The sequence below is a fragment of the Myotis daubentonii genome, chromosome 19 (assembly GCF_963259705.1).
Source record: "Myotis daubentonii chromosome 19, mMyoDau2.1, whole genome shotgun sequence".
Lineage (NCBI taxonomy): Eukaryota > Metazoa > Chordata > Mammalia > Chiroptera > Vespertilionidae > Myotis > Myotis daubentonii.
This window is the reverse complement of record NC_081858.1, coordinates 15,133,002-15,242,185: the sequence shown is the minus strand read 5'-3', so window position 1 is coordinate 15,242,185 and position 109,184 is coordinate 15,133,002. Positions and strand designations below refer to the sequence as shown.

The 109,184-nt window shown below is 49.1% G+C and overlaps 4 protein-coding genes across 14 annotated transcripts; 3 read left to right on the top strand and 1 right to left on the bottom strand.

Annotated features, from left to right (window-relative positions):
• The first annotated feature begins 30,814 nt into the window (after positions 1 to 30,814).
• On the top strand, positions 30,815 to 67,193 carry MSANTD2 (Myb/SANT DNA binding domain containing 2). Of its 10 annotated transcripts, XM_059676825.1 has the most exons (5): positions 53,277 to 54,147; positions 56,241 to 56,330; positions 60,045 to 60,144; positions 61,902 to 61,962; positions 65,685 to 67,193. In XM_059676825.1, exons 3-5 carry the CDS (start codon positions 60,069 to 60,071, stop codon positions 66,517 to 66,519), a joined length of 972 nt encoding a protein of 323 aa, XP_059532808.1. In that variant the 5' UTR covers positions 53,277 to 54,147; positions 56,241 to 56,330; positions 60,045 to 60,068; the 3' UTR covers positions 66,520 to 67,193. The 10 variants fall into 10 exon arrangements, 9 of the variants coding, with proteins under 9 accessions (XP_059532809.1, XP_059532810.1, XP_059532811.1 ...); XM_059676826.1 differs by lacking the exons at positions 53,277 to 54,147; positions 61,902 to 61,962; positions 65,685 to 67,193 and adding exons at positions 30,815 to 31,577; positions 35,946 to 35,990; XM_059676827.1 differs by lacking the exons at positions 53,277 to 54,147; positions 60,045 to 60,144; positions 61,902 to 61,962; positions 65,685 to 67,193 and adding exons at positions 30,815 to 31,577; positions 35,946 to 35,990; positions 59,889 to 60,013.
• A 4,441-nt stretch (positions 67,194 to 71,634) lies between these two features.
• Positions 71,635 to 81,810, top strand: ESAM (endothelial cell adhesion molecule). Of its 2 annotated transcripts, XM_059675905.1 has the most exons (7): positions 71,638 to 71,870; positions 75,187 to 75,374; positions 77,826 to 78,027; positions 78,263 to 78,418; positions 80,033 to 80,155; positions 80,674 to 80,800; positions 81,018 to 81,810. In XM_059675905.1, the coding sequence occupies exons 1-7, from the start codon at positions 71,825 to 71,827 to the stop codon at positions 81,256 to 81,258; spliced, it is 1,083 nt and encodes a 360-aa protein (XP_059531888.1). In that variant the 5' UTR covers positions 71,638 to 71,824; the 3' UTR covers positions 81,259 to 81,810. The 2 variants fall into 2 exon arrangements, with proteins under 2 accessions (XP_059531889.1, XP_059531888.1); XM_059675906.1 differs by lacking the exon at positions 80,674 to 80,800 and having other exon boundaries at positions 71,635 to 71,870.
• Positions 81,811 to 82,970: 1,160 nt separating this feature from the next.
• Positions 82,971 to 88,056, top strand: VSIG2 (V-set and immunoglobulin domain containing 2). Its single transcript, XM_059675941.1, has 7 exons — positions 82,971 to 83,126; positions 83,484 to 83,647; positions 84,225 to 84,432; positions 85,432 to 85,590; positions 86,763 to 86,882; positions 86,995 to 87,139; positions 87,870 to 88,056. Exons 1-7 carry the CDS (start codon positions 83,066 to 83,068, stop codon positions 88,000 to 88,002), a joined length of 990 nt encoding a protein of 329 aa, XP_059531924.1. The 5' UTR covers positions 82,971 to 83,065; the 3' UTR covers positions 88,003 to 88,056.
• A 240-nt stretch (positions 88,057 to 88,296) lies between these two features.
• NRGN (neurogranin) lies at positions 88,297 to 94,470 on the bottom strand. Its single transcript, XM_059675942.1, has 4 exons — positions 94,276 to 94,470; positions 89,784 to 90,010; positions 89,531 to 89,548; positions 88,297 to 89,110 (listed from the first exon to the last, which is right to left on the bottom strand). The coding sequence occupies exons 1-2, from the start codon at positions 94,288 to 94,290 to the stop codon at positions 89,789 to 89,791; spliced, it is 237 nt and encodes a 78-aa protein (XP_059531925.1). The 5' UTR covers positions 94,291 to 94,470; the 3' UTR covers positions 88,297 to 89,110; positions 89,531 to 89,548; positions 89,784 to 89,788.
• Between the last annotated feature and the right edge of the window lie 14,714 nt (positions 94,471 to 109,184).

The window sequence follows — 109,184 nt, the reverse complement described above, 5'->3', positions numbered from 1 at the left end:
ACGGCCACGAGCAGGGCCAGAGACTGGAGTCGCTCAGCTAGAGTTGGAGTCCCCGCCCCGAGCCCCGAGCCGGGATCTGGACGTCGCGGGAGAGTTTCCTGTTCTCTCAAAGCCCCCCGAGTCGAGAAAGGAGGCTCTGTCGGACTCTGTCCTGCCTGACTTTAGAACAGAAACCCTCCCTCCCTTTCCCGGGCCCTTAGGGAAACTGAGGCACAAAGCCCAAGATCGCTCCTCTAGCTCTCAAAAGCCCGGCTCCATTTCCTCGCAGGTCCCGGGAGACTGGGGAGGTTTGAGGAAGGAGTTGGGGGCGGGGGTGGAGAACAATCCCACGCGTGTCCACCCCTTCGCCCGCAGTCACCCGGTTTGCAACGGAGAGCCAGGGGGGCGTCCTGACCCTAGTCCTGTAGGAGACTCAGGACCGGGATAAAAGTGCGGGGAGAGAGCCCCGGGACGCCAGGCAGCTCGCCTCGATTTGCATACTTTTGCATATTGCTCTGCTAGGACACGCTTTATGACATGGTTTCACCTTTTTGAGGAGAATGATGGGGAGCCAGGGAGCGCGGGACAAAGACAAAGCAGTATTTCTCCGGTGAAGGCCAGTGCAGGAGAAGAGATGGGCTTGATGCAAAAGTCCTGCAAATCTGTTAAAACCTGACAACTTTGTCCTCCGGGGTTGGGGAGGGGGGCATGACCTCTCCCTCAGTCCCAGCCTGCTTCTGACTTTTCTGGAGTTCTTTTTACCTAAATCTCCCTGTCCCACATCCCCACCCCATTCTCTCTCTCTCTCTCTCTCTCTCTCTCTCTCTCTCTCTCTCTCTCCCTCCCTCCCTCCCTCCCTCTCTCCCAGGCTGGGACAAGCGGGGTGTCAGGGGAGAGAGAGGCCAGCCTTCTTATCTGGGGTCAGGCCCTGCTGATGGGTGTCAGGTTGTGGCTAACCCCCGGTTCTGTGTGATGAGATCACTGTCGTTGGGTGATGGCTTCTGACCAGGGAGGAGGCAGGTGAACAGGTCTAGAGCCAGAGAAGTGGATGCTGCCCAGTCATAGACGCCAGAGTAAGCCGAGTCGAGGGCTGGGGTATCTCAGGCAGACAGCCTTCAAGTGAACCCCATCCTTTCTCAAGGGGTGGGGGACTTGTCCTCTCCCCATCCACACGCCAGCCCTGGGGCCTCAGAATAATTGGTGTTTGGGTGTCTTCACTTGCCTCAGCTCCGCCAGAGACTTTGCAGGGCCAAACACAAGGTGCTGGGGGGTTGGAAGGAGGCAGCTCCCCCCGCCCAGTAGTTCTTTGAGCCCCTCTCTGCGGGGCTGGACTAGGAGGCTGGCGCCCCCAGAGGACTTCAGTCCCAGCCCACCTTGAGGCTGAGAGTTGAGGGAGGTGGCAAAGGGGCTGGTGACACCTCTCTTCTTTGGAAAGGGCCAGCATAGTAAGAGATGGCACTTGGCGTGTGTCCCTGCTCCAGGGCCAGGGTGCACTCAGTGAGAGAGATGGTAAGGGATAGATGTGGGATGACTAGCCCAGAATCGGGACCCAATCCTGTATTTGCCAGTTAGAAGGCATCGCCACCCTAGACCTCAGGTGCTCTGCTCCCAAGGGTCCCCATCTCGGGGCTGGGGCCTCTGCTCCTCCTCCCGCTGACCTAGGTCACCTGGGTTCCATCACACCAGAGGCCGAGCCAGGACAGAAATCCGGGTCCTGCAGGACAGGGCGGGCTGTCCAGACAGGAAACCGAGGCCTGCGGTGTGGCTCCTGCCCCATCCTAATCCCCTGATTTGCTCGCCATCAGCCTCTCAGCAAACACAAGGCCTGCCAGCGTCTAGGGGCTTGTCACCCTGTTAGCGGATTTGTTCGCAGAGGCGTCGCAGCTAATTGGCCTTTTATGTGGGGATCAGGGAGTATTTGCTCAGGGTTCCCTGAGTGGAGGCTGCCAGGCAGCCCCTGGGCAAGGCTGCCTCCCCATCCCCATCTTCTGGGTTTGGAGGCTGGACAAATGCTGGGGTCCCTCTCCTTCCTTCCTTCCTTCCAGGACTCTTCCGGCCCACATCTCCTATACCTCTTCTGCACCTTCTCCATACTTTTTCCTCTCCCCACTTTTATGCTTGTTTCTCTCTGGTCTTTTTCTCTTTGTACTTCTCTGTATCTCTGGGATGCTCTCCCTTTAAACCAACTCAGGCCGAAACCGGTGTGGCTCAGTGGATAGAGCGTCGGCCTGCGGACTGAAGGGTCCCAGGTTCGATTCTGGTCAAGGGCATGTACCTGGGTTGCAGGCACACCCCCAGTGGGGGGTGTGCAGGAGGCAGCTGATCGATGTTTCTCTCTCATCGATGTTTCTAACTATCTCTCTCCCTTCCTCTCTGTAAAAAAATCAATAAAATATATTAAAAAAAAAACAAAAAACAACTCATACCTAATGCCAAAAGAGGGTGGAGCACTCTAGTGGGGTGTACTGGGGAATAAAAACCTCCCCCCCCCTAGCCTCAGTTCCTCCCCCCCAATCTATGTCCCTAAACCTCTGGCCCAGTGGGGGGCGGGGCAGAGTGGGTGGAGTCAGCCCCACAGGGGTCACACACCCCAGCTCTCCTTCAGTCCCGGCGCTGCACCTTCTCAAGTCTAAGCTTCTCCTGGTTTATGACCATTGGCCGTTCTGGAAGGAGTTTCCATCCCTATCTCCTCACTCCCTGCCCACTCCCCCCAAATTACCCACCCAACTCTGCTTTGCCTCTTGCTTAGAGAGGGTAGGCAGCTCACTGCGTCTGCTCCCACTCTTACCCTGCAGACTACAGGCACTTGGGTAGCACCCAGAACCAGGGCCCTCCAGCTACATGCACTGTGACTGCAGGGCCCTTACTCGGGCTGGGGTTCCATCCAATTGATTTGTAAGTTTCCTCGGGCTGAAGAAAGAATCAGAGTTGAGTTCAGGAGTCCCCTCCCCCCGCCTTCTGCTGCCCAGGAAACTGCTTCTTTTCAAGGGTTTTATCCATAACAGTCTGCACTTTAGAAAGGGGAGAAGGGAGGAAAGGAGGGTGTGAAGGGGGGTTGGCAGAAAAAGGAGAGAGTGGCAGGAGGCAGGGTGGCTGGGGAGAGTTGAGTGTGTGGAGGTAGAGGGTAAGTTCATTCTGATAGTGTTATGGCATCTGGGAAGAAGTGTCTGCATATATGTGTCTGTGTGCGTGTGTGTATGTGTCTTTGTGTGTGTCTCTCTGTGTGTGTGCGTGTGTGTGTGTGTGCTGGGGGAGAGAACAGTTACCCACCAGGCCAACTTTCTTGTCCCAGTGCCAGCACCCTGGCCAGGGAATGTAGCTGGGAATTTTCAGTGCCCAGGCTGGAGGCTGTGTGGGAGGCTTCTTGGTGGTCCCAAGCCCGCATGCCAGCTGGTAGTGGCTGAAGCTGTTGGCATGTAATTTCCCCAGAGGGCAGTCTGAAGACAATCCTGCCCCCATCTCGTACTGATTACTGCCACTGTCTCTCCCCAACACACACACACACACACACACACACACACACACACACACACACACACACCCCGCCTAGTCCATTTACATCCCCCTAGACTAGAGCCTGCAGCTTCCCATTACTCTCCCTGCCTGGACCCCTTCCCAGGGCACTGATACACACTGAGCATATGTGTGTATTTTGGTGGGGGCGGGGAGACAAGAAACTAACATCTGTCCCCCACCCTCACTGGGCCGTGCCTGTGAATGGCCAGCAGGGTCGCTGGCTTCAGAGTTCTGATGATGCCAGGGGGCAGTGGCCAGCCAGCAAGGGCCAGAGGGCCACACAGGAGGGGGAGTCAGAAAGTAAACAGCATCGGCAGGAAAGCAGACAGCAGGAGCCCGCCCCTGGCCGGAGCCAGGGTCTGTTGGCTCAACCCCCTGTAGCTGCTGAGATAAGCAGCCAGCCCCCCTGCCTAAGAGTTCCCCTGGCCCCACAGCGTTGGGTGGGGGAACCTCTGGGGAGATACTTTGCAGCTCACTCCAGCAAGTCTGGAAATCTGGAGGCAACTGGGCGGAAGTGTGCACATCCTCGTGCAAACAGAACAGCGGCTGGGGAACAAGAGCGTGCTGGTTCCTTATATAAAACTTGGTACAGAGCAAGCCCTCCATGAAGACTGGTTTAGTGAAAACATCTACGCACTTGTTAGTCCTTATAACGGCCCCTCAGAGCCCACTGCCTTCTCTGCCTCTCTGCACCTCCCTGTGAGCACACCCCTCCAGTCAGTTTCTGGGAGGTGTTCCATCAGCTCTGTGCCCCCTGCCACCTCCCTTGCCACTGCCTTAGTCCAGGTGCTCACCGTCTTTCACTCTGACTATTGCAAACTAACTCTCTGCATCCAGTCTCCCCCCGAGAATCCATTCTCTGCGCTGCTGCTTTGGGGAGTTGTCCTGTATTTGTTCAACCCTGTTTAGGAAGCACCTACTAAGTGCCAGACACTCAGCTACATGCTTATCTCTAATGTTCAGAGCTGATCATGTCACTGGCCCACTTAAAATATACTGGCGCCTCAATTCCTGCAGGGTAGACCCCACACATGTGGCAACAAGAATCACCATAGTCTGCATGCTGTCTGCCCTCCCAAGATCTCTTTCCCCCTCCCCCCTCCCCTCTGGCCATCTATATCCCACCACCAAACAACTTTCTATTATTAATGTGCGGTGCTCTCTCTACTTTTCTGCCTTTGCTCATGCCCTTCCCTCTCCCTGAAATCCCTCTCCCTTCCATTCTCCACCTGCTGGCTCCTTTCATCCTGGCAATCCCACTCCAGTCATCCGATTAGTGAGTCCTCCCTGACTCTCCCAGACTGTGGGGTCCTCCCAAACCACTTGGTTTATTCCTCTGCTGCATAATTTAGGATGTTTTAATTTTTTGCTTACATGTCTATCTTTCCCATAAGCTGCAACTTCCCCTTAGAGAGCAGAAACTACATCTTACTCCCCATCTGAGGACAGCCCTGCCCCTCATCTCATACTGATTACTGCCTGTGGGGGAGCTTGTGGGAGAGCCACTTTGCAACTCACTCCAGCAAATCTATTTTTTTAAATATTTCTCTTGATTTCAGAGAGGAAGGGAGAGGGAGAGAGCGATAGAAACATCAATGATGAGAGAGAATCATTGATCGGTTGCCTCCTGCATGCCCTCTGCTGGAGATTGAGCCCCCACAACCAGGGCATGTGCCCTGACCGGAAATTGAACCGTGACCTCCTGGTTCCTATGTTGATGTTCAACCCCTGAGCCACGCTGGCCAGGCTCTTATTCATCTTTGTACCCCTGGTGCCTGACATGATGTGTAGCATGTAGTCGGTACTCATTTCATGTTAATGAAGATATGAGTTATAGTAGATAACATCTCCTGTGAACTTACTATTGCCAAGGCTGTTCTAACTGGGTTACTCATTTAATTCTCCTAAAAACTCTATGAATAGCTACTGTGGTTACCTTCATTTTACATATGGGGAGATGGGTACAGAGTGGTTAAGTAACTTGCCCCAAATCACGTGGCTAGTAAATAGGGGGTCCAGGATTTAAACACAGGCTGACCCTACACCTGTAGGCCTTGTATACCACATATCACTCAGGCTGACCCTACACCTGTAGGCCTTGTATACCACATGTCACTCAGGCTGACCCTACACCTGTAGGCCTTGTATACCACATGTCACTCAGGCTGACCCTACACCTGTAGGCCTTATATACCACATGTCACTCAGGCTGGCCCTACACCTGTAGGCCTTGTATACCACATGTCACTCAGGCTGGCCCTACACCTGTAGGCCTTGTATACCACATGTCACTCAGGCTGGCCCTACACCTGTAGGCCTTGTATACCACATGTCACTCAGGCTGACCCTACACCTGTAGGCCTTGTATACCACATGTCACTCAGGCTGACCCTACACCTGTAGGCCTTGTATACCACATGTCACTCAGGCTGACCCTACACCTGTAGGCCTTGTATACCACATGTCACTCAGGCTGACCCTACACCTGTAGGCCTTGTATACCACATGTCACTCAGGCTGACCCTACACCTGTAGGCCTTGTATACCACATGTCACTCAGGCTGACCCTACACCTGTAGGCCTTGTATACCACATGTCACTCAGGCTGACCCTACACCTGTAGGCCTTGTATACCACATGTCACTCAGGCTGACCCTACACCTGTAGGCCTTGTATGCCACATATCACTCAGGCTGACCGTACACCTGTAGGCCTTGTATACCACATATCACTCAGGCTGACCCTACACCTGTAGGCCTTGTATACGCATATCACTCAGGCTGACCCTACACCTGTAGGCCTTGTATACCACATGTCACTCAGGCTGACCCTACACCTGTAGGCCTTGTATACGCATATCTGTGAAAGACCTGCATCTGGGGGTAGCAGAAGGAAGCCTCCCCCTGCTCCCCTCCTCTCCACAACATTACTCACATATATATAATTCTAGTAACAGAATGACTTCTAGAGTCCTCTGCTGAGTATAATCCACTAAGACCGCCAGATCTTTTTCTATCATTCTGCTTTTAGTTCCTAAATCCCTTAGTCCCTGCTACCCATCAATAATTAAACCTGCTGCTCTTTGCATTTGCTCATTTCTGTGATTGCCGGCACTTTTGTAGTTAGTCAGAAGCGGACTCTATTCTTTATCACTCTCCGTCTCAATTTGTCTGTCTTCATGCCCCCCTCCCTCCCTCTCTCTCTCTCTCTGTAGGTGAGCACCATCTTCACAAAGGAAGAGATGCATTAATATATTCAAATCCCCTACATCCAAAGAAAGATGTCCCCTTCTTCAATTAAAAAGGATATTCCCTCTCCTCCAATGATTTACATTCAAAGGAAGATGCATTTGCATTTAATACATATGTGAAAGGCTTTCCACCCTACAGCACTGAGTCTTTAGTCTGTGTTTTTTGGGTTGCTTGTGTGGCTGTTGGAAGATGTATTTGTATTCCTGAACACTGGGCCTATCTCCAGTATCTGCAGGGACCCCTTCGCCCTGGAGTCCTCCTTCCCACATTGACCTTCTTACATCACCAAGGGCCTTCTTACATCATTAAGGGCCTCCTTACATCACCAAGGGCCTTCTTACATCACCAAGGGCCTTCTTACATCATCAAGGGCCTTCTTACATCACCAAGGGCCTTCTTACATCATCAAGGGCCTTCTTACATCACCAAGGGCCTTCTTACATCATCAAGGGCCTCCTTACATCATCAAGGGCCTTCTTACATCACCAAGGGCCTTCTTACATCACCAAGGGCCTTCTTACATCATCAAGGGCATTGTTTCAACAAAATATCCTGGAGCTAAATTCCCTGAAGTAAAGATGACTCCAAGATATCTCTGGGTTTCCCCAGAGAAGCGCAGTCTGACCTGGAAAAGTTCAGCTTCACTGTGACCTCACTCCCATCTGCACAATGAGTAGGATGCAACTAGATTTTAGGGTCATGCAGAGGAGTCACTCCTCTGACAAGTCATGGGAACGTGCTTTTCCTTTCCTCCCTTTCTTGTGTCCCTCTCCTTTCCCCATTGCGTCCCTTTCATGTCTCTCCTTCCATCCTCCCTACCCCCATCCTGCTGCCTGTTCATGTTTAAAGCCTTACCTCCTAGGCCCTGATTGCATCGCTCATACATATTCAACATTTCCTAGAAGCAACCTCGGAATGCTACTTCACCATTCCGTGTGTTCCCCCATCTAATCAGAAACGGGGCTGGGCTTTTCTCAGGGTCGCTTGCCTCCACCCCCTGAGCCCTGCGCTCATCAGCGTGGGGCCTTATTTCCTCCCACGGTCTTAATCATAAAGGGACTGCCCACTGTGGCTTTGGTGCCCCTATGGATTCCTGTCTTGATAGGCCCCGAGACGCTGTCTCTAAATGTGAGAATTTTCAAATATTCCGTGATGAGAAGGGTTACCTATTCCATGGCAATAACCTGGCATCTGGAGAGGAGAAAGAAAGCTAGGAATGGATCTGGAGTTATGATCCAGCTAGAAAAATTGTGAGCACTGTACCTGGCACACAGAAGGCATTTAATACACACTTTAGTTGTGCTGAGTGATTTCCTATCTATACTAATAAAAGTGTAATATGCTAATTAGACTGGACGTCTTCCGGACGACCATCTGGACGTCCTTCCCGACAAAGCTGGGCCCGGGCGAAGCCATCCGCCTATGGTCTGGGTGCCAGCGGCTGCAGCTGCAGCCAGGGAGAGGGAGAAGCCGCCCACCCCATGATTCCCTGTGGCTGTGGCCGGCCCGGGCTAAGCTGACCAGAGGGAAGGAAGCCTAGGTCCCAGGTGCCTGTGGCTGGCCGGAGGAGGGAATCCTGGGTCCCAGGTGTGGGGCCGAGGCAGAGGCAGTTAGGGGCGATCAGACAGGCAGGTAGAGAGGTTAGGGGTGATCAGGCAGGCAGGCAGGCGAGCAGTTAGGAGCCAGTGGTCCCGGATTGCGAGAGGCATGTCCGATTGGTCCTAAACTGGCAGTCGGACATCCCCTGTGGGGTCCCAGATTGGAGAAGGTGCAGGTCTGGCTGAGGGACCCCTCCCTTCCTGTGCACAAATTTCATGCACCAGGCCTCTAGTATGCATATAAAAGTGGAAAATACAACCAAAGTGTAATCAGTGGTTGAATTAGATGTGAAGGTATATGTATAATTTTTCCATCTTTCTTTCCCCCATTTAAAAATATTTTGTTATTAATAATGAAAAATATAAAAGTACCCATTTTAAAGGGTTAATTAGAGAAAGCCGGCAGGCAGCTTATGGGTGGAGGGGTCTCTCTTCAGTACACAGAGCTCCCGCCTCGATGGGCACCTGGAGCAGCTCCAGCCCAGGCAGCGCCCAGTCTCTCCGTTCCTCCTTTGGGTTGGAAGAAGGACCAGCAAAGCTGTTTGTGTTGGGGTGGGGGGGGGGCACAGCGAGGTGGGAACAGGAAGTAAGTGCAGGGCATCAGAGAGTGGAGGTCCCTTTGCAAATATCCTCCCCAAACTCTCTCCTAAGATATTTGAAACAGATCTTAGCTGGGCTTGGCTTGAATCCTTGCAGAGACAGGGAGCTCATAAGCTGATGGGGAAGCGGGTACAAGATGAGGCAGCACCAGCGCAGAGAACGGCTCTTGTCCCGGATACCTGTCTCATGTCGGGGGCGTGGTTCTAGTTCTGTCTCTAAGTACAGAATTGGTTGGGAAGTGGGTAGGAGCAGAAGTCAGATCAAGAAACAGAGATGGAGTCCAAGAATGAAGGAAAGGAAAACCTCTTGGTAAGATTCCAAGGTGAGTTGAGACATTGGAGACTGAGGACCCAGCGCATCTTTTAACGCTGCCTTCAGCCAACCCACAGGGGACTTCGACTGGCAGAGGTTGGGGAGGGGTGGGCAGCAATGACTTGGGCCCTTGTCCAAAGGAGCAGCTTCTCAACCCCCACGTAGGCCCCATTTCAGCACAGCTTAGGTAGGAGGCGGGCGTGGGGGATAGTCCATGGGCTATTTCCAAAGGCCAGGGCTGCTGGCAGAGGAAGCTGTGAAAGTGTGTGTGTGTGTGTGTGTGTGTGTGTGTGTGTGTGTGTGTTGGAGGGTCGGGGTGGGGACAGGGCCCATGTGTTTTTGGCTCTATTAACTAACTCCCTCCCATCCATCACAGCCTCCCCCCTGGGCTGCTGCAGCCCTGGCAGCTGGGTCACCCCGGGGAGGCTGGGCTGGAGGTCCCTAAAGGGAGCCAGGCTTCGGGCAGAGCAGCGGAGACACATGTGTGCCTGGCTGAGTTGGGGCTGGCGCCTCATTGAGAAGGGGGCTCTCCAAGCTGGGCTTCATTAGGGCAGTGGCACTAATAGGGGAAGGGGTGCAGGGGGCTGGGCTGACAGCCAATTACTTGCTCGTCTGCATTATGGATTAACCCATCTGGGCCTGGGAGATTGGCTCTGAAAGGGGCACAAAAGGGGGGGCGTGACCACAATCACACACTGAATTATCGCGTCTGAGCGCAATTGTCCACCAACAAATGGGCCTCAGGATGGGTGACCCCCTTGGGTTCTGTCCGCCCCCCCCCCCAACCCACCCCTCATCCCACAGGAAGAGCCAGAGATAATCTGCCGCCTGGTTAAGAGGCCGAGGGACAGGGAGAACCAGGATGCCAATTCAGGGGACTCAGGGGAGGGGCTGGCTTGGAGGTGAAGCCAGAGGAGCCAGGAACCAAGACAAAGTTCTTCCAACAGACTTACTACCTCCACCCTCCTCAGAGGCAGAGCGGTCACGTGAAACTGACCTTCTGGAGAAACTCCTGGGAGGCCCAGCCCAGCCCAGCCCAGCCCAGCCGAGGGGAAAGCAATGGGAGGCCCTCAGAATCAGGGGCTCCTAGCTCACCCATCACCCGCCTGCCCGGGACTAATTGATTCCAGGCATGAGTAAGGGGCCTTGGAGGACCCCTGCCCTGCGCTGGCATCTCTGATGCTCTCCCAGTAGGAGTGCCCGCACCCTCCCCCACCCCCCTACTTCAGGAATAAACCCACTGAAGGGCGATGGAGGGGGCGCCAGGGAGCGGGCTCTCTCCTCTGGCTAATCCCCTCATTACCATCTCATAATCAGAACCACGCTTTCAATGTAAATGGGGATGTTAAATATTGGTTTCTCTAGACACAAGCCCCTTCTCGGAGAAATTATTGATGTGCCCCGTGGTGCCAGCGCTGGCGGCACCCCCAGGGAGGGGGTGGGCGGTGGGAGTCACTAGTGAGGCCCGGAGACTTCGGAGTTCCTTTGGTGGGGGAGGCGGTGGGGTCTGACAAGAGGCGGGCAGACGGCTGTGTTCTGAGTGGGCCTAGGCAGCCTCGGTTTCCCTGATTCAGCAGGAGAAACTCAGCCAGAGGAAACTGGCTCATTTGGAGCTCATCAAGACATCGTTGGAACTGATTGGCTTCTGGCCTCAAATGGCTCTTGACTGGAGGTCAATAAGTTGTTGCAGATCCTAAAATCAGGGCACTGGGTAGTGTGTGTGTGTGTGGGGGGGCGTTGGGGGGTTGACCGGGCAGCCCAGGCACCTCGCCCTCTCGCCTGTTGGTGGAAACCCCTGGCACACCCCAGGGAAGGGCCCTGGACTGCCCTGCCAACCATTTCTAGACCCAAAGCACAACATCAAGTTACAGTGGCTTTTCACACGCAAAGTTTCATGTTGGACCTCCTGCAGCAGCCGGGGAAGCAGGGTGCAGGTACTCCCAGCCGCCAGGTGAGGCTCAGCCTCATCAAGCGACTCACCAGGTGCCCACAGCTGGCCAATCGCTGATCCTATTGGAACACGGTTGGTTCTGGGCCCACACTCGGCCCCATCCCTTGGCACCGAGCTCTATCCTTTCAATATGAGGCCACTGCTCCTACAGGGACGTGGAGACTGTTTGGTGTGTCCATAGTCTGACCAGAGGTGTGTGCATGGAGGGTGCATATGGGGGCTCAGGCCGAGGTCATTTTCTGCTTGGATCCCCCACTCTGGTTAGGACATAGCCACAGACTGCCGGAGGGGCACCCTGCTTGTTCTCTCTCTGTTCAGGGCTGGATCCCCCACTGCCTTGGCTAAACACTGGGAATGAAATAAAAAAAGAAGACTGGCTTCTTACATTTACTTAGCATTTACAATTTACGAAGTCCATTTGGTGGGTTATATGATGAGATCCTTGAAACCTCCTTGTGAAGTAGCACCGTGGCTTAAGGATACAAGTTCTGGGGTCACTTCGAGCCCCACTGCTTAGCTGCTGGGTCCCCCAGGCCTGTAGCTGGGTGACCTCATGAAGGTTATGTCACATTCCCTGCCGCAACGCGCTTATCCATGGAATAAAGATGATAGTAATACAGCCTACCGCCTAGACTTTTGGGGAACAGTAAATGAGATTATACATGCCAAACGCCTAGAGTAATGTCTGGGACACACTAAGTGGGGTAAGGAGTATGATCCCATCTGACAGGTGCAGAAACTGAGGCTCAAAGTACTGATAACTTGTCTAAGGTTACTCAGTACCGACAGAGCTTGTTCTTAGTTCAGGTGGGAATGAAATCTGCAGGTGATCTGGGAGCCCTGCCCAGCTTCCTCCAGGTGGAAACAGGAGGGTGGTCCTGTGCTGTAGCTTCCATGGCAAGGGCATGTTCTTTCTCTGTTTACCCGGGTTAGGCGCTCTCAGGGGAAGAAAAGGCGAGTCCTGCTGCAGCCAGTGCGAGGCGGCGCCCCTTCTCTGCTGGGCCAGGGCCACGCAGAACCAGCGCACCATGTGGCTGCGCTCAGCCTCCCTGAAAAGAAAGGGCGGAGATGCCTTCGGAGCCCCCCAACCCCCCCTGCTCAGCTCCCTCCGTTTAGCTTTCTCCTCATTAACTCCCTGGCCTCATTAATCAACCCCATGAAACGCACCCCAGGGAACACTGCCTGCCAGCTCTGCAGCTTGGTGCTTTAATTATCCTCCCAGCGGGAGGAGGAGGGTGCCACACACACACACACACACACACACAATCTCCCACACTCATATAATCATACACACATACACATGCAGGAACACATGCCATACACATACTAGTACACACACACAGCCACAATCTCCCACACTCATATACACATACACATGCAGAAACACACGCCATACGCATATTAGTACACACACACAGAGCCACAATCTCCCACACTCATATACACATACACATGCAGAAACACGCACCCATACACACACACAGCCACAATCTCATATACACATACACACATGCAGAAACACACACCTATACACACACACACAGCCACAATCTCCCACACTCATATACACATACACATGCTGAAACACGCACCCATACACACACACACACACAGCCACAATCTCCCACACTCATATACACATACACATGCAGAAACATGCACCCATACACACACACACACACAGCCACAATCTCCCACACTCATATATACATACACACATACATATGCAGAAACACGCACCCATACACATACACACACACACACACAGCCACAATCTCCCACACTCATATACATATACACATGCAGAAACACACACCCATACACACACAGCCACAATCACCCACACTCAGATACACATACACATGCAGAAACACGCACCCATACACAATACACACACACACAATATCCCACACTCATATACACACATACACATGCAGAAACATACATCTATACACATATACATATACACACACAGCCACAATCTCCCACACTCATATACACATACACATGCAGAAACACACACACATACACACAGCCACAATCTCCCGCACTCATATACACACATACACATACAGAAACATACACCCATACACATGTACACACACAGCCACAATCTCTCACACTCATATACACATGCACACATACACATGCAGACACACACACACACACACACACACACACACGTTCTTACAGAACGCACAGGATTCGATATACATGCAGAGCAGGACAACGGATGCCGCCAGAAAAGGTTTTCCTGTCAAGCATCAAAGCCTGAAGGGGGAGTCAGCTGGTGCAGGAGTGGGTGCTGCAGGAAGCACCTAGAAAATCCGAAGGACACAATATGGACAGCACTGCGCATGGTGCAGCCTGGACGGAGGACCGGGGCTTGGCAAGGGCACAGCATGAACTACGGGGACAAATGTGGCAAAGACCCAGGTCCTGGGGCCTCGTCGGGCGCAAAAGGTTGACTCAGGCCTAACCGAAATGTGAGGAGGAGTGACTGACAGATTCTAAAGCCAGAGAGTGACATGATGAGACTTCTGTTTGGGGAAAAACAATTTTGAGTGAGAAGGATGAATTGGCGAGGGGCAGCCATGGAGGCCGAGAGGCTAATTAGCCGCGAGGTGCCTGACTGCGTGTGGGAGGCAAGAGAGGGAGAGGAGTTTGGAACATTCCCAACTTCCTCTGCGAAGGGAGTTTTGGGGATTGGGAGGAAAGGTTCTCTCAAGGTGTCCCCAGGTCTCTGACTCAACCCACACGGAAGGTCAGGCAGGGTCTGGCTGGCGCTCCCCTGGCGAGGCAGCCAGGAGACGCATCGTCCACTTCGTAGTTCTGTCACCTGTCAGATGAAACACAGATCGAATCTGCTTTATAAACTCACAACTGCAGGGTCCAGGGAGGTAGGAAAGATCTGAGCAGACCAGGGCAAGAATAAATGCCCGCCACAGAGGGCAGTGCCCTTCAGCCACAGCCTGCTCTAGCCATGCTGGAAGGCACCTAGGATGGCCAGGCCATCCAGAGGAGAAGCCAGGGCTCAGGATTTTTCATAAGATAACCTCCTAGTTTTAAAATATCCATGCAGCCCGGCCGGTGTGGCTCAGTGGTTGAGCATTGACCTAGGAACCAGGAGGTCACGGTTCAAATCCTGGTCAGGGCACACGCTCGGGTTGCGGGCTGGATCCCCAGTGTGGGGCGTGCAGAAGGCAGCCCATCAATGATTCTCTCTCATCGTCGATATTTCTATCTCTCCCTCTCCCTTCCTCTCCGAGATCAATAAAAATCTATTTTAAAATAAAATATCCATGGAATCAAAACGCACTTGGTGTGAAACACATCAAATATATTCCAATCCATGAGTTCATAATGATGTTTTCAAAAAATCATCGCTCACCTCCGGAGTGCGATAGGTAGGGAGTCAACCTATAATTTCGACAAATAACGAGTAAAGGAAAAGAATCGGGTATTTACCTACCACTCCTACCCCCAAAGGCACCTCAGGATAAACAGTTGGGGGCAGAGAAGTATTCCAGCGGATCCATGAAAACGGGCCCACAGAAGCAGAACGTCATGCTTTGGCCATTTCTAATGAACAAACAGACGTGGGCCACGATCATGCCCGGCTGCTAACACAACAATGAAACAGACAGGCAGGCATCACTCCTGAGACAATACTGCCTGTGGGGTAGTCTTGCAAAAAAAAAAAAAATCAAATATTAATTGGCCCAGCCTCTTCTACCTAACAACCAATTTACAGGAAATATAGAGGCAGAAGAAGATGTTAAATGACACCACGGGGATGTATTCAACAAAATCCAGACTGTGGAAATGCTGCAGGATAAATGACCCAGCTTCTCCGACAGATAAACTGCAAGGAGAGAGAGAGAGAGAGAGAGAGAGAGAGAGAGAGAGAGAGAGAGAGAGAGAGAGAGAGAGAGAGAGGTATTAAGGGGGAAACATCAGGTTAAAAGAGACATTCCACTCGATGGACGCATTTGGATCCTCACTCGAACAACAGCAATAACCATGAAGAAAAAGAATGGAGACAATTGGGGAAGTTTGAAAATGGATTGTACCTTTCAGGGGCGATAATGGTGTTGTTACTCTGTTACTTAGTGGCCTTCTACCTCAGCATTCCAGAGCCCAAACAAAGGCATCCACCGCCCAGGAAAAAAAGTAATAATAAAGGCGGGGATCTCCTAGATCAGGCCGGGCCAGAGGAGAGGGCCTCAGTGTGAGGAGACAAAGCATTTGGGGTGGGAAGGGGAGCGAGTGGAAGTCCCCCTCGTCCGCGGGCACGCGGGGACGTGTCGGAGGCGGACGCGGTGCCGTTGCTGTTGGGTGTCTTAGGGCGCCCGCCTCCCTCCGCAGACAGCGACCCTTCCCCGGGCAGTGTCTGCGGCGGGGAGGACGCGGGCGCGGGCGGACAAGAGCCATGAGCGGGGCGGCGGGTCCCTGCACAGCCCCGCGGCCGCTCATTGTCCCTGCTCCTCCTCCCCGGCCGTGGGAGCCCAGGTCAGAGCTGGCCTCAGGGGTTCGGCGCGGGCGGGTTCTTGGCCGCAGACCCGTGGCGCCCCGGGTCCGGCCGCGCCCCCGCCCCTCCCCTTGCGCTCCGCCCTGGGGTCCGCCCTCTGCGCCCGGGCGCTCGGCCCTCCCCGCTCCCGCCCTCTCCATCATCCGCTCGCGGCAGGTCGGCGTAATGAGCCGCCCTTGGCCAGACCCCGCGCCTTTGTCTGCACGCGGGGGTGAAGCGGGGTCTCCGCGGTGCTCTGGAGGGTGACCGCGCGCGCCGCGGCGAACCCCGCTCCACACCTGCTCCTGCTCCGCTCCCAGCCCGGGGCCGGGGCGGCACGTCCCCTCCCTCCCCGCGGGAGGGGTCTCAGCTGGGGCTGCACTTGGTAAAGAGGCCGTGGAGAGGCCGGCGACGGCCCGAGGACGAGCTATAAATTTGGAGCAGATGCGACCTGACAGTCACCGGCCGGGGGAGGTGGGGGCGGGGGGGGGGCGGGGGGGGGAGGGGGGGAGGGCTCGCGCCCCGCCCAGCCCCGCTTGCTAGTCCGCAGCTGAGTTAGAAGGACTCCAGGCCCGGGTGCCCCGGACTTTGGAATCCGGAGCCTGTCCCCCAACACGGGCTTCTGCTCTTTGTGTGGCCAAGTGTGGGGAGGAGGCGCGTGGGGCGGGGAGCTGAGTGAGCTTAGTGCTCCCCCTCCTTCTCCTCCCCCTCCTCTCCCTCCCCCTCCCCCTAAAAAGTGGTTTCTTCGGAACAGACTGGCGAAGTCTGAGCCCTGGGCTCTGAGCTGGCACTTTTTGGCAGCGGCTGGAAACAAATCTGAAAGAGAGCAGAAGCATGCTTCGGGTGTTTATTTCACATTGTTAAGTGCCCACTTCAGTGCTAGAAATGCCGGAGCGGGAGGCACAGACAGACGGGTGCTGGAGGGTGAGAAAGGGTGGCAGGAAAAATACGAAGGAATAGTGCCCGCCTGCAACATTGCGCACTTAAATAGGGACTCCCTTTAGTAAGTAGGTTTTTGTTTTTGTTTTTGTTTTTCCCTTCAGCGGAGGAGGGAGCAGGGTACAGAGCGATGAAGTTGGTGTTCAGTCCAGGTGTACCCGCCACTGGCGGGGGTTTCCACTGCACCACACCGCCGGGGAGGTGAGAGGAGACCTCCATGGTCTGCAAGGCAGTGGAGAGCGTGGGAGCTGAGCGTGGGTGGGGTGGGCATGGCCCTGCTCCATGTTCCCTGCCCTGGGCACTGTAGGACTCCCTCACTGGAGTAGTGTGAGTTGAAGCCTGAGGCCACGTCTCCAGGGTGAAGATCTTGGTTCCATAACCCCTCTGACCGAGGGTGAGTTTGAGGGTTAGTGTCCAGGCACAAGTGCCAAGCTGAGTTGGCCAAAGCCTCTGCAATGACGGTCATCTCCCTCTGCTTCTTCTTACACCCTGTGGGGCGAACTAGATTGGCCTGTAGGGTCCATTGCTCTTTCCTTGCCTGCAATTCACTCCCCCCAGGCTCCCTGGTCCATATTGACAGGGTTTTCTAGACTAGTGGCCCTCAAACTTTAGCATCAAAATCGCCTGGGGGTGGGGGGTGGGGGTGGGGTGTTAAAACACTCCCTGGGTGTCTGACTCACTGGGTCAGGCTGGGCCTGAGGATTTGCATTTCTAACAGTTTCCCAGGTGATGACAGCACTGATGCTCAGGACCACACTCTGAGAGCCTCGATGGGAAGGAGAAGTGAGGGTTGGTGAAAGAGGAAGGAAAGGCAGTGTTTGTAGCGCTGGAGAAGGTTGTCGGAAGCTCCCCGGGGTGCTAGGGGTCTCTCCACTCTCCGTGAGGGATCATAGGCTGAATCCCCAAGGAATTGTGGGCATATCCCAGAATTAGCCCAGTTTGTGTTTCCTTTCTGGAGACTTAGCACGCCCCCTAATGGACTTTTAGTGATGTTGCCCTCTCCCTTGGCCTTCCCAAGGAAGCAAGAATTATCTAATTTGTCTTCCCAACCTAACATGGTCGTCTACTATCTCCTTGTCACTAAAGGAGTGTGTGTGTGTGTGTGTGTGTGTGTGTGTTACACATTTCTATTTGTAAATTTATTATTGTCAGTTTGGGGACTCAATAGTGACTCAATGAACGATTGTGTATGAATGAATGAGTTCATGCTTTCTTTCTTCATTACCTGCCAGTCCCTCCTCCTCCTCCTCACCTTTGTTTCTCCCAGATCTTCCAAAACATTTCAAAGGTGTTTTGAGATGGCTGAGCTCCAGATATTTGCGGAAAAATTCTCCCCAATGTGTCGGTGTCACCAGTGTCCGTTAGGGGTCTTTGGCTGGTGGCAAACAACGGAGCCCCAGCTCAGAGCCGATGGACGGGTTTGCAAAAATGGAATTAAAAATAGTGTAGAAATTAGATGAGGAGAGCTACTGGCATTTCATTTCTTACCGCCAGGTGGCAGAACTTGCCTCGTGAAGGAGAATTAACCGAGCCCACACTTGAAGCCAGGCCTAAACTCTACTTCTTTCCCATCAGAACCATGCATGACCAGAGCCTGTTTCTTCTCAACTTCGGCGACCCAGACGTGGAGGCAGGGAGAGCAGTTGCTTGAAGTAACTTTGTAACTTCCACCAAGGTACCGGAGTGGCCCTTACATTCCTCGGTGACAAAGAGCTCGCTGAAACGCTCTGTTTTTTTTTTTTTATTCTGAGAAAGAGGTACATCGTCTCGTATAGGTAAGACAATGGATTACTTATCTAGAAAAAATGCAAAAAATGCAACTTCAGGCTAGAGGCTTCTGACGCCACATGAACACGTGGCAGCCCTGGGCCACTTTACCTGTACGTCACCTGTATTCCTCCTCCAGCACCTGTCTGCAGGCAACCTCCTGTTTCCTACCACCCAAGAGTCCTCTGTTCTGTTGCTCATATGGAAGGTTCCCCAAAGTAAGAATGAAAGCTTTGTTCTAATTCTAGAATCTTCTCAGGGGTGATCTTATTAAAGTTCGGTTTGCTATCTAATAGGCATGTGGATGGTTTTTATTATGCCCCAAATGATCATGACCCTCAGTTGATATTCAACATACAATACCTATAGCAAGAGTTACACATGTACATTCTTTTTAAAAAAATATTTTTATTGATTTTAGAGCAGAAGGGAGAAGGAGAGAGAAATGGAAACACCAATGATGAGAGAGGATCATTGATCGGTTGTCTCCTGCATACCCCATAGTGGGGATCAAGCCCACAACCTGGGCATGTGCCCTGACTGGGAATCAAACCATGACCTCCTGGCTCATAGGTCGATGCTCAACCATTGAATCACACGGGCTGGACACACATGTACATCCTTATAGAATGGCTCAATGAATGTTCTGGGAGAAGAGGATGTGAAGATGCCTTATACACCTTTCCTATCTCAGGTGTATGTACACCAGATACTGACAATATACTAATATCCACCACAATGCCCAGGTCAGAGCAGATCTATCCCTTGCGTAGAAAACAGGGAATTGTCTGTGCCAATATTAGGTTCTCTAATGCAGGTGGGAAATTACCCTTCTGGGTCGTTACTTCTCTCAGTTGATCAGTGCGAGGCCTCCTCCCTCGTTTGGGGTGGGCAGATCCCTGGTGCCCACAGACAATCTTAGACGAGGTAAAACTTGCCAGCCTGGAGTGCTTCATTGGGTAACTCTCCTCTGCAGCAGCCCCCCGATCACCTTACATGCTTATAGATATCTGCACTAAAGACACAGACTATGAGGAAAAAAAGACAACTGAGATAGCACATATTTGGTTTTTTTCTCTGTGGGTTGTTAACAGAGTCAGTCAAAACATATTTATGGAATGCCCGCAGGGCACACAGCATGGAACGTCACCCTCCATTGAAAATCCATTAAAACAATGACCAGGTCATGCTTGGAAACTTTTTTCACGAAGGAATTTGCTTTAGTGACTAGGTTAGCAGGAACTAATTTGAGATGCAAAACTAACAACTCCATTGGCACTAGGAAGCCCTTATGTAAACCATCACACACTGTGAATAATATATGTGAATGTCTTTGTACCTGTGTGAGCACATGAACTTAAAAGCTACAAACCTAACATGACAGTGTCCATATAAGGGAAGAAAAAAAATTTAAACGTCAGTGAGTCATTTTCTACTAGTGCTCCAAAGTTAAATGTTTACCTGGAAGGTGGTGCCCTGGTTATAGGCCATTAATGACCAGAAGTAAATAAAAATGTGTTCACATCTATAACATCTTCCTGCCTCTCACACCAAGCTCAAAAAACCAAACCAGCTCCGCCAGCACGGCTCAGTGGTTGAGCGTCGACCTATGAACCAGGAGGTAATGGTTTGATTCCCCATCAGGGCACATGCCCAGGTTTCGGGCTCAATCCCCAGTAGGGGGTGTGCAGGGGGCAGCCGATCAATGATTCTCTCTCATCATTGATATTTCTTTTTTAAAAATATATATATTTGTTGATTTCAGAGAGGAAGAGGGAGAGAGAAATAGAAACATCAATGATGAGAGAGAATCATCGACCTGCTGCCTCCCGCTCGCCGCCCGCTGGGGATCAAGCCCACAACCTGGGCAGGTAACCTGCCTGGGAATCAAACCGTGATCTCCTGGTTCATAGGTCAATGCTCAACCACTGAGCCATGCCAGCCAGCCCACTGCAGCTTTTTAAAATGGAACGTGCAAGAGATTCCCCGTGGCATACACATCTACAACAAACATCACTAACAACCATGGAATCTACTGGTCATGTGGCCACTAAAACTGCAGCCAGAACCTGCTGCAGAGTCTCTTCTCTGGGCTCCCCTCAAAACACGTATCCTTCAGAGTCTCCCAATATATTGATTGGTGCAGTATTCCCAAATGTGGTATATGCTGTCTCCATAATCTGAAGAGGCCTACCAGTACTCGGCCTCCGAGGGGTAGGAGCCAGGCACAATAATTGTCCCCAAACTCAGTAGATGTTTTGGCGTGCTTCCGACAACTGGCCCCTACAGCCTTCGCTGTGTGGCAGGCCCCTGAATCATTTCAGGGTTTATTTTCTCTCCACTGGTGTTCAAGCGATCCAATTAACATAATGCCATCGGAAGAGGGCAACTTTGTGGTGTTCCATGTTATGTGTACCCAGACAATCAAGGTCTTTGGGGCGATACATTGAGGCTGCTGTGGGAGAGCATCCTTAATATTCTCAGAAGCCCTAGTTGAGAGAGTCCTTTAGGCATTGCCTTAAACCAGGGGTCCTCAAACTACGGCCCACGGGCCACATGCAAATACAAATATTGTATTTGTTCCCGTTTTGTTTTTTTACTTCAAAATAAGATATGTGCAGTGTGCATAGGAATTTGTTCATAGTTGTTGTTTTTTTTTAACTATAGTCCGGCCCTCCAACGGTCTGAGGGACAGTGGACTGGCCCCCTGTTTAAAAAGTTTGAGGACCGCCAAAACCGGTTTGGCTCAGTGGATAGAGCGTCGGCCTGCAGACTGAAAGGTCCCAGGTTCGATTCCGGTCAAGGGCATGTACCTGGGTTGCGGGCACATCCCCAGTGGGAGATGTGCAGGAGGTGGCTGATCGATGTTTCTCTCTCATCGATGTTTCTAACTCTCTATCTCTCTCCCTTCCTCTCTGTAAAAAATCAATAAAATATATTCTTTAAAAAAAGCAAAAAAAAAAGCCCTAACCGGTTTGGCTCAGTGGATAGAGCATTGGCCTGCGGACTGAAAGGTCCCAGGTTCGATTCCGGTCAAGGGCATGTACCTTGGTTGCAGGCACATCCCCAGTAGGGAGTGTGCAGGAGGCAGCTGATCGATGTTTCTAACTCTCTATCCCTCTCCCTTCCTCTATGTAAAATCAGTAAAATATATTAAAAAAAAAAGTTTGAGGACCCCTGCCTTAAATCATCCAGGGGTCTTAGCAAGGGTTCTGACAGCCATGCCTTTAATTTGACTTTTGACCTCACACTCCTTAACTCTGAGAAGTTAGTTCAGCTGGAAAAACTGGTGACCTAAGGAGACAGGTGTGTTTGCCAAACCATCGAATCGTTGGGCTTCTGTTTCTTCTCTAAGATTCTGCCTGTAAGTTGAACAGTTCCTTCTTCAGCTCATCTCTCTCTTCCTGGACGTTGAGTTAGAAGAAACGCTGTTAGCATTCTGACTGAAGATCTTATCATATTTTTTTAAAGCGTATTAGGTGCATTTTCTTTCAAGTTGCCATTGGCAACATTTTGCCCATGATTACATCACCAGATCGCACGAAGTTGTCCTTTCTCCAGCCTCTGCTAACCTTTTCCTCTCTGCATTCCCAGCCTCCAGCAACTGTTTATTCACCATTCCCCCAGTCTTTGCTAACAGCCTCTTTGGTGTTTTTCCAGCTTCTAATCACCAGCTGTTCTAGGGGCAGACTTCCAAGAGCAAGAGAATGGAAGCTACAAGTCTCTAGTGGTTAGGCTCATCTCTTAATGGAAAGAGTGACAAAACATTGTGACAATACTTCTCAATTTATAGCAGACATCTTTGTACTAACATGTGGCTACAGCTTTAGAAGAAATTCCAAAGAGTGAACTTGCTGAGTTAAATGCAAATATGTGCTTGTGAAATATTGCGAAGTCACCTTAACAGAGGTGATACCAATTTTGAACCCCACCAACAGCCTATGAGGCTGTTGAGGCTTCCAGTGGTGCCAGATGAGGCTTCCAGTATATTTTCCTCTGCCAATCTGACAGGCAAAAATGACATCTTCTTGTAGTTTTAATTTGTATTTTGCATACTATCAGTGAAATGGGGTATATTTTACTTATTAGGAGCCAACTGTATTTTTTCCTTGAAACGGCATATTTACATGGTTGCCATTTTCCATTTGGTTTGTAAGCCTGGCTCAATATTTTTTCAATGCTCTCCAGAACTTGTACATATTAGTAATCGGAGACTTGGATACCAATTCTGGGGCAGGCTCTCTTGAGTCTCTGAACTAAAAATGTCCTTGCTTACCCATTTTTGGTCTTGCTGAAGGTAACAAATTCTCCTCTCCTTTGGAAAGGACCATTCGTATGAGGAGCTCTAAGGAAAGAATACCTGGTTCTAGAGCAGGAAAAGACCTGAGTTTCTGCATATTTCACTGCCCCAAAAGGAGAAAATCACAGGGCGGAGGGTGGGAGTAGGGGAGGATCCTGAGTCCTAAGTCCATAGTTGCTTCAGTTTCCCAAAACAGGCTGAAGGAGAGCTGACCATCAAGCTCCCCCTGCACCTGTGTGGTCATTGCCTTCTGCAGTGCGTGGGCCCTGTGTAAAGGGCTCTGCGTTTAAGTAGAACACCTGTGTTTGAGTCTAGTGACCTTGGACAAGTGTCTTCCCCTTTATTTCAGTTTATTCACCCATAAAAGGAGGGTAACATTACCTGTTTCCTTTTTAAAAAAAATATATTTTATTGATTTTTTACAGAGAGGAAGGGAGAGAGATAGAGAGTTAGAAACATCGATGAGAGAGAAACATTGATCAGCTGCCTCCTGCACATCTCCTACTGGGGATATGCCCGCAACCAAGGTACATGCCCTTGACTGGAATCGAACCTGGGACTTTTCAGTCCGCAGGCTGACGCTCTATCCACTGAGCCAAACTGGTTTCGGCAACATTAGCTGTTTTGAAGCTCACATGTGAAAGCAATTTGCAAAGGTAAGTTGTACAAACATTTGGTTCTCTGATGTTCACCTAGGGGTCCTGAATACCACCCAGGGTCTAATGCAAGGCGTGGAAACGCAATGGCTCTAAACCACCGTTGCCCACAGATGCCACTATGTCTCTCAATCCCAGAGACCAGCTATTCCTGTCTAACCTCTTGTAATGCTCCCATGAACAGTCAAACTTGAGATTAAGTGCACAGCCTCCAGACTGCCATGTACCCCCAAGACTTTAGGCACCAGCTGTAGTTCAGGGATCCCTGGGTCCCCCCTCATGCCATCCCAGCTATCTAAAAATGAGGGGACTCCCATGATCCCTTCAGGTTCAATGATTTGCTAGAATGACTCGCAGAACCAAGGACTTCTGAGGATAGTTTTATTATAATGAAAGGATACGCATTAGAACCGGCCAAAGGAAGAGACACGTGCGGCAGAACCTAGAACCGAAAGCGTTCCAAATGCAAACTTGTGTGTCCTCAGGAATGTGGGTCCCTCCTGGCTTCCGTGCGTGGTAAGAGGCGGAGTAGTGCCAACCCAAGAAGCTCTTCCACCTGCTGTGTCTGTTCAAAAAAGAGCAAGAAGGCCTAGGCGGGAGCAACAGATGAGGTCAGAGAGGTAGCTGGATGGAAGCAGAAAGACCCTCTTAAGCAGTTCTTGAAATAAACTAGGCAAGAGATCGTGGTGACTCAGAACAATAGCGAAAGTGGTAAGAAGTCCAATTTTGGATACATTTTGAATGGGGACCCAACAGGATTGACTGATAGCTTGGAGGGAAGACACGCTGCTTGAGGAGGCTATGAGAAACCATGCGTAGACGTCGCACAGGCAGTGTATTGCATGAGGGCGCGCTGTGGGAGAGGCAGCCGGCCTGGAGATACAAATCGGAAATCCATCAGCATGTGGGTGATCACTGAAAACCAGGAGACTGGATGTGATCAAGGAAGTGAGTGTGGATAAAAATGATAAGGGGTCTAAGGACTGGTCCTCAGGCACCAGCAAAGGAGCCCGAGAAGGAGAAGTAAATGTGGTTGGAGGAAAACTAGGGACCAGGACAGTGTCGTGTCCTGAACGCGAAGTGTTGAACGCCTTTGAAGGAGGGAGGTGATGTCAGCTGTGTCAGGCACTGCTGCCAGGCCGAGGCAGAGGGAAATTAGGTTTTGACTCTAGCATGTAGCAACACGGAAGGCGTTGGTGACCTTGACAAAAGAGGTTTCACTGGGCTTGTGCGGGAACAAAGCCTGACTGGAGTTGGCTCCAGAAAGAATTTGGCAGGAGGTGGAAGGAAGAGACAGGAAGTGAACATAAAATGGTGACAACGTGGCCGAAACCGGTTTGGCTCAGTGGATAGAGTGTCGGCCTGCGGACTGAAAGGTCCCGGGTTCGATTCCGGTCAAGGGCATGTACCTGGGTTGCGGGCACATCCCCATTAGGAGATGTGCAGGAGGCAGCTGATCGATGTTTCTCTCTCATCGATATTTCTAACTCTCTATCTCTCTCCCTTCCTCTCTGTAAAAAATCAATAAAATATATTTTTTAAAAAATGGTGACAACTCTTTTGAGAGATTATGGTCAAGAGGGAAGGAGACAGAGGATTGCTTCTGGAAGGCAGTGTGAGGAGCACTGCAGACTGTCCAGTGGGACAGCCCTAACTGCTGACATTGCTAGACAAACAAGCAAACAAGCCCTCTGAGTCCCTGCAAATTGTTCTCAGGGTGTACAGCAACTGAAGAGATGTTTATTCAAGAAAAATCTACTGCCCAGCCAGTGTGGCTCAGTGGTTGAGCGTCAATCTATGAACCAGGAGGTCACGGTTCAATTCCCAATTCCCGGTCAGGGCACATGCCTGGGTTGCAGGCTCGATCCCCAGTTTGGGATGTGCAGGAGGCAGCTGATCAATGATTATCTCTCATCATTGATGTTTCTATTTCTCTCTCCATCTCCCTTCCTCTCTGAAGCAATAAAAAAATATTTTTTTTTTATAAAAGAAAGAAAAATCTACTAAATCTGTGTGAGCAGGGAGAGTCTGTGGCAGTTAAGCCACAACTCACTCCCTCTTTGGCCTGCTCTCCAGCTCAACATGACAGACGCTCTGCCCTGGGCAGCAATGGCCTTTCCCCCAGCTCCCAGTCACAGGCCATGTTATCTCCCCGTGCAGGTCAGACCACCAGCATTTCTCATCCCTCCAGGCTCCACATCGCAGAGGCTAAATTCCAGGGAAGTGCTGCCGAGAGGTTGGGGGCTCTTGTTTTCCACCAAGCCTCTACCCAGGCATGACAGGCCCAGAAGACGGGAGCCTAATGGCCCTCAGCCCAGTTCACATGGTAAGAGGCAAGCCAAGACAAGAGGCTTACTACCCCTACCCGGTACCTTCTGAGACGCAGGCTACTTCAGAGACATCTTGTCCACTGTCCTTGCCACCAGCTCTGAAGCAACAGAGCAGAGATTCGCCCAGGGGAATGGTGGGCCACAAGAACAGAGAATGCCGAGGCTTTCCACAAGGGAACCGACTTTATTTGCAACAGAGTGTAGGAAAGTTTAAGCCTAAGGGCGCTCTTGAAAATACTGGAGATTTTTGTGGTGAGCAATTAAAAGGAGGCCGGTAGCTCAGGGAGGATAATTAGCTGATGGTAGGCCACCACGTTTACCAGAGAGAACCAGGGAAAGAGACAGGTAAGAGCAGCCCTCCTGGGGTCAGGAGGAGCCTCAGACTGATCTCAAAAACTACCCTGGAAAGAGGACCAGATTGAACTGGTTCCCACTGTGGAGTAATTTGTGCCCCCAATGTCATTGTAGAAAACAGTAGAGCAATCAGCTGGCAGTTAGTAGAGCCTAATAGTGGAGTATGAATATAGATGCAGAAATCCTCAAAAAAATAACACACACACACACACACACACACACACACACCCCAACTAACACACTGAACATAGAAAAGGGATTATCCATCATAACAAAGTGCAATTTATCCCCCAAATGCAAAGTTGTTTAACTAAATATGAAAGTCAATATAATTCATTATATTAATAGACAGCAATTGCATGATCATTTTATTTTTTGTTTTGAGTGTGTGTGTTTATTGATTTCAGAGAGGAAGGGAGAGGGAGAGAGAGAGAGAGAAACATCAATGATGAGAGAGAATCATTGATTGGCTGCCTCCTGCATGCCCCCTTACTGGGGATCGAGCCCATAACCCAGGCATGTGCTCTTGACCAGAATCAAATATGGGACCCTTCAAATATGGGCTGATGCTCTACCAACTGAGCCAAACTGGCTAGGGCACACGATCATTTTTAAAAGAGGCTGAAAAAATATTTTGACAAAATCTAAACACTCCAATATCCCTTTATGAAAAAAAAATACTTAATAAACTAGGATTGTTGAGAATTTTCTCAACCTGATAAAGGACATGTATGAAACGCTCACAGCTAACATCATTCTTTTTTTATTTTTTATTGTCTCTACTTGACAAAAGACATCATAAAGTCAGTGTGACACATTATTAGGGCAGTGTGATATTGTCACAAGGAACACAAATAGAAAAACGGATAGTCAAATAGACCAATCTATATATATATAAAAGGCTAAGCAACCGGCCAACCGGCTGACCGGCCCATAGGTATGGCGCACACTGACCAACAGGGGCAGACACTCAACGCAGGAGCTGCTGAGTGATAGCAACTTTTCGAGTGCCCTTTCGCACTCCGGGACCCCTTGGGGGATGTCGGACTGCTGGGTTCGGCCATGCACTGGGCTTCTAGTATAATAGAAAAGCCCAGAAACAGACCCATGTACATATGGGCATTGATGTATGCCTAAGATAGCACTGCCAAAGAGAGAGAGAAAAAGTGGTCTCTACAGTAAATGGAGTTGGGATAATTGAGTGTCCACATGGAAAGAAGGAAGAAGAAAAGGTAGGGGTGGAGGGAAGGAGGAAGGTATGCAGTCTGCAGAAATACTTTCACTTCAATGGTGGGATGGAGAAATAAAATGAGATATATTCATAAAATGGAGTATTTTGTGCATAATACAGAATAGATGAACCTTAATTAAAAACACAATATGAATGAGGTAAGCCAGACTCAGAACACATCATTTCATTCACAAACATTCAAAATCAGATACAACTTTGAGTGATATATAAAAAAGTGATAAATTATAGAGAGGAAAGTCAGGATAGTGGTTATCTGTATTAAGGGAGATAGGGGTTAACACTGGGCAGGGGTTGTAGGATAGGTCTTATAGAATGCTGTCTATTCTATTTCTTTACTTGGATGGTAGTTCTGGGTACCTGCTTTATAATAATTCATAAATTATTATAAATAATAATTTGTTGGTTGGAGCATCATCCCATACACCAAAAGGTTGGGAGTTTAGGTCTCAGTTCAGGGCACATACCTGGGTTGCAGATTCGATTCTCAGTTGGATCACGTACTGGAGGCAACGATCAATGTTCCTCTCTCACATTGTTTCTCTCTCTCTCTCTCTCTCTCTCTCTCTCTCTCTCTCTCATCAATAAACATATCCTCGGGGATAAAAAAATTCCTGTAGTAATTGTGCATATATGTTTTATATATTTGTGCATGTTATATCTCACAAGAAAAAGTTTTGTTTTTTTTTCTCTCTTTTTTTTTTTTTTTAAATATATTTTATTGAGTTTTTACAGAGAGGAAAGGAGAGAGATAGAGAGTTAGAAACATCAATGAGAGAGAAACATCGACCAGCTGCCTCCTGCACACCCCCCACTGGGGATGTGCCCGCAACCAAGGTACATGCCCTTGACCGGAATCGAACCTGGGACCTTTCAGTCCGCAGGCCGACGCTCTATCCGCTGAGCCAAACCGGTTTCGGTGAAAAAGTTTTTTAAAACTAAGTTCTCTTTTGTTACTATGTAAGCAGACAAGTGTACAAGCAGGAATTCCAGTTTTCCAGCGGAGACCTGGTGGAGGCTTAAACTAGGGAGTCAGATTTAGGAACTTGTTTTAGAGTTAAAGGTAACAGAACCTGATGTAGAGTGTGAAGGAAAAAAAGACAAAGCAATAAACACGCTGACAGTCATAAAACACAGTAAGAGAGTACGCAACAGAATGAGCTAAGCCTTTAAATGCTAGGCTGTGCGAGTGGGTATTAGATGGAGGGCTTCTGTCCAACTGGTTAAGGGAGGCTTCATGGAAAACCTGGGAAAGCAAACATTTGACACAGACGATGGAGAAAATGGATGCGGGGATAATTCAATGAAAGGGAGCAGCTGAGAGTTTACAGGTAGAATAGTAATATGTATTGTTCTGCACCCTTTTGTACATTTTATTTTTGAGACATTTCATACATCCTCTCTCAAATAGGTTTTTTTTTTTATCAACTTATGACTATCATTTAAATCCACAATGAAAGGTGTAGTACATGACTTCAGACACAGTGCCATTCCACAAATTCTGATCCAACTATGAAGACCTCAACAAGCATATCACACGATCCTGGAATCCAGGATCAGCCATGCTAAGCCAACACAAAAAAATGTGTGATCCTGGTTGCCTATATCACAAGGACTTTACACTATGTAATACACATTAATAACGTTTACAGCACTGGCTTAGTTTTAGCTTCAGGATGTTCCTGGATTTTAAAAATTATTTTGATACAGCTTTTCCTTATTGGGTAGACTGGTGGGTGTGGTAATAAAGGGCGTTATATAGAAATAATATCTAGAAACAGAAGTTTGTGAGAAGGGAGATTTCTCAGTCAACCCACTTTACCTAGGAAGGCTTCCCTCATGAGTCACAGCTGATTTGAGAATCATCCAGAATTCACCAGAGAAGGCGAGAGAATTGTTTTTCTGACTTGTGGGAAAATGAGAACGGGCTACGTAGTGATTTAAAAACTCTCTGGGTTTAGTGTTTGATTTAGGCATGACTCTCCCTTTCCTACACACTAAATATAACATTAAAAAGCGTACTGTTGGACTGAATGAGAGTGAATCTGCTTAGAGAGATGTTTGCGGTCCCCCGAGAGCACGTAAGAGAACCGAAAAGGAGAACACTGAAACCAGTGGTGGAGAGAAAGTGACGAAGGGAAGATTCTGTTAAGGAGAGCGCAGGCCGAGTGAGATGCATAGCGAGAGATCACACAGTGCTAACTGTGAACCAGCCACCATTCTGAGGGCTTTACCTGTCTTAATTCATGTAGTTCTCACAAGAATGCTGTGAGATCATCCTCATCTTATAGATGGAGACACCATGGGACTCAGAGGTTGGGTAAGTGAGTTGGCTGAGATCACAGAACTAGAATTTGAAGCCAGGCATTCTGACTCTAGAAACCGTAATCTTATGTTGGACAGTATCTTTTTCTTAGAAAAAGAGGAAGAAATAGCATAAGAAAAGCTACGTAGTGGGGGAGGATATGGCAGGATGGGGATCGCCGGGTATGCGGCCGGTGTGTCTGCCTCCAAGATTAACAAGGGAGTTAATCTTTCGTGTCAAAACATCTTGGCCCATTCCCGGGACGAGAATGGTCAGCATTCCTGAGAATGGTCGGCATTCCTGGGCACACTCCCGAAGGGGGGTGGGGGGGGGGGGTCGGTGTCCAGACACAGCGACCAGGTCAAAGTGCACCGTCTTTGATCAAGACAGAGCAGACACATGCCCTAACCGGTTTGGCTCAGTGGATAGAGCGTGGGCCTGCGGACTGAAAGGTCCCAGGTTCGATTCCGGTCAAGGGCATGTACCTGGGTTGCGGGCATATCCCCGGTAGGGGGTGTGCAGAAAGCAGCTGATCCATTTCTCTCTCTCTCTCATCACTGTTTCTAACTATCTTTCACTCTCTCTTCCTCTATCAACTCTCTCTTCCTCTCTGTAAAAATCAATAAAGTGTATTTTATTAAAAAGACAGAGCAGACATGATTTATATCTAAATATAAACAGCGGCCCACTCTCCCCTCCCTGCCCCCATCACTTGCACCGAAGAGTATGCCAAACAGTGGGAAAACTATTCAGCTTTCAAATCAGGGAGAATGGAGAATGGTGTTGCTGGGAAGCAACTTTTTCCCGAATCCCGACCGATGTGAGCTGCAGATAAACTGTACCAACGCAGCGAGGTATCGAATTCTTCTGCAAACGGCCACCCCCACCCGCACGAGCCTGGAAAAACCTATCATCGTTGGAATCAGAGCTGCTGTTCCTTAAATCATGCGCTTGTGTTTCGGGCAAAGCGACAGGGTCCCTGCTTTTTACAGCCTCCCCGGGAGATGCTCGCCCTCCAGCTCCGGCGCCTCCCTGGATGCAGCTCCGGAAGCTCCCCGGCCTCCGCCTGGACGTCGGCCCAGCGCCCCCGGCCGGGCTGGAGGGAGGGGCGGCCGAGGGGAGGCGAAGAGGAGCGCCGGCCCCAGTCCCCCTTCACCGCGGCCCCGCGCGCGCCCTCCCTCGCGGGGGCTGAGGGTGGAGAGGAAGCGGGGAGGCTCCGCTCGGTCCGCACCGCGGCGCCCTCATGCCCCCTCCGTTCTCCTCCGCGCGGGGCCCCGGCGCGCCGCCTCCCTGGCCCTCGCCCCAGGAGAGGAGCGGGCGGCGCGGGCGGGCCCGCGGGGAGAGGCCGCGGGGAGCCGAAGGCCCGCGCCCAGCCGCGGAGACCCCGAGGCGCGCGGCTCCGGGCGAGCCAGGGCCCAGGGCGGCCCCCGGGAGCGCGGCGGCCGGAAGCGCGGGCGCGTCACTTCCGGGCGGTGCGGTGGCGGCCGCTAGGAAGATGGCTGCGCCCTGTGGCTCGGAGCGGCCCGCCAACTCGCCGCTCAAAATCCCAAAGATGGAGGTGCTCTCCCCGGCCTCTCCCGGTGGCCTGAGCGACGGGAACCCTTCTCTGTCCGACCCGTCCACGCCTCGGGGCGCCTCCCCGCTCGGGCCGGGCAGCGCGGCGGGCTCGGGGGCGGCGGCGTCCGGGGGTCTCGGGCTGGGGGGCCGCAGCGCCGCCTCGTCCTGGGGCGCCCCCGCGGCCGCCTGCCGCGGCATGTCGTGGACGCCGGCCGAGACCAACGCGCTCATCGCCGTGTGGGGCAACGAGCGGCTGGTGGAGGCGCGGTACCAGCAGCTGGAGGGAGCCGGCACGGTGTTCGGCAGCAAGGCCCCCGGGCCGGCCATGTACGAGCGCGTGTCCCGGGCCCTGGCCGAGCTGGGCTACGAGCGGACCCCGTCCCAGTGCCGGGAGCGCATCAAGGTAACCGGCCGCCCGGCCCGGGGCAGCGAACCCGAGGCGGAGAGGAGGCGGGGAGCGGACCTCGGGGGCGGGGCCGGTCCCAGCGCGGGGCTCCCTCCGGAGCCCGGCGGGCAGTCGACTCGCATCTCTCTCGCCTTTTTCTTCTCTCCCTGGGAAGGGTTTTTTCTCCCAGATGGCCGCCAGCCCGTAGGTTTCCTGAGTTTGAAGTTGGGCGTGCCTGCCGCCGCCCCTCTTTCTTGCCAATGGAAGGCGTTCCTGCGCCCTCAAGTTGCTGGTTTCTCCTCGCGCGCGCGGAGGGCATCCCCGAGCCCGGCGCCTCTCCCCCTGCCGCCGGGGCCTCGCTTTGTTCCAGGCCGAGGGGGCGCCCAGGCTGAGGTTACCCGGCGGGATGGAGGCCGGGTAGCGGGGTGGGGGCGGGGGCGGGGGGCCGGTGGGCCCCCAGTGTAGGGATTCTCAGATGAGCGCAGTGGCACAGCCAGACGCCAAGCGCCTTCAGATGCCTGGCCTTTGTGCCGGTCGCCTTGCTTCTATCTGGAGGTGCTCTGGAGACTTGGAAAGGCCGGATGGGAGCCAGGTAGCGCTGGTGCTGGTGCAGTTCGCGTGGCTGGAAGTTGGTCTAGAATTTGGAGTGTCCGTGCCTCCAAGAGTTGGATTGGCTTGAGTCGCGTTTCTGACCTAGCTCCTTCGTGAAAGCCCGTTTCCCCCTGATCCGGTTGTTGGGACCAGTAAAGCGCTCGGTGTGCAGCTAGCTATATCCTTGTGCACGTGAATGTGGTTATCGTTTTGCTGTTTTTACCGACTTCTCGCCTGGGCATTCCAGTTTGCATGTGTATTGTGAGTTGATGCGGAGTTGTGTTTTAGAGGCAAGTTAGGGCCCTCGTCACAGTGTCTGCTGAAAGGTTCTGGTAGGGTTCCAGTCTTCGCTGAACCCCTTCTCCTTCATAGTCATGGTATCTCTGTACTTCTTTTCTGATAGGGATGGCACTGTTTTCGGAACTCCTTGCGGGGGGGGGGGGGGGGGGTAAAAAGCAAGTAAGGACAATGGTAATCACCCTGAAGGAGGAGGAGATGGCTCCAAAATTTAAGAGGTCTTGGGACCTCAAGTAGTGTTTGTCTGGGGACATTGTTTCTTAGAAAATTTAGTCCAGAAACTAAGACATTTCAAACTTACTAACTGTTGAACTTGACACCCATTTCTCAATTACAAAATTAAATTGGCTTACTTGATAACATGGACCTTTGGGTCTTATGACACCCCCCCCCCTTTTTTTTTTTAAAAAACAGGAATGTCATAATGGCAGTTTATAGACAGGATTTGAATTGTGCAGGTCCACTTATATGCGTATTTTTTCAATAAATATAAAGTCGGTCTCCCTATCACCAAGGTTCGCATTCCCAGATTCAACCAACCCTGATTAAAAACGGTATTTTATTTTCGCATTCCCCACCGTTGGTTGGTTGAATCCGCAGGTGCAAAGGGCCTACTGTAGTTGAGGTTTTGGGGAGTCAAAAGTTTTTTTCTGGATTTCCGCTGTATATGGGGTCAATGCTCCTCACCTCTGGGTTTTTAAAAGATCAACTATAGTAGCTAATAGTAGTCACTGTTCTCTGAATCTCAGTCATTCTTTTATTCAAGGACTGTAAGGTTCAGGGGGGCAGAGTTTTTGCATTGTGCCGACTAGCTTCTATCTGTGAACTTTTCTTGAGTTTAGAAGTGCACCTTAGGCATTTGTGACTGTTTTAACTTGATTGATTTTTGCCCATAGAATTTCCCAATCAACAGGGAAAAGTGTTATGCTCTCAAAAATTCACTGAATATAAATGTATTTATGAAATTGTTTCTCAGATGACTAGGAAATCTCTAGTTGGGTTGTGTCTTTGTCCAGTTATGAGAAACTATAACTAAAGCAAGGAAAGGAGATTGAGCTTCTCTGAAGAATATTTTTAAAGGATCAGTTTACCTATCTCCAAACAGATAAGACCAAATTGACCTCAAGCTCTTAGAATATTTAGAGAATATGTAGATGATGATAATGGGTTCTGTGATCCACAATAGCAGTTGACAAGGAGGGCAGATAACTGTTCAGGGCTGTACTCCTTAAGTGACTTCAACCAAGGAACAGACTTCTTCATTACCAGTGTCGGTCTTTCCTGTCAGATCATAAGCTCTGTAAGGGCAAGTTCTAGTCACTTATTCTCTACTGTATCTCCAGTGCCCAGCACAGGGGTGGGGAACCTTGTTTTCTTCCAAGGGCCACTTGGATATTTATAGCAGCTTGTGCAGGCCACACAGAATTATCAACTTAAAAATTAGCCTGCTACCACTAATAGATGTGTTTCTCTCACATTGATATTTCTGTCTTTCCCTCTCTCTTCCAACCATTTCTAAAAATCTATGGAATATCCTCAGATGAGGATTAAAAAAATAAAAAATAAATAAAAAGCAATTTAAAAAACTAGCCTGCTATACTAGGACAAACATTTAATTAACTCACCCCTAATGCCTTGGCAGGGCCAGACCAAATGATTTCGCAGGCCTTACCCAGTCTTCAGGCCAGATGTTCCCCACCCCTGGCCTAGCATATAGTAGGCTCTGGAAACATATTTATTAAATTCACCAAGTAAAGTCTAAAGAATAATTTTGGAAAGTATAAAAATCTAGAGCAGCCCTAGCCTGTTTTGCTCAATGGATAGAGCGTCAGCCTTCGGACCAAAGGGTCCGGGTTCGATTCCGGTCAAGGGCATGTACCTTGGTTGCAGGTTCTTCCCCAGCCTGGGCCATGGTCGGGGTGCAGGTAGGAGGCAACCAATTGACGTTTCTTTCTCACATCGATGTTTCTGTCTTTCCCTCTCTCTTCCACTCTCTCTAAAAATCCATGGAAAAATATCCTCGGATGAGGATTAACAACAATAAAAAAATCTAGAGCAATGTTACTTAAACTTTAACCTAAAAATAGAGACTTTGAAACCCAGTTTGAAAACTAAGTTCTGTCCCTCTAGGAGACTTAGTATGAATTTAATTTTAAGCATAGAAGCAAATGTGGTCAGTGAAATCATAGCCTTACACAATTATGAGGTGGATGTCCCAAGTAATCCAGATTATGTTTATGAAAATAAAAACCTTAAAAAAGTCTCGGAGAATCCCAAAACCCTGAAAGTAAACCTTTAGATTCCAGTTTCAGAAATGCCGATTTAGAACAGGTAATTCAGAAAAAACTTTCACTTTATTGTTTTGATGAGACCTGCAAAAAGGAATTCAATAATCTCTTTTGCTTTAGATTTTACAAAATAGACATAAAGTAGTGCAGTAAAATGGACTATGAGGAATTCTTAATCAGACGAATATAATGTGCTCACTTCAATGTGAATTCTGTCAGAGGCCCACAGGGAATATGTAGATAATGATAATGGCTCATCACAGTGTGCATCAGTTACATTTCTGGTCTAATGTATATGAAATACCTATCAAACTTCAATTATGAAAATGCTAATAATTTCTTCTAAGTTTGAAAAGAGGGAGGAGATATATAGTAACTTAAATTTGTTTTTTTCAAGAAACTTTCCCCCTAATCATAGTTTCAACATGTTGATAGCAGCTTCCATCTCATCATGTGAAGGCGTCAGAAAGCTGGATCCTATCCCGGCCTCTTTCCCAACCACCTTCCCGAATAACCTAAAAGCACATCACTCCCCTTCTCTGGGCTCTGCTTCATTCCTCTTATGTATACACTAGAGGCCCAGTACACAAAATTCGTGCACTGGGGGGTCTCTCAGCCAGGCCTGCACCCTCTCGCAGTCTGGGAGCCCTGGGGGGGATGTCCGACTGACGGCAGTCAGACATCCTTAGCGCTGCTGTGGAGGCAGGAGAGGCTCCCACCACCGCTCCTGCGCTCGCCAGTGGTGACCCCAGCTTCTGGCCGAGTGGCACTCCCCCTGTGGGAGCACACTGACCACCAGGATGCAGCTCCTGCATTGAGCATCTGCCACATGGTGGTCAGTGTACATCATAGCGACCAGTTGTTCTGCCATTTGGTTGATTTGCATATTAGCCTTTTATGATATAGGATGGAAGTATTAAAATTGTAAACATTGAAATTGAATTAAGAGCTTTTGAATTTAGCTACCAAAGTACAATTTTTAAATACCAACCAAGGGATTATGTATATCTCTAAGCACATAGGATTTTAACTTAAAGTCAGATATAAACATTTGTTTATTGCTGCAAAGAATTTCATTGAAAAGTCTGTCTGACATGTCGTTATTAATATTTGTTCAGTCATTTGGATAAAATGGATGTGTTTGAGAATGTGTTGCTGCCTATGCTATTGTTTGGCTCTGATGTCTTGTTGCTTTTTGTTTGTTTGCCAGAAGAAAATTTGTCTGCTACCAATTCCAGCCCAATTTTGGAGCCAGGTAACAAATAGGGTTTTTTTTTGTGTGTGTAGTCATTACATGATATTTTATCCTTTTGTACACTAGGCCTTTTCTTCATATGTCCATTCAGCAAATACTCGAGCGCTTAACTATGTGCAAGGTTGTCTGCCAAATGTTAGGCTGAATAAAAGCACTGTAATATACAGTCTGAGAGCTTACAATGCAGGTGAAGTTTGTGTACATACATCAGAGAGTTAAAAGCTGTACAAGACAACACAAGGAATGGTATATAATGCAGTACTTGCTTAAGTGTCATTACTAAAATGCCTTAGTGTCATCCTAAAGCAGACAGTAGGTGTGATGGCTTCAAAGGAGGGAGAGAGCACATCACAGTTCATGCTGTAGTAGTGGAGAGATCTCTCTAGATTTGGAATTCATGAAAACATTGCCTTCTGAGCCACATGCCATATTCACACTTCCCTCGATTAATCTGACGCACTACAAAACCCATTCTCAAGTCCCATATTTTGGGGTTTTCTCCAACAATTTGCCTCTTGAGAGTTGGCTTTATGTCTTTGAAACAGATGTGTTCTTCTAGGTTTACCTGAAGATGAAATGCAAAGTGACTGCATGATCTAAAACACTTTTGCTGAATCAGTGCTGGTGCTCATCAGACCTATTTACAAGAGGTAGGCAGACTTCTACCCAGCAAACACAGTGACTGAATTTTTAGAGACATTGCTTAGATTTATTCATCAGTAATTGTCATAATGTTTGGAACAAATTCCATACTTTAGCAGACCAATCACAGTATAGTATATTTGGTCTTTTTTTAGTTAGTATTATTTTTTCATCTTCACCCAAGGATTACTGAAGAGAGAGAGAGAGAGAGAGAGAGAGAAACTTCAATATAAGAGAAGCATGGATTGGTTGCCTCCCATACGCATCCTGACCGGTGATCAAACCCACAACCTTTTTTGGTTTACAGGACGATGTTCCAACCAACTGAGCCACCCTGTCCAGCCTAGTCATTATTTTTGAGAACCAACAGGGCAAAGGTAACTTGGACCCAAATGCTTGTTTCTGTATAAGCATTTTAATAGACTCTTCCCACCTCTGAGGACTTTTCTCTTGTGTTTGCAGACAAGACTTTTCCTTTGCATTATCGTTGAAAGGTTTCCAAAAAATATGGTATACTGTCAAATAGTTCATAAGAAAGATTTAGTCAGACTTGCTTCCTTCCATTTTTTACTATTCAGTTTCTGTTGTTCCCATGCCACTGTTATCCAGAAGCTTGTGTGTTTCAGTTTGCTTGTCTCTTAGTGAATCTGACAGGGATTGATGTGTATCTTAAAAGAATATAGTCACACACCCCATAACGACATTTCAGGCAACAATGGACCGCACATATGATGGTGGTATACCATTTCGCCTGTGTATATGATTAGTACTTTAGTAGTCGCAGGCGGTAGTACATCAGGTTTGTGTAAGTGCACTCACTCTCTGATTTTTTCACAATGAGGAAATCGCCTAACAACATTATTTCTCGGAGCGTATCTTCATCGTTAAGCTGCGCATGACTGTAGACTTAGACTACCAACCATGTTCTACTTACATTTAGGCTTTCCGTTTGGAGGTAAGGGATTTAACAAGCACATGTTGAAACTGGATGAAGAGGCTTCCAAGTTTCATTTTAATTAATTTAATTTTAAATTATAAGTAGGCACATGTTGTTAGTGCCTACCATATTGAATAGTGTAGGAGAAAACTTGTTATTCAGAGTATTAAAAGTCTTTATATTATGAAAGGATTCGCTTGGGATTCACCCACAAACCTCTGGGGAGTTCAAGATTCCTTCTTGCACTCTCTGCCACTTTGCCCCTGAGTAGGAGGAACCTTGATAGAAGTCAAGAAAAATGCCCCGCCATTCTAGGAGGAAGAGCTTTTAGTGCAAGGAATAAAATGCTGTGACCTCAGTTGGCTGGGGCATGTCATACTCTTGGTTTTCTAGGACAGTGCTGTCCATAGCACTTTCTGTGATGATAGGAGTTTCTATGTCTGCACTGCCCAATAGCCACTGTGCAGTAGCCCCTAGCCACAGGTGGCTGTTGAACATATGAAATGTGGCTAGAATGACTGTGAAACTGAATTTTTAACTAAATTTAAATATTCATGTGTGGCTAGTGGTTAATGTATTGGCCAAATTTTTTGCTCATGTATTCCCAGAAGAGTTTTGAAATCCATGTACTTTCTTGAACATTTTAAAGCTGAAATTAAAAATGTTTTCCTAATATGTTTGAAAGTTTACAGGATATAGAAAATGTTAAATCTTAAAATGTAAAATGAGTAAGATGAGGATTAGTCATAAAATTTATTGAATAGTATACTCTGAATGTGGTGAGAAATTCATCCGAAGTTCTGATCTGTAGGTTCTATTAAATGTATCTTGAAAATGTTGATGATCAGACACCATTCCACTTACTTTTTTGTTTTGTTTTATTCTCACCTGAGGATATTTTTTCCATTGATTTTTGAGAGTAAAGCGGAGGCAGGGGGAGGGAGGGAGGAGAAAAAGAGAAATACCAATGTGAGAGAGACACATCGACTGGTGGCCTCCCACAGTCACCCCGTGGATGGAATCTGCAACCCAGGCATGTGCCCCTGAGATGTGGGGCCGAAGCTCTAACCATTTAGCAACACCAGCCAGGACTCCCCTTACATTTAAACGAAACAATATTACTAACCTATATTGCTTTGTTTATTCTAAATTAAGGAGCCAAGCTTCACACCTGGAAAATGCAAGACTGGAAATGACAGGAATCCCTAAGGTTTTAAGGTTCCTTGATCAGTCATTAAAGAAGGTGTGTGGATACCCCAGCTGAAGACCACCGCTTTAGAACTCTGAGTTCTTTCTTGACTGGTTAGTGGGCCCTTGAATTCCACTGCCCTTAGGAAATGGGAAAGGTGTGCAGCTTAACTCTTGGCTAAAATCAAGCTTCTGGGGGAGGGCTTGGAGATCATGCTCATTCCCTTTTATCACACTCGATTGGCAGAATCATCTCGGGGTTTCTATACTAGTAAGTACTAAGGTCTGAAATAAGGACTTTGTTTTTTAATTATTTACCAGTACATATTTGAGTGCCTCTGCAGTAGGTCCTAGGACTACAGCAGTGTACCACTTACCCTCACTGTGTCCACCTTCCGTGGAGAGTCAGACCACTCACACACCAGTCTCAGTACTGTGAGCAAGGCCTGTGTATTGTGTTGGCTCATGGTGCTATAGGTGCCCACAGGAAGGGCATCTCATAGGCTTTCAGGAGGTGGATCCTGAGGGTGAGTGAGGTGGGACTGAATTGGCAAAAGGAGTAGAGACAGATGAGCAGTTGGGGTAAAGGCCCAGGGGCCGTATAACTTAAAATGGTACAAACTGCAAATTCAGTAAAATACATTTTGTTCAAGAATCCAAAACAACCCATCCAAATAATGCCCTTGTTCCAAGCAGTTTATACACGATCAGCTGCTTAAAAGTCATGCCTTTTGCCCTAGCTGGTTTGGCTCAATGAGTAGAGCATTGGCTCATGGACTGAAGGGTTCCGGGTTCAATTCCGGTCAAGGGCACATACCTCGGTTGCAGGTTTGAGCCCCAGGTCAGGGCATGTGCAGGAGGCAATCAATCAATGTTTCTCTCTGTGTGTCTCTCCCCCTCCCTCCCACTCTCTCTAAAAATCAATGGAAAAATATCCTTGGGTGAGGATTAATGAAAAAATAAATAAATAAAAATAAATAAAAGTCATGCCTTTCAAATGAAAAATTTGGCATTGAGTGGCATTTGGTGAAGGTATGACTTACAAGCTACAAATGAATGGTTGGTGGTGTCGTAAAGAAACATGCGAAAGGGTGGGAAAGATAGTTTGGCACATAATAGTGCCAGTTCCAGATAATTTATATGTTTTGCTAAATAACATTTTTATAGTGTTGAATTGCAATCATGCAAATATCCATGATACATCTCTTTCTGTAATTTATGTACTAAAAGAAAAACCACAGCAGTGCACCTTTTTGAACATATAACAAGAATATATTTTACCCTGTGGCCTAGTACTCACATAATATATCTGTGTAACTGAAACAAATATCACAAAATAATAATGAATATAGCTCACACTTTCTAGCCCTCACTGTGCTGTGCACTGTTCTAAGTGCTTTACAAATATTAATCTATTCAGTCCACGCAATGACACTATACTTAACTATGTTCAATACACTCTGCTATGTTCTAGTCTATTTGAATACAGGTAATCTAGCTCCTGAATCACTAGGCCAGTGGTCGGCAAACTGCGGCTCGTGAGCCACATGTGGCTCTTTGGCCCCTTGAGTGTGGCTCTTCCACAAAATACCACATGCGGGCGCGCATGTACAGTGCGATTGGAACTTCGTGGCCCATCTGCAGAAGTGGATATTTTGTGGAAGAGCCACACTCAAGGGGCCAAAGAGCCGCATGTGGCTTGCGAGCCGCAGTTTGCTGACCACTGCACTAGGCCATAGATCCTCTTTAGTAACATAGTTATACGTGTAAGCACCAACACCAGCTTGCACCTGGTAGCCCTCTTTCTCCACCACTGCCCGCACCCTCCTCCTCCCCAGTACTTTTCAGCACTGTCTTTCCTTTTCACCCCAGTCCCTCTGGTACCTCATCTTTCCCCAACCCCAGCCTCTGTGTCTCCAGAAGTTCCGCACCTAAAACTGGTGCAAAGAAAACCTCACCAGATGGGTGCAACCGCTCCCACTGGTACAGGGCAGCGGGCTTACTCCTTGGGGACTTGCAGTTCAGGGTCACATTGGTCCCCACACGGGGCGCACCCAGAAGATGGCAGGATGGAGGAGCTGGAGGAACTGGGGAAGGGGAGACAGGTTAAAAACTCACACCCAAGAGACCAATAGACACACACACACACCAACTTCTACACACATACCCTTCAGTCACTCCATTTAACCCTCCTCCAACCTGTACACTCAGCCACTGGGGAGAGAGACCTGCCTGATCTCCCATGGGGGGCGGGGGGAGGTACTGGGAAGGATGTGCTTCTTACCCCTTAAAGTTTTGCTGTCGTGGCCCCTGCTTGTGCCTTGCTTGTCTTGCACGTTCACAGAGCAGCGGTAGGACCCAGGGTCTTTCTCCCCGAGGCCCTGCAGCCGCAGGGACACATTCCGGGAGGGCCTGGGGTAGACCAGGGACACTCCAGGTTGGCTTGTTGTGGTCCCACTGATGTACGCCAACACCTGGTGTGGGCATAACCCCTGCCCATTATCACATGCCTGCACTGTGCCCACAGGCTCAGCCAATCTCCCTCCCCCAAACTGCCAAACCTCAGATGCCCCTCACCTGCACCGTCCCCTCTAACGTGTACCAGCTCCCCATTCACCCCTTCTCCCTGGCCACCCTCTCACCACCCCAGGTCCTCTTCACCAGAACAGTTCTTGATCCCCTGTATATTGTTTCTTCATCTCCCACTTGGGGTGTTTAGAAAGGTGGTCACAGCCCACAAAATCGATTTCCCAACCCACTAATGAGTCATACCTTCAGTTACATAAAAGAGGGTTAGAAAATAATGAGGTGCGATCGATCTTTTTTTCAGTCATTGTGCTCTATAGACTTAAGGTATTAAAATTCCAGGAACATTAATTATATCCTGGTGAAATGTGTTATGCTATGTAGTTCGAGATAGCTGGAGCCTAGGGTTTGAGGGGGGAGGGTAAGAGGAGGTGGGAAGTTGTAGGAAGTGAGACAGGAGACATAATAAGCAAGAGATCGGATGATGTGCCAAGGAGTTGGGACTTCATCCTAATTATCAAGGGATTTTAAGCTGGAGAGCGGCATGGTTAGTCTTAGGTTCTAGACCTGGCTCTAATGTGGGACATGAATTGCAAAGGTTAAGACTGGAAGCCCAAGGATCATTTGAAGGCTTCTTGCAGTTCTCTAGACAGGCAGTGAATAAAGCAGCGGCGGTGAAAATGGAGAGAAGAGAACCGATTTCAAATGTATCAATATCCGTGGGGCTGCTGGGAGAATCTGAAAATTCAAATTTATAGGATTTGTTAGATCTTAACCTGTCACAGAATTCACTGTTTGCTGCTGTACCAACTCCCACAGGATTCTTTGTTGTGTCCTCAAGGATCATCACAATATTTCATAGCTTACGTTTTTAGAACCAGTGAGATCCAACTCAAACACCATTTAGAACAGCCCTGCCTCCGTTACCTCTAGGAAATATTCTCTACAGACGCTTGGATTCTGATCTGCTCCCCAGTCTTCAGAAGTGATCGTCCTGCCTTTTTTCTCTTTTTTAACATGGTCAGAGGGCAGGCACTAAAATTCAGATCTAAAATTTCAGATGTTCATTGTCTGAGGGCACTCTGAAGTACATGCTCATATCGCCAGGTTAAGGGAGAATAGCAGTCCCTGCCCCCCTGGGAAGGCTGTACGTGTAATGTTTAAAAATGTTTTGAAAAACGGGAGGAAAAAACTTCTTGAGCTTCAAACACAAAGACCAGTACCACAAAGAGCTTTAGATTTTAAACAATTGATTGTTAGGTACTTTTTACATTTATTTCTGTTGTGTGCTTCATGCAATGTGTTCTCCTTGCTCTTTACCTTTGCAGAAACTTTATTCACTGTTCACCATGAAGGCCTCATGGATCTGAGCCTCACATGCATATGTTACAGATTATTTGGAGTTTATAATCTATGCGGAGTCTTACTCCCTATGGTTCAGAATAATTGAAAAAGTGCCTGCATATTGGAAAAAGACGTCTATTTAAATCTGTGTAGTACTTAGCTCATTTTGGGAGGGGCCTTGAGAGCCAATGGAATTTTTTTTTTTTTTTTGGCACTAATGGAACTTTTTTCCCCTTGGCAAAAAAAAAAAAAAAATCAAGTGAGTGTTATCTTGTCACTTGGTAGCTTGTGTTATTCCTTAGGGAAATGCAAACCTGTATTTATTCTCAGACATTTTAGGCATAACAGCCATCATTTTTTTATATATGTGTTCTCAGCTTGTATTCATAAATTACATATTTCGAGCTACCAAATAGCACTTCATTCAAAATAAATTGATACAGTAGAATGAAAGTTATTCATTTAGATGTTTTCTAGTTGCATTTTCTCAGCCTGTGTAAGACTACTTTGTTGTAATAGCCTAAATTTTTGAAACTCACTCTATTGCTTCTCTACTATCTACTTTCAGATTACTTCATTTATCAAGAAACTCAATTATGTTTGTAATTGATATTAATAAAACCGGAATAAAGTCTATATCTACCCCAAACTGTTTTTATTATAATTACTTTGAATCTGAAAATACCTTTCTCTAAATGGAAAGGTCTGGTTTATGATTTAGGAAAAAAGAGTATGACAGGTTAGAAAGTACTCTAGCTTGCCCTGGCCACTGTGGCTCAGTGGTTAGAATGCCAGCCTGCACACTGAAGGGTTGCGGGTTCGATTCCCAGTCAAGGGCCCTGCCCTCGTTTGGGAGGCAGCTAGTTGATATGTCTCTCTCACATCAATGTTTTTCTCTTTCCCCCTCCCCTCCCCTCCCACTTTCTGAAAAGCAATGGAAAAAATATCCTCAGGTGAAGATTAACAACAACAAAAGTACTTCGATCTTATATTGGATCTCTTAACTGCCATATATAATCTTAAGGAATTTTTATTCGTTTCACTTATTCATTCATTCATTTAGCAAAAATCTATTGGGCCACTTCGGCATGCCAGGCATTGATTTAGGTGCTGTGGATACATCAGTGAACAGAACTGGAAAAAAAAAAGAATAACTGTCTTCAAAGACTTTATATTCTGATAGAAAACGATATGCTACTTAAAATAAATTAATTCACAACAATTAACACAATTAGAAAGCCCCTTAAATATGATATTCCTTGATATCAGCTTTATTGACCTTAGAAAGGTCGAGTTCTCTACCTCACATTATGCACAAGAAATAGAAATACATTTGCCTTTGCTTTGATAAAAAGGATTTACATGATTCTATATTGTGCCTTTTTACTGTGATACGTCCAGTTGTCCCTGAGTTCATCTCACCAAGCGGCAGAGTGCAGCATTGTTAGAATTCATTCACTCATTGGGTAATGAGCACCCCTGTGCTGGGTTCCGAGGTTCAGCCTTTAGCAAAACCAGGGAATGTGCCCTCTCTCTCCTGCAACTTAGGGAACATAGTTAATAGTTGGAGTAGAATAGATTAGTTGTGTGCCAATTTTTAAAAATTCTTTTAAAAATATTTTTATTGATTTCAGAGAGAAGAAAGCAGAGGGAGAGACAGAGACATCAATGATGAGAGAGAATCATCGATTGGCTGCCTCCTGCATGCCCCCTACTTGGGATTGAGCCCTGACCAGGAATGGAACTATGACCTCCTGGTTCATGGTTCGGTCCTCAACCACTGAGGCACAGTATAAAATAGTATTTTTATATGAAAAATATAAACCACATTAAAAATGAAGAAAAAACCAATGGAAAAATTTAACTTCATCATAACCACATATTCATGAAGCATTTTTTGAAAAGTGATGGTGAATTTGATTTTAATTCCAGTAAATTTCCATTCACCAAAAAGTGAATGAGAGGTCTACATGCTCTTTGTTGTAGTGAACTCTTAAGAAAATATATGGGGCATTCAAACTTTTTCTTTGATTCATGCTGAGTTTTGCCTGCCTCTTGCTTCTTGTGAACACATTGTCCAGTAAGCAAAGTCAAATCCTCACTCTGGATTCCTTTTTCCGTTGTTTCATGTCAGTGTTTTAGTCGCCATATTCCTGCCAAGACTATAAACCTTTGAAAATGGTTAAATGATTGCTTTTATCTGTGAATGAAGAAATATGACCAAAAAGTTGAAGAAGCTGTGATGATATAGCCAGGTGTTTCTGAACCTTGAATAATAATGTGTGAGCAAAAACATGTACATAACAGTGTTACTATGTGACAAACCTAAATCTATAGTTCTCACATGTTATCAAACAAAAACAACTTTATAAAATACTTTAAATATGAATAAAATACAAATAAAATCAAGCTAGTATTCCTTTAGTATTGGAGGACATGGGTTAGCTGGAACCTGTTTACTTTTCCAAACAAGATCTTGATACTGAGTGCTGCAGTTAGGTTCTTCGAGTTTGTTACTCCTATCATTAGCTTTATGATAAAACTTTGCTGCTAATTTTTCTCTACTTGAACTAACCTTTATTCATAAGGCACCTTGGTCTCCATATTGTGTGACAGCTATTTTTGTAATAATAATGGCTAATATTTACAGAGTGTGAGCTATTGGGCAGACACTGTTTTAAATGCATTACTTATATTTTTCATTTAACGCTCATAAGTCTATGAATGAGGTACTATCATTAGCCTCACCTTACAGGTGGGGAAGTTGAGGGACCAGAGCGATTAATTTGTCTAATGTCACAAAGCTAGTAGATAGGGAAGCTAAACTAAGCAGTCTGACTCCATACTCTTAACTACTAGGTCTTACATATTGCTCCCATATCATCAGCACAACTTTATTAAATTTTGACAATTGAAGTAATATTTTGACAACAGTCAGAGCGTAAACAGTCATAAATGCAACACCAAGATCACATAGCAACACCCAGATGGATATCATTATGTTCATATATATTTTTTTTTAATATATTTTATTGATCTTTTACAGAGAGGAAGGTAGAGAGATAGAGAGTTAGAAACATCGATGAGAGAGAAACATCGATCAGCTGCCTCCTGCACATCTCCTACCGGGGATATGCCCGCAACCCAGGTACATGCCCTTGACCGGAATCGAACCTGGGACCCTCCAGTCTGCAGGCCGACACTCTATCCACTGAGCCAAACCGGTTTCGGCACATATTTTGTATCATAGAAATGAAAACATAAATTTTAAAAATGCTGGCAGCCCTGGCCAGTGGGGCTCAGTTGGTTGAACGTCATCCTGTGCACCGAAAGGTCACCGGGTCAATTCCTGGTCAGAGCACATGCCCAGGTTGGGGTTTGTGTGGGAGGCAGCTGATCGATGTTTCTGTCTCACATTGATGTTTCTCTCTCCCAATCTCCCTCTCTCTAAAATCAATAAAAACATTTTAAATAATAATAAATAATTTCAGATAGTTCATGGTGTCCTAAAATAACAAATACAATGAGATAAGAAAACAAAAAAAAATTTTTTTTTAATAGAAACTAAAATAATAAATATAGTGAGAAACCTTGATATGGAATTCCCTTGCAAGGATTTAAAACAGGTGTTGAAACAAAACTTTATATATATCTATAATAAGCTAATTAGACCAGACATCCTTCCAGACAACCTCCCAGACGAAGCTGGGCCTGTGAGGGAAGCCCGGGTCCCGGGTGCCAGAGGAAAGCTGGTGCCAGCAGCCAGGGGAAGGAAGGCCTACTCTTGCACGAATTTTGTGCATTGGTCCTCTAGTGTGTGTGTGTGTGTGGCCAGATTATGATGACCATCCCATCAGCACTTCATTGACACTTCCAAAAATACTGAATATTGAAAACTTTCTAAGCAAATACTCTCAAGGTCTTATTATTATTTGTATAACTAATTCACTTCATTGTTCTGATGGGGTGGTCATTAATAATCTGGCCGGTCATAATAATCTGGCCACTCAGTGTGTGTGTATCAATAATATATATATATTATTGACTTCAGAGAGGTAGGGAGAGGGAAAGAGAGATAGAAACAAGGGGAGGTTGGGGGTTAATGGGGGGGATGAGGACACATTTGTAATACCTTAACTAATAATAAAAAAAAAGAGAGAGAGAGAGATAGAAACATCAATGATGAGAGAGAATCATGGATCGCTGCCACGGAATGAGCCCGCAACCGGGGCATGTGCCCTTGACCGGAATCAAACTCAGGACCCTTCAGTCCGCAGGCCGACGCTCTAGTCACTGAGCCAAACCGGCTAGAGCGAAACAAACAAAACTTTTATTGTAGAAGACATTCAATCATTCATTCAAGTCTTTATAAAAATGATGGTATTTATTGGACTCCCAACTCCTCTTAAAGGAGTTGCATTATAAAAAGAGTTGCATTATAGGAGCTTGCATTATAGAAAGGAATTGCATTATAGGAGCTTGCATTATAGAAAGAGAAACGTTTACAAAGTAGAATTACCTTTTGACAGTAAAAGCAGGTAAGATTGTGGCCATGGAGTGTCCATTACCTTATGCCTGCCATTGTCCCCCTTTTCCTAAGAGGTGACGGGGATGAGATGGACTGTTTTGTAATAAATCACACGAAGGTACCAACAAAAGTGATATGCATGTGAAAAAGCTAAATAAGAATCAGAAAAGAAATCAGTGCAGAGTATAGTAATAATCCGTGTAAATATGGTTACTTTAGCTAAATATTAAAATGAGCTATAGCCCTAACCGGTTTGGTTCAGTGGATAGAGTGTCGGCCTGTGGACTGAAGGGTCCCAGGTTCGATTCCAGTCAAGGGCATGTACCTTGGTGGCGGGTGCATCCCCAGTAGGGGGTGTGCAGGAGGCAGCTGATCGATGCTTCTCTCTCATCGATGTTTCTCTCTGTCCCTCTCCCTTCCTAACTGTAAAAAATCAATAAAATATATATTTTAAAATGAGCTATAAACTTCTCAGCAGAAAGGTAAATACAGTGACTATATACTTTTCAATGTCTGCTGAAGAGAAGCATACCAGGTTCTAGTTTTGAGACCAAGGATTAATTTACATTTGAATACACTCTGACAGTGACCTTGAATAAGTTGCTACCTCTTAGTTCTCTTTTCTGTTCAATAAGGATGCATCACAGATCCCTTGTGCGGATGTGATAACACTGCCCAGATCCCTCCTCCAGGAATGAGAGGAGAGTCAGTCCCCCCAGCTGCCGGAGCGCTGATTGATGATGGCTTCTGGTTGGATTCCTCCTGGTTGGATTCCTCCGGGGAATTTCTCTTTGCCCGAGGGAGCTGTCTTCCCCAAGGTTAGGCTCCCTGTCCTGTGGCGGCCTGAGTCCACTGACTGGTCAGTGCTGAAATACAAAGGGACGGCCTCCTTGCCTCAGTTCAGGACAGCTCTGAAGGGCCATCGAAGTTCCATACCCCACTCTGGGATTAGCCCAAGCCTCTGTTCCCACTTCAGCTTCTTTACCGGGTGCTGCTCCTCTCGGTCTCACAAGTAAGCCTCCTGCACACAGTCTCCTCAGAGTGTTTTCTGGGACCCTCTCTTTTAGCTTTATAATCAAAATTAGGAATAATAAATTTACACTGTTTATCCCCAGTCTCAGCGCACAGTAGGCACTGAGAAAATAGTAATGGTTTCCTTTCATTACATGGGACATATGGAAAATGTTTGATTTTTGTAGAAGTACAGACATTGTTTTCATATGGCCATTGCTTTTAGCAATCCTCATAAAGATAAGAATAAAATATTAAAATGCTACCAAATGAGCTATAAAAAGTATGATTGACCTGGCCTAGTGGCTTAGTTGGAGCATCATCCCATACACCAAGAGGTAGCCGGTTTGATTCCCCGCTGGGAGCAAATAGGGGAGCAACCGATCGATGTTTCTCACATCAATGATTCATATTCTCTCTCTCTCTCTCTCTCTCTCTCTCTCTCTCTCTCTCTCTCTCTCTCTCTCTCTCTCTCATCAATGAATATGTCCTTGGGTGAAGATTTTTAAAAAACCATGTATAGTGATTACTTGAATTTCTTTCTAACAACTTTCTAAATAAGTTCAGGTTGCCCAAGAATAAGTGCATAAACTTAAAACATGCTTATTTTCAGGTTTTCCTAGGAAGGTATGTGTCAGATGTGTTCTTTTCACACACTTATGACCTGTAGTTTATATCATGTAAATGCAAAAATACCCCACACTTTTTGAAGTAATTCAATATTTGCCCTTTTTAAAAACACACACACATAAAAACACACAACTGACTCAATCTTGACTTAATGCTTTTCCCTAGATATCTTGATGGAGGATTTATGAAACCTTAATTTTTACATGATTTTATCCAAGTGTCAAGATTATTGTTTTCACAAACACTTAAAATTTACTAATGGAAAAATCTGTATTATAGGTTATTTTTGCATTATAGATGGTAGGGTTTTTTTTGTTCTTGTTTTTTAAATATATATTTTGATTGATCTCAGAGAGGAAGGGAGAGGGAGAGAGATAGAAACATCGATGATGAGAGAGAATCATTGTTAGGCTGCCTCTTGCACACCCCACACTGGGGATAGAGCCCGCAACCTGGGCATATGCCCTCTCTGGGAATCGAACCATGACCTCCTGGTGCATGTGCATAGGTCAGCACTCAGCCACTGGGCTAGATAGTAATTTTCAGCGTCATCAAAGGTCAGGTCATTGGCGTCAGTTCAACACCAACAGGAATTCCCAGGTTGGATGCAGTGAAGAAGGAAACTTTATTTAGTGCAAACAGCTCAGTTGTGACACAGCATGTCTGTAAAAATAGTACTGCTGTTAGGAGGCCCTGAGGCAAGGCCCCCCCATCCAGCTAGACAGCTCTGCTCTGCTCCTTGCTGGTCTGCTCTGCTCTGCCTGTGTATGCCTGCCTAGTCTGCTCCAGAGAGATCTTTGGTGTTTCAGCCAAGGAGAAGCAGTCTTAAGTGGAAAGGGAGCGTGCACTTCCAGAATCAGAGGTGAGCTGACTTACAGAGACAGAAGTCCCTGATCCTGGTCCCTGATTGGTCTGTCCTCATGCAAGTTAGGACTCTAAATCCTCACAGTTTGATTGGTCCAAAGGACATTGTCCTGATTGGTCAGAATGGAGCCCCCTCTGACTTATGAAGAAGCTGATGGGGATATAGCTGTGTATCTCTAATTAGGTGGAGAAAGTCTCAGTCCTATTGGTTGAAATAGGGTTCTGAGAACTCCTTCATAAAGGCCGGCTCAGATGGCAGGAACACAGTGCAGGCAAGGCGCTCTGTGAGGGTGCAGGCAGCTGGTGCAGGCTTCTCCCTCAGGCCCTGCATAGAAATGGTGCTAGGCTCTGTTTCCTTCCTTCCTTCCTTCCTTCCTTCCTTCCTTCCTTCCTTCCTTCCTTCCTCCCTCCCTCCCTCCCTCCCTCCCTCCCTCCCTCCCTTCCTTCCTTCCTTCCTTCCTTTCTCTTTTCTTTCTCTCTTTTCTTTCTTTCATTCTTTTCGTTCTTTCCTTTTTAGGCCCTGTATAGAAATGGCTGCTAGGCTGTTTCCTTCCTCCCTCCCTCCCTCCCTCCCACCCTCCCTCCCTCCCTCCCTCCCTCCCTTCCTTCCTTTTTAATGTATTTGAGGGGGGCGGGTGGGGAGAGAAAGAAAGAGGGAGAGACACCACTTATTTGTGCATTCATTGATTGGTTGTTTCTCATGTGCCCTGACCAGAGATGGAACCTGGAGCTTTGGTGTATCCAGGTAATGCTCTGACCAACTGAGCTACCTGGCCAGGATCTGTTTTGTTTTTAATTTGAGCCCCATTAACCATTGGGAGCCCTTCTTAGTAGGTATCTTCTCTCTCAGGATCCACATTAATAAGAAAATAACTACAAAACTGAGAGAATAACATCATCAGCATATGAAAGGAATAGAATAGCCTACAATTTGGGCGGGGGAGCTGCTCTGCACAGTTTCCCTTTAAACATCGGTCTCATGAATAGAAGAATGTACCATCGTGTTTGGGAAGCAATACAATACAATACAATACAATACAATACAATACAATACAATACAATACAATACAATACAGTACACATGTCATTGTAATGATACAGCTGTGGAGTTTTTTGTATGTGTGTACATGCTTGTGCATGTGTAAATCTTAATATTTAGACATGGTTGATTATGGAACAGTTAGTGTGTAATGCAGGCCGTTTGTATGGGAGGCCTTTAAAGATGAATGATTGTTCTCTGCTATCCTAGAAATATTTTAGATAATTCTCTTGAATGTGTTGTTCAGTTATAAGTACTACTAAAAGTTAACATTTTTAATATCATCTTAAATACCACTTTAAGATGGTGCCCCAGAGTGTGAAGTACTGAGAAAAAAATTTGACAGAGATGCTGATGTAGCAACTGTAGAGGTGATATAGGAGGTCAGATGAAAATAACCTCTAATGCAAGTCAATTCTTTACCAAACAACTGATTTTTTCCCCCTTTTTGGGAAAGAAGTTCTAGACAAGTAGTGTTATCTGACACTCTTCGATGACTGTAACCACTTGTTGCTGCCTATGGCAGAAATGGTTAAGTAATTCAATATACCCTAATTTTTTTTAACCTGTCTTGTTTTAAATAGAAAAACACTTGATTCCATGTCTAGAAGGATTCTTGTATCCCAAAGAAACCCTTGAACATGACCGCGCATATTAGGTATGGCTTTTATAATATTGTTGGCAGTATGAGCTATTGTCCGAGTATTGTATGATTTACCCACAGTGGAAGGTTGAAAGCTTTATGGCCATGTGAATGTAGTTCCTTCAGCAATGAAAGATGTTTGTTTTTTTAAGTATTGTCCTCTTTGACACAAGACCCTCGCTGCTAGTGTGGAGGAACCCAGAAAACTTAGGGGCTGATACTCACTGAAAATCAAAATTTCCCAAATTATTTGTTCTATGCAAGAATCTGCCTTTTGTGAAGATCATACTGACCAGTTATAGACATAAAAATGAGTTGCTGAGCCTGGCTGGCGTGGCTCAGTGGTTGAGCATCAACCTATGAACCAGGAAGTCACTGTTTGATTCCCAATCAAGGCACATGCCTGGGTTACAGGCTTGATCCTCGGTGTGGGGCCTGCAGGAGGTAGCCAATCAATGATTCTCATCATTGATGTTTCTATCTCTCCCTCTCCCTTCCTTTCTGAAATCAGTAAAAACCATACACACACACACACACACACACACATATTTTTTTAATGAGTTGTTGATAGCCAGATTCAGGAGGAAGTACAAGCTGGTAGTATTCAGTCCGGGACAGTTCCCCAGAGAAGGGGGGAGAAGACTGAGGGGATGATCTTCCAGAGAGGGAAGATCTCAGTTTCCAGTGGTCATTCTTCCGATTAACCCTATTAAAATCCAGGAAACACCTCCAGTCTTTTTCTTTTTCTATCTTTGACCGAACTACTCTATATTTTAGAAATATTTTTTATAATCTGTAGGGCATAAGAGATAATAAACTTTGGACAAGGCTGTAGAGCTTCATTTGGCAGCTGACCCCCACCTCCGAGAAAAATATAATGAGAATGATAGATATTTTTATTATTTTTTTTGTTAATCCTCACCCAAAGGTATTTTTTCCATTGATTTTTTTAGAGAGAGTGGAAGGGAGAGAGGGAGGGAGGGGGGGAGGGAGGGAGGACAGCCATGTGAGAGAGAAACACCAATTGGTTGCCTCCTGCACACACCCCAGCTGGGCCAGGGATCAAACCTACAACCCAGGTAAGTGCTCAGGAATCGAACCTATGACCTTTCAGTGTGTGGGCGGATGCTCTAACCATTGAGCAACCGGCCAGGGCAGTATGTTAGATATTTTTAAAGTAGCCTTGACCTTTGCAGTTAGTCTTCCTTTGTTACAAAGAAATTAATTTGCTTTGCTAATTATAGCACTGCATTTTTTTTAATACCCTTTCTGCTTCTGATTTTTTAAAAAGATTTTAGGAGCCCTACCTGCTTTGATTTATTGATTTTATAAATAAAATCTACCATCATGGTTAAATGAGTTCCTGATTTTCTTTGCTAAGAAAATTTCATTTCATTTTCTTGCTAAGTGGTTTACTACTTCAAAGTTACTTCAACCCAGGCAGTGTGGCTCTGTGGTTGAACCAGGTGGTCACGGTTCAATTCCTGGTCAGGGCACATGTCAGGGTTGTGGACCCTATTCCCAATAGGGGGTGTGCAGGAGGCAGCTAAGTAATGATTCTCTCTCATCATTGACGTTTCTATCTCTCTCTTCCTCTCTGAAATCAATAAAAAAATATATATTTTTTAAAAGTTACAGTAATTCATTTATTTAATATATATATTGACCAGTCCTTATCTGATAGGTGCTTTTCTGGGCTCAGAGAAACTGAACAGGCAGACATAATCCCTACCTCATGGAGCTCACAATCTAGAGGAAACATTCAACATTTTGTGGGTGGCACTTGGTAATTTATATATATATAAATACACACATACATACATTTTTTTTCATTGATTTCCAAGAGGAAGGGAGAGGGATAGAGAGATGGAAACATAAGAGATGAGAGAGAATCATTGATGAGCTACCTCCTGCATGCCCCTCACTGGGGATTGAGCCTGCAACCCCAGCATGTGCTCTGGCTGGGAACTGAACTGTGACCTCCTGGTTCGTAGATTGAAGCTCAACCATGAGCCACAGCCGGCACCTGGTGGTTTTTATATGCCAGGTCTCTTTTGAAGGAATACTTATTTGTCTTGGGGCCTTGGCTCCTCACTGGACTAGGTGACCTCTAAGGTTCTTTCCATTTTAGAACTTCCAAGATTTTGGAAGTTGGGAACTGGTTTGTCATTAGAGCCTCAGGCAGCTCCAACAACCCCAGTCAATCAGTAGATTACAGAAAGGGTTTTAAAAAATATATTTTCATTAATTTTAGAGAGGAAGGAGAGGGAGAGACATTAGTGATAAGACAGAATCATTGGTCGCAACCCAGGCATGTGCCCTGACCGGAAATAGAACAGTGACCTCCTGGTTCATAGGTCAACGCTCAACCACTGAGCCACGCCAGTGGGGCTGTTATAGAAAGTTTTATAAGAGATATTTGGCAAGGATAGGAACACAGATAATGAATAGTATTAAATGCTCGGGAAACTCAAATGAGTTAAGGACTAAGTTTGAGGACCATTTTTCTTAATTAAGAAGACATTGCTGACCATAATATGAACAGTTTCAACGGAATAATCCCATTGGGTTAAGGATTGAGTAAGTAGGCGGTGCCTAATCCTTTGAGACCCCTTTAGTGTTAAAATGGGAAGATGTTAAAGCTTGGCCATTGTGACTACTAAGACTTAATTTCATGTCCGTGCTTGCTTCTAGATATGGGAATGTCCCTGTTTTAAGTTGTTATCTTGGGAGATTTATCTAGCATCGATATTGATGTTAATCAGATACTGAATGCTCCAGTACGATGTGATACAGTCGGAACAGGTAACCAGCATAACTCTGAGTTATGTAGTATTGCTTAACTGCCACTTCAGAAAAAGATTTCTTTCCCAGGAAATAGAAAAAGTACTATATTTTGTTAAAGAGTAAATTGATAACCTTGTATGCTTCTTTCAAGAAACAGGAGAATTTGGCTAGTTTACCTTTCAAAGGAAATATTAATGGTGATTTATCTAAATGAACAGAATAGTGAGTAAGATGGGTAAATTGTACTTAAACTGGATGCCCCAATTCTTAGACTCTCTTGTAAAATGTAAGACTTGAATGAAATCTACCTTATCTTAGGATTTCTGGCTACTTCCTCTTACATTCTTTTGTGGAGGAAACAACCACATGGTACAGAGCAGTTTTTTAACACGAGGTTCTTGTATGGGCTCTTCAGAGAGTCCATGTTCCCCTTGAAATTGTCTTGTGTGTATTTTTTTAAAAATATTTTTTATTGATTTTTTACAGAGAGGAAGGGAGAGAGATAGAGAGTTAGAAACATCGATGAGAGAGAAACATCAATCAGCTGCCTCCTGCACATCTCCCACTGGGGATGTACCCGCAACCCAGGTACATGCCCTTGACCGGAATCTAACCTGGGGCCTTTCAGTCTGCAGGCCGACGCTCTATCCACTGAGCCAAACCGGTTTCGGCTTGTGTGTATTTTTATGGGGAGGAAATCCATGACTCAAAACAGTTAAGACTCTTCTCCGGAGAGGAAAAGGAAAAGGGAAATTTAAGAATAGAGCTTTCATTTGCCAGAACGTCCTTTGTTTCCCTAAGAACTATGGGAGTGTGGAACAAGAAATGTATTTCTGTGGCTGTGCTTTTCTGGGGGGAAGGGGTGTTTGGTTGGTTTTAAAGGATTTAGATGATTTGGCAAGTCAGTTTGCCAGATTTTAATGTATAAAACCCTAAGAAAATAGAGTGAAGTTCTGCTGGCCCCAGATGGACGGATTTTGCCTTAGATGATGCCCTAATCATTAGTTACATCTAGATAGATAGATAGATAGATAGATAGATAGATAGATAGATGATAGATATTCATACTATAGTCATAATATCCCTGTTACTGTGCACAGAAATGTTTCTTTCAGGTTTTTTTCCTTTCCTACCTTTGTACTCACAGTCAGAAAATAAAACTAATTAAATAAATTTTGAGTCTTAAAGATTTTGAATGAACTCGGTGTTGGTTTTTTTGCCTCAATTAACTAAGAGTAACTAATTACAATAAAGTGGTAATTAAACTTTAAAGGAAGAAGATAGATCTGTTTCACGAAGACTTTTTTGCTTCAAAATACACATCTGCGTAGGCAGAGGAATTGTTCTCAACACTTTTACAATCAGTCACTGGAGAATTACTCCCAGTAATTTCCCCCATTTCCGGTGGAACATAATATATGACTTTTAAGACTTTGTTTGCAAATAAGTATAGTCTTTACTTAATCAGTTGGGTTAAAAGGATCTCAAACGTGTCATAGTTAGTTGGCAGAGTGTTAAGATAAACTACGTGACCCATTTCTAGAATGGCCAGTTTGGCAGCTCCATTTGGAAATCTGTTTCACTGCTTGTTTTTTCTTATAACATTGTTTCCTGCTGTTATAACCAAGCTGTCCTTCCAGGGTCGGACTTGAGTTTTCATCCGACATCTCAGACTACACAAGACGTTCACATGGCTATTGTGCCCGTTGCTCTCCCTCCTCGTTGTATGCCGTCCCACCCGCAGTCAGTTCTGTTAGAACAGTGGTTTTGTCATGGTGCTTACTTTATGATTGAATGAAATGGGGGTACATTTTGAGAAAACAGTTGAGCCAGTAGCAGAATTAGTTGGCACATGCCCATACGATTGGCTTAGCTTGCTTCCGACCTTGCCACACCACGGAAAAATGCAGTTCTTCCCACTTCCTGACAGTCAGAGGAGGAACTGGAGGACACTGAGGCAAAAGAAACCTTGTCTGTATCCCCAAAGTAGCTTCTGTGATGGCAGAAAAGGCTTTGATGAAACCACTGGCCCTACTTACAGATCTAATTTTCCAAGCCTTTCGTTATATTATTTGCCCTTTTCTGAACTCTACAATTTCCCTCTCTTGTAGCTGGTTCGATGCCCAGAACTGAATGCTGTGCTCCAGCTGTGGCCTCACCGGTGCTGACTAGAGAGGAAGAGCCACCTTCATAGCTTACATGTGATTCCTCTGCTTATCCAACCCAATACTGGATTTACTTACTTTGGCAAGATAGCTGCATTGTGCACTGTATTTAATGTTCCGTGTACTGTAACCCTGGGTCTTTCTCTGCATTGCTGCGTGAAACCCCCAACCCCGCCCATCTCAAATCCCTGCCTTCGTTTACCTGCCCTCCCCCCATCCCCGTAGACTCTCCTTACATTCATCCACAATGAATGTCATCTTTATTCTCTCGTTTCTTTTCAGTCTAATCTTAAACTCGGGCAACACTTTGCCTCTGTCTATAAATTGTCGGTTGTTGGCCTTCTGATTTGTCTCCCTGCTTTGGTAATGGGACACCTTTAAGTCTTCTCTCTGGTTCTTTTTCTTCTGTGGTTATTGTACAGCTGGCACGGGATTCAGTAAGCATTCGCCTGGCATTGCTTCGAGATCAAATACCTGGGAAGTCCTCTGATTTGATCACCGACTCAAGTTGTTACCTACACTCTCGGGCCTCTGTTCAGGTTTCCTTAGCTCCTCCTGACCCCCGTCCCTGTGACCTCATTCCAGATGCCCTGTATCTCACAGCTCTTCCCCGGGGGAGGGGTCCGGAGGCTTGTTTACCGTGGGAATTTCTAACAAGGAAAGCGGTCTTCTTAATTGTGAATAGAATGGTCTTTAATAATTTTAAGCAAATTCTTTCCCCCCTAAGATATTCATTGCTGTTGTTGTTTTTAATGCTAGAGCTTAAAAAAAAATAGAACTTAAGTCACTATAAATTTCTCAGAGGAGTGAGGTAAAGGAAGAAGGAAGGAAAGCAAGGCGATTGTTCTGAGCAGGAAATAGGAACTGGTTCTCCAGGAAAAGCTAACGTGAGGGTCTCACTGGGTTTGGTGCAGCTGTCAGAAATGGGAGGCGAGACTTTGTTTTCTCTAGATTCTGGAGCATTGTCTTAACTTCAGATTTAGAGTAGGTGTTTAAGCTGGTCTGCGTAGGACTACAGACACCGTTGTTTCAGTGTTTGCTTTGGTTAACCATTGAGAGTGTGGAAGGTGTAACCTGTCTGGTTTGTGGGAGGTAAGAACTGGGAGGACACCTCCATGTGTCCTTTTGATCCATTTCTAATCCCTCTGGTTTCTTACGGTAGCGGTCAGCTGAAGTTTGAGCTCTTTTTTTTCTATGTCCTATTTCAACAGCTTCTCCTTAGATCTGTAATCTTTGCTGAACCTACAAGATACCTCATATGTATTTATGTTTTGAGAGTTAAAATCAATTTGGAAATCTTTTTCACATTTCAGTACATCAAATTTTATCATAACGATTGAGAATCACCAAGCATTTTTCCTTCAGACCCTACTAGATGTTTTACATACCAGCATGCTAACTATTAAAGTGTATTTCACCAGTACACTACCAAGCGAGACATCAAATGCATCATCTGACCGTGCTTCCACATCTAAGACCATTCGATATGACTGGTTTTCTTATGCACAGTTACATCGTGAATTTAAGCTCACTTTGGTGGTTTCAGTCTTTCCTGTGGTTTCCCACTATAGGGTCAGAAATCGGTGGCTTTGTTTATGTCCACGTCACGGCCTGATAAGTGTGGCTCCTTTCTTCAAAGGAACATCGTGGTGTTTCCTGACTTCGGGACTAGCCCTCAGTGACAGCCCACGGGTCCCTTTCTTGTGCCGGGTGCTTTTCTCAGGCAGCCAGGCGGCGGTGGCACGGTTCCCACATCCATTTATGGCCCTGGAGGGTGAGAGGGACACGGCTGGGACTCTCCATGTACGGTCCTTGAGGAGTCAAAAAGCGTGGTTGGGGTGTTCTTGGAGGCAGCAACTAGACGTTGTGAGATAAAAATAAATTGGCAGGAGATGTTTGCAATTCCAGTTCCCGTCTCTGCCAGGAGGGCAGAGAGCATGGGGGGAGAGAGCAGAGAATCCACGGATCTCTGTGCAGGCATCTGTGTCCTTCCCCTGAAGGGCTGCCCGTGACGCCTCCCAGTTCACTTGTGCTAGAGAGTTTGAGCTGCTACTTGTGACCATCCCTTATGAAGAGAAGCCTCAGTTTTTTGAGGCACCAGTGGAGGCAGAAGAGATCTCGAGAGAGGAAGAGGGAGGAAGGTGCTCATGCAGGGGCAGGCTGGCTGGTTTGGGGACAGGGTGATGCTGACCACCACTCTGTTTGTGTCTGAGGAATGTCGTCCTAAGTGCCATGCTCTTATTATTCCTTTTGCCCATCTGGGTTTCCGGCATCAAGAGAAGATCTGCAGAGTATTTTATGGAGTGTCTTGTGGTTTGTCAACTGCGATTTAGAAACACTGAACTTCCATGGAGGTTCTGCAAAGGCTTTTGGTGAGAACAGGTGATGTGTTGGCTTATGGGACACCATCTCACATGTAGGAGACATTTATAGTCTGGCAAGTGCACGTATTGAAGTCTGAGGCGAACTGCCTTTGCGCAGGCGTGTTAGAAAGTATTTGGGAGCCACCAGAGAAAAAGGGTCTTGTCTCAAGGAAACTCAGGGTGAAACCCAGTCAACTAGAAGGAACATGGAGGCAGAGATGGGAGAGAGACTGAGAGCAACTAAACTAAATTTGGAAGCTGGGACCAAGTCCTTGATGTAGCCTTTGCAATATCATTCAACTAAGGAAACTGAGCTAATAATAAGAACTGTGCCTTAGAAGACCATGAAGAAAATGGAAGGGTTGTGTAAGATGATAAAGTTATCCAGGTTTTATATGTGGACTTTCAGAATGATATTTATTTGCTGTGCGTTAAAAGGCAGAAAGATAAATGAAGTAACACCCCTCTACCTCACTTTCCCCCCAAAAGGAAATTAGCGGCCTCATGTGTTGGTTTGTTTGGCAGTTTGAGTTGGTAGAATAGATGAGTCTTACTGGCTAATTTTTAGATGTAGGTATATTGTTTCTTGATAATTGATGTTTGAGACAGGGAATCGGTAGCATGATTGACTTGACCTCTCTTAAATCTCAGCAACTTCCCCAAAGACAGTGAGTTAGTGAGGGATATGGACCATCTGAGTAATACGGTTTCCTAGTCGCTTCATTTAGGGGATTGTTTTTACCCTGTATCCCTTCTTAATCCAGAGTAAGGAAGGTTATATTCTTTGCTTCAGGGAACTCTCCTTTCTGTCCTCCCTCCCTCCCTTTTTCCCAATTCTGGCCCCAAAGCAGCTCTAGCTCTTCTGTGGCAGGTGTGCATCCTATTGGCTGGCTGGTATTTCTTGTTTTCTTTTTTTTTCTTTCCTTATTCTTTTTAAGTGGGGGAGGGGGTATAAAAATATGTGTATGGGGTACATGCAATAATGTTGTAATGATTCTTGTTTAATGGATAATTAATTGCAAAGTAATTGTTTGAATGATAACATGTTTAAGTAAATGCTAAATTAGTAATTTTTTTTCTAATATAATAATGATTTTGAAATCTAGCATTCCTGTAACAATGTGTCTGTGTTTGTCTGTCTGTGTCTGTCTCATAGTAATTAATATCTGTGGTCCGTACCTGGAAGAGGAAGGACAGCTTTAAAGGAATAACAAAAGACTTTGTGTCTTAGACCCTTCGCAGGTGTTACAGTCGGGTGAAAGAACATGGTGTTGGGAAAAGAAAGAGCAGTTACACATTTGAACAGTTGGAACAGGTGTTTGGTCAGGGAGGATGGGATGCTCAGCCCTGCCAGCCTGTACTTATTAACAGTAGTGGCTTGTACCAGGAGCTGGAGTCAGATGGCAGCACTATGGAGGAGTATTCACAGGAGGACTGGGGAAACCACAGTCAGGATCTCCATGGCTACCCAACAGATCAGGAATTGGGTAAGAAAGCCGACGTATCTGCTCCTCGTCTGTGTCTGTGTGTGTGTATGTGCCTTCGTATGTGCACCGGGACTGGTACTGTCCCTACTGTCAGCACAAGGCATGTAGCCCGTTTATCTGGGGCACTCTGGGCGGCCTTGATTTAGCCTTAAACTACCAGCTAGTGCTTGGTGTTGGTCATTTGCTGATTTGAGTACCAGCAAACATCCTAAATCCACAGAAGAATTCCTCATTCTGAGCTACACAGGAAGCTTGGTGGCAGAATCCTATGCAGTTGGAAATACCCCGCAGCTCTTAGCTCTACGGTGACTGCCGCGAGTACTGACCCTTGGCTCAACTGCTAGAGATGAACTATCTTTTTTCCTTTTCTGTTTGTGATTTGGAAATGGTCCCCTCCCAGACTTCGGTCTGAACAAAATATGAAGGGAAGCCTCGATTTATCTTAAAAAGGGCTCATATTTGAGCTTTCTCGGCAGTCATATTCCTTCAGACTTCACAAAGGATTCCAGCAACAGCTGAAATGATTGACTACAGTCTTAACGTTTAGAATGGAAATGAAACTCCTGGCCATCAAAGCCAAGCTTGTGTGGCCTCATTGAGAGGGTCTGTGTAAGTGGCTTTTTGTAGTAAATGCCCCACTTTTGATTTTCATGATGGGGAAGTCCTACCCACGTTTCTGCTGCAGCCATTATAGCTTAATGGCGAGTTGTGTGATGAGTACTCACTTACAAGTAAATGTTGTTACTCCCCAGTGAGAAAGTATAGTAGGATTGGCACTACCAGTGTACTTCTCCAGCTCAAGATAATTAGCATTACTCAATCATCATTCCTGATGCTAATTCAAAAGAAACAATATTAAATGCTTGTGTTTCTCATGAATGCTGTTTTTGTTTGTTTGTTTGTTTAATCTCAAATATTGGAAGAGAGAGGGAGAGAAGAAAGAGGCTATATAACTGTAGGACTAACACAATTGAAGAGAGAGACTTTAAGATTGGAAGAATAAGCCCTGGCCGGTGTGGCTCGGATGAGTGTCGTCCCATGCACCAGAAGGTTGCTGGTTGGATTGCCAGTCAGGGCACATGCCCAGTGCGGCCTCGATCCCTGGTGGGGGGTGTGCAGGAGGCAGCCCATTGATGTTGTGCTCTCACATCAATGTTTCTCTCTGTCTCCCTCTTCCTTCCTCTCTCTTTAAAAATCATCAGTTATTCTTTAAAAAGAAAGATTAGAAGAACAAACAGGGCAGATGCTAAGCGATTACTATCTCTTCATTTCAAAACAGTCACAAGGTCTGAATTACTTTGGCATCCCATAACTCTGGTTTTGCCAGAGAGATTTAAGTCACCCAAATCTTTGGGAGAAAAATAACATGCGGAATATGTGGATCCTGATATTGGGGAAATAATTCCTCTGTAAAACCTACATAGAAAATCTAAATCTCGCAGAATTATTTTCATTCTTGTTCCTTTAAAAATCATGTTTGTGGAGAAATTAAGCTTTAAGCTCCCAGCTAGAAATCTACTGGTGACCTTGAAGAATTTTATACTTGTAGAGCTGGTTTCTGATCTTGCATATAAATGTATGCATCTCATTATAAAAGAGTTATATTTATAAATCTGGCATTGGGCAGCGTTTAAGACTAGAATCAAGTCCTCAAATTGGGATGTGTGGATGAACAGTAAACATATAGCTACTTATCTACATAAATGTATGCCACCACTTAGGAGAATATAACCTGTTTCCAAAACTTTGCTTTTCAGATGAGATACCTGTCACAAAGAGAACATTAAAAATCAAACAAGAGTCTTCTGAAGAAGCACAGTAAGTGGACGCTTCCCCTCTCCACAAATGTATTCATCTCGGTGTAATGGGAAGGGGCTTCCCCCGCCATCTCACTGAGGAAGCCTGTCTAGTCATTCTTCCTCACTCCCTTAGCCTCAGCTTCCCAGTGGTTAATCTAAAATGGTGAGGGTTTTATACACAACAAGAAGAAATAAATATGTTACATGAAAAGAAGCCTGTGTGTGGATCTGGATACCTGGATGTTTTACTAAGATGGAAAGATGAGTCACAGAACCCTGAGTTTATCTGATGTTAGGCAAAATGATAGGAGGGCTAGAGGACACATAAATTTCTTGGATTACATTTTGGGAATCACACTTGCCCGGCTGGCATGGCTCAGTGGTTGAATGTCGACCTATGAACCAGGAGGTCACAGCTCGATTCCCAGGCAGGGCACAGGCCCAGGTTGTGGACTCGATCCCCAGTGGGGGGCGAGCAGGAGGCAATTCATTAATGATTCTCTCTCATCATTGAAGTTTCTATCTCTCCCTCTCTCTGAAATCAATAAAAATACATTTAAAATAAAATAAAATTATGACTTCAAAATATTCCAAAGGAGGGGTAACTTTGATGCGTATTTTAAAAAATGAGGCTACCAGTCCAGACCTTCAGAGCCCTGTTCTCCAAAGAGGCCATCGTGTCTTTCACTACGATGTCCCAGCTCTCCCTTTACCACTCAGAACCTTCAGAGGAAGCCCGGTTGGTGTAACTGGGGATGAACTTGAACTGCACAGTATTGGGGTCACCAACCCCAAACCACCCATACTTTTCCTGTGGTTGGGATTTTAAAAATCGGGAAATGTGACAGTTCTTAAGGACCATTTCAACAACTGGGTCTCATTCTCATTGTGCCCCATGGCGTCGAAGAGTCGATCTGAGTCTTTAGCCCAGGGAGCTGCAGACTGATCAGCAGGGAAGAAGCTGAGCGGGCTCTGCAGAAACATTCAGCCTGCGCTGCCTCCTCTCCAGGCTCCCATCTCGGGGTGAGGGCTTTGAGAGGTTCCCAACAGGCAGTTTATTTTCCAGTGCAAGTTTCCTTGGCGCTGTTCCTTGCTGATGACATAGGCCTGTGACAGTGCTGAGTACAATCGTTCATTTGGGCTTTTGATTTCTTCCTCTGTGTGTTGCAGGTGGCATCAGCCTGAACTAGCTGACATAACCTGTAGTAAAATACCATCCTTCATCCATGAGGATGAGTCACTATTCTGCTCATTTGTTCAACATTTATGTCAAGTACCTACTGTAGGTCAGGCATTGGGGTACATCAGCAAGCAGACAAAAGTCTCTGCCTTCCATCCCAACTCCTTAGCCTAGTCCTTCTTGAGATCAGTAAAATATTTCAAAAGAGGCCCGGCCATTGTGGCTCACTGGTTGAGAGTATCAACCCATGAACCAGAAGGTCACTGTTCTATTCCTGGGCAGGGCACATGCCTGGGCTGTGGGCTCGATCCCCAGTGTGGGGTGTGTAGGAGGCAGCCAATCATTGATTCTCTCTGATCATTGATGTTTCTCTCTCCCTCTTCCTTCCTTTCTGAAGTCAATAAAAATATATTTTAAAGAATATGTCAGAAGAGGACAAGGAAGGATGGTGGCTCTGAAATAAGTTTTGGGGTGCGTGTTTTTTAAAGCATTGACCCATGGAGAAACATGGTCCTATATCTTAACCTCACAAGTAGCACATTATAAATATTAGAAAAGCGGCCACGTGCCTTTGTGTCCTCTGAGAAGAGGGACAAGTTCCCAGGAACACAGTGATTTCATCTCGATGGCCACTCTGACGCTTGGGAAGCTCTCAAGGCACCCTGGAGGGTGGAGGAAAATCCAGGGCACTTTTTGGCCTCAAGAAGCAGCTGATAGCAAAATATGTCACATCTTTGTCATCTCACAAAGAAAGTCAAGGAGAGTAAGAGGTCAGACTGAGAATGACTGCATGCAGATCCCTCAGTGTTGCGAAAGCTTTTCCCCTGGAAGATTTGAGAATTTAATAGGAAGTTTCCAGGGTCTGTCTCCTCTCAAGAAGCTAATAAACAGCACGTATACCCTCTTTCTTGCATACATCTGATGGTATGTGAGTGGTTAGTTGAGTATTTTTGTAGCTTAAGTCTATACTTGTTGTAGAGGGTAATAGTTGGTTGCTAAGTTAATATTTAACAAACTTCAGTCTTCCAATATCAAAGACTTGCCATACCTGAGAAGCAAACTTGTAATTGCATATCCCCACACATATATGAATCATGGGATATCAGTTAAGTTATATGAGTTCAGCAGCATATGCAGAAAGAATTCCCTGCCTTTTCTGTCATAACTCTGTTAATCATCCAAATCAAAATTTCTTTACTTTTTCCCTTTATAAAATATTTTCTAGAACAGTCTCAATTCATTATCTTGAATTTTTTTTAATCCTCACTCAAGGACATGTTCTTTTATTGATTTTAGAAAAGGCGGAAAAGAGAGAGAGAGATATCAATTGGTTACTTCCTGAGAGAGAGAGAGAGGGAGAGAGAGAGAGAGAGAGAGAGAGAGAGAGAGAGAGAGAGAGAGATCAATTGGTTGCTTCCTGTACGTGCCCCAACTGGGGATCGAACTTGAAATGTAGGTATATGCCCTAACTATGAATGGAACCCATAACCTTTTGGTGTACAGGACGACACTTCAACCAACTGAGCCAACCAGGTCTCATTATCTTAAATTTTTATCTCTTAAAAGCTAAGCCTAATATGGACCTTTTACATCTGAATTCTCAGATCTTAAATCTGTGTTGAACTAACAGTTCTCAGTTTGGAAGAGGTAATGAATTTCTTCTACAAATAGAAGAAAATGTCATTTTCTTTTTGCAAGCATGTATCTGCCAAAATTATTGCACTTTCAGAATTTCCAGCTTTGAAATTAAGATCTTCATTATTTTAAATGATACTGTTTACCTTTCTCTTTTTTTTTGACTTATTGGGATGACACTGTTCACCATGATCATATAGGTTTCAGGTGTGCAGGTGTGGGTTTCTGTGTTACAAAATCTGCATATTGCACCGTGCGCCCACCACCCTAAGCCAAAGCTTCTCCTCTCACCTTATATTAGGACTCCCTTCTACTCCCACCCCCTTCTCTCTGGCAACCAACATACGCTGTTTGTGTTCACGAGTTTCAGTTTTATATCCCACATATGAGTGAAATCAAACGGTTCTTAGCTTTTTCTGACTGACATATTTCACTTGGCATAATGTTCTCAAGGTGGATACCTTTCTGAATACAGCTTTCTCCACTTGCTCTTGGTTAGGTCTGAAGGCCATCATGCGCATTGTAATAGTCACTTAAAACAATTCATGACCCTTGGGTTCTGAAGTCCTAGGGTCTTACTAGTACATAGCAATAGTTGCGAAGGTTAATACGGCCAGCCTGTATAAGTAACGGAAAGCAGCTTATCATTCATTCCTAGAAACTTCCTAGGGGAGAGTGTTCTCAGATTTTATACTATGGTTATCTCAACCTGCCCCGACCCATATGGAAGCTACTAATCACGTGTTTATTGAACCGTAATTTCAAATTATAATGAAAAATACCTCACTCACACTGGCCGCAATCTGTGTGCTGATGCTAGCACACTGGACAGCACAGATAGAGAATACTTCCATCATCGCAGGAAGTGCTGATGGACAGTGCTCATCTAGACCCCTGAGGAATTTGCTTTTTATTTCTCGTTCTAGGAAGAGAGACATCATGCAGAATATCGTCCAGATTTTGGAATCAGTGCAGTTGAAATGGGAACTGTTTCAGAGCTGGACGGACTTTTCAAGGCTTCATCTTTCTAATAAACTGGCCATTTTCGGGATCGGTTATAACACCCGTTGGAAAGAGGATATCCGCTACCATTATGCAGAGATCAGCTCCCAGGTGCCCCTTGGCAAACGGCTCCGGGAGTACTTCAACTCCGAGAAGCCTGAGGGGCGGATCATTATGACCCGCGTGCAGAAAATGAACTGGAAGAATGTCTACTACAAGTTCTTAGAGATCACTATCAGTGAGGCCAGGTGCCTGGAGCTGCACATGGAAATTGACTGGATCCCCATTGCCCACTCCAAACCAACTGGTGGCAACGTCGTTCAGTATTTATTGCCAGGAGGCATTCCCAAGAGCCCGGGCCTGTATGCCATTGGCTATGAAGAATGTCTGAAGAGACCCTCCTCCCCCCACATGGAGCAGAGTTCCCTGGACCCAGGAAAGGAGGGCAGGGTTGACCTGGAAACCCTTTCCGCACCCATAGAACCCGCCCGGATCACCTATTGCTACCTTGGGATCGCTGAGGTCAGGACTCTGCAGCAGTGCTTGTTTCTACACTTCCAAGCCAATACCAAAACCTTCAGCAAAGACTGGGTTGGTATTAATGGGTTTTTGTCTCAGAACTGCATTGTGGATCCCGGAGTCTCCCCCAAATCCATCTACATCAAGTTTGTGGAAGTAGAGAGGGATTTCCTTTCCGCGGGCTCTTTAGTGGAGTGCCTGGAAAAAGCCATCGGGTACCGCTTAAAATTTAACAACTGAATGTCATCCTTCATAAGGATTTGGGCTCTTACCTCCCTCTTCTCACTTCCCGTGACCCAGACTGCCCCTCATCCAGATGCTGCCATCAGACTCTCCATGGAAACTCTTTCCACCATTGGGCCAGTACAATCTTTAAAGGATCTCACTAGACTTTGAGCAAACAACACAGACCTCACCTAAAAATGCTCACTTGGAGCAAACGAGATTTACAGCGAACTTGCATGGTGGGTCGACTGTTTTTTAAAAACAAAACATTTTTAAACGGATATTAGAGCCCTAATATAAACAAACATAGCTACATTCCATATTGGACAAAACTTATACTTTGAGTTTCATATAAAATTGAAAATTTGTATTTTTTCCACAACGTTTCATTTTTACACATCTCTATGTCTCTATATAAGTATTATTTACAACCCTGAATAAATAAGCAATAGATAATGGCAAGTTAAATCTCAAGTCACAGTAAATAGGACTGTTTTTCAATATCACCTTTAGCTACTATTGTATATAATTTAGAGTTTCATTTTTTCACCAACCCAGTGTTTTGCTATTCCCAATCAGTGTTGCCTGCAAAGACCTTTGTTTCTGTGATGTACCAACTTGACGGTTGTGATGCCGTTTAAACTTTTTTTAAAAAGAAAAATTAAAGTAATTCCTGGCCTCTTGGCGTAGTAGTTGAGCTTTTTGTAGCAGAGTGTGGCCATGCTGGCAGTGGGCGCTGTGCTCTGACTTTGAGCAAACAGCAGATCTTCACTTTCTTGCACTCTCTGCACCCAATGTCATTATTTCTTGTCAGAGTGTACCCAAGGTCATCGGACATTGCATTTTGTATTTCTTTTTTAAAAACGACTAGGATATTCCTTCTGACCCTGAGTACATTAAAGTATAAGAGACTTTCCTTCCTCATCTTTATACTCAGTAACCAGGGGCAACTCTCCCAAGGAGTAAAGTGGAGAATTGGCGTCATCATATTGCCCATAAAAAAGAAAGAAAGGAAGAAGAACCCAGCTGGTGTGGCTCAGTGGTTGAGCTTCAGCCCATGAACCTGGAGGTCACGGTTCAATTCCTGATCAGGGCACACGCCGGGGTTGCAGGCTAACTCCCCAGTAGGGGGAGTGCAGGAGGCAGCCCATCAATGATTCTCTCTCATCATTGATGTTTCTATATCTCCCTCTCCCTTCCTCTCTCTGAAATCAATAAAAATATATTTTTCTTAAAAAGGAGAGAAGAGCCGACAGAAACATCCAAAAAAGTTTTTAAGTGATCCGTAGGCTAGGAAACTGGGAGGTGTCAGTCCATTAGAAAGATAACTATCACATTTCGATCTTCCCGAGATTTCTGCGGGTCAGCTAGCACTCCACTTCAAGGTCAGGACTTGTGACTAAGAGCCAGCTTACTAGTAGGGTCGTCAGAGTTCACTCTGGTGTCACGGTGGAGACGTGTTAGATTGGTTATCTGTGATGATTCCCTAACAGCTCTCAGGTGCTCGACTTTAAGTGGGCTGCAAATCCAGGTAAGAGCTATAATTCTCCCTGTTTTTCTATAAAATTGAAGATAAAATTACAAATTGATAAAAAATATATATATATATTATTTCCCACACCAGTGATTTTTCTCATTCTGGTATCTCTTGGTTGGTTGGTACTTATTTTTCTAGTGGCTAGAGAGCTTATAATCAATGTCATTTGGGTCTAGGTTTGTGGAGTTGGCTGTTTTCTTATGTGAGCTGCTAAAAACAGGTGCTAGTGCCTAACCAGTTTGGCTCAGTGGATAGAGCGTCCCCCTGCGGACTCAAGGGTCCCAGGTTCGATTCCGGTCAAGGGCATGTGCCTTGGTTGTGGGCACATCCCCAGTAGGGGGTGTGCAGAAAGCAGCTGATCAGTGTTTCTCTCTCATCGATGTTTCTAACTTTCTATCCCTCTCCCTCCCTCTATGTAAAAAAATCAATAAAATATATTTTTTAAAAATTAAAAAAAAAAACAGGTGCTAGTTCAGGAAGAATATAAATATTATGGGATGCTTGAGTGTAGCACCTCCTTTCCCCGGGCACAGTCTGCACGGACAGGCCTTGGGAAATGCTCATGCGTTTGCCCTTCTCTGCAACTTGAAATTGTAGTCCAAGCATGTTAAACTCGCGGTGGGCTTGTGTAGTCCTACAGTTCTATAGTCCTTCCTTGAGGGGGCCGCGGCCTCCAGGGAGTGCAGGGGTGTAGGGGGTCGGGGAGGGGCAGTTAAATTGGCCGGAATGAAGCTCCATTCACCATCTTGTAGCAATAACCCTACAGTCTTCAGTGCTAAGAGCTGCAGGGGGAAAGCATTATTACCAGTACTACATTCCTAAAACTTGGCCACTGATCCACCCCAAAACTAGTTATGCTTCACTTTCCATCGCTGTTAAGTACTTAGCTCCAGCGGAGCATTTTGTGAGCCTTGCCTGAGATGGTTCGGGTGTACCCCACATGACAGGGAATGGCACTGCCAGACCGCTGTGAGCAGCGAGGGGAAATGGCGAGACTGGTCCAGGCCATGAGTCCACCATTGGGCTTGGGATGGGTGAGGGATGGCGGCAAGAGGACAGAGCCGAGCACTGAGGAATGGAGACCTGGAAGGAAAGTAGCTTGTTGATACTGAATATCCGGTCTCTTTGGCCAGAGCATTCTAGAAAAGAGGGCATCCGGGTGTCAGAAAACAACATGTGCACTGCTAAAAAAAACAAAAAGTGGACTATTTAGACCTTAATGAAGCTTTGTAATGGGTTCGGGGGGAGTGGGGTGGAGGCACTATATTCACACCTAAGAATCTGCATTAGAAAATACTTAGAGATGTAGGATGAGGTATGGCTGGAGAAACGCCAGTCCCTGCAAGTCTCTTACATGGAACTGTGAACTTGGCTCCTGCACACAACATGGTTCCCAGGCAGCTCCCAGGTCATCGGTGCCAATGTGCTCACTTTACACCAGAGAGCAATGTTCGCCCTAAAATGCATCTTGGCAAAAACTTAAAGTAATGGAGCTGCTGTGCTAAACTTCTACCGCTTGACAGCCTCAGGCTCCGAAAAAGAAGGGTTTGGGACAGGAGACGCTGTGGACATTCTTTGGGGCGAGGGCAGAGGGAGAGTCCTGAAGGACTGGTGCCGTGTCACATGGAAACAGCCACTGCCCACCAGTCTTGGGCTGCAGCTTGACTTTTCAATGGTGCACGTTATTTGGGGTCTGAATTACAAAGAAAAAATGAGCTACAGAGAATGAGCGTTGAGACTATACCAGCCGTGGGCAAACTACAGCCCGCGGGCCAGATCCGGCCCGTTTGAAATGAATAAAACCATTGAAAAAAAAAGACCGTACCCTTTTATGTAATGATGTTTACTTTGAATTTATATTAGTTCACACAAACACTCCATCCATGCTTTTGTTCTGGCCCTCCGGTCCAGTTTAAGAACCCATTGTGGCCCTCGAGTCAAAAAGTTTGCCCACCCCTGGACTATACCTTGGATGAGCACAGCCTATGTGATTGGATGCTCTGGTGTTCCTGGGATATACAACCAAGAGACTTTGTACTGCGTTTCTGGGGTTACTTATTTTGGGAGACAACCCTCATCTGGAAACAAAGGAGGGAGATGTTTACAAGAGGGGTTTGCAATGTTAACTAAAGTCAAGAAAAATTTGAGTGCGATACAATAGAAAGAACAAACCAACACTCCCCCCCCCACACACACACACAATCTATGTGACAATTTCAAGTGTGCAGGTCGCCGCCTAAGGGTATGAGGTGGGCAGTTATCTATGTTGCCTTGGCTGCCACTGAGTTGCCAGCTTCTAGGCTCCAGAGTGGACACGGGCAGTGTAGTGTTCGCACAGGCATTTCTCAGCCACTGCCCCGCAGGTATTTAAAGAGCAGCCAGGCAAGTCACCCTAGGACGCAGCAGCCGGGAGGGTCTGTGTGCCGCGCAGGCACCGGGCACACAATGTTAGAGAACTCTGGATCAGTGGAATCCAGGAGGCCTGGCTGCTTTTCTCCCCAGGCAACAGCCACCCAGAGCAGGCGGCGCCAGGAGTTCGCGGTTGCGCTTTGGGTCCTCGGTGGCCTTTGCGCGGAGGTTGAGCTGCGCCGGGATGTTCGAAGCATCTTTGTTTTGGATGTTGGACTGAGAAGCAGGAACAGGTGCGTGCGCTTCCTGGAGGGGCCGCGGCCGCCAGGGGGCGCAGGGGGAGGGGGAGGGGAAGGGGGAGGGCGGTTACATTAAATTCGCAGGAAAGCGACCTAGTCAGGGTAATAAAGCCTCAGGTGCTCGGTGCAGCCTCCCCGCAGCCCCCTCCTCCCCAGGCAGCACACGGCCCAGGGGAGGATGTTTGCAAAGGTGAGTGTTCAGTGTCCCGCGCTACTCCCGGGGCGTCCTCCCGCCAGCCTTAACACACCCAGCTCGTGGGACCGGGCACTGGACCCCGGGGCCTGCGAGCCCTCCCCACGCCGCCCAAAGGGGGAGAGGATCCCAGCGTCCCCACGCAGGCGAGTCCCTTGCGGACCTGACTTCCTGCCGAGCGGCCTCGGGCTTCTTGGCTCAGGTGGCCATAACCCACCCACTGACCCGCTCCTCCTCGCGGCTCCGGCCCAGCACCCCCTGCCTCCCCACCCCTGCCCTGGGGAAGCGGTCACTCCGGGTTTGGCGCCGTCCCTGCCGGTCCCGGTCCCCCACACTGCGGAGCCCCAGTGGCCCCGGGGAAACGGTGCCCTTCCTCCACCAGGCAGGCCACTCGGGTTAGGCTCGGAGCCAGTTAGTCGGGGACCAGTGCTCTGCGGTTTACGGTGTGGGGGTGTGAGTGGTCCCTGGACACCGAGGAATCTCCAAAGCTCCCTCCCTCCCATCCTTGTCCCACCCGCCCCGCGGAGAGAGTGTGGCTGCGCTGTGGCCGCCGGGACCCTGGTCTTCCCTGCCCCAGGCCGGGTGGGTGCACCGAATTACCGGACCCCGCCCTGCACGCCGGCCAGGTCAAAGCCACCGGATCCCAGAGCTCGAGGAGGGTCAGGAGGGTCACCCGCGTGCCCCGCCCGGGAGGACAGCGACCTCTCCGCCCCTTCCAATGCCCCGCCCCCTGTCCCTGTCGGTCCCCACCCGGCCACCCCGGCCGCGCGCGCACACTCTGGCTAGCGCTGCCCTCGGTGTCAGTGTCCCGGCTCCCCATCCGCTCCGGCTGTCCCGTGGCCTCGGCACCTGGCGGTCACTGCGGCTGTCCCGTGGCCTCTGCACCTGGCGGTCACTGCGTCCCAGAGCCAGCGCCCCTGACCCTCGGGGCCAGGGAAGGCCATGGTGTCCCTGTTGCAGGTTTTGTTCCTGGGGCTGAGTACCTTCGGTAAGTTACACCCAGAACCGGGAGGGGACTTGAGCGGGAGGTGGGGAGACTCCGACCCAGAGGGAGCTGGTTTGGGGCCTGGTGAGGAACTGGGTGGGACCAGACTCCCGCCTCTGACTCTTACCCTCCCCACGTACACACTCCAGCCTCTCCCACCCAGGGCACCCCGGCTGCTACTGACCCCATCCCTGTGGGTTGAGAACAGCACCCACTGCCCGCGCCCACTTTCCGTCCCAGGTGTGTGTGGGGTGGGGAGAGGGTCAGGGCATCGCCAGGGTAGACCTCTAGGGTGAGGTAGCCGAACCATTCCTCACCCCCACTCCCCACCCACCCCCAGCAGAGCCGGATGAGCTGAGCTGCTAGATGAGACACTGGCTAAAGAGCTTAAGGACTTAGCTCCAGCTCCGCTCCTGCCCCCTCCCCACACAGGCCCCGGGCAATTCCCTGGTACTGGGCCTGACACCCCACTTCACTTCAGTCCCCCAGCCCAGGCCGCCCTCTGCCCCCTCCTCCTGCTTCCTGCCCTAGGAATCAAGGGAGGTGCCCCCAACGCACAACCGTGAGGTCATTTGGGATACAGGAAGTGGGGGAGGGGCCTGGGTGCCTAGAGGAGCAGAATGGTGACCCCCCCCCCCAAGAGGTCCACCACCATCCTTGGTTCCCAGGGTCAAGGGGACAGAGGAAATAGAGAGCGGGCCTCAAAGAGTCAGAGAGGGAGGCCACCTCCCCGGAACAAGTGCTTTGAGGGGCGTTAGAAGCTTCCAGGGTTGCCCAGGAGCTCACGGTGGCCCAACTGGGGAGAGAAGGGCCCGGCAGGAACTAAGCCTGTTGCACCCCACCTCCCAGACTTTCTTGCCATTCCTCCTCAAGGACCCCAGGGGGGTGGAGCGTGGGTTAGGCGAGGCCATCTTGAGCTCCTTTCTGTCCGGTGGAAAGTCCAGGGCAAGCCAGGCTAGGCAGGGTGTAGAATGAAATCCAGCACCCTTATGTGCGCTCCCTTTCGCCTGGTCTGTGCTGCGAGGACGTTGGGGCAGGAAGAAGTAGAGCCCCAGACCAAGTGGGGCTCAGGAGCAGCTCCCCAGCCACCAAATCCGGGCAGCTTCCTGCCCCTTTAGCTTGGTGGGCCTGTTCCAGGGTGCCTCCATTTCTCAGCCTCCCCCCCACCCCCACTTCAACCTCAGCACCTTTTTTCCTTCTGCACTCTGACCCCCCTACCCCCCATCCTCCTTCTTGCTGGGGGGTTTCTGAAGCAAGGGGGAAAAATTGCCAGTTGGCTGCCTGGGCATCTGCACAGCTTTCCTGGTCGTGTGTGTGTGTGTGTGTGTGTGTGTGTGTGTGTGTGTGTGTGTGTTAACTGAGCTTCAGTTTTTATAGTGACAGCCCAAGCTCCAAGTCCCTACCTGTTGGCAGGGCGATTGCGGAGTTCCCGGGCTATGCAAGGGTTAAATGGCGCTGGGGACCCAGGCTCAAGGCCGGCACTGGCTCTTCGCACTTGGGCTCTCCGCAAGTTCCTCGCTGTCTGTGCTCCTCAGTGGCCCAGCGCTGCTGCCCCTGGGGCGTGAGAAGCCCGAGGGGGGAGTTTCTCAGAGAAAGAGGGAGACTAAAAATAGTAGCCCTGGAGAGCAGGCCCATTCTCAGTCTTTCCCGGCTTTTGCTCTGGGGAGTGGGCCAGAGGGTCCCTTTCTTGGGCTGGTCAGGTCTCCTTTGCCCAAACCCAACCACCCCCTTCTCTTTGACGTCACTGTGGACCCTAGAGTGAAAAGGGACCAACCGCTGGGGACTTCTGCTACAGCGGACACCCAGGGAGGAAGACTAAAGCCTGGGGCCTCTGCTGCTCCCGGTTTCTGATGGGCCGATAAGAAAGGGAGCATTTGCCCAGAAGTGTATCCATTGCCATCATCTGAAGTACCTCTCGCAAAATGAAATACTCTTGGGGTTTGAGGGCTCAGCACTGCCGTTGGTAGGAACTGCCTGGCCTCTGGGAGCACTGCAGACGTGCCAGGAGAGGCAGCCGCGCCCCAGGAGGGGGTGTCCCGGGGCCTCCGGATCCTTGAGGCAGTGGTTGTTTCCAGCTGTAGAACCTCTGGCCTAGCCCCCTCCTCCTCCCTCCTCCCTCCTCCCTCATTGTCTTCTAGCTTATCGCTGGGCACAAGTTTCCTGCCCGGGCCTGCCTGGATCCCGCCAGGAAATGGGAAGGAGGCTGCTGAGAAGGCTAAGGACTAGGTGTGGGGGCTCCTAAGGGCTGCAGCGGGAAGCGGTGGGGGTGGTGCGCATCCTGGCCGGGTGTGCTCCTGGCCTGAGAGACTCCTGGCGGGCGGAGAGCCCAGCCAGTCTGCGGCCTCTGCCCGTGCCTGGGCTGCCTGGTCACCACGCAGAGGTGGCGGTGCCCAGTGGCCAGGCCTCCGGCCGCCAGGATCCTCAGGCCCGGGGGATGGGAGCCCGAGGGTATTCCCCCAAACGGCTTAGGACTCTGCCCGCCACCTCTCCAAAGGGCAAAACGCGAGCGTTTCTAGGTGCCACATGGATTCGCTTAGTCCCCTCCCTGAAACCCACAGCCCAGTCCACCTCCTGGACACGGACACACGCAGCCACAGCTTCGTACTTGGTTGTTGGGGACCTTCATTCGTACCCCAGCTCTGCCGACGGTCCCTGTGGCCCCAGAGGATCAGCCCTGGTCGCCTGGACCCCAAAAGGGCCCGCGGGAGCCTGCTGGGTCCCAGCTCTCCTCTCTCCCAGGGAGCGCACCTGTCGGGGCTGAGAGGGCGGGGGAGGGAGTGGAGAGGGAGCGCAGCAGCCACCGGGCGGCTCCGACCTCGGCCCCAGGCTGTCCATCCGGAGCTGCGGCTACCAGCGGCCTCCCAGCCCCTCCACCCCTCGGGGCAGGAACGCTCCGATCCAGACCAGCCCGGTCACTCCCTCCACCCTCCCTCCCTTCCTCCCTCCCGCCCCGGAAACTGCGGGAGCAAGTGGGCTACGCAGAATGTACATCAAAACCATTAAACCTGCCCTTCCTCTCGGGCGTCTTCCCCTCCTCGCTGGAAATCTGCGCCTCTGGATACAAATAAATGGCACATAACTGTGTCCTCCTCCGCGCCACACACCCAAAGGCGGAGGCTTCGGAGAATTAGCCCTCGGGGCGCGGATGACGCTGAAAGCAGGCCCCAGGTTGCGGCCGACTCCAGGGAGTAGGGAGTCTCCGAGCCCCTGGACAGGACTCTTGAGGTCCTTCCTATGGGCCGGGCGTCCTGCGCCCCCCACCCCCGCCCCTGCCAGGATGGGCAGGTCTGAGCTCAGGCGTCCTCGCTCTCCTCCCCAGCACCCGCCTCCTGCGCCCAGTTCCAGCTGCACGTGCCCTCGGGCCGCGACAGGGTCCTCGCGGTGGAGGGAGACGAGGTGGTGCTGCCGGCCTGGTACACCTTCCAGGGGGAGGCGGCCTCGGCCCAGCCCTGGGAGACGCTCACCCTGATGTGGTTCCTGGAGCAGGAAGGGCAGGACCTGAAGCAGGTGAGGTCCCAACGCCGCTCACCTTCGCCCAGCGGGGGCAGGGAAGGGGAGGAGCCAGGGAGAGGGGGACCGGAAAAAGTTTCAGCGGGGGCGGGGTGGGGGGGTGGGGTGGGGAGAAAGCAAGGTCTTCTCCATCGGTTTGATTTTGTTCCGATCTTGGAGGTGGCCCAAAAGGACTCTCTTTCCACCAAGTTTCCCTAGAAATTTGGCCACAAACACAACAGAGTGAAGAGGCATCTTACTTTGCTATGGGGGTGGGGCAGTGAGGATTGGGGGCAGAGGTGGGACGAGTTAGAGGGAATATCACAATCTACACTAATAAAAGAGAAAAATGGTAATTGGCGTACCACGATACCCTTTTCATTGGCTAATCAGGGCTATATGCAAATTAACTGCCAACTATGATTGGCAGTTAACTGCCTACTAAGATTGGCAGTTAACTGCCAACTAAGATTGGCAGTTAACTGCCAACTAAGATTGGCAGTTAACTGCCAACAAGATGGCGGTTAATTTGCATATGTAGGCACAATGCAGGGAGGCAAAAGGGAAAGCAGGAAGAAGCCCCCTGACACTGACAGTGATCGGAAACCCAGGGGGGAGCTAAGAGCTGGGGGGCAGGGCAAAGGCGGTTTGCCCTGCCCCCCAGCCATGATCAGAGAATCAGGTGCCTTTGCCGCCCTGGCCAGTGATAGCAGGAAGTAGGGGTGGAGCCAGCGATGGGAGCTGGACACGGTCGAAGCTGGCAGTCCCGGGAGCTAGGGGTCCCTTGCCTGGGCTTAAAGCGGAGCCCACGATCGCAGGGCCGCTGCAGCTGCAGGTCCCCGCTGCCCGAGCCGGACGCCTAGGCCAGAGGCGTTAGGCCTGGGCAGGGGCGGAGCCTGCAACCGCGGGGAGCTCGGGGTCCCCTGCCCAGGCCTGACACCTCTGCTGGAGGCCTCAGGCCTGGTCAAGGGGCCGATCCGGTGATTGGTGATCGGACGGTGATGAGGGTCAACTCCTCTGGCCGAGGCATCAGGCCTGGGCGGGGGGCTGAGCCGGGGATTGGGGGGATATGATGGTCCCCTGGCCCAGGCCTGAAGCCTGGGTCAGAGGCGTCAGGCTTGGGCGGGGGGTGGAGCAAGCGATCAGAGGGAGATGGGGGTCCCCTGCCCAAGCATGATTCCTGGGCCAGAGGCCTCAGGCCTGGGCAGGGGCCAGAGCCAGTGATCGGGGGGAGATGGGGGTCCCCTGTCCAAGCCTGACACCTCTGGCGGAGGCATCGGGCCTGGGCAAGGGGCCGATCAGGTGATCGGAGGGTGATGGGGGTCTATGCCTCTGGCTGAGGCATCAGGCCTGGGCAAGGGGCAGAACCAGCAATTGGAAGGGTCTGGGGGTCCCCTGCCCAGGCCTGATGCCTGGGCCAGAGGCATCAGGCCTGGGCTGGGGGCAGAACCAGTGATGGGGGGAAATGAGGGTCCCCTGCCCAGGCCTGACACCTCTGTCAGAGGCGTCAGGCCTCGGCAAGGGGCTGATCCTGCGATTGGAGGGTGATGGGGGTCAACGCCTGAGGGCTCCCAGTATGTGAGAGGGGGCAGGCTGGGCTGAGGGACACTCCCCCCCCACACCACACCCAGTGCACGAATTTCGTGCACCGGGCCCCTAGTATATATATATTAGAGAGGATGGGAGAGAGAGAGAGAGAGAGAGAGAGGAACATCAGCAATGAGAGAGAATTACTGATGGGCTGCCTCCTGCATGCTCCACTCTGGGGATGGAGCCCACAACTTTGGCCTGTGTCCTGACCAGAATCGAATGGTGACCTCCTGGTTCATAGGTCAATGATCAACCACTGAGCCACGCCCACTTTTTAAAAGTTGCCTATCAACCTGTGTTCACATTCTCTGTGCTTTGGACAGTCACAGGCTGCTGCCTCTTGTACCCACCTTGAGAGGCAAGGGGCAGCCTCCCGCCATCTCCCTTCTGGCCTCTCCTGGCATCACAGTTAGGGCAAAGGCCAAGGACACTTACCTTCCAGAGCCCCTCGCTGGCATGGCTCCTTCTGAAACCCGAGGACGCATCTTCAAGAGGCCGTTTGCTAAACAGGGGTGTGTGTGAAAGAAACTTAGACTGCAGGGGTCGATCCTGGTTTCACGGGGCCTGAACTTGTACATTTGGTTCCTTTCAGACATAACCCCTGTTTACATGACCTCTCACCCATTTTACCACCTTTCCAAACACCCCAAGTGGGAGATGGAGACAATATACAGGGGATCAAAAACCGTTTTGGCGAAGAGGACCTGGGGTGGTGAGAGGGTGGCCAGGGAGAAGGGGTGGAGGGGAGCTGGTACAGGTTAGAAGGGTCGGTGCAGGTGAGGGGCATCTGAGGTTTGACAGTGCGGTGGAGGGAGATTGGCTGAGCCTGTGGGCACAGTGCAGGCATGTGATAATGGGCAGGGGTTATGCCCACACCAGGTGTTGGCGCACATCAATGGGGCTACAACAAGCCAAGATGGAGTGTCCCTGGTCTACCCCAGGCCCTCCCGGAATGTGTCCCTGCGGCTGCAGGGCCTCCGGGAGAAAGATTCCGGGTCCTACCGCTGCTCTGTGAACGTGCAAGACAAGCAAGGCACAAGCAGGGGCCACGACAGCAAAACTTTAAAACTTGACGTGTGGGGTAAGTAAGAAGCACACACTTTCCAGTACTTGTGTGTCTCTCCCCGTTCCTCCCCCCTCCCCCTGCCTGCCCCAGATCAAGCAGTTCTCTCTCCCCAATGGCTGAGTGTACAGGTTGGAGGAGGGTTAAATGGAGTGACTGAAGGGTGTGTGTGTGTAGAAGTTGGTGTGTGTGTGTAGGGGGGTGTCCATCGGTCTCTTGGGTGTGAGTTTTTAACCTGTCTCCCCTTCCCCAGTTCCTCCAGCTCCTCCATCCTGCCATCTTCTGGGTGCGCCCCGTGTGGGGACCAATGTGACCTTGAGCTGCAAGTCCCCAAGGAGTAAGCCCGCTGCCCTGTACCAGTGGGAGCGGCTACAACCATCTGTTGAGGTTTTCTTTGCACCAGTTTTAGGTGAGAGACTTCTGGAGACACAGAGACTGGGGTGGGGCTGGGGCAAGATGAGGTACCAGAGGGACTGGGGTGAAAAGGAAAGACAGTGCTGAAAAGTACTGGGGAGGAGGAGGGTGCGGGCAGTGGTGGAGAAAGAGGGCTACCAGGTGCAAGCTGGTGTTGGTGCTTTGACGTATAACTATGTTACTAAAGAAGCTCTAGAACTCTGCTCTTCACTGGCTGTGTCCTAGCTACCTCCATTTCCTAATTTTTTTAAAAGATATTTTTTTATTGATTTCAGGGTGGAAGGGAGAAAGAGAGAGAGAGAGAGAGAGATAAAAACATCAATGATGAGAGAGAATCATTGATCGGCTGCCTCCTGCACACTCGCTGCTGGGGATTGAGCCCCCAACCCTGGCATGTGCCCTCAACCACTGAACCACACCGGCCAGGCCGTCTCCTCATTTTAAAAATGGGACACCAGCTCTAAAAGTCATTTTGGGGAAATTGGAACTTTAAAAACAATTTTTTATGAGATATAATTGATGGAACATTTTTGTTATGGAGTATTAGATGCTTTTAGAGAATTATTAATGATCAGGAATGGTATTGTGGTTATGGAGGGCAGTATCCTTAATTTTTGGAGATTTATGCTGAAGTCATTATTTTAAATGTCTCAGGAAAAAAGAGAAAGGAAATTAAATAAGTATAGCAAAATGTTGGCGACTGTTGAATCCAAGTGGTAGGATTTTCATTTGTCCCTCTTTCTACTTTTCATTTGACCATTTTATAATAATTCTTCTTCTTTTTTTTTTTTAACGTAGCACTTACCTCATAGGTTCGTTTTGAAACTTTCATAAATTAGTGGATGTAAAGAACTCAGTCCTTGGTGTACATAAGCATCCAATAAACTTTAACTGTTATAATTATTATTTCACATAATTTTTCAACACTATCCAGAAGGTTATATTATCCTGTTTTAGAGATGAAGTAATGGGGACCCAGGGATAGCAAGTAACTTGCTTAAAGTCACACGGCCTATTCTGGAACCCAAGTTTTCTCATTCCTAGCCAATGTTTTTTCTCTCACCCCATTCTGCCATTTAGAAATTAAAATCCTGTTTTGATTTCTCTGGGTATCATTTCTTTATTATGATTTTTAAAAAATATACATATATTTTTGTTGATTTCAGAGAGGAAGGGAGAGGGAGAGAGAGATAGAAACATCAATGATGAGAGAGAATCATTGATCGGCTGCCTCCTGCATGCCCCCTACTGGGGATCGAGCCCACAACCCAGGCATGTGCCCTGACCTCCTGGCCCATAGTTCCACACTCAACCACTGAGCACACCAGTTGGGCTGGGCTGGTTATCATTTCTTTAGCCTCCTTTCAGAATCAGTTGGGGACACTGAGCCTGGGAAATGGAGAGGGATATTGAGCCAGCAGTTCTGCACCTGGAAGCAGAACCCAGTGTGCTTACTGTCACACTCCTCCCCCCAAAACCTCCCTCCCTCCCCCCCCCCCCCCCGAGTTTCCCAGAGAGTCAAAGAGGACATTCCAGAGGAGGGGTAGGCTGTTCTTTTTTTTTAGTGGGAAATTGGGTCCCTGGCCTGATGGCTAAATTGTGTCCACAGATGCCATATCTGGCCTTTTAAGCCTCCGAAACCTTTCCAGTTCTATGTCTGGAGTCTATATCTGCAAGGCCTCCAACAGGGTGGGCAGCACCAGCTGCAACGTGACCCTGGAAGTGAGCACAGGTCAGTGAGGGGTAAGTGGGGCCAGTGGTTGGGGTGGGGCTGCAATAGACGGGGGGTGGGGGGGTGGGAGGGGGAGACCTGTCTACTGAGTCCTCTCATTGTAACAGGGCAACAAATTTGTTCTGATCAAATGTTTGTCCAAATATTTGGTCAGTGACCATTTTCTGCTGGACAGCCACCTCTTCTTTTTTATATATATATTTTATTGATTTTTTACAGAGAAGAAGGGAGAGAGATAGTTAGAAACATCGATGAGAGAGAAACAGCGATCAGCTGCCTCCTGTACACCCTCCACTGGGGATGTGCCTGCAACACAGGTACATGCCCTTGACCGGAATCGAACCTGGGACCTTTCAGTCCGCAGGCCAATGCTCTATCCACTGAGCCAAACCGGTTTCGGCCAGCCACCTCTTCTTAACTGAGAAAAAGACAAAAGGTGTATGGAGGCAGTGGGGTAGAGCATTGGAGAGGGAGGGGGGACAGGTGGATGTTGCCCTTTGACACCAAGGTTCTTCCAGGGCCTGGGGCTGCAGTGGTTGCTGGAGCTGTTGTGGGCACCCTGGTTGGATTGGGGCTGCTAGCTGGACTGGTCCTCTTGTACCAACGCCAGGGCAAGGTCCCAGAGGAGGTGGCCAATGATATCAAGTAAGTGCCCAGACAGGACTGTCCTAGCTCCCTGAGGGAGGCTGGGAATGCAGGCAGCTGTCATCTGATGGAAGCATGGGCTGTGGCTGAAGCATTACGCCTCTGGGTAGACTTGAAGGGAGAGGAGAGTTGAAGTGGGGGAAGGGGAGAGGAAGACGAGGCCTGTAGAAACTCACTCGCTTCCAGTTTCTGACCTCATTGCTTCTCTGATGACTAGGGAAGATGCCACGGCTCCTCGGACCCTGCCCTGGCCGAAGGGCTCAGACACAATCTCCAAGAATGGGACCCTTTCCTCTGTCACCTCGTCACCAGCCCTCAGACCGCCCCACGGCTCTTCCAGGCTGGGTGCATCGACCCCCACACGCAGTCTGGGTTGGGTCTCACCCTCTGCTCTGAGTCGCAAGGGTGCTGTCCCCGTGATGGTGCCCGCCCAGAATCAGGCTGGGTCTCTGGTGTGAGGGCCCAGTGATTTGTGGGCAGAGCCATCTGGTCTCTCCTTCCTACAGTAATTACAATGGGGGTTACCCCAGCATAAAGGCCTGAGTCTGGGGGGTTTGGCCCTCTCTAGATCTCCAGTCCTTTGCACCCATCCTCCTTTACTATGGGAAAACTGGGTCTTAGTTAAGACTCAAACTTCCAGGAGGTAGAAGAAGAAGAGGAAATGGACCTGGGGCTGGGAAGAGCCTGAACCCCCTCCTGGGACCACCCTAATACAGCAGAGGAATGCTGCTGAGATTGGCTACCTCCTACCCCCCAGCCCTGGTGGAGACTTCCAGTCAATGAGTCCTTCCGGCCCTCTTGACCTCTATCCCACCCCCATCTAACACTACCCTTCACTCCCACTCCAGCTCCCTGCATTAATATACCCTGTCCTGCTGGCTTGGTTGGGTTTTGTTGGGGCAGGGGACAGGGAAGATATTTGTTAAACTAACTTGAAATGCGTGTTTTAAGATGTGTGTTTTTATTTTTATTTTACAAACTGCAATAAAGATATATTGTGTTTGTATGGAAAGTGAGAGTCGAATCCTCTCTTCAAACTTGGAATTCCCGGGAGAAGTTGGGGATGATGCAAAGAGGACCCCTGCCCAGGCTGTGTTCTTAGGCCAGCTTCTCCACACGGCCTCTGCCTTACTGGCTGGGGAGAGCTCATCTAAAGCCTTTATTTTTTGTTACTCCTCACCTGAGGATATTTTTCCATTTATTTTTTAGAGAGTGGAAAGGAGGGGAAAGAGAGAGGAACATCGATGTGTGTGAGAGAGGCATCAATTGGTTGCCTTCTGCACACACATCCTGACCAGGGATCTAGCCTGCAACCAAAGTACCATGCCCTTGTCCAGAATCTAACCTGGGGCCATCAGTCCCCAGGCCAAGGCTCTATCTACTTAGCCAAACCGGCTAGGTCTCTTCCAGAGTCTTTAAAAGGTCATTTACTGTCAGGTGGCATGGGAGAGGCACAAAGAGCTCCAGGTTGGGAAAACCCTAACCTGCTGTGAGTAGCAAGGGAATGAAACCGGTGCACTTTCTGCAGGAGCCTGAGTGCCCAGAGCTTGGGGTAGGGGGTGGGGGGCACGGGGGGGGGGGGGCGAGGAGGGTGAGGGGGTGGTGGTGGTTTAACCTCTTGCTTCCTCTTCAAGGGCAGAGACGAGGAACCTGATTGGGGCTCCCCGATGCCAGACCACTAAACCCTTAACACACACACCCCTCCAAGCCTCACCTCCCTGCCCATAAAAAGGAGTGACTGTGGAAGTGGGAGGCAGCTGTTGTTGCCATGGAGACTCCCATCAGCCAGTGATAAAAGTGCCAGAGACGGGATCTCAGGGAGAAGAGGGGGGGCTTGGAAGGAACTCGAATCTCTCAAGGCATCGGAAAGGGTCTCTGGGGTGAAACCCAAAGCGGTGAGGTCTGCTGCGGGCCCACAGGTTGTCAAACCACCTACCTGTCTCCAGGGCAGGTTTCCCTGCAGAGCCGCAGGTCCCACCCCTTCCCTTCAGGTGGCCACCCCTCACCCCCTGTCCAGTCCGTTCCCCAGGGCCCCACAACTTCAGAAACTGGGGGGAGGAGGACAGAAGAAGGGAGTCCAGTCAAAACGCTTCCAGAACTGGGCCTGGAGGAGGGCGAGGCGTTTCCTTAGCGAGGGCGCCGGCCTCGCCCCTTGTTTGCTCTGAGATAGCCAGGCTCGCCCCGACCTGCGCGCGAGGCTGCCCTGTGGGCACCGCCTTCCCTTCCTGCGCGGGGACACCAGACCCAAGACGGCAGGACGCGGCCATGGCCCGGCTTCCCGGGCCTTTGCTGTGCGGGGCGCTGCTGGGCTTGGTCTGCATGACTGGTGAGGAGGGGCCGGGCTGGGGGTGCGCGAGGCCAGGGAGGGGGCATCCAGGGCCGGTAGGGCTAGCGAGCCGAGCTGGGCCTCCCCGGGGAGGCCTGAACCACTGCCGAACCATTGTTTTCCTCTCCCGGACAAACACACCCGCATACCTGGCCAGGCTCGTCCTTTTACCCACAAAACTCAGCCGCGATGTGCGCTCCTCCCTCCTGAAACTTTGGGTTTCGAGAAGGGAGGGCTGGGGGAGCCCCACCGGTGGGCCCGGCTCCAGATCCTCCCTGAGATTGGGAGTCCGGCCCCCGACCCCACCCCCTCGGCCTCCGGCTGGCCGTCTGAGCCGCCCTCCCTGTGCGCCCCCAGCGCCCGGCCGCGCGGTGGAGGTGCGTGTGCCCGCGGAGCCCCTGAGCGCGCCGGTGGGCAAGGCGGCCGAGCTGACCTGCACCTACAGCACATCCGTGACGGACAGCTTCGCCCTGGAGTGGAGCTTTGTGCAGCCCGGGAAGCCCATCTCTTCGTCCGCGCCCGTGAGCTGGGGGTGGGGGAGGAGGCCAGGTGGCGGCTCTGGCCTGTGGCTGGGTAGGCCCGGCGAGGCAGGAACTGGGAACCCACCCAGGCTGAGGGCAGGGAGGGTGTGTTGAGGGATCAGTGTGCTTGGACGAGAAAAGAAGTGGACTCTTTCTAGATCTTTCTAGAGGACCGCAATCTGTAATCCCAGGCCACACACACGCTCCTGTAGCCACCTGCCTATGCCGTGGCTGCCTATGCAATCCCCGCGTCAGTGCGGGCCCAGCTGCAGTTAATACACGCTGGTCATGGACCTCAGCTGCCGGGACTGAAAGGAGGATAAAATGCTGCCCCTTCCACGAATATTTGTATTTTGTTCCCCAAATTGAGAGCCATACTTAGTTGAAAGCAGCGAATATAGTCCGTTTCCCACTTGGGAAGGGCTGGTATTTGGGGAGCTAGCCCTTGGTGGTTCCGGCCACAGAGTGTCAGCTTCCCTGGCTGGAGTGAGGAATGGGCCTTGTGAGAAGGGACCAAGCGCTGATGCCAGCCAGGAAAAGGAGCGCGCGCGCGTGTGTGTCTTCTGCTTCTCCCCAGATCCTGTACTTCACCAACGGACAGCTGTATCCCACGGGTTCTAAGGCAAAGCGGGCCAGCCTGCGTCAGAACCCCCCCACAGGAGGGGTGGCCACCCTGACCCTGGCGGATGTCCAGCCCTCAGACACAGGAACCTACCTCTGCCAAGTCAACAACCCGCCAGATTTCCACACCAATGGATTGGGGCTAGTCAACCTTACTGTGCTGGGTAAGGCGGGCTGGGGACCCACACACCCTGAAAGACGATGCGGACCCTGGTAGATCCCCCATATCCTGACTTCCCGCCCAAGCACACAGCTGCGCTGGGGACCCCGAGAGAAAGTACCTCCTTCCTTGAGCCTTCTGACCCAGCCAGTCCTGCTCCTGCTCCACCCTCCACAGGTGCTCCTCCCTCAGGCCCTATAACAAAGGTCCCGCATACAGGGTTTGAGTCATGCCCCCAACAGCTCCATCTTTGGGGAACCTCCCATTTGCGCCTCAGAGTCTATCCCTCCCCAGGTCAGTGGCAGAGGCGGGGGATGACCATTAAAGGAACAAGGGCCTCTACCACACTCAGCACCAACTCTGTGTTCAGAGCTTCCATCTCACCCCAGACTAGAGCCTGCTCGGAGATGAGCAAACAGAAGAAACGACTAAAGAGGCTGCGGATGTTTAGATGGAAAAGAGACCACTTAGGACAGTGGTTCTCAACCTTCTGGCCCTTTAAATACAGTTTCTCATGTTGTGACCCAACCATAAAATTATTTTCGTTGCTACTGCATAACTGTCATGTTCTACTGCTATGAATCATCATGTAAATATCTGATATGCAGGATGGTCTTAGGCGACCCCTGTGAAAGGGTCGTTCGACCGCCAAAGGGGTCGCGACCCACAGGTTGAGAACCGCTGACTTAGGAGGTGTTGAATCTGAAAGGCTGTCCTGTGAAGGAGAGATCTTCCGGTTCTCTTTGTGGGCCCAGAGGACAGGAGTTGGGACCAATGGGTAGATGTTAACATAGATTTGGGCTCAACGTGAAGATTTTTCTAACAATCAGAATTTCCAATCATGCAAAGCATTTCTTGGGGATGCAGACACGGGACCCTCCCCGCCAGGTTTCTACCCCAAAAGTGGACCGCTGTTTGGTGGGAGTATTGAATGAGGAAATCCAGCATTTCATGGGGGGGGGGGATCAGAAGCCCACCAAGGTTCTTTCTGTGACTTTTGCAGTGCCCCCCAGTGGCCCCGTGTGCAGCCAGACCGGTCACACGTCTGTGGGAGGCTCTGCTGCCCTGAGGTGCAGTTCCTCTGAAGGGGCTCCCAGGCCCGTGTACAGCTGGGTCCGCCTTGGATCTTCTCCTACCCCTCCTCCTGGCAGCATGGTGCAAGGTAAGGGCCGGGCGTGAAGGAAGAGGGGGGGACTCAGGACCTGGGCAAACCTGGTCTCTAAACCCCACGCACCCACAATACCAGCGCCAGGCCTGTGTGCATGAGACAAACGCTGTACCTTCTCCCTGCATCTTCCTTGGCTCCTGTCTTGGTGCCTCCTGTCTGTCTCCCTGCACAGTCTGCGACTGCGTGATCCTGGACACCATTTCTCAAGCTCAGTAGACTCCTGATATTGTGGAAGAGAGTGAAAGGCAGGGGCATTCTGTGATCCCCGCTTGTCTGTTTGGGAGAGTTTTTTTTTGAGATTTCTTCAGGTCATGAATCATTTCCAAACTTCCAAGAAGGGAAACTGAGGCAGAGTAGCATGGACCGTCTTGATCACTTAGCTGGTTTCTCTGGGGGAACCATGTAACTGGCTAAGAGCCTTGGCTCCTCAGCCTCCTCATGCTCGCTCCAGTGCCCTCTCTCTTCCCAGCCCCAGCCCACCCTCTCTCAATCCAGAGAGCCCAGGTCACTTCCTGCTGTGTGCTCCGCCTTCTTAAGAAAGGTTAGCCCTCGACGGTTCAGCTCAGTGGATAGAGTGTCGGCCTGTAGACTGAAGGGTCCTGGGTTTGATTCTGGTCCAGGGCACATGCCTGGGTTGCAAGCTCAATCCCCAGTAGGGGGCGTGCAGGAGGCAGCCAATTAATGATTCTCTCTTATCATTGATGTTCCTAGCTCTCTCTCCCTCTGCTTTCCTCTCTGAAATCAATAAAAATATATATTTTTTAAAAAGGTGGGGGGGAAGGTAAGCAGCTTAGAAAAGCACTGGGTCCAGCTTAGTGCCATCCCAGGGGATACAGTTTCTAGTGATGAAGACTCTCCCCCCCCCCCCGCCCCACCTCTGCCTGAGACCAGGAACCTGACATCAGCCAGTGAGCACCCACCCCAATTCCATTGCCAGTTTCTGAGCTTCACACGTGTGCAGCCTCCCCCGCCCTGAGAAGGCAGCTGCGCAGGGCGGAAAGTGCACAGGAGTTGCAGTGGCTTTGGCATTTATTGCTTAGGAAGGGACTGACTAATACACTGAGGTTAGTCCCTTCCTGACAGGATGAAATGAAAAATGCTTTCGTCATAGCGGGTGCTCACTGCGAGTCCAGTAATGGAACACTTACTTCCTCTTTACTCTCTAGATGAGGTGTCCGGTCAGCTCATTCTCACCAATCTCTCCCGGGCCTCCTCGGGCACCTACCGCTGTGTGGCCACCAACCAGATGGGCAGTGCCTCCTGCGAACTGACCTTGTCTGTGACTGGTAGGGATGCCGGGCAGAGGCCAGGCGGGCAGGCCTGGGCTGCAGAGGCTGCATGAGATGGTCTGAGGGGCCAAGGAGGGCCTGCAGCACTGAGGGTCCTGTATGTCCTTAGACCCTTCCAAAGGCCGAATGGCCGGGGCGGTGATCGGAGTGCTCCTGGGCGTGCTGATCCTGTCTGTTGCTGTATTCTGCCTCATGAGATTCCAGAAAGAGAGGAGGAAGAGGCCGGAGGAGACTTATGGGGGTAGTGACCTTCGGTGAGCAGAAGGGCGGGTAGCGCAGAGGGAGGACAGGGCTCGGTGTAAGGGTAGATGATGCCAGCCCTCAAACTGTGACATCTTTGGGGGGTATGGCGTGCCGCTCAGCCCTGGGATTTGGTGTGTGTGTGTGTGTGTGTGTAGGGGTGTATTTGTGTGTGAGCAAGTGTATAAGCTGCCCTTACCCTCTTCATACTTATAAGAATTTTCAGTTTTCAGGGCCTTTCATAAACATCAACAGGTTGTAGATTCCAGGAGTTAGATTTGCCCTGAGCGTTCAGCTGAGTGTTAATTCTGTGTGTATATGGGGGGGGGGGGGGCGGGCGGGGGATGCAGCAAGGAGAGGAGAGATAAGAGCTGCCTCTGTCATCCATTGTCAATTGTGGGGTCCAAACTAGGCACCAGAGCAGTATTCCTCCAAGTGTGGTCCTCCCGTTGACCTATGAACCAGGAGGTCAGGGGCACATGCCCGGGTTGTGGGCTCCATCTCCTTTGGACAGAAATGCCTGGGAGCTCGTTAACATTCAGATTCAGCCACTTCCGACCCCTCCCGAAAGTAGCATGTGTGCGTTGGGGGTGATGGGGCCTGGAATCTTCATTTCAACCAACGATCCGCAGATGATTCATTCTCAGGCACAGTAAAGTGTCCAGGACCCTGGGTCAGGGGAGGAGTGTCCGTGGAGGGAGGGATGCCTCCAGCCGCCACTAAGAATGTGTTTACAACCATCAGAGAGGACGCCACTGCTCCTGGGATTTCTGAGCAAACCTCTGGGGTGACCGATCCTAGCGATGGGCTCCTGGAGAAGCCCCCCTCTGCCGCCTCTGTGAAGACCACCGAGTCCAAGCTCCCTGTGGTCGTCTGACTTCCCCGCCCATCACCGAGGGGGAACACCCACAATTAAAGCCTCCGGGTACCATCTTGTCTCCCTCTTCCTTCTGCGGTGCAGCAAACCCCCTAGGCGGCCCGCAGTGTTACCAGTCAGGGAAGGAGTGGGCTTCCGGCCCGGATGTGATGCTGTCTGCGGGAAGGGGAGGTTTTATCCGACGTCCCTCGCCCTTCTCCCCCCCCCCCCCCTTTGGTTGGGTCAAAGGAGACTTGTCCAAGTTGTGAGCAGTGGCTTTGTGCACCCAGGCACCCTCCCCTCTCACACCCTTGGGACACTTGGACATTCCTGTTTATTGTTCACATTCCAACCCAGCACAGTCACATGCACACTCGTAGATAAAAAAAAAAAAAAATTAAATTAAAAAAAAAAATCTTCCGGCCACAGCCCCAGGGGCCCGTCGGGGGCGGAGCCAGCAGGGCAGGGGCCGGGCCACAACGGACTCCTCCCACCCACCGAGCCACCCCGCGCTCAGCGTCCGCAAAACAAGAAGAGCTGGTGGAGGGGTGGCTCTGCGGCGCCTGGGTGCGCGGAGGGCCGATGGCAGGCAGGCGAGGGGTGGGGTGTGAAAGAGGGACTTCCCTTCCCATCGGAGCAAGGGGTACCAGACACCATAAAAACTCTCTCCCCCTCTCCTCGCCCCAGATCCAAAGTTCTGGAGCTGGGCGAGGGCGAGAACGGCACAGAGAAGAAAGACGCCCCCTGTAGCTGTGCGGGGAACGAAAGGGCTTTTTTTCAAGTGCGTGTCCTGGGCAACGTAGAGGGGAGGGCGCCCTCTGCGGTGCACTCGGGGGATCGCAGAGGAGGCCAAACTGCATGCAGGTGCGGGGGGGCGGGACGAGAAGCGGGGAGTGCGAGGTCCGGGGCCAGGTGGGGAAGGAGGGCGCACGGGACCTCACTGGGGTGGAGAACCACAGGAACGGGCACGGGCTCGGCGACTCCTCGACGGAGCCGGCCTGGGCCAGGGTCTCTGAGGACGTAGGGCGGCTCCCGAAGCTGGCAGGGTGGCGGGAAGGGGAGGGTCACAAACACTGCGGGGAGGTCGCGTCACTGCGGAGGGGTCGCGGCATCCATCTCTCCTGGGGAACTGAGGACAGAGAAGGTCTGAAGCACCTGCCCTCTCCGGTACTTCCTCTCCCCCTTCCTAGACCCGGGCAAGAGGGCGGGAGCGCCAGGGGCCCCAGGCACCCCGAACCCCACCCCTCCCACCCCCCACCGAGTCATTGATCTGAACCCAGCCGCGGCGGGTATGTGCGCGCACCACGGTGCGCCAGAGCCCCGGGCCGGGATCAAGTAGCCAAACGGGGTGACAGCACATCTGTGTTGGCTCAGGTGTGTCCCCACCGCAGCCTCGGGCGTCGGGAGGAATCAGAAACCCCCGCGGTCGCACGGCGCGTTTTCCGGCGCTGGGAGGGGCGAGGGCGGGCAGAGGGAAGGGATGGGGACCGGCTCCTTTTCTCCCTCCCACTCGGGTTTCCACCCCGTCGCTTCCAGGCCGTCCTGTTACCTTCGAAAGTGCTCAGTTCTTCGGGCCCGGGGAGGAGGGGCGAAGGGGGAGTGGAGAGAGAAATCGGTGAGCTCTCGGGTCCGCAGCGCCCTAAGCTCCCCCCCAACCCCCCACCTCCCGTCCCAGATTTCCAGTCCCCCACCCTTAGCTCCCCCCCCCCTTCTCCCTCTGCCCGCCCTCCGTCTTCCTTGCTCCTTCGGAGGAGAAGCGGGTGCTCTCGGCGGCCCCCAGGGCTGGGGAAGGACCCGCTCACCTGGCCTAGTCTCCGCTGGGGCCGCTGCCCGCGCCTCCCCGCGCGCCCCCAGCTCCGCCAGGCCCCCCGGAGCCCGGGCCCTTCCGGCCGCTCTCTCTGCTCTTGATCTTCTTTCGGGCCATGTGGCCCCGGAAACTCGCCTGGATTTTGGCAGCGGCGGCGTTGGCGCCGGGATCGTCCAGCGGGATGTCTAGGATGTCCTCGTCCGGCTTGGAGCAGGCGCTCTCCTGGGGGCGGGGCAGGGGTATTGGCGCGGGGACTGGGCCGAGACCCGGCGCGGGTTAGGTAGGAGGAGAGCCTTAGGGGTTGGCGAGGGCGAGGCGGGGGTAGGAAGTGCAGGGAAGGGGTGGTGAAGGGCTAAGGCAGGGTGTCGCTGGGGGGTAGGGGGTGTCCCTCCTGGGCAGTGGCAGGAAATTAGGGGCGGTTCAGGTCCAGGTTCAGGTGGACACAGTTGTAGTCCCCACTCAGGAAAGAGAGCGCACGGTTGGATGGGATGCAAGACAACCAGAGACCCCTGAGTGGCCAAGGGCCCATGGCCGTCAGTGGAAATGGGGAGCGGTAGAGCTGACAGGAGGGGGCGGGGTTGGAGGAGCCACGTGAGCAGCAGGCACTCCTGGATGTGGCTGCCTCTCCCTGTCCTCAGAGATGCCTCCAGCTCGGAAGGGCCCCTTCTGAAGTCAGGATAATACCTCCCTCTGTGGGTTGCGGGAAGAATAAACAACTCAATATGCATGAAGTTTCTGACACACTCTAGTTGTGCGGTAAATGGCAGATATTACTATAATTTGTTTAAATAATGAGTTGATGTGGACTAGTTGTTTTTGTTGGTGAAATTGGTCATATAAAAATAATTTCAGCCCAGCCAGCATGGCTCAGTGGTTGAGCATTGACCTATGAACCAGGAGGTCAGGGCACATGCCCAGGTTGTGGGCTCCCTCCCCAGTGTGGGGCGTGCAGGAGGCAGCTGATCAGTGATTCTCTCTCATCATTGATATTTCTCTCTCTCTCTCTCTCTCTCTCTCTCTCTCTCTCTCTCTCTCTCTCTCTCTCTCTCTCTCTCCCTCTCCACCCCACATCCCAGCTTTCTGTTTCTCCCACAGCCTGCCCCAGCTGCGAGTAGAAAGGAGCAGGGAACTGTTGGCCACAGTGATTTCAGAGGCAAGGCCGGGCTTGGAGAGGGCCTCAGCCCCTGACCCCTGTGTGCTGTGTTAATGTGGGTTAGGAAGCAGACGGTTACTACGAAGTCAGAAGAGCATTCTCCTTTGACCTGACCCTCTGGCTTCTAGGAACTTGCCCTCCTTTGTTCAGCCTGAGGATTTCCACTGCTTTCACTGTGGTTGGCTCCCTGGATGTGCGATGACCAGGTCTCATGTAGTCGTCCAGTTCTATGCACTTCCCCATCCAGTTCACAGAAGTGGGGCCTTCAGTGATCACCACCCCAACCAGGTCCTGCCCCAGGAGCACAGATTAAACCCCAGAGGTCTAAGCGCAGATTACAAATGCCTTTCCTCGTCATGCTTCCGACGGCTATCTTCATTTCATAGATTTCAGAGTTCTTCAGTGTGTGCCCATCGTTAGTTAAATGCAGTGAAAGGGAATTATCAAGAGGCCTGTGTGATCGTGGAGGGCCTGGCACACACTTTTTGTCCGTCCTCTGCCCCCCCCCCCGCCCCATCTTGTGCTCTCTTCCTGACATCTTATTCCCCACCTAGAAACCAAAGGCTTAAGCCTTTCTTGGGATATTCTCAGGGAACTAGGAAGTTTCTCCTCAAAAGAGGAGAATGACCAAAGAAACCAGCCCCAGCCCACCTGTCCTCAGCTGGAGGCCCACCTGTCCCCAGCTAGAGGCCCACCTGTCCTCAGCTGGCAGCCCACCTGTCCCCAGCTGGAAGCCCACCTGTCCTCAGCTGGCTGCCCACCTGTCCTCAGCTGGCTGCCCACCTGTCCCCAGCTGGAGGCCCACCTGTCCCCAGCTGGAAGCCCACTTGTCCCCAGCTGGAGGCCCACTTGTCCCCAGCTGGAGGCCCACCTGTCCCCAGCTGGAGGCCCACCTGTCCTCAGCTGGCAGCCCACCTGTCCCCAGCTGGAAGCTCACCTGTCCTCAGCTGGCGGCCCACCTGTCCCCAGCTGGAAGCTCACCTGTCCTCAGCTGGCTGCCCACCTGTCCCCAGCTGGAGGCCCACCTGTCCTCAGCTGGAGGCCCACCTGTCCCCAGCTGGAGACCCACCTGTCCCCAGCTAGCAGCTGTGGAGGTTGAACTGAGGAAGGAGTTTCTTTCCCCAATAACACTTAGACTAACCTGCCGTCACCACCCCTCCCAGCCACAACAGCTGGGATAATTGTGCATTTGCCTCTTCTGTACGGTTTAGAGGGCAGCTTCTCCTTTTCTTAGGGGACTCTCCTTCCAAACATGCCTACCAACCACTCAGGTTGGCTTTCTGGGCACTCAAGAGCGCGGTCAGGGCAAACCAGAGCCGACAGGCAGAGACCCAACATTCTACCCTAATTACTCCTGCAGGCGCCATCTGAGATGAGTTACATTCCTTCCCCAGCCTCTTGGATTCTGTGCTCTCTCACCTCTTTTCACTCACCATGCTGTCCCCATCATTCTTTTTTTTTTTTTTTTTTTTTTTTTTAAATATATTTTATTGATTTTTTACAGAGAGGAAGGGAGAGATAGAGAGTTAGAAACATCGATGAGAGAGAGACATCAATCAGCTGCCTCCTGCACACCTCCCACTGGGGATGTGCCCGCAACCCAGGTACATGCCCCTGACCGGAATCGAACCCGGGACCTTTCAGTCCGCAGGCCGACGCTCTATCCACTGAGCCAAACCGGTTTCGGCTGTCCCCATCATTCTTAACATCTCAGCAATATTGCCCCCCCCCCCCCCCCCCCGCGCACACACACATATGCAGAACCCTCCATCCACTTATTTTCTCTACTTAATAAAAATACTGTTAGGGGTAAGAGCTCTTCTTCGGTGGAACCCAAGAGCCTCCATTAAGAGCCCAGTCCTCCTTCCACAACCAAAAATTGCCTCCTGGAGAATGAAAGGAAAAGACTGGAATAAAAAATGTTACAGGGCATTTCCAGGGGGTGGGGTGGCAGATGACTGACATGTTTCTTTTTTATGCTTATCTCTAGTTTTTACATTTTCTTGTATGAGCAAATTACCTTTATAATGAGGAAAACAGTAAATAGTTAGAGGGGAGGTAATGTATTTGGACCAGACAAGGCTACGTTTGAATCCTGCCTTCACTTAGAAGCTGCGTCTCCATGGACAAATCATTTAAGCTTTCTAAACCTCAGTTTGCACATCTGTAAAATGGGGAAAATAATATCTACTTCACATGGCCATTGTGATGATTAAAGTGTTAGGTACATGATAAGCATTCCCAAATTTACAACCATTATTAATATGAATTGAAATCATAGTAACAACCACAACGGCTTGATCCTAAGTTCTCTCTGCCTCTTGGTACCCAGTTATAAGGAATTCTCACCTTTTATAATCTGGGCTATCCTTTCCTTCCAAACCTCGCCCCCCCCCCCCTTTTTTTTAAGGGTGGAGGGTGGGGAGCAAGCAAAGTCATAAGCTCTTGTATCATTAGTTGTGTTGCCTGAATGGCTGAGAAAGCAAGGACTTTGCAGTAGCCTTTCTCCATATGTATGGGGCTAAAAATCAGTCATTAAAAAAGAAAAATAAATATCATATATATGTATGATCACTGTATTCCTCTAGTGAGCCAGGCACTTTCATACCAGAGTCGCCTGAACAGCAATCTACTTTGACGTTAGGCACTTGCGCATCTAGGTCTCCGTGGGCGCTGACAGACTGCAGACACTTCCTTCCCTCGCCAGCAGGGCTCTCCCGCGGTCACCCAGTCCCCTCTGGGGCTAGAAGGCGTTGGGAGCCGGGCCAACCCCTCCCCAGAATCACACTGACGAGGCTCTTTGCTGTCCGTCATCGTCACGAAGCTAACCAATATGAACTGACTATCCTACCCTGCGCCAAACAGGGCTCGAGGTTCCGGAGCCTCTTACTGCGCGCCCACCCACCGCGGCGGCAGTGGGATGGGGAACGGGCTGGGGGCCGAAGGCCTGTGAGCAGAGTCAGAAGGGAGTCGATGCAGCATCCCCGGGCGATGGTTTCTACCCGCTCTCTAGGGGGAAGTTTCTCTTTCCCTCTAACCTGCAGCTTCCCTGCTTGCAGAGCCATGCCCAGGTCCCAGTCCAACCCAGCCCGCCTGGAGGATGGGCGCCCAGACGCCCAGGCGCCCCCGCAAATGGGGAGCATTTTCCTCGGGCTTCCAAGTCAGGCGGGTGCCTGCAACCACCCTCCACCAGGTCGCAGCAGGCACACCTATTGCTCCTGGGTCTTTGCACCCACTCTCCTCTCTCCCTGCCCTTACCCTCCCTCCAGGGGGTTCCCTGGAGTCCCTGCCCCAGACCAATCAGGGTGCCCGTCCCCCGGGCCCTCTAACTTACGGTGCAGCAGTCCATACTGGTGTTGGGGGGGGGGGGTCCTCGCCTGGGCGGAGCTGGCGCAGGGTGGGGGTGGGTCCGAGTGGTCCCTGGAGGAGACTCGGGGGGCCGAGCAGCACGCGCTGACCCGCGCCGAACCCTCAGCCGTGCTCTCCGTCCGCTCTCCCGCGCTCCGCTCTGCTCGCGAATGTAACCTGAGCCCTGCGGTCTAGAAGCCAATCACGAGTCGCCTCGGACAGGGTGGGCGGGGAAACTGGAGGAACGGCCACGCCCCCCCCCCCCCCCCCCCCCCGCCGCGCTCCCGCTCCTGCCCCAACCCCTCCTCCCACACATTTCCATCCACTCCTCCTACACACTCATCCTCCCCTATCCAACCTCTTGCTGCTCAGGCGGCAGACTGCCAGGCAGATGGAGGCCCCCTACATCCCAGGCGCAAACACACATCTGGGCACAACGCCCTCCCACCCATATATGGAAAACCGCGCCCCCCCCGGCCCCCCACCTCCCCACACTTCCACAACCTAGCCAGAGTCCCGAATAGGGCTCCCTCTAGCTTCCCTCCCGCTCCGCCCTCAAAGAAAAGCCCCAAAATACGTGTGGTTAAAAAGTCCCACCAACACAGCTGCGGAATGGAGAACGCTGTCGGTATACAACCGGCTCGTGGACACACAAACACAAACGTTCACAAGCCCACGTGTCTATATATGGTTCCCCCAGGTTCACTAAATGCGCACTTCAACATGCAGACCCTGTACACAGACACAACCCGCAAAAATAACCGCACAGGCCTCTACACAGGCAGTCGCCCTAGCCCAGATGTCTGCATTACATTTCTATTATCCATCCTTCTATCTATCTGTATGCGTTTCTCCAAACAGAGTCTTATATGCACGGCACTCATTTTGTATGTGTTCATATATGGATACTGACTTGGGGAAAAGGGACCCTTTCCTCCCACTTTCCGTACCAGAGGTTCCCTATTCGCTTGATCCACTGCTTCAGAGTAAGAGGAAAACTGGCCACTCTCACTCTTCCCCCTGGGAAGACAAATAAATACCCTAAACCCCAGTACAGGCATTGCAGTCATGGCTCTTTGGGTCCACGAAGGAAGGATGCGGGCCTCCTAAGAGGCTGGGAAGGGGAGATATGGCCAGAACATCTAAGAGGAGCAGCCACCACTCTTGTGGTCGCCAGCCTCCCCCACCCTGTCAGGGTTCTGGAGCAGCAGTGTGGCCTGTCATATGGAGGGGGTGGGCCCTGTTTGAGAAATCTATCAAGTCCTTTGCAACTTGGATCCCACAGGAGGGAAGGAAGAAAGGATGGCTGCTACTCAGGCCTGTTGGCTGAGACGGAACAAGGAGGGAGCATGCGTTGGGGATTCTGAAACTGCACTGCAGTGAGTCCACAGCCGCTGGCCAGTCAGAGCACAGCTGTTCCATGCTTCCTTCCTACCTGCACGCCGGGGCTTTGCTTGCCGAAGGGAAACCGAGCGGGAGGGAAATTCCAGGGGCCACTCGTGATGCAGACAGGGGTGGCCAGCTTGGGCCCCCAAGCTGAGGTGGGTGCTGGCTGGGACGCAGGGCGCGGGGTGTCAGGGTGTCTCTCCCAGCATGGTTGGGACCCACCCACCTTGTAACTGAAAATCTGTTTTCCAATCTGTCCCTGGCACATCCTCCATCCCCCACCTCCACCAAATGGCAGGATGCCCCCCGGGGAACTCAGGCCCTCCCTTGCCGAGCGGATGCGCACATCTGGGCCCTTGAGTGGTGCCACTTCCGGTGGGACTTCAACTCCAGAAGATCGAGAGGAAAAAGGAGGAAATCGGGGGCAGAGTGGATATCAGGCCTGGACTCTGTGCTTTTTCTCTTCCCAAATTAGATTTCGGGATTTAGTGAGTTTGCAGTAAAGTCTCCCAAGTTGCTAAGCAACGGTCCCTCGGCAGCCTGCGCTGCCTCTGGGCGCCCTTCCTGCTGGTCAGAGTTGAAGGGGAGAGGGTATATCCTTACATCGCGCCTCCCCCAAACTCCCACACAGGCAGCACAGCCCTCCTCTCTTCCGAAAAGGCACTTTTGTGTGGGGCGAGGGTGTCTGTCAACCCCGGCGGGCCCATGGGAGACCAGGTATGGCAACTGTCAGTTTCATCTGCAAAACAGCCATTTCAGCAGCAGCCCACTTGAGGCGCCTACGCAGGACTGGCCAGGAGCTTGCCCTGGGGGATGGGCAGGCTCCGAGGCGAGGGAAAAAGGTAGCGAGGAAGACAGAGACCGTGATGAGAAGGCAGACACTCCCAAACTCAAATATCCAGAGGCAGGAGCCGCAACACGTAGGGCTTCGTGTCAATAACACGTCCGTGGAGACCCAGGAGCGCAGACCCACATCCTAGCACATGCACAGAAGCGGGGCCCCTCCTCCACCACGAAGCCAGGGACATGCTTCCCCTGCTAAGGGGTTCCTCTCCTGGACCAGGAGGCCAGGGTTTGTCAGCAAGTCGGGCGGGGTGGAACTCCGAGCCTCTGAGCCTCAAGTGGATGCGCTAGGAAGAGGGACCCCAGCAGCAGGAGCTCGGGGTCTGGCCGCCTGGCTCGCTGAGACTCTGGACCTTTCAGAGCAGGGCCAGGTGAGGCTCCCCGCTGAGGACTGCTTGGCCAGCGGCCTTGGTGTCCAGTTCAGCTTTTGGAGAATGACCTGTTATGAACCAGCTGGGCCTGGGCCCGTCCTGGTCCTCCTTGACTCTTGCATTTCAAAACCTCTCCCCCCGCAGCCACTGAAGGAAAAGGACCTCGGGCAGATGAGCTCCAGAAGGGCCAGATGAGAGAGGGAGCGGGGCCTGTGGATTGGTGGGCTGGACCCAGCAAGGAACGTGGCGGGGGAGGGGCACTGCCTAGAAGCCCAGACCAGCAGAGGAGGAGGTGATTAGAGGAAAGAGAAGAGAAAAGACGGATTAGAGGGAAGCTTCTGGGGTACAAGACAGATCCTTCTTGGGACAGATGGAGGGGATTTGGAGAGAGTGTGGTCCTTGGAAGCAGAGAGAAAAGCCAAAGCACATGGCAAGCTATTTGCCAATCCTTGTGTCTCCCCCTCCTTGGGGGAGGCACGCTCTGAACAGAACATCGTCGCTCAAGCCCACAGAGGGACTCCACGACCAGCAGAGGCCTGTGCTGTCGGTGGAGCTGATCTGGGGGCTTCTTAGGTCAGGATTTCACCCGTTGGAGTGGAAGGCGTGGAGGGAGCAAGAAATTCAGTTTTCTGTGCAAATATTTCAGCTTTGCTGTGGTGGTATTTTTAGCAACTTGGTTGGCAGAGGAGGAGCCCAGGCACATTTTTAAAGGGGCCGCTGCCAGACTGGAGGCCTCCTCCCACCCTCACCCACGTATCGTGAAGGAGAGGGGGAGCTACGCAGCCCTCCATGTGTGTGTTCAAAGGTAAAGTAGGTTTGCTGGGCATTGGGTGACTAATAACTCATCTTCGCCAACAGCTCTTACCAATCCTCACCAGCATCATCCTAAGCAGCATTATCCAGAAGAGTAAATACTTCTGAGCTCTGTGTGCGGGGTGCTGCTAGGGACGCAATACCAAGGCTTAATGCGATGTGCCCGGTAAGACTAGAAGCAACCGACTTCTGAGCACTGGGCGCCACTTGCTGTGTTGGTCACACTGTCTGTGCCATTTCATTTAATTCCTAAAACACCCCTCTGAGCTAGCAGTGTGTCTCCTATGTTACAGATGATGAAGCGAAGGCTTCTAGGGGTTAATAACTTGCCCAAGGCCACACAGTCAGATTAAAACCCAGGGCAGAATAATAACATTATTCTAAATCTCAATAGTGTTCTACAAAGTGCTTCCACCTCCATCATTTAATTTTGAGGGCGTAGTCGTCATTTTTAACCCCTTTCTTGAGGAGGAAACCAGGCCAAGGAAACCTCTGATAAGTGACTTGTGACTTGTCCAATATTAGACCTTTAGTGAGTGGCAGAACTAGGGCTAAAACACAGGAATTCTGACTTTAAATTCTGTGTAAGTTCACCTCGAAACCGCTGTGTACCACTTGCACGGGGCTGGATGGAATGGGTCACAGTGGTTACAAATCAGACCTACTCTCTTCCCTCTTGGATCTTACAGTGTGATGATAAAAATATGTATGTATGTGCGCATATATATATATCGGTATAAATATGTATCTATGTATATATGTATGAGATATATTTATATCTTCTAAAGTAATGATCGATCCAAATGAAGGGTGCCGACAGTCAATGTTGTGGGAGCTGTGGTGTGGGAGACATAACGGAGAATTTGGATGATCAAGGAAGGGTTCCTGGAGAAGGATGGTTTGGAGGAAGAATAGGACTCAGAGAAGTGGAGGGGCCTGGGAGCGGGCAGGAGGACATTTCAGGCAGCGGCAGTGTTGGGAGCCAGGCGCTACATTTAGTGTCACTGTTAGCTTATGCTACCCTAGTCCAGAAAGACCCTGAGGACAGCGATCCCAGTCTCCTTCCCCTCACACAGGGCTTTATGTCAAAAGCTCAGTGCCCTGACTTTATGGTGACATATTGGAGCCCGCCAGGAGCTCACCAAAAGTGTGCTCCTGCTGTTCCTTGGAGCTCTAACACACACCTACCCCTTTCTCCTACTGGTGTTGCACGTGTCTGCTTCCTTCCCCTCCACCCCCTTTTTCTCTGTGTCTCAGTGGAGTTCAAAGTCCTGGATCTGATTTGCAACTTGTTCGTATATTGCCCCAAACATCTACCCGTCCTATTCCACTCCACTTCCCTTTCCTCACTTTTCTTTGTGCATAAGAAGCTAGTGATGGCCCAACCAGCGTGGCTCAGTGGTTGAACGTCAACCTATGAACCTGGAGATCACGTTTCGATTCCCAGTCAGGGCACATGGCCTGGTTGTGAACTCGATCCCCATTGGGGGGTTGCAGGAGGCAGCCAATCAAGGATTCTCTCTCATCGTTGATGTGTCTATCTCTCTCTCCCTCTCCCTTCCTCTCTGAAATCAATAAAAATAAATAATAAAAAAGAGGAAGCTAGTAATGGTCAAGCAATCCTGGGCCTATACATCCTGCCTGTGAAAATTGGGCCAACACAATCGTTTTTATAACAAGATAACAGTGATTTTGTTAATAGTTTAATAGATTCTAGCACAAACTTAATAACCACCTCAATTTTCCTGGCTCTCAGAGAAATCTTTCCATTGATAATCTTGGAGGGTTTTATTTTAATTTTAAAAAGTTAGAAGTTCCTTTCATTGGGGTGGCCTGAGATCATAGTTGATCTCAGTTGCCTTGAATAATGCTTGTTTTAATTCGTTTTTTAAAAATATTTTTTGTTGTTGTTGATTTCAAAGAGGAAAGGAGAGGGAGAGATAGAAACATCAATGATGAGAGAGAATCATTGATTGGCTGCCTCCTGCATGCCCCCCCACTGGGGATCGAGCCCAAAACCCAGGCATGTGCTCTTGATCACAATCGAACCCGGGATCCTTTAGTCTGCAGGCTGACGCTCTATCCACTGAGCCAAACCAGCTAGGATGAATTCATTTTTATAAAAGGATTTGCACAAGGTATCATTCTTATTCCTTAGTCCATTTAAAAACCCTTTCTCCTTTTGCGGTTTAGCCAGATGCTTAGATAAAAGAAATTCCTGGCTCTACCAGCAATGCGTGTCAAGTAGTGTTCAGGCCATTTTCTCCATCACTGTCTATCTCAGGGCAGAAGGGGGAAACTCTTATGCACAACATGGAGACGCTCTGAAAACCGCCCAGAGTGAGCATCTCTTGGAGTGTGTGTCTGTGGTCAGTATCCCAGCCCCACACTCCTCCAGGCTGACATTCTAATCCAGCCATGGGCAAACTACGGCCCACGGGCCGGATCCAGCCCGTTTGAAATGAATAAAACTAAGAAAAAAAAAAGACCGTACCCTTTTATGTAATGATGTTTACTTTGAATTTATATTAGTTCACACAAACACTCCATCCATGCTTTTGTTCTGGCCCTCCGGTCCAGTTTAAGAACCCATTGTGGCCGAAACCGGTTTGGCTCAGTGGATAGAGCGTCAGCCTGCGGACTGAGGGGTCCCAGGTTCGATTCCGGTCAAGGGCATGTACCTGGGTTGCGGGCACATCCCCAGTGGGAGATGTGCAGGAGGCAGCTGATCGATGTTTCTCTCTCATCGATGTTTCTAACTCTCTATCTCTCTCCCTTCCTCTCTGTAAAAAAATCAATAAAATATATTTAAAAAAAAAAAAAAAAAGAACCCATTGTGGCCCTCGAGTCAAAAAGTTTGCCCACCCCTGTAGGGCGTGGAATGCACTGACTGATATTAATTGGCATCTAACAACTACTGCCATATGAATGCTTTTTTAACCTTTTTGCTTTACTTTAGAAAATTTAAACACACACTTAATAGTCTATAATAAGCTCCACTGTACCCACCACCCACATTCAATAATTCTCAGCTCATCATCAAACTTATGTAATCTATACTAATTACCAGCTTATCCTATATAATAAAAGGCTAATGTGCAAATTGTCCCCTCAACCAGGAGTTCCACCGGGAGTTCCACCAGGGGGTGGGGCCGGCCAACCACTCGAGGCCCCTCCCCCCGGCTGGCCCCACCCACAATTGCTCCCCATCTACCCCAATCAGGGGCAGGGCTGGCCACCAACCACCTGCAGCCCTGGCCAAGCCGATCAGCCCTGATTGGGGTGGGTGGTCCGGACCCCACCCATGCAAGAATTCGTGCACCCAGCCTCTAGGTCATATTTAAGTATGTGTCTCTGAAATATAAGGACTCTTTAAAACCTTTTTTAAACAAACAAACAAACAAAAAAACCCCTATTTTTAAAGCATATGTTTATTAGACTAGCAGCTTCAGAAGGAAAGTGATTATGGTTTTGTTTTTTTTTTTTTCCAATGTAGTCTTAGTGCATTGTCTGGGACATAGTGAGTACTCAATAAGTATTTTTCAAGTGATCCTATGAATAAAGGGCTGAATAAATAATATTGTCAAGAGGGAGCAAGGGGTAAAGAAAAGTGCGTATTTCTGTGGTCAGGCATGATCTAATGTGCAGTGGGCCATGATTCTGTTAGAGGATGACTTCAGCAAGAACTCAGTAGATGGGCCTTAAATAGGGAGGCAACTTCTGACCCCTCTGAGATGCAGTCTCAGGGCTTCCATTCTGAGGAGCTGAGACATATAGATACATGTTTACGTTTATAGACACACGAGGTGGCCCCGCTTCATGGGAGCAGCATGAGAGATAGGACATCCCAGGGCCTGAGAGCCTGGGAAGGAGCCATGCCTACAAACCAGTTTCTCTAGTTTAATGTTTCCACCTATTTCTGTTTTATGATGTCCTTCCTTTGTCTTGGTTAAGCATTTCAACTTTGTCTTAGCTATACAAGGGGACATTTAAGAAAGAGTTTTACATTGAAGACTGAGTTATACTCAGTCATGAACCAGAGAGCCCAAGGAGAAACAAGCAACTTGGTGGCAACCGTCATTGGTGAAGCATCTCGAGAGGAAGCCGGCTGTCAGGGATTCAGAGTCAGGTTGTGGTCATGCTGCTCTGTCTCATTTGGAGTCTCTCTTTCCATTGATAGTCTTGGAGGGTTTTATTTTTATTTTTATTTTTTTATTATTATTTTTTTTAAAGAAAACACTTTTATTTTTTTTTAAATATATTTTTATTGATTTTTTACAGAGAGGAAGGGAGAGAGATAGAGAGTTAGAAACATCGATGAGAGAGAACATCGATCAGCTGCCTCCTGCACATCTCCCACTGGGGATGTGCCTGCAACCCAGGTACATGCCCTTGACCGGAATCGAACCTGGGACCTTTCAGTCCGCAGGCCTACGCTCTATCCACTGAGCCAAACCGGTTTCGGCTTTATTTTTATTTTTAAAAAGTGGGGAGTTCCTTTCATCGGGGTGGCCTGAGATCATGGTTGATCTCAATTCCCTTGAATAAGTTTGTGTTAATGACTTCTGCCTGTTGGGTGGATGAAGACCAGCCTGACGCTGCCATTTATAAGGAATCGAGAGCCTAATACCTATTACTTTCTTTAAACCAATACAGATCAGCCACCTGGCTGGAGATGGTGTTACCAACCATTGTCTTCTACTGAATTTTCCTATGAGCTCCTGTGAGGACAGTAAGTGTTGACATGAAAAGGTCTTTTACTTTTGGGGTTCAAAAGGAAGGAGACATTGGCAAATTGTCTTAGCAGTCTGTCATCCTGTATGGCCAAGATATAGGTGAACAGATATTAGAACTCAGCCATGGTAGGGCCTGGGGGCAGGCCACCTGTAAGAGAAAGCTCCTGTAATGGCACCATTCAACATGAAAAACACATCATGCACCCGTAGGACTAGATTATGACACAGGAATTTGATAACTTAGTCTTTGAGTAGTTCTACCCAGATTAACCCTGGCTCTAATCTTGGAAAGTGATATTTGTTTTGTTTGACTTTTTTTTTTTTCTTTTCCCTTTTTGGTCAGACTGAGCACTGGAAAGCCAAGGATTAATAACTACTAACTTTTGTTCTTCTGTCATTTGGGTGGAGCGGTTTAAGGAGGTAAGTACTGATAGTTATTTAGGTTGACATACTTTTGTTATTTTTGCTTTGCCTGCCGTGGGATTGTGTGTTGGAGTGGGGTGAGGGTGGGGAGTGCAGGAACATGAGCTGTTTTTGGATTGGATTGTTAGTAAAAATGTTCCTGCTTCTTAGAGAGAAGTCATACTGGGTAAAACCACTTTGTCCTTTTGACCCTGACGCCTTAAGGTATTTGAATAGTCTCTCTACAGGTGATCAGTGTTCCCATATTCCTAGGAGACAGAGTCAAAGATCTATACAGTAGACACAGTCCTATGTACTAGATGCTGTTCACAGTGAAAGAATATAACACTTGGTCTTTAAAGAAGAGAGTGCTTTCTGTTCTGTTGGGAGCAAGATGATTGAGCTATGCTGCTTTATGACTTGCTAAACACATGCAGTTCAATAACAGGAAAGTTCCATATTTGGGCTGCTATGTGAAGAGGTGTAGATATTTGGGCTGCTATGTGAAGAGGTGTAGATCTTGCCCGACCAGCGTGGCTCAGTGGTTGAGTGTTGACCTATGAATCAGGAGGTCATGGTTCGATTCCTGGTCAGGGCACATGCCTGGATTGCAGGCTCGATCCCCAGTGTGGGGCGTGCAGGAGGCAGCTGATCAATGATTCTCTTTCATCATTGATGTTTCTATCTCTCCCTCTCCCTTTCTGTCTGAAATCAATAAAAAAATATTTTTAAAGAGATGTGTAGACCTTAAAACTATCAAGACAGACACAGTTGGTTACCTAGCCAAAATCCATGCATTCCCCTTCTTGCTTGCTAACAGAACTGTAGTTTTGTTGGGCAGTCATGAGTCCGTACCTGTTTCCACTTTCTCAGCTGTATGATGGCAAGGGCTGGTCACAAGACCCAGATGTGGCCAATGAGCTATAAGCAGATTTCTGCTGAGAACTCTTCTGGGAAAGCTTTTGCTTTCCAGACAGAAGGGGGCAGACATGGCTGGCACCACCAGTCCCCTTCTTTTTGCCTTGAACATAGACCAAAGTCTAGAGATACATAAAGCAACAAGTCAAATGCTAAAATCATGGGGAAAAACACTTTTACATATTTAAGCCATTCTCATTCAGACTTCCTACAAGAATTACACAAATGAAGTCCTAATATGCCATAATGATACCAGAGATGTTCGAGTGCATCGGATCAATGTACCTATCATTTTGACAAGATGGGGACTGCAAGTTACTTTGCTGGATCATTTGATGACAGACCCTGAGAATTCTAAGGTGGGACAGCTGATAATTCAGACTAGTTTATGTGATCCCGTACAGCCTGCCTTTCTAATTGGTTGTCCTAGGTTGGCTCTGCTTAATTGAAGGAACCATTGTAGGCTTCTAAGTGACCATAACAGTTCCGGGAGCCATGCTCAAAGCCTTTGTCCCCTGGTCTCTCTCAGCATTTCTATCACATCAGCCTCTCCCACTTGTCCATGGTGTGAGGGCTTGCTATAATTAGACTTACTGAAGATGAAGGAAAATTCCTTTAAGACAGAGATGAGTAGTCAGAGATAGATGTTTTGGGCATTTCATCTCTGGCCAGATGGCTGATCTTGTTGGTTTTTAAAAAGTGACAGGTGGTAGACCTCCGATTCCTTACAAATGACAGTGACGGGCTGGTCTTTGTCTATCCAACATGCTATTGGGTTAGCTTCGTAGGCAGAAGTCATTAACACATAAACTTTTATTCAAGGCAACTTGGATTTAACATATTAGACTACCCAATGCAGATACTTCCCACCTCTCTTAATAGAAATAAAACCCTCCACGGTTGTATTCAAGGCAGAGCTGATTTTCATCCAAACGCTCTCATTTATACAGCCGTTAGCATTGTTTCAGTGTATGGTTCTTTTCCTCCATCACTCCTCAGCACATTGGTCCACATGCACTTAGCCATCTAGTTGTGCTGAAACTCTGGAGGGTTCATTAGAAATTCTCAGGACAAAGATCTCCTGCCAGTTCTTTGGCTAAAGTAGGCTGGTCTCCTTTAAAACGGGCATTACTTCCAACCCCTGCTTGGGAATGGCGTGTACCTTTAAGCAGAAACCTCTGAGACACTGGGAGGCCACTTAATATTAAACACTGTCATGATTGTAAACCAGTACCTATATACAAGGACTTCTGAATTTACCTTAAATTAGAGATTTCATAAGTCTGGAAAGCCCAAAACCATTTTCCTGGGAGCACTTTCTGTGCTGAATATTTACTGTTAGCATTATTTTGTGCTATCTGCTTCACACGATATGCTGTATTGATCAAGACTCGGTTGTGAGGAACAGAAACCCAGCTTGCATTAGCGTAGGCACAATTCACTCCAGGGGCAGAGGTGGAGCTGCAGGAACAACCAGATCCAGCAATACAAACTCTTACCAGGACTCTCTCCTTTCCTTTTTAGCTCATCTCTGCTTCCTTCTGCATAAGGTTGCCATCCCCATACTACAGGAACTATGACTGCAGGCAGCTCTGAACTTAAATCATCATAAACCACAGAGGAAATGTCATTCTTCAATCCCAACTTCATTAATTATAATTTCACAATTCGCAGGTGAGATCACTGATGACCCCGACGTGGGTTGCATGCCCATCTCTGCAGCAATCCCTGTGGCTATGAGGACGAGGTATTATAACTGTCCCAGCCTGTGGCACAACCGTGCGGCCAGCTGGATTATATGATTGGTAGTGCCCTCCAGAACCATTTGGTTAGAGTGGAGAGCAATTCCACAGAAGAAACGGGCTTGTTTCAGACCAGGATGACTGAGTAACGTGTCCACCTCAGTACTTCATGTCATGCCATGCTCACAGTAGTCCAATGCAGCAAACCCTATTATTCATGTTTTACAGGCAGGGAGTGAATGGGGAAACAGAGAGGTGAAGGAATTGGTACAAGGTCATACAGCTGGTAGGCAGCAATGCTGGGATTCCATTTGAGTCTGTTTAACTCCACAGCTACTCCATTATCTGGCTACTTCTCCTGCCTAGAAGAATTTCTCTCACTCTGTGTATAAAAGAGTCAAGAAACCATTAAGCAACCATCTTCTCCCCCTTTCCTCCCCTCCAGGAAAGGCCATCTTGGTATAGAGGACTATTTTGGCTTCTGTTTTCTTCCGGAGTTACTACCTTAAACGAAAACAAGGATTTCTTGGGCCTCTTGGGGTTGGCACAGCTGGACCCAGAGTCTTAGATAGGTGCTGCCAGATCTCTGCTTCCCTTTCCATCTTTCAGAAGCGCTTCCCCTAGTCTCTCTCTGCATTATGTGGACCCTCAGATTGGTGGGAAGCTTGCAGACAGGACAAAAACAACTAAAGCAAAAGAGACTATCTACCTCTATGTGTCCATTTAGCAAATCTTGTGAAGAAGGGATCTGCACTGCCCTTTCTGGGCATGTGCCCACATAACTGACAAGCGCTCCAGGACAACAGGCTGGCCAACCCTAAGACGAGATGCCGGCAGCCATCAACACGTCTGCATCAATGTCTAATGAGTGGGATCATGATTGTAAAGAGTTGTGGTTGATCCCTTTCTTGTTCATATCTCTGGGCACGTTGTGTGCACTTTCCTAGCAGTTACCACACCGCCCAATAATTGTTTGCACCTCATCCTTCTCACTAGGCTATGAACACCTGGATTACCAGGACCTGGTCTTTTAGTTTGACATCTCAGCACCTAGCATAGTGCCTGACACAGAAGGAACTCAATGTATATTTACCAAATGAATGAATAGAATAGAATTCTATGGCTTAGAAAACAAGCATTACCCAGAGGTCTGAAAACAATAGAAGTCACCACTTAGATGCCACTGTATAATTTACAAAGTAAATGATAACTACTTTGCTGACCTTATTTTTTTAAAAAATATATTTTATTGAGTTTTTACAGAGAGGAAAGGAGAGAGATAGAGAGTTAGAAACATCGATGAGAGAGAAACATCGACCAGCTGCCTCCTGCACACTCCTCACTGGGGCTGTGGCTGCAACCAAGGTATATGCCCTTGACCGGAATCAAACCTGGGACCTTTCAGTCTGCAGGCCGACGCTCTATCCACTGAGCCAAACCGGTTTCGGCCTTATTTTTTTTTTTATAAGTGCGTCTCATTTAAACCTAAACACAATGACAGTGTATGCACCACTTCTTACAAGCCTTGCACTTAGCTGAGTGTAGAGAAGGTCACAGAAGGGGAGGACATGATGATAGGAGAGCTTGGTCTTATGGCGAGGCAGGATAACGAAGACAACTAGGAAGCCTAGCAAAGACAGGATGTGATCAGTTCCTCCGTTCAAAAGGATGCTCAGGTGTTCCCTGGAGAAGGACCAGTGTCTGTTCAGCTTCCACGGAGGTACTTGGGGATATATTTAGAGCCGGGTTAGAGGAGTGACAAGGAGATGAGCTAAAAGCATAACATGTGTGGAAAGGTTAAAGGAACTGGAATGACTCAGGTTGGAGAATAGGAAAGGCAGGGCTCCCTTGCTGGGGGCTGGCGACCAGCTGTCCTGTGCCTCTGCCTGCGAGGGGAAATGGGCTTAGACCGAAGGCAGAACTAAGATTAGAGAGAAGGAAGAACTTGGCAGCAAGGGGTGTTGTATAACCTACTTTTCGAGTCGCTTGGGGACTGAGGCGACTCCCACACTCCTGGTCTGGGCCCAGTGCATGTGTACTTGGGGATGGTCTGGCAGGCCAGCTGAGCCTGGAGGAGGGCGTCCTGGGGGCCCTGTGCCTGGAACCTGATCTTTCTCGGTGTCCTCAATTTCCCCCGTGGAAGTTCAGTTCCCAAATTTTGGAGCTGGCAAGACAGCACCTCCCCCACCCACCACGCACTGCTCCAGAGTTCTGGGCTGGGTAATAATGCCTGTCATTTCCTCTCCCGGGGGAGTGGGGCTGCAACCGCCCTGACAACCCCAAGGGATTGAAGGCAACTAAAAATAGTGCCTTATACATAATCTGTTGAGGGGCAGGCACATTTGCATTGCTTTCCCCCCTCTCGCCTGTCTCTTCAACCTTCGCGTCAGGCCAGGCCTGGGTCTAGCTCTGGGCACCGGAAGCCAGGCCTGGGCTCTCATTTTCTCAGCTCTCGCCCGTTTGACTCAATGGTTGGAGCATCGGCCTGCAGACTGAAGGGTCCCGGGTCAAGGGAACATATCTGGGTTGCAGGCTTGATCCCAGGTGTTTGCAGGGTCAGGGTATGTTCGGGAGGCAACCAATTGATGTTTCTCTCTCTCTTTCTCTCTCCCTAAAAAAAAAAAAAAAAAAAATCAATGGAAAAAAATATCCTCGGGTGAGGATTAACAAAAAACAAGACAAGAGATCCAAGGGAGCAAATTCATCAAGGGCAATCGAGGGTCCTCAGGGCTGGGCCCTGCCACTCCTCACATCCCAGAGGGCTGGCTGGGTCCTTTGGAGTCCCAAGGTACCGGGAGAAGAGCCGGAAGTGGGGGAGACAGTGTTAAAAGGAAAGCCAGCCCAGGCTTTGTTCTCCCATCAGCCGGTTCCTTCTACTACGCAATCTAGCTGAGGTTAAATATTAATTAAGAGCAGAATGACAGTGAGAGCTGAACATTGTCACTTTCTGTCCCAACACAAATGCTAATTGCCTTCCTGTATAAAGTGACTTTGGAGTGGGATTGGCAGCCCAGGAAGAATAGCTGGGGAGACAGTGGGAGAAGAGCCGAGGGGAGATGGGCAGCCCTGCTTCAGAACCAGCCTGAGGAACGAGGCAAGGGAGGTATTGGTGCTGGAAATCAAGAGGGAAGAAAAGGGTCTTGTCAGTTACAGAGGATGCTCACAGTCCAGTCCTAGTCTCTCCCACTTGAACAAGCATGATCTCAGAAGTTGGGGTAGACCTGACTTGCCCCACATCTCTAAGACAGGATTCTTTTATAAACAAAATATATTTTTATTGACTTTAGAGAGAGGAAGGGAGAGGGAGAGAGAGACAGAAACATTTATGAGAGAGAAACATTGATTGGCTGCCTTTTGTCCCCCTTCCCCTCAATGAGGATAGAGCCAACAACCCAGGCATGTTTCCTGACCAGGAATCAAACCGTGACCTCCCTGGTTCATGGGCTGATGCTCAACCACTGAGCCACACTGGCTAGGCTAAAGCAAGATTCTTAACTTAAGGTGCACACATTGGTTGCAGTGCTCATGAAACCCTGGAAATTGTTTACAAAACTGCACATGCAGAGAGTTGTGAATTTCCATCAGAGCTGGTATGATGCCAACATGAGGTACCCATCTTTGAGGTCACCTCATGGCTCAAGACTGGCTAGAATCTTAGCTAAATATCTGTCTTCCAGGTAGAAA

Coding starts and splice junctions, on each gene's coding strand:
- MSANTD2 (XM_059676821.1), top strand. CDS start 31,113: ATGGCTGCGCCCTGTGGCTCGGAGCGGCCCGCCAACTCGCCGCTCAAA. Junction 31,578..59,888: donor AGTGCCGGGAGCGCATCAAG/GTAACCGGCCGC, acceptor TTTGTGTCTTAG/ACCCTTCGCAGGTGTTACAG. Junction 60,145..61,901: donor CCCAACAGATCAGGAATTGG/GTAAGAAAGCCG, acceptor TTTGCTTTTCAG/ATGAGATACCTGTCACAAAG.
- ESAM (XM_059675905.1), top strand. CDS start 71,825: ATGGTGTCCCTGTTGCAGGTTTTGTTCCTGGGGCTGAGTACCTTCG. Junction 71,871..75,186: donor CCTGGGGCTGAGTACCTTCG/GTAAGTTACACC, acceptor TCTCCTCCCCAG/CACCCGCCTCCTGCGCCCAG. Junction 80,801..81,017: donor GAGGTGGCCAATGATATCAA/GTAAGTGCCCAG, acceptor TCTGATGACTAG/GGAAGATGCCACGGCTCCTC.
- VSIG2 (XM_059675941.1), top strand. CDS start 83,066: ATGGCCCGGCTTCCCGGGCCTTTGCTGTGCGGGGCGCTGCTGGGCTTG. Junction 84,433..85,431: donor AGTCAACCTTACTGTGCTGG/GTAAGGCGGGCT, acceptor TGACTTTTGCAG/TGCCCCCCAGTGGCCCCGTG. Junction 85,591..86,762: donor TCCTGGCAGCATGGTGCAAG/GTAAGGGCCGGG, acceptor TTTACTCTCTAG/ATGAGGTGTCCGGTCAGCTC.